General features: G+C 36.9%; 3 protein-coding genes and 2 long non-coding RNA genes across 18 annotated transcripts; 3 read left to right on the top strand and 2 right to left on the bottom strand.

The window, feature by feature from the left end:
• Positions 1-5,306: 5,306 nt before the first annotated feature.
• Positions 5,307-38,885, top strand: MPP4 (MAGUK p55 scaffold protein 4; the record flags this gene model as incomplete). The annotated part of the gene is given in 21 exon segments (XM_087882136.1): positions 5,307-5,414; positions 6,556-6,633; positions 7,038-7,118; positions 8,683-8,814; positions 10,834-10,915; positions 11,563-11,648; positions 12,811-12,882; positions 13,635-13,831; positions 14,915-14,979; positions 15,335-15,352; positions 17,769-17,807; positions 18,655-18,690; positions 18,693-18,722; positions 20,232-20,246; positions 31,285-31,326; positions 32,769-32,939; positions 33,220-33,300; positions 34,346-34,439; positions 35,909-36,017; positions 36,513-36,647; positions 38,547-38,885. Coding segments are annotated over 21 exon segments (1,863 nt in total), but the record flags the coding sequence as incomplete, so codon positions are not given.
• Positions 38,886-41,143: 2,258 nt separating this feature from the next.
• TMEM237 (transmembrane protein 237) lies at positions 41,144-60,393 on the top strand. 6 transcript variants are annotated; one of them, XM_034430830.3, is made up of 13 exons: positions 42,227-42,337; positions 44,423-44,454; positions 44,677-44,687; positions 47,389-47,442; positions 48,396-48,500; positions 50,625-50,718; positions 53,142-53,296; positions 54,230-54,353; positions 56,110-56,301; positions 56,801-56,874; positions 58,080-58,173; positions 58,318-58,439; positions 59,992-60,393. In XM_034430830.3, exons 1-13 carry the CDS (start codon positions 42,320-42,322, stop codon positions 60,057-60,059), a joined length of 1,143 nt encoding a protein of 380 aa, XP_034286721.1. In that variant the 5' UTR covers positions 42,227-42,319; the 3' UTR covers positions 60,060-60,393. The 6 variants fall into 6 exon arrangements, with proteins under 6 accessions (XP_087741192.1, XP_087741195.1, XP_034286721.1 ...); XM_087885068.1 differs by lacking the exon at positions 42,227-42,337 and adding an exon at positions 43,662-43,778; XM_087885069.1 differs by lacking the exon at positions 44,677-44,687 and having other exon boundaries at positions 42,217-43,778.
• LOC132710815 (uncharacterized) lies at positions 52,638-64,955 on the bottom strand. The gene is made up of 3 exons (XR_015731961.1): positions 64,818-64,955; positions 56,132-56,363; positions 52,638-52,877 (listed from the first exon to the last, which is right to left on the bottom strand). It is a non-coding gene; the product is annotated as an uncharacterized LOC132710815 (long non-coding RNA).
• A 28-nt stretch (positions 64,956-64,983) lies between these two features.
• On the top strand, positions 64,984-113,812 carry CATSPERT (catsper channel auxiliary subunit tau). Of its 9 annotated transcripts, none has more exons than XM_034432574.3 (17): positions 64,984-65,506; positions 70,389-70,475; positions 71,366-71,417; positions 73,048-73,196; positions 74,757-74,879; positions 76,732-76,776; positions 79,314-79,382; positions 80,647-80,738; positions 87,456-87,608; positions 90,089-90,200; positions 99,194-99,290; positions 101,129-101,169; positions 102,552-102,950; positions 104,633-104,693; positions 105,787-105,833; positions 109,932-112,607; positions 113,379-113,812. In XM_034432574.3, exons 1-17 carry the CDS (start codon positions 65,186-65,188, stop codon positions 113,712-113,714), a joined length of 4,860 nt encoding a protein of 1,619 aa, XP_034288465.2. In that variant the 5' UTR covers positions 64,984-65,185; the 3' UTR covers positions 113,715-113,812. The 9 variants fall into 9 exon arrangements, with proteins under 9 accessions (XP_034288465.2, XP_087741175.1, XP_087741186.1 ...); XM_087885048.1 differs by lacking the exon at positions 64,984-65,506 and adding an exon at positions 68,051-68,139; XM_087885046.1 differs by lacking the exon at positions 64,984-65,506 and adding an exon at positions 68,138-68,338.
• LOC148116620 (uncharacterized) lies at positions 76,818-79,610 on the bottom strand. The gene is made up of 2 exons (XR_015731965.1): positions 78,480-79,610; positions 76,818-78,056 (listed from the first exon to the last, which is right to left on the bottom strand). It is a non-coding gene; the product is annotated as an uncharacterized LOC148116620 (long non-coding RNA).
• Positions 113,813-116,543: the final 2,731 nt, after the last annotated feature.

The following is a 116,543-nucleotide window of genomic DNA, read 5'->3' as shown; positions in this document are numbered from 1 at the left end:
TATGCCTTTGTATTTGTATCACTTATATTATGCCTTTATATTTGTATCTCCTGTAACAAACATATTCTGTTATTAGGCCTCTGTAATGTATCTGGTATTTGTCAAACATATGTCCCTGCCATTTGACCTGAACCCATATCAATCTTCTCCCTGTTTTTTCTTGTGCCATCTAAGAGCATGGTACGTATCTCCAAGGGATAATTTACACCTCAGCCCTAATTTATGTTGATCTGGATAAACTCCTGCTTTCTAGGGCCAGGGGGCCAAAGTGGCCAATTGAGTAAACAAAGAAATGCTCAAGATGACTAATTGGGAAGTTTCTATTCCCCCTTGCAGGGCAACAAGGAATACACAAACCTAAATTAGGAGGCCAGAATTGGGTACTAAATTGACGTCTCTGAGGGTATAAAATGACGACATACCTTCCCCAAGGTGATGCTATTTCCTCGCATGCATTATATCTGTATGTTCTGGATATAGTTCCACCCAGTATTTTGTTTTTGGCCATAAATAAAATCTGGTGGTTTTTTTTTTTTTGCAAGCCTCGTCTTGAGTCTCTCTCTTTGGCATTCTGGTGACTCAAGTGTATTTTGGGACCTTACAATATTTATATAACTAATTGATTTATATTAAAATGTTGAATTTGTATTAAACAACTGTAATATTACATAATTAACCAATGTGAGGATGGATATAAAAATAGATGACAATGGGAAGGGGTATAATATAGAATAGAAGGGAAAATTGAATTTGAGATTAGATTAGAGATGAGGATGAAGGGTAATATTGGTTTTTTAAAAAAATAGATGAGGAATAAATATGGCAAAAAGGAAATATAGAAATTATAAATTTAATTGAAATGACTAAACACTGTTTAAATTTGTGAACCGGCCAAATACTCTGTTCAAAGAAAATACATTGTATGTTTGTATGTGTGTTTCTAATTACTGCTATTTATTCATATTTGTTCTCTTTTATTCTTTAAAGTTTAACAATTCATTCTTTATCTTAATATCTTTATATTTGTTTGGGGTTGCCTTTCTTCCCTTTCATCTTTTTTATTGTTCAGCAATCTTTCTCCTCAAACCTACCACCTCTCTCTTTTCTTTCCTTCTTACTTTCTCTTCCCCCTCTTCTTCTCCTCCCTACTTCCTCTTCCTTTCTCCTTCTCCTCCTCTCTTCCTCCCTCTCTTACCCTCACTCCTACTCTAATTTCCCTTCCCTTCCTTCCTCCCTTCTCTTCCTTCCCTCTCTCTCTCTCCTTTCTTCCATCTCTCTTCTCCTTCCTTCATCCCTCTCTATTGCTGTATCCTTTTGTGCATATGGATTACTCAGAGGGCTGAAAAAGTTATTTTTGACTGGTCCTTGCACTTTTGACCAGTCCTCGAACTTATGACTGTCCTCACATTTTACGTTTTTTGCCCTATGTTGTCACCATGGTGAAGAGAAGCAGTTGTGAAATGAGTGACATGGTTGTTAAGAATGCTGCACGGGCATAAATGTGAGGATGGTCATAAGTGTGAAGACCAGTCAAAAGTGCAAGGACCTGTCAGAAATGACTTTTTTCAGCCCTCTGAGTAGTCCCTATACACATAGCCATGGCCACCCGGTCACATGACCAGCTAGCCACGCCCACCCAGTCACATTACCTCCAAGCCACACCCACAAAATAAGCCACGCCCACAGATCTGGTAGTAAATTTTAGAACCCACCCCTGGGTGCGCCGCGGACCACCAAAATTTTCTGGTGGTCCACGGACCACTGGTTGGGGACCGCTGGACTACATTGATCTCATTATGATGTACAGTACATAATATTGTTAAATAATATGCCAATTTTGTTGATATAATCTTACAGGAAGGAAGCATCTTAAAGTACAAATAGAAAATATCCTCCAGACGTCATACTTCCAGGGACTGATGGGAGTTTGTCTAACATCAGAAGTGCCACCTTTCCTACTAAAGTTTGAACTTTAGACTATATCTCACTGATACATCTAAAAATGTATGTCTTTCTCCCTTGTTAGGAAAAAAACATTTTCACTTGAAAGACTCCTCTCCCTTCCTGTGTTCTTTAGGGAAACAAGGTTAGGGGCTGAGTGCTAGTAATCTGAGTTACATAATTTCTATACTTAAATCCTTGTACTTCCTTTCAGCTTCAGGCATTCAAATTGCTCCTCTGTCTCTGTCAGATGGTTCCCTTCACTGATCTTCTTTCGGTAGTGATTTGTCATCTTATGGTATTAGCTCTTAGACACTGGACAGCTAGTCTTAATCAGGCACACCTAGTACATTTCCTCTACTCTATTTTTCTCAACTACCCCTTCCATGGTAGCATCCAATTCAACAAGAAAAGAAAGGATAAATGTTCTAAATAAAGGTTCAAAAAAGGGACAGTAAAAATTATCATACTTCCTTCCTTTCTTGTAAGAAGATTTAATATATATCCTGCTCTACTCCTAAAGTTTTCCATCAGCAGAACAATCGAGGGGAAAAGGCTGCTACCTTGATTTGGAAAATCTGAGGACAAGGGACAGCGTATTTTATTCCAGGTTGGCATTATTTTTTGCTGATTGGGTATTGTTTTCTGGGATTTTCTAGCACAGTTGGATATCTTTCCTACTGTTGGCTGCTTAGTTAGAATGATATCTTGTTTACATCACAATTAATTTATTCAGCAAGAGTTTTGTGTTTTATTGGATGAAAGGATTTTAGACCAAAGGCTCATTTAATTGCTGGCAGTTTCTAACTAGAAACAAACTCATTTTAGCAAAATTAAGCACCAAGAAATTAGTTAAACTTTTCTCCAGAGACTATGATTTCTCTCCCCCCCCCCGCAAAATATTAATTTTGGAACTATCATATAATGAATGAAAGAATCCCATTAGAGTATTTTATTTTGTTCTTTTGTTCTGTATGAGTTTTGATTTGTAGGATTTACAGACTGAATCTCAAATGTTCTTTTACAACTTTCCATATTTAATATTTGATTTAAATAGGGAGATTTTACATAAATAGCAGAGAGATATTTGAAAAAAAAATATCTGGAATTTGTAAAGAAAAAGAAAAGAAAATAGAAAAGAAAGACTGTGGCTGAGTTTTTCTTTATGCAATAAAATGTTGTGTCATACCTTTTGAGGTACACACACAAACATGGACTCATGTATACACATTTTATTCAGAAATGTAGAGGCACAGAAATTTTTTTCCCCTACATAGCTAGACAATGTAAGCTATGTGTGACTAAAACACCAAATCTTCGTTTTCTTTTTTAATGCAATTGCTCAGCTGTTGGTTTCTATGCTTGCAGAAGACTCCAGAAGGCAGAAGTTGTGTTCAAGACATATTTACATTAGGCAAGAGTTGAAAACATCAGCTTTTTTTCCTTTTGAAAATGCAATCCCTTCTTTTGATATACCTGTTGTAATTTTTGATTTGTAAATTTACTTTGAAAATTCGGCTTCTATTGCATAATACATGGAAATTCATTATTGTAAATTGATACAATAATCCATTTGATTGGTACATCTGCCATTTTCTGGCATAATTAAAAAGAGAAAGCTTTCTTCTTATGACAAAAGCATGCAAGATTAAGGTTAATACAAGTATAACACAAGGGAAATCAGGTTCCATGTAAACTCACTTCAAGATTTTTAAAAACTGTCTTCTTAAATGCAAAATTGTTTAATGTAGAAAGGATATTTTAAAGGTATCTATGAAAAGTTGCGTATGCATAGCTATAGACTGAATTTCAGTTAAAACATTACATTAAATGGTTAAGATATAAAATATTAAGAATTATTTTAGGTTATTAAATAGCCTTTAGTTCTCTTCTGATTATAGTTTGTGAACATTGAATTAAATGTTCACTAATTATAATCAGAAGAGAACTAAAGGCTATCTAATAATCTAAAAGATTTCTCCATCTTTTGTATCTTAAATATTAGCAATTCCTATAAGAAAAGAGCCTTCATCTTGCCAAGAAAAAAAATACATTTACTTTTATCTTTCTTGAGCTAAGCAGACCAAAAAGCTGCTCTGATTCTGAGCTTTAGGAAATACTGCTGAGATGCTTAGTTCCCTTTGCGTATTTGACTGAATTCAAATACACATGTTCAGCCAGGGAAGTCGACAGAGAGAAGCCAAAAAAGGCAAGATGGCAACTGTGTGGTCAAACCTCCTCCCCTTTTTATGCATGTCTAGGTATGTGTAAAAAGTCTTTGGATCACACAGTCATGGCAGTCTATTTTGACCTTTGGGGATCCCCGGTGGATACTTTTATAAACTACCCCTCCCCCTTAGTCTTGCTTTCTCTCTTGTTGGCTCTTTCCCAATTAGAAGAGGGGGAGCTGCCTATGGCGGAAATAGTATAGTACTGGTGGAGAAACAATGATCTGATTAGAGCTGCTGGCAGACTGCTGGATTACCTCAGTCATCTGTGAAGTGATGTTCCAAACAAGTGTAGTGAGATTAGGGGAAGAAATGAGGTACATGGGAAAGAAAGGCATTTCACATTCTCAGCAGACTTCACCTCAGGAAAAGAATGACACCTTATTATTTATCATATTGTCTGCCATTTAAACCCCATTAGGGCTTTGTTCATTTGAATAGTTATACTTTGGAGAAAGTTTTATGCATTTATGTTTTAAATTAATTTCCAGAACTATTGTTCTGCTTCTTTTTCTATTGTTTTATTTTCTATTATTCTATTCTATTCTATTCTATTCTATTCTATTCTATTCTATTCTATTCTATTCTATTCTATTCTATTCTATTCTATTCTATTCTATTCTATTGCATTCCATTCCATTCCATTCCATTCATACAGATATGTATTCACATAGAAATATTTATTTTAATAATTATTTGAAGTCTCCCAAATGATATTTTCTCTCCTTTCTAATTAGACTTCTAATAATTACATAGCAGATGACCCATCCAGACAAACTAGCAGAATTTCCAATAATGAATGAGATGCACAGAGTTGCAGCCTTGCAGAGCAAGGAAAAAGGTACATTTCACTCATTTATTCCATTTTTTAAAATAAATGGCTCTTTTTAAAAAGAGAGAGAGACATTTTTCTAGAAATGCCATTAAATCGGAACATTTCTAATCCAAAACTCAAATAAATTATAACAAAAAACCATTTATGGTTTTTTTATAGGAATGAGGAATTTTCTGTCATGCTATAATTTTTCATTTATCTTTTGTCCAAAAAAATAAAATATGTTTGCATAAATACCTGTATTTAGAGGAGTGCAACAATGAGTCATATCACTGATGTGTCTTTTGGGATTAGGTTTATGACACATTCTGTCTTTGGTCCGGCACGAAATGAACTTTTTTGACAAGAAGGATATTGATGGTGTATTATATGAACTGCTCAGATCTCCATGGCTGCAGGCTCTCCTAAAGGTAAAAATGTTGTTCAATAAGCAGCAACTGCAAATTTTGTGCCTTCCCTTGTTTAACCATTTAATAATTGAATGGGCTGCAAAGACAAATGATAGAAGGCTTATTCTATTATAAGCTTCAGAAACCAATAATTATTACAATTCCATACTATAAACCAATAGTGGGTTCCACTTACCTTCACTACTGGTTTGGAACTGGAAGCATGTGCGCTCACTTCACTCACATGTGGCCCTTCTGTACATGTACAGAACGTCCGTGATGACATCTGGGCAGGTGGATGGAGCCTCCTGCCACTGCCACTACCAGTTTGCCCGAACCTACCACTGCTATAAACCCATTTTAATTTTTCCGTAACTCAAATTTTAGAACTAAACTACCTATGATGGTTTGGTAATAAACCAGGCAGAAAATTATTTCTTTTGCATTTCTTAAACCCACATGTTTCCAAGGTTTTACATGGAACAGTATTAAAATAAGACAACCCAATTCTCTAGTTTTCACTTCATTTCCAACCTTTTACATTTATAAGGTTCGGTACCATAAATGTTTCTTAATGGCTATTGTTCCTCTTATCTTATAATTTTAAAAAACTTTCTACTTTACTTTACATGTAATGCATGAAGCATAATATGGTAGCAGTTCAGGACAGAGAACAGAAATCATTTAAGTCAATTCAGTGCTCAATGCCAGTATATATATTAAAGAAGTACATTGTCAACTTTATGAAGTAGTCCAGATAAGAGGCATATCCAGAATTACTAACTCTGACTTTATTATAAGGTTACATTAACAGAAAATTGCAAGTCTGAAAGTACATGTCTCCCTCCACCACAACTTTTACAGTCCAATATACTAGGAAAGGTCCCATCTTAGACCTTTACTATATCCCATTTTTTCTGCAGGCTAAGCTTTTCTTATCTGACCATTATCTACTCTATGTTTCTTTCTCCAAAGGTCAAACTCATATATCATTACACATACAAATCTTGTAGAATTTGAACTGAAGAAAATTGGGCTTGATTCCTGGCCCATTCATGTTGTTTTGTATGAGGAGAGAGCCAGGCTTTTGCATTATGTACCAATTTTGTAATATTGTGACATTGCATAGTGGCATCAACATCTTAACTTCATCTGTTTCTAGGTATATGAATGCCTTCATCAGTATACCAAGAGAAGACCAGTTCCGTTCCTATCCCAGGCACAAGAATTGATGCATGAAGTGAGATTGCTGGAGTTGAGATTAAATGCAGTTTCTCTGATGTCTAGTTTTTGCTTTCAATATTACAAGTTCCACAGAAATAAAATTGCTTTGAATTGAATTTTACTCCTTCTAACTGCTTGGACTACTCCTGGCAGTTTTCTTGGAAAAATTATTTTTCAGAAATGGGTTGCCCTTTCCTACTTCTTAGGACTAAAAGAAAGTTTACTGACCTGAGGTCTCCCAGCTGGTTTTGTGCCTAAGGTGGAACTAGAACTCATGATCTTCTGGTTTCTACCTGATGCCTTAACCAAATTGTCCTTTATGTTTTACATAATTGCATTTTATAAACATCAATATGGTATTTTAACAATAGGTTAAGTTATATATTTTCAAAATGAAGTATATGCTTCTCTTGTTCTTAGGTAGTGGAGTTGCTGCATAGAGGCCAACAATCTCCAGAAATGAAAGAGCTAAGACAACTTCTACAAGGTTCTCACTTCAAGGTGAGCAATGGCCCCTGAAATTCTTCAGCATGGAAGAGAAAGGTCTCCAGTAGAAGATCCTTTATTATTAAGATGCATTGTTGAAAGCTGAGTATTGGCACTGACCAGTGATTTCATCACTTTGAGATACATTAAGTGTTTCTGGGAGCCATGTTTTTCTCCATTCCTGAAGAACATTTTAGAAAAGTGGAGTCCAGACTGGCTCCTTTTATTGGCTAGAGAAGAAACAGTTGCAGGAAGGCATATTTGTCCTTACTTTGCAAAAGGAACCCTGAATTATTTCTGACTTTTCCCATGGGCCTGGAGAGCTGAATCGCAACTCACTCTGTTCGTCATCTATGGAAACACTAGCTCGATCCATCAGCCAAAAGAAGCAGAGCCACAAATTGAGAGACTGATAAATCCCAAGAGCCATTTTCAAAACAATCAACAGGTGAAATCTGCCCTTTCCTCAGAAAAGAGACAAGTTTTCTCTCTTTTATATAGAAAACATGCAAGAAAGAGAAGCAAAGTCTTCTCATCCTAATTTGTGTAGTTGTAGGTAGCTGCCATAACTCTTGTATTATTGCTTTAGAGCCCTTCCTCTAAATGAAACATCTAATCAGTACTCTGAAGGATTTGTTCTTGTGATTAACCAGTCCAGTTCAGGCTGCTTCCCAAAGCAAATTGCTTTAAAGCAAAAATTACAGAAAGGAATATCAGCTCATCTGAATAGCATATCAGTGCTAGCTTATTGCTCAGCAGCTTCCTCTGGTTTTGACAAAGGAATCTCTGTTTTCTCCCCAACACTTCTGTGTCTTTCTGTTTTAACTTACAAATTCTGTCACCCTTTTAAACTATAACAAGGTTAAATCATAGATTAGAATCATTTAAGGTACACGAAGCAAAAACATCTAGAATTTTAAATAGTATGTATTATCCTTCATCTGCATTTATGTCTATTCTGCATAACAAATATACAAAGATCATTCAGAAAGCTTTTGGGAAAAAGTTCAGATTGCCTTCTTCTTGCCAATCTACTTTTTTCTATGTAAGAAGCTTTTCAGAAAGGAGAATCCATATTTTTTTCTATCTGCCCTTTAAAATTGTACAGTTCTGTGCTTTCTACTTAATGTTTGAATGGGACCTAAGTATGTTTTGAAAAAAAGCATTTTCATACTCTATATGTTGCAGAAATTGATTTAGAAGTGGCTATGAAGATCTATCATTCCCTATTATAAAATGTGAGGGTCTCTTTTGAGGCTACCAAAATCTTTTAGCACAAGGAATGTTTTTTTTTTCTAACACAAATCCATCGTATTGACATTTTAAAAAGGAAATAATACAATAAAACTGGAAGATCTGGCTTTATATTCCAATATAAATGGTCTAATTATATTTGAACTTTGTAAGATTTGTATGCTAGACCAAAAAAAAAAAAAAAACCAACCTCAATTTTTTGGGGCTAAATGAATATACACCCAGAAATAAAAATTGTTAGGTTGAATTTATCTTGTAATTCCATCCCCATTAAAAATGACCTGGCATTTATTTACTCCATCTCTGTGTTTAATCTTTCTCACAGGCCTTGTTATTAGCTCATGATACTGTGGCCCAGAAGGATTTTGAACCTATGCTTCCACCCCTGACAGAAAACCTCCCTGAAAATGAAGAGGCCATGAGGATTGTCTGTCTGGTGAAAAACAATCAACCTCTTGTAATGTTCAATTTAACTTTATTTTTATTTATATTCGTTCAGTTTGTTTGCTGTGTTTCCCTTTCATTTTTCATTTCATTTCATTTCATTTTATTAAATTTATATACCGCCCTACCCCCAAAGGACTCAGGGCGGTGAACAGCCAGAAAGATAAAACACACAAACTAAAAATTTAAAAGACAATATAAAAACCCATTAAATAATTTGGTCCAAAACAATTTAAAACACCCCTATTGTTTTAAAAGGCATATCTTCCTAATCCTTCAGGGCAACTGGCCATCTTAGATATAGAAGGGCAAGTTTATAACTCCACAGGGCAGTTCTTATCCTTTCCCCATTCCTTCCCTCTTAGAATTTTTATTTTACTCATTTATGTTTGTTTTAAAATGTGAAAAAGTATAGGACCCAAGCATGATGCATTGTTGAATTCACAAGAAGAAAACATTTAAAAAGCAGTCTGCCCTGTTTTTGTTTTTTTTTTAATTTGATTTATATGCCGCCCTTCTCCGGAGTCTCAGGGCGGCTTACAGTGCGTTAAGCAATAGCCTTCATACTTTTGTATATTTTTTATACAAAGTCAGCTTATTGCCCCCACAAACTGGGTCCTCAATTTACCTACCTTAGAAAGGATGGAAGGCTGAGTCAATCTTGAGCCTGGCGAGATTCGATCTTACTTTAATTGCAGACAGCTGGTGTTAAATTACAGTGCTTAGTCTGTTGAGCTATCCAGGCTCCTGTTTGATGTTTAGTGTAATTCTTTTTTGAGGAAAATATAATTATGGCTAGCATTTTGTTATCTGAGACTAAGACCATAGGTCCAAACACACCTAAGCAGACTTGCATAATAAACTAGTTAGTCAGATTATATCATTTGCTTATGTCACCTAAAGCAATCCCATTAGTTCCATGGAATAGGAAAACAAGAAAATTTATGGCAAGCCAATCCCATACAGATAGTCCTTGCTTAATGACCAATCTCTCAGTGACTGTTCAAAATTACAACAGGCCCTTCAAAAGCTACTAATGATCCAGTTACAAAGTTCCAACAGCTGCATACAATTGGGTAGTCACATTGTTGCAGAAAAATAAAGAGATGAATTTCAAAATCAAGAGAAACTTTATTTTTGGCCAAAAATGGTTCAGGCAGATCAATTTAATCTGTTTGAATTCTGAACGTGTTAATTCAGACATGCATTCTTATAGTTTTCTAAACAGGAAGTATGTGAGATCTGCCTCTTTAGCTAGCCCACTCCCTTCACGCTGATCCATGTGGTTTAGTTCTGCATTTTTAACATGGTACCTCTGCGGTTTGACTTCTTGAACTCTGCAACTGTCTTTTATAATAACTAGTCAAGGGGCCCTTCAGACATCATCCAGGCTGACCCCGTATTATTTCACTCTTATATTCAATTTCACTTTACGTCCTACTTTAACATGACTGCATTACGGGCACTTGGCAACTGGCTCGCCTTTATGGCCAGTTTCAATGTTCCATGGTTTATAACATTTATAATTTACATAACATTTTATAACATTTTTTTGCCCTTTTCTGGCCTTTTGTGATGATTTTTGGCAAAAACACACATAGAATCTGTGGATTCATTTAATAACCACGGTGTTTGCTTAAGGGCTATCACATTTACATAACCATGGTGATTGCTTAGCAATTACCACAAAAAAGCTGTAAAATCAGATCTAGTCATGTGGGTGCTTCAATTTACAATCTACAAGAATAATTCACAAGAAGTTATGACAAATTCTGGGCTCTGTTACAGTTATAAATCAAGAACTACCTGTACTGAAATTAACATCAAAAATGACACTGATGGTCTACTAAGTTCCCAGAGTCAAGTTTAACTTTATGGCATATGAATGCAGGGAGGTACATGAAGTGGAAGTTATAATCTTAATATCTCTAACAGGCTGTAGACTTCCCGTATACCACTACTCACCAAGTATGCACCTTTTTATTCTTTTGTTCAGTAGGAAGTAACTCTTCCTTTTCTTCTTCTTCCTCAGGGTGCCACCATTAAACGCCATGAGCTGACAGGTGATATTACAGTAGCAAGAGTAATCCATGGAGGTCTGGCAGATAAAAGTGGTAAGGTAAATTTAATACATCTAAAAATTAAAAAATCACTGGAGAGGGGCAGGGAATCATTTTCAATATGTGTTTTGGAAAGTTCTGTACAGGTTCTTGAATGTTCTGAACATGTTTCTTAGTAAATCTTAGTGAAGGTGTTCTAAATTGTTTTATTATGATTAACTTCCTTCTGCTTATCCCAAAATTGCTTTTAGGAGGCAGGGGTTGAGAAATAGTATAAAAGGTTTGGAAGTACTTCTACTGGAGATGGTGTTCCACAGACAGAGAGATGCATTAGGCCAACTGTAGCAGTCAGTTTGTTGTGCTCATCACATTCAGAAAAAAAAGGGCTCCAAACAGTGCATGATCTCCTGTCAGTTGCCTCCATGAGGCCAAAATGGAGGAGGAAAGCTATTGAGTGGAAATTTACTCTTCCTCCTATCTTAAGGAAGAAGAGTAAATTTCAGCTCAATAGCTTTCCTCCTCCATATTATCTTAAACCCTGATTGAAATGATGTTAGGATAGTCAGATGCATAATTGTCTATAATGAATTGTTTTAAACTTGAGAGAGGGGGAATAAAGTCCAGGTGTTTCTTAGAAATCCAGATATTTTTCTTCTCCAGTTCTCTGACCAACTGTTTAATATCATTACTGGGTTTTGCAGCGTTGTTATATGCTGGAGACAAACTTGTAGAAGTGAACGGAATCCCAGTGGAGGGCCTGGAACCAGAGCAAGTCATACACATTCTGGTAATCACAATCAGCCTTCTACTCTTTAAATACCACTTAATGATAACATGTAATCAATGCAAAACTGCATGCTTGGAACATAAAAGACATGAAGAAAAAAGCTATAAAGAGGGGATGAATGTTTTTTACCATTTTTCATAGACCCCTCACAACTATGAAATGTAATGCCCACAAGTTTGTCAGTCCTATTTTTCCTTCTGCAGACTTTTGTTTTGACTGTACCAAAGAGCAAGGAGGTAAATATTAATATTTCTATTTTTCTAGGAAACACTTTGTTTTAATTTCAAGGTGGTGTGAATATTGTTCCCATCACCATCACCACTTTCCCCATCTGCTGCTTCTGTCTGGTGCTTGCATGCTAATTTGGGGAAAAAGAAAACCCTTGTGGCAGTTCCCAAGCAATCAGAAGTAGGGACTGTGCAATCTAATTCCTCCTCAGTTGCGACTAACAGCTGTTGCTTTGTTTTTTAAACATGTTTCCTTACTTTTGCACAATTTGATAGCTAAAATTTACAGGACAGGCATATTCATATACTATACAGGTAGTCCTTGACTTATAACAGTTCATTTAGTGACAGTTTTAATTTACAATGGCACTGAAAAAAGTGACTTATGACCATTTCCCATACTTACAACCACTGCAACATTCCCATGGTCTGTGATCAAAATTCAAACGCTTGGCAACTGATTCATATTTATGACTATTGAAGTGTCCTGGGGTCATGTGTTCACCTTGTGTGATCTGACAATCAAAGTCAATGGGAAAGCCAGATTCACTTAACAACCATGTTACTAACTTAACAGCTGCAGTGATTCACTTAACAACTGTGGCAAGAAAGGTCATAAAATGGGGGCAAAGCTCACTTAACAACTACGGTATTTTATTTAACAAGAGAAATTTTGGGCTCAGTTGTGGTCATAGATCAAAGACTATCTATATACCAAAAACAATATCATCATGGATTTTATCCTTCCTGTCAAAAGGAATAGCTAGTCATAGAACTATTGTATTGCATTGTATTGTATTGTATTGTATTGTATTGTATTGTATTGCATTGCATTGCATTGCATTGCATTGCATTGCATTGCATTGATGATCAAATTAAATTTGCAACAAAAGTAGGCAAAATGCATTAGATACTGTTTTTCTGAATACTTGCAGGCGCTATCCCGAAGCACCATTATGTTCAAGCTGATTCCAGGTTCTGATCGAATCATCAGCAATCAAACAACAGTAAGATGCAATGCATGGATACATTTCCTTTGCTTCAAATGGTTAATACAGGAATCCCTCAAAGTTAGCATTTAGTTAGCATTAAGTTTCTTCATGAGGAAAGGTTTTTTTTACTTTAATCATTCTCTTATACCTATTGGATCAAATCAAAGATCCACTTTATTTCCATAGTGACCAGTAAGTTGCTATAAGCAAGATATTAGGGCCCCTATTCCACAACAGCTAGTACTAATTGATAAGTATCTTGAAAGACCAATATGATACCAATGAAGGAGAATATTTGTAGATAAGGGTTGAAATGAGGGGTCCTTGGTGCTCTCTGCGCTTGGCTATTTTTTTCTTGTAGACATTTCATTACCCAAACTAGGTAACATTATCAATGCTAGTGCTAGGATCAATGTGAACCACTCCGCCAAATTGTTGACAGACAAGAGTAAGAAGAGAAAAAATAGTCTTCCATCTCTGCCTAGCCAAAACTCTCCTCAGAAATAATTGCCTTGCCTATAGATTGAAATTTCTTTTTACTGTGCAGCTTCTTGCTTATCTAGCCTACTGATCTCCAAGATCATTTTATGCTCTTAATACTGTTTATCAATTAATACCTATTGCCATGATTTGACTGCAGTTGTATCTTGGCTTTTTAAAGCTGACCTTTTATTGTTTGCAATTATGAAACTTTTACAAATGTATTTCCTTGTCTTTGGAGTGTAACTTCTGTGATAAAACTTAAATTTTCGATGTTGTCCTTCCAGCTCTATGTGCGTGCAATGCGGGATTACTGCCCTCGTCAGGACCCTCTCATTCCATGTGTTGATGCAGGACTGCCATTTAAAAAAGGAGAGATTCTTCAGATTGTAGACCAAAAGGACATCTTGTGGTGGCAGGCAAGAAAAATCTCCAATCTCAAAGCTTGTGCTGGACTCATCCCTTCCAATCACCTTATGAAGAGGTATGGGAATGGGGATGTATTTATTTTTGCTAATGGGTAACATGTTGGGAACCAATTTAACAATATGCCTCTATTAACATAGAGAAAATCAGTGTTAGTACCTGATTCAGTTAAAATAGATCAAAATTATAGGCAGGTTTTCTACACAATACATTGCTGAATAAAAATAGAAAATTTATCTATTTTTCCATGCAGAAAAGGATGAAAAATAAGCAATCCCGGTGAATTAACTAAATACTAATGAATTCCTCTTACATGGCTGTAGGAAAAATCTAAAACCCTTGTGCAAACAGTGGTCCTCTTCTTAACTATAATTCCTTCATAACCCAATGATAGACAATTAATCCTATTCACCATCTATAGTAGCAGAGTGCATCTACTGACCCAAATAACCTGGGAAAACAGCCATGTCTTCAATGCCTTATGAAAGGCTGACAGGGTTGAACCATCCAAATCTCCAGGTGGGGGCTTGTCCACAGGGTCAGTACTACCATTGGGAAAGGATCAGGGCTAAATTTAGGGTAAGACCAAGTGGCACAGGCTTAGGGTGCCAAATGTTAGGGGGCACCAGTACCATATTTCCTTCCAAATCAATGTAAAAATGCTAAACTTTGCATCAGCGAGAGGTGGCACCATCGATCAATGTGCCCTAGGGGTGTCATGTACCCTTGAGGCAGCACTGGTTAGGATGCAGAGGAATACCGGGGAAATTTCAGCAAAAGAGACCATTGCTCAAAGAAGGATTACAATCTTCTCATCATGAACTCTAATAAACTTGGGATGATGATGATGGTGGTGGTGGTGGTGGTGGTGGTGATGATGATGATGTAAAAAGGGGGATGTATAATATCTGGCTCTGCACTCAACCAGTCAAATGTTTTAGAAGAGACAGTCTTCCTTTCTCCAGGAAATAATTTCTCTTCTAAGGTTTGTGCCCTGGTTAAGAGTGTACATGTAATGGAAATCTGGTTTTGAATCCCTCTCCAGTCATGAAATTCATCACAAGACCATAGGAATTCCAGATTCTGTTGAAATCTTGTTCTAATTCTGTAATTTTAGAAAATGTTTCCTTCTTCTGTCTAGGAAACAGCGAGAATTCTGGTGGACTCATCCCTTCCATCCCCACTCTTGCCTCCAATCAACAAACAGTGAGTATAATAAATTCCTGATGATAAGTGTGCATGGAACTGTTTCTGTAATTAATATTATTTCTTTACTCAATTATTTCTACAGAGTACAAATTAGACTACTTAGATTTAGAGCAAAAACGTTATAGTTTGAATTCCAAACCTGCTAACAATCCTGTCAGTCTAGAAACAGGATTATCTAAGACTATTTAGTATTAAACACAAGGGGGAACTGTTGGAAAATCATTTACTATGCTTTAGTATACAAAGGTATCAACATTATCAGAATGAACTCTGTTTCATTTGCTTAGAATTGTTCATTCATGTCCCTGATGATGTGTATATATTGTGTTTTTTATGAATTTCCCCTGATTAGTGAATATTGCGGAAGAAGGTCAGTAATGCTAATTGGATTCCATAAATGTGTGTGTATGTGTGTGTATATATGTTATGTCTATGTGGGTGTATGTGTGTGTGTATTAGCCAAGGTCTCCAAACTAGTCCTGCCTAAAATGGTTAATCTCTCTCTGAGATGTACTCAGAATCCTATAAGAATGTTGGGATAGAATTTGTCTCATAATTGAATGGTCTCTGTTCAGGTACAGGTAGTCTTCAACTTATGACCACAATCAAACCCAAAATTTCTGTTGCTAAGCAAGACAGTTGTTATGTGAGTTTTGCCCCATTTTAGTACCTTTCTTGACAGAGTTGTTAAGTGAATCACTGCAGTTGTTAAGTTAGCAGTTGTTAAGTGAATCTGGCTTTCCCACTGAGTTTGCATGTCATTAGAGCACATGATTACATGACCCCAGGACACAGCAACGATCAAAAATACAAGCCAGTGGCCAAGCATCTGAATTTTGATCAGCTGACCACAGGGATGCTGCTACGGTCTTACAGTATGTGTGAAAAATGTCCTAAATCACTTTTTTCAGTGCTGTTGTAACTTCAAACAATCACTAAGTGAACTGTTATAAGTTGAGGGCTACCTGTATATCACTTGGAGGAATATTCTATATTGTATTAGAAGTTCATTCTTTGCTCTCTAAACAGTATATATACAGTGACAGCTATGTAATTTCAAAAGAATGAAGCACAATTCAAAAAGAATTTTTTTTTTTAATATCATTTCCATAAATTCTATGAGATATTTTTAAAAAACTACTTAAAAACTTTCTACAGCCATATGGAGAGATTTCAGACCAACATCTTCCACTTTGACTTTCAATAGAGACTTAAAATACATTAACTTAGAAGGTAATGCTTATGCCTTTTAATAAAATGTGTTAGTCAGAAAAGACGCTGCTAGACTCTTCTGATTTTTTTTGTTACCCTACACTAAGACAGCTCTCTTCCTGCAATGTCCCGAGTTTACCAGTTGATCCCAATCTATTTTCAGCTAAACCCCTGTGTACTATGTCCTAGTCATCTTCTCCCTGTCTATAATCCATTTTAATGTGTGGGATCTTAAATGCTTCATCAAGCAGCTTTAGAAATATTAAGTATAAAAAAATGTATAGATGTATTATTTTCTCTAGTCTTTTTGAGAGCAAATGGATTTGTCCTCCATATACAGGCAGTTCTTGCTTAATGACTGCTCTGTTTAGTGACTATTCAAAGTTATGCCAGAGTTGAAAAAAGTAACTTTATAACTGGTACATGCACTTATGAACCTGTGGTCTGAGGTCACCATTTGCACACCTCAGCTTCCAACAAGCAGAATCAATGAAGAAGCTAATGGTAAAATTGCATGGTGCAGTCATGTAATAACTCACTTAACAATTGTGAATGACTCACTTAACCATAGTGGAAGTGAAGTTGTATGGTCAGGATATGTCACTGAACAACCATTTTGCTTAGCAATGGAGTTGCTGGTCCCAATTATGGTTGTTAAACCAGGACTATCTATGTGTGTAATATACAATCACACATACACACACACAAAACTGTGTGAACGTGTCTTTTTACCAGCACTCTTGGATAATATTGTCTGTGAAATGAAGCAACCAAGTAGGCCAAGCCATCCTTATGGTTCTTTCCTCAGTAGCTTCTTTATTCACCCATAGGACCATCCTTATGGTTGTTCCCTCAGTAGCTTCTTTATTCACCTATAGGACTGCATTTAGCAATACCAAGTTGGAAGTCTCCTTTGACAACAAGATTCCCTCTTGCTGTCTTCCTCCTTCACCATTCTGTCCATCCATCTGCTCTGACACTTCCACTGAAAGAGATCAAGGGAATAGAGGGCAAGATAACTCACCTTTTCTAGGAATGAAGAAGCTAAGATTGTCTTATGATTGTAGACATTGAAAAAGTTTTTGTAACTACCCCAGGGAAAACAGATCCCATTGCACTGCAAGGAGGCATCAATTATCTTCTTTAATCATGGGGCTACTATTATTACATCCAGGCTCATGTAATCAATAAACTGTTCTGGTTCTTCCTTCAACATCTTGGTGAAAGCGCAAAAAATGTAAAGAGGGTAGAGTAGTTAATATGTTTTGCTCCTTTCAGTTTTGGAGTTTTTAAATGGGCATTCCGATGATCCTCATTCTGTTTTTGATCTTTTCCATGAAAGAGTTCTTCCAATTATATTCCATCTGACCGCCATCAGACTACAGTAATCTTTGCTTTAATAAAAAGAAAATCATTGCAGAATGTTGTACATCATGGTACTATATGAAATAGTAGATAAAATATGATTTTAAAAGTCATGGGTAGTTAAGTTATTGTTTCTATGTTTATATGAGTTCTCTGAAAATTATGAGAGCCTGACATATATTTCCTTTCCCTTGTCTACAACATACAAGAAGATGACATGCAGATCGATGAGAAGTGCGTAGAAACAGGTAATCACTTCTAGTTTGGATGCATGGAAATTATGTCTTTCGTTACTGCTATTTGAACTGTTTAAAATCCGAGTATGTGTAACCCAGAGACCAAAAAGAAGATTAATTTGTAAGAAACATTGAACAAAATGGCCTCTACTAACATTGCAAAAATGTTAACATTATGTGTATGTTGAGAGAGCTATAAACAGAAGCATAAATCCAGTTATATCAACTGTTGCTTCAACTAGAGAGAATCATCAGTGTAGAAATCTGCATTTGTGTAGCCTGGTTATGTAGTTCTTTCCTTAGACACATTTGATGCTGAATTTAGAGAGCTCACTATGCCATATTTTGACCTAATTCATGGAACCATGTCCTGCAGCTTTTCTTCTGACTTTTTATATCACGAACCTGATTTATGGTTTTAACTTTTGTAATTTTGAACAATTTTATTGCTCGGTGTTAGGATTTTTTAATGGAAAGGTAAATGTTAAAATCTAGTATTATGATTTTTAATTACTTTTGTAACACTTGCACGAAGAATGCTCTTGAGCTAATAATAAAGCCATTTTTGTAAACACAGTCCTATTTTTCATGTTCCAATAAAAATCTGAAATAAGAAATGTGGAGAAAGTGAATTATGTCTTCCCTCCTACCAGATGCCTCTGTCATCATCCAGTTTGGAATTCATCCCACAGCACAAATACTTTTAAATAAATACCAAAATCAATCATGGATTTGCCCCATGAATGTGTAATTTGATTTTACAAAAGGAGATTACAAGAGGATCTCATTGTAGCTTCCTATTGCTGCCGCAATGGGAAATTGTTTCTGATGTGTTGGGTTGTGATTATGTTTTACAAAGATATCACTAAAATAAAATTCATTTGCTATTTTTGCTCCCTTTAAAAGATGAAGAAACTTTTGAGTCTGGTAAGTTCCTCAATGTCCTTTGCTAATGATAAGAATCTCAGAATTATGTAACATAGGGATTAAAGAAATGCTCCATTTTTGTGTCTGTATGGTAGGTGCGTGTTTATGATAGATATTTTCTCAGCCTGTCTGGGTATTTTTATAACCAAGTCTAGAAAATGTGAAATAAATTGGCTTCCCCCCCTCTCCAATAATCAAATTTGAACTACAATAAAAATTGTAGTGCTATGCAAGAGACAGAGAAGACATCTGGAAGCTAATGAGATTACACTGCATAAGCATAATTGAGTGGCTAATCTACTTTATTATTCTTGATGATGAAGGAGTATCCATGTTGATGCTTCCTTACCAAGATATTTTTGTATGTTGAAATCCAAAATAATACAGACCAGAGGCATATCTGTCTGCACACTGAGAAATTAGCCTTAAAATAGTTTGAAATACCAGCAATACTGTTACCTTTTTAAAGAAATTATTTAAAAAGCAACTGCATTTCTATTGTGAAGCATCTCTTGAAGATTTTTTTCCCCCTTCACATTGCGCAGGTAGATTGAAGTGATGTATGTCAGTCATTCTTGTGAATTTTCAGAGTTTGTGTACAAAAACCTCCAAAGGGCTAGCAAGAAGGAAAATCTAAATTTCTTAAAAGCTTTGAAATGCCAGAAGATTAAAATTGCTGTAGCTGGCCTGGAAAATGATTAACCTGTTCCAATTTGAAAGGACTTGTGGGGAAAGTTAAGATAAAAAGTCTGACTCTTGGTAATGAAGTTATTTTTTAAATGAACAGACCATGGACAAAGAATGAAGTGAAATCTGGAACAAAAAGGCATCTGACAGTATGTAAATTGAGAAGGTCTTCTTGGGCTGATGCTGATGCTTAAGTTGAAGTCATGGGGAAACCAAAGATGGACATACGCACTAGTTTTGCAGGCACTTATAAACATGTGTTGAAGGCTTTGCTGAAAATATTGCAAGCTTTTGAGTTTTAGAAAACCTTCATCAAACTGATTAGAAAAAGAAATAGGGAAGAACTTTTTGAGTGATTGATTGTAGAGCCATATCTGCAATAGATTGATGTGACAGAGACCTTCAAACCTGTAAACAGGTCTTGGCAAGGATTGCATGTATGAAGATATTCTATTCTTAGAAGTAACATGTAAACTCTACAGTATAATAGACATGGCTGCTGGATAATCAGAAAATTTCCCTCTTGGGCTCTCTCTTTTCCTCCGCTACTCATCAGGCAAACTGAATTCTTGCAACTCAAAACCTGACACTGATTTTGTGCAATTCTCACAATAAGGTTTTTATCCGTATAGATTTTATGTTCTCATGCCTGTTGCTGCTGCTGGTTTTTTGTGTTTGTTTTTTGTACAAATTGCCAACTTTATGCTGGTCTGATCATACTGAATAATCTGTAAACTTTTCTGCTTTATATCATGAGTGATATAAATTAAAAACACTTTTAACTTGACATTTCCTATCCTTCCATTTTACGCAACATAACAGAGGAACTTAAAGAAGGTAGTTTATCTTTTTATTTTATAGACTTTAAATTTTATAGAATTTTAATTATAGGCAAATTCTGAGCTTGTGCACATTGACTAATTAATGTGCTCCTCCAAGCAAAGACAGATGAATATATGCAAATAACTTACTCTATAGCAGTGGTCCCCAACCTTTTCATCGCCGCGGCCCGCTGAGCGCGCGCAGGGGTGGGGCCACGGCCCAGGAGCCTTTGCGCAGGCCCATTGCGCACGGCCCAGGAGCTTTTGCGCAGGCCCATTGCGCACGGCCCAGGAGCCTTTGCGCTAAAGCGTTCCTGTCCCCCGGCCGCTGCGCGGCCCGGTGCCAGGTACTCCACGGCCCGGCACCGGTCCGCGGACCGGGGGTTGGGGACCACTGCTCTATAGGATAGACATTAAGACATGTTTGACAATGAAACCCTATTTGATCATTTATAAACTAAGCAACTATGCTGAATGTAGAACTCTTCATAGGTGCTGAGATGCTTTTTTTTTTTTTTTTTTTTTTTTTATTGCAAAAGTTTTACAATTACATTTTCACCGCATTTCCCCCCCATCCCACCCCCCGCTCCCCACCCTAACCCCCCTCAAACCCCCCCTAACCCTCCCCCCCCTGACTTCCATGAAGTATAATCCCATCAAAGTCCCCTTTTTACAAAACTTGAACCCCTCAAACCCCCTTAGAAAAAAAAAAAAATTCCCCCCCCCTCACAGTATTCATACATTTCTATTTTTATATAATACTTTCAATGAAAAGCTATTTGGTATTTCCTAACTTGATATTTGTTCTGCACATAATCTATCCACTTTTTCCATTCCCATTCATAAGTCTCTTGTGGGCGATCTTTTAAAAATGCTGAAATCTTCGCCATCTCCGCAAAACTGGCCATCTTCAAAGTCCATTCTTCAATAGTGGGTAAAGACTCATTTTTCCAATATTTACCTATCAATAACCTCGCTGCTGTGATCATGTACAATATCAACTTAATTTCATCCAGTGTAAAACCCTTTACTATACCCAATAAGAACAATTGTGGGGAAAATGGAATTTTTCTCTTCAAAACATTCTGCATAACCCACCATATTTTAATCCAAAAAGCCTTAACTTTCTTACAATTCCACCAAACATGATAATATGTAGCATCTAAACAATCACATCTCCAACATTTTGGCTGAACATTAGGATACATACAGGATAATTTCTTGGGATCTAAATGCCATCTGTAAAACATCTTATAAAAATTTTCCCTCAAATTCTGCGATTGTGTAAATTTAACATTCTGAACCCATATCTTTTCCCATGTTTCTAACATCACTGGTTCTTCAAAATTTTGTGCCCACTTAATCATACAATCTTTAACCAATTCAGTTTCTGAATCCCTTTCTAACAAAACATTATAAAGCCTTTTAATATGCATTGGACCTTTCTCTTTTATATGTCTGACCAATTCTTCCTCATGCAACATAATACCAGTTTTTTGGTCCTCTTTCCATCTCAATTGTAGTTGATTATATTGTAACCAAGTTAAATTAATTCCTTCATCCAACAGTGTCTGTAATGTCTTCAACTGCCATCTGCCCGCATCTGTAAAAAGAATCTCTTTATATAAAAACCCCCCGAGTGACATTATATTTGTATTCCACATAGTATGACCAAGATCCAGCCATAACGGTATTTTGTAATCCCATTTGAGTCGGTGCTTCTTCCAAACTCTCATCAAAGAGTCTCTAAGTATATGGCTTTTAAATACTTTATCCACTTTATTATCATAAAATAAATAAGCATGCCATCCAAATTCAAGATCAAAACTTTCTATATTCAATATTCCAGTCTTTTTCCTTCCAAACCAGTCACTTGCTTGAGTCAAAGCTGCTGCTTCATAATATAACTGTAGGTTTGGAAGTTTAAGACCTCCCCTTTCTGGAACATCTTGCATAATTTTCAATTTCACTCTCGGTTTTTTCTCATTCCAGACAAACTTATTCAGTCCTCTTTGCCACTCTTTCAGTTGTTTATCACTTTTAAGCACCGGAATCATTTGAAACAGAAATAGAAATCTTGGCAAAATATTCATCTTTACTGCTGCTATTCTTCCAAGTAAAGAAAGCTGCAGTTTTTTCCATGTCTCCATGTCTTTTTGCACCTCTCGCCACAAAACCTCATAATTATTTTGAATCAGTTTCATATTAGATTCTGCAACCTGAACTCCTAAATATTTAACCTTTGACACAATCTCAAAACCTGCCCTCCTTTCAAGTTCATATTTTCGTTCTTGTGTCATATTTTTGACTATCATCTTAGTTTTTTTCTGGTTCAGTCTGAATCCTGATACTGCACCATAATCTCTTATAATGTCTTTCATCAGGATTATTGATTCCACCGGTTGTGTTAGGGTAACAACCAGATCATCTGCAAATGCCCTTATTCTGTAATCTTCTTGCCTTATCACTATACCTTTCAAGCTAATCGAATCCCTTATTATATTCAACAAGACTTCTAATGTTAAAATAAAAAGCAATGGGGATAACGGACAACCTTGTCTTGTTCCTTTTTCAATTTTGAAATCTGTTGTCAAACTTCCATTAATAATAATCTGTGCCTTTTGCTCTTGATAAATTGCTGAAACCGCCAATATAAATTGATCCCCAAAGTCCATTTTTTTCAAAGTCTTTAATAGAAAATTCCAATCCACTCTATCAAAGGCTTTCTCCGCATCCAAAAAAGCCAGCACTGCAGGGATCTGTTTATTCTTCTCAAGATATTCCAGTAAATCTATCACTTGCCTTACATTGTCCTTCATATATCTACCCTCTATAAATCCCGCTTGATCTTCATGAATCACCTCTTGAATCACTGGCATCAACCTGTTGGCTAATACTTTTGCATAAATTTTGTAGTCATTATTCAGAAGAGATATTGGCCTATAATTTTCCGGTTTTTTAGGACCCGCTTGCTCTTTTGGTATCAAAGAAATATAAGCTGTTTTCCATGATGGGGGTATTTTACCCCCTTGTTGTATATTACAAAATAAGTCTCTAAGTTGTTCCACCATTTCTGCTTGCAAAGTTTTATAATACACTGCAGTCAAACCATCTGTTCCCGGAGCTTTGGCAGTTTTCAGTTGTTTTATTGCTACAATTATCTCCTCAGCTGTTACAGGGTGATTCAGTCTTTCCTTTTGTAAGTTAGTAACTTTTGTAACTCTTTTATTTTCTAGATATTTTTCTATAAGTCCATTCTGTATGTCATCTTTAGCATATAGTTTAGTATAGTAATCTACAAAAACTTCTTTAATTAATTTTTGTTGATAAATTTCTGTCCCTCCAATGTCAATACAGTCGATGGTCCGCATACTCTGCTTCTTCCTTAGGGTGTAAGCCAGCCATCTGCCCGGTTTATTGGCATTACAAAATGTGTTATGCTTTGCATATTGTAAATTTGTTGCAACCTGGTCCGCCATAAGCATTTGGAATTGGTCTTTCAAGAGTTTTATAGCACTATGTGTTCTTTTATCTGTTGGATTTTTAATAAGTAACTGTTCTTTTTTCTTTATTTCTGCTTCAATTTCAATTCTTTTCTTTTGTCTATTCAATTTGTGCTTAGAGTTCATGTAAATGAGTACCCCTCTCATATATGCTTTACTCGCATCCCATACAATTTCAATAGGGGTACCCTTGTTCAAATTAATTTCAAAAAATTCTTTCATCTGCTTCTTAAGTTCTATTATATTTTTTTCATATCTAAACAGATTTTCATTTAGTCTCCATGATCTTCTCTCAATTTTTGCAGTCTCAATTTCTATCCATACTGGACTATGATCAGATAAAGTTCTTGGAAAAATTTTTGTTCTTTTTGTTTTGACAAGTAAATCATTTGATACTAAAATAAAATCAATCCTTGAAAAAGATCTATGTCTGTCAGAAAAGAAAGTATAATCCAAGTCTTTTAAGTTATGTATTCTCCAGACATCCTTTAGTTCCAAATCTTCTTTCATTTCAAAAAAAGTTTGTGGTAGTCTAATCTTTGACTTCGCCAGACTTCTTTTATCTAGCTTGGAATCAATTACTCCATTCCAATCTCCCATAATCAAAATTGATCTATAGTCCCATTGCAACATTTTAGTATGCAAAGTTTTATAAAAGTGATCCTGCTGTTGGTTGGGAGCATAAAGCCCAATCACAAGAATTTGACCATATGGAGTACACAGTTCAATTGCTACAAATCTACCACCTTCATCCGCTTCTATAATTTTAGCTGAAAATCTTTTGTTTATATAAATAACCACGCCATTCTTTTTTTCCAAATTTGATGCTATGAAATGTATTCCTAACTTTAAATTTATCAAATATTTTTGATCTTGCGTTCTGATATGAGTTTCTTGTAAACAAATTATATCATTATTAAATTGTTGTAAATATGTAAATATTTTCTTTCTTTTCTGTGGCGAATTCAGTCCATTCACATTCCAAGACAAAAACTTAACCATCATGTATACCTTTTTGAAGCGACGAGCAGAATTGCCGGATGTCTTCCGAGGCCACCGACGTTGCTCTCCCCATGGCTTCCCTTTGATCTGTAGTACTCTTAGCTCCTTTTTTATATTGTTGTGCCGTAGCTCTTTCTTGCAGTTGTTTTTCTTTAAGTTGTTTTGAAACTGCACGAGTTATTCGCTGGTCTTTAGCTTCAGCCATACGCTTTAGGTCCAGTGCCACATCTCTTGTAGTCAGAATTGGAGAAGATTCTAACAGGGGCTCATCCAGAAAACCTCCTTCAGCACCCTGCGCTTCCGTTGGATCTAGTTCAATCTGCTTAAGCTGCACTTCCAATTCTTGCTGGGGTTGCTTCTCCTTCTCACTCTCCTTTATCTCCAGTACAGTAGATGAGCGTGGGGATGGTGACCTCTCTTTAAAAACATTGTAGTAAAAATATTCCGCTTTTTCAACAGTATTCAGTCGGTGTTTTTCCCCCTGGTACTTCAAAATTATACCCGTTGGGGCATCCCACCGAAATGGAATCTGTAATTTGTTTAATTCCTTTACTAGAAAACCAAAATCTTTTCTATCTTTCAGCATCTTTGGCGGTAACTCTTTATAAATTCCAACTTGAGTTCCCTCAACTTGCACAGAGGAAAGAAAAGATTTTTGCAGAATATCATTTCTCATTCTTCTGTCTGTGAAATAAATCACCACGTCTCTTGGTAATTGTCTTTGTCTGGCCACCCACGAGTTCACTCTGTAAATTTTATCTATTTTGCATAAAATCTCATCAGGATCAATTTTTAACAACACAGCCAAGGCATCAGCACAAACCTGTCTCAGATCTTGCCGGTCACTCTCCTTGATACCTCTAATTCTTATAGCAAATTCCATGGACCGGAATTTCATCATCGTGATTTCATCTTCAACTCTCTGCACTTTATTATCCACATCAGAAATTTTAAAATCAGTATCTTTTATTTTAACATTCACTTCTGATTTAAATTCTTCCAATTTAGAGTCCACTTTAATGATAACTTCTGACAGGCCAGAAACTGCATTTGATAATTTATCAGTCACCTTGTCATAATTCTCTTTCACCAAATTTTTCATTTCAGTAATTTCCTGCTTAATTTCCTGTTGGGATTTTTGAAATTTATCATCCAAAGCCTGCGTGATAAATTTTTTTAAACTTTCAAAATCAAACTGCTCTTCAGGCTTATGTGTGGGAGATCCCCCCCCTGCTGCCTTGCTTTCCTGTTTTTTAGAGGCCATTTTACCTCGTGAGTTAGATTTTCTAAAAAAAGAAATCCTTTTTCTTCTTCCAGCACCACAAAGTCCTCTTAGAAAATCCCCCAGTTTTAATCAGGTTAGAAGTAAGTAAATTTAAACTTGTGTGAAGTCAGCTTGTTTTAGAAAGGGATTTTTTTTTTTTTCTCACCCCTCTTCTCCTGTACTCGCAACAAACAGCGCTACAATGTAACTTGTTAGAATAGCTTCAAAGAGTCACTTTCCCTTTCAGCTTGTTAACTTGTTAGCGCTGGAGCGGCGCCATCTTTTCAAGCCACTCCCACTCACTTCAGTTTTTAGTCAGATCAAAAAGTCACAAAGAAAGGGAAATACTTGCAATTCCTTGGTTTCAGGGTTCGGGTTTTTTTTTTTCTCCGTTAATTAGTAAGGTTAAATTCAATCGGCTGTGTTTGCTGCTGCCGGCTTGCTCTGCAATAAACAGAGTCGTCCCACGCCGCCCGGAGTCTTTGCAAGTTGAAAGGGAGCCACGCCTGTTTCCTCCCCAGTAACAAATTCCTGGGGGCTCACAGGGGCTCAACCTGCGCCTTGCCAACTCTCTCCTTCAAATCCTACAGATTCTGGAGTTTTCAAGCCGCTTCTCACGATCGAAGCGGCTCTACAAACGGCGGGGCTGGCGGACCTTAAAAAGGCACCGTCTTCACCGGAGCCAGCAAAACCCGGAAGTCCCGGAAGTCCCGATGAAAAAGATTTCTTGCTTTGTCCATTAATTAGTGTGAAGACACTGCTTAAGATCTTACTTCAGCTTGTCTTTGTTTTACACACCTGCAAAGATAATCAATACAATATTGATTACCTTTGAAGGTCTGTAAAACAAAGGAAAACTGAAGTAAGATCATAAGCAGAGTCACAGTTCCAATCGTGGTCATTAAACAGGGACTACATGTAATAGATTAAATCTCTCCACTGCCCAGAAAAGGCAGAAATCATATGATTAATCAACTTTCTGGACATGCCTGCTTTCCTCCAGATCATTTCTGGCTTTCACTCAGGCCAATTAATGGAGCTTGAGTCCCTATCAGGAAAGAATAACAAAAATAATAAATATTTAATAAATAAATAAATAATAAACAAAGCTCTATATAATAACGAATTACACAGGCTGAAAATTAGTGAACCACCAGGCAGTGTTAATCATTATGGAACTGGCACATTTATGGCTTTGGAAATGAGTCTCATTCAAGAAGCTTCTTCAGTTCAGTTCTTGGATGAGAAGCTAAGTATTTTCAAGGGGAAAAAAACCAAGAAAGTCCAGTTGCCTTTTGGAAAAGCACCTTTATGACAACCATGACTTGGATGTTTGAGAAGTCCCATAAACTTTGGAAATCAGTGCAGAAAGATCACACTTTACTGCCTTTTCTCCCACTTCCTTTCCAAATTCAACCGTCGGCTTTAGTCTTTGAATCCACATTTATTAAACTAATTTTATAGACATGCTTACTGCAAATGGGTCCTACATATTGTGTTTTGTATATGTTGATTCAATGTATTTTTTAGAAAACTATTATTCACTATGAATAACAAACCTAAAGAAAAACCAAAAGAGGGTGTTATCTTAATTTGATATCACTGAATAATTTGACAATATTTTGAAAATCAAATGCTTAAGTTTTATAATTGAAGGACCTCTGTAGCTTATGCCTTTTTTTAAAGGCCTGTTTTGAACGCCGAGTTCATAAATTAGGTTTTTCCTTTTGCTGGTAGTATTACAAATGAAAATTATATTTCTTGTATATGAAAGTCTTATACTGCGGAGCTCCTTGCACTGCGAGATTCCCCCCTCTCGCATGTCTGGCCCTCTCAGTTATCAAGGGCCGCCCTTGAGGACGGGTTTTGGAACCCTAAGAGGTGGTTTGCAAAAAAACGACGGCTTTGGGGTTTTTTAGATAAATCTTTAAGTTCTATTTTAAGGGGTTCTGGGAGGGATTGTGGGAATGGATCTGGGGGGATCCATAAATCCACTGAAAGGGCTAATGGGTCTGATAATCATGGTGGGGAGGATGGGGACAGAAATCTGACAAGGATGCAGGGGGATGAAGCGATGGGCATTAGTATAATAAGTGGGAGGGGCAGATATGACGGCTGCAGGGGGCCATATTATGTTTCGGGAGTGCGCACTCGTTGTTTACGAGCGATTGCCCACTCCGACCCCCAAAGCACTGCTCGTTTCCCGGGTTGTTCAGAGTCTCAGACCCTGGGTCTACGGCTGATGTTATGTAATGCCAGGTCAGTGGTAAATAAAGCCCCCCTCATTCATGATCTTATTTCAGAGGGGGGTGCTGACCTGGCAGGGATTACGGAGACCTGGTTAGGCCAGGAGGGACGAGTTCCCCTTGTGGAAATGTGCCCGCCAGGTTTCCGTGCATTCCATCAGCCAAGGACTCAGGGAAGGGGTGGGGGAGTGGCAGCAATCATTAGAGAAAGTCTTTGCCCAAGGGAGGCCACTGTTCCTCAGATAGCCGGATGTGAGTCCCTCCTTGTGAAGTGGGGTCGGGGGATTCAGATGGGCCTACTGATTGCGTACCTGGCTCCCTGCCACGTAACAGGGGCCTGCCTGAGCTGCTCAACATTATAGCCGGGGTGGCGGTGGAAACCCCCAGACTTATTGTTATGGGGGATTTTAACCTGCCATCCGCTGGTGAGATGTCAGAGACGGCTTGGGAGTTCATGGCTTCCATGACGGCCATGGACCTGACCCAGGTAGTTCAAGGCCCCACCCACTTGGGGAATCACACTCTGGACTTGATTTTTGTCTCTGATCAGTGGCTGAATGATCTAAGAATAGGGGATATAGACATCAAGCCCTTGTCATGGTCTGATCATTCTCTCCTTCACATGGACTTTCAAGTCACTTCCACCCACCGCAGGGAGATGGAACCAACCAAATGGTTCCGTCCCAGGCGCCTGATGGACCCCGAAAGGTTCCTGATGGAGCTTGGGCCATTTCCTGAGACTGTGGCTCACAACTCGACTGAGGACCTGGTGGTCACCTGGGACAGGGCAGCTACTGGGGCCTTGGACCGCGTTGTGCCTTTGCGGCCTCTGACCTGATGCCGATCTCGTCTAGCTCCTTGGTTTTCCGAGGAGCTGAGAGAGATGAAGCATCGGAAAAGACATCTGGAGAGCGATTGGAGGACAAGCCGATCTGAATCTGACCAAACACAGGTGAGATCTTATATTAAGACCTACCTAGTGGTGATAAGAGCGGCGAAGTCTAGCTACTTCTCTGCTCTTATTGCATCTGCTGCGCTGTTTAGGGTGACCCGCTCCCTACTTCAGGTGGGGGTAGGGAAGATCCCTTAAAGGGTCGAGCTGAGGATTTTGTACAATTCCTGCATGATAAAGTCGCTCAGATTCGGAAAGGCCTGGACTCCGATTGGGTAGATCCAGGGGAGGAGACGGGGGCAGGTCTTGAGAGCGTTATCTGGGAAGAGTTTGACTCTGTGGCTCCTGAGGACGTGGACAGGATTCTAGGCAAGCTTAACGCTGCCACATGTTTATTGGACCCGTGTCCCTCCTAGTTGGTACTGGCCTCCCGGGGCTGGCTCCAGGGGATTATAAATGCTTCTCTGAGTGAAGGTGTCTTTCCCGCTGCCTTGAAAGAGGCGGTTGTGAAGCCCCTCCTCAAGAAGCCTTCCCTGGACCCAGCTATATTATCAAATTATCGTCCAGTCTCCAATCTTCGCTTTGTTGCGAAGGTTGTTGAGAGTGTGGTGGCGTGACAACTACCCCGATACCTGGATGAAGTTGTCTATCTGGATCCGTTCCAGTCGGGCTTCGGGTCACGATACAGCACGGAAACGGCATTGGTCGCATTGGTGGATGATCTCTGGAGGGCTCGGGACAGAGGTTGCTCCTCTATCCTGGTCCTATTAGATCTCTCAGCGGCTTTTGATACCATCGACCATGGTATCTTACTGCACCAGCTGGAGGGGTTAGGAATAGGGGGCACCGTGCTTCGGTGGTTCTCCTCCTTCCTCTCTGACGTTCGCAGTTTGTGTTGGCAGGGGGGCAGAGGTCAACCTCGAGGCACCTTATTTGTGGGGTGCCGCAAGGGTCAGTCCTCTCACCCCTTCTGTTAAACATTTATGTAAAACCGCTAGGCGAGATCATCCGTGGTTTTGGGGTGAGTGTTCATCAGTATGCTGATGACACACAGCTATACATCTCCACCCCAGACCACCCCAATGATGCCCTTGCTGTGATGTCCCGTTGCCCGGAGGCCGTGCGGATCTGGATGGGGAGAAACAAGCTCAGACTCAACCCCTCCAAGACCGAGTGGCTGTGGCTTCCGGCGTCCTAGTATAGTCAGCTAGTACCATCACTGACAATAGGGGATGAGATCTTGCTCCCCACAGAGAGGGCCCGCAACTTGGGTGTCCTCCTGGATTCACGGTTATCTTTAGAAGATCATTTGACGGCCGTGGCCAGGGGTGCCTTTTATCAGGTTCGCCTGATCCGCCAGTTGCGTCCCTTTCTGGATCGGGACGCCTTGCTCACGGTCACTCATGCCCTAGTTACCTCCCGTATGGACTACTGTAATGCTCTCTACATGGGGCTCCCCTTGAAAAGCACCCAGAGGCTCCAACTGGTCCAGAACGTAGCCGCGTGGGTGATTATGGGCGCAGCTCGTTACGCCCATGTAACACCTCTCCTACGCGAGCTGCACTGGCTCCCGGTGGTCTTCCGGGTGCGATTCAAGGTGTTAGTTATCACCTTTAAAGCGCTCCATGGCTTAGGACCTCGGTACCTACGAGACCGTCTTTTGCCACCAATAGCCTCCCACCGACCAGTTCGTTCTCACAGGGAGGGACTACTCAGGATACCGTCAGTCAAATTATGTCGACTGGCAACTCCCAGGGGGAGGGCCTTCTCTGTGGGGGCTCCAACCCTTTGGAATGAACTGCCCCCGGAGATACGGAATATCCCTGATCTCCGTGCTTTCCGCCGTGCCCTCAAGACCCTGATGTTCCAACAGGCGGGGCTAAACATACGAACATGTGAATGATTTTTTAAATGTTATCTAATTCTGGGTTTTATTTAATTGACCAAACTAAGTAATAATTTTAATTAGCAATTTTATTATGTTTGTGTGTCTATATTTTTCTTGACTGTATACCGCCTTGAGTCCTACGGGAGAAAGGCGGTATAGAAATATAATAAATAAATAAATAAATAAATAAATAAATAAAGTCTTAAGGATATTGCTACATTTCTTATTCTTTATTGTGTATCTCTATCTCTCATTTCAGAAGAAGAAGAATTCATTGGATCTGGTCAGCCGGTGTTCATTAGTATGTAGCCAGTTCTACAACTGGAGAATTGTGTTCAGGGTCACCAGGCTACTAAATAGTTTGTATCTGATGCATTGTATTGGTGCTTTCTTCTTGACTGCTGTATTCCTTTACTTACTTCTGCTTTGTTATTGCTATGTAGGCTTCCAAAAAGCCACATGAAGTACTGTTTTGAAATCCTGCATACCCACTTCCTTTAATTCTCACAGCTCCTTTTTATGAATAAAATGTTTGTGACTAACAGTTTAGTTAGAAAGACATATGAGTTCAAGGGAAGCCACTGAAAAATCAAGAGAACTTTATTACTGGCTTGTTTCTAAAACAAAAAAAATGGAAATGTAAAAACTGTCAAGTTTGAACTGTTGAAAAATACATTAGCTGAATTGCTAGATCTTAGTTAAATAAATAAAAACCATAAGAATCAGAAAAATACAGTATATATCTCATTTTAGAACTTCAGTCTTAGTTAGTATCAAATGGTCCAAAAATAAGTCATTCCTTCTTGTGAGGTGAAGTGGTTGGTAATAGCCAGAGACAGATGTAATGAAAGTTCCTTGCTTGTGTTGCATATTTCTGTTGTTCCAAAACAAAAGGAAGAAAGGACAGCTTTAGCAGAAAAAAAAAATCAGGCAATAGACAGAATGTCCAAATGAATGATTGAGGCTGAGGGATAGATTTGCTAAACAAAGTAGTTTAGACAGATTTATAGACAATTGATTGAACTTTGGCCTTCACCTCACTGAAATGGAAATCTTCCGCTGCCCTTTCCCCATAGAGGCTTTCCTAAACTGAGTCACTTGGTGCTGACATAGAACTAAAATTAGACTTTTCCACATGAGTTTTTTTATCTGGATGAACTGTGTCTACTAATAGCTAATTTGTTAACAATATGTAATTTTTATAATGTTGGGATTCTGTGTTTTCATAGAAGTATAATTCCATTACACTTGTTGAAACAAAGCAACAAAATCCAACAACATCCACTTACAACATAGCAAGTGGAAACTTCCATGATTAAATGATCATGGAAACCTTTCTTCCCCTGCAGAAAGATTTATTAGTTCAGAAAAACCCAATTGATGGCAAAATACAACTCACAAGTATATCTGGCTTCTTTCCAACAATAAAAATATTTAACATCTAACATTTTGCAACCCATTCATAGCACCAAAAAGCTGCTGCCTGAATCTGCCACCAACTTATTCTACTTAATATGCCAAAGTAGCAAACATGGTACTGTGTTCCTTCTCTCTTCCAGATAATTCTTTGCTATTAACCAAATGAAGGGAATAAGGGAATTTTGGGATTTTAGGGAGGATTAGAAAGTCAAAAATTTGGAATGAACTGTGAAAGCTAATATCTGAACTGCCTCAAATATTGCAGGCTAGCCATATGGTTCAGTGATCAGTTTCTAAAGATCTGTATGTGTCTCCATTTTCCAGCTGGGTTCCGGAGAAGTATGCGTCTGTGCCGTAGGAAATGCAATTATAGTCACCTGGCATGTCAGTCACATTGTCTCAATAGTTGCTACGGTGCTGTGGCAGCACCTTATGAAGAGGTGGTGAGATATCAAAGGGAACCAGGTGATCGAAACAGATTAATTGTACTAATAGGTAAGTAGCAATAATTAAACTGTTCCTTGTTTAAAAAGTGAACGCATAAAAGAGAAAATTTGCATTAGTTCAAGGAAAAATAATCTCATCATAGTACAGTTATTTTAAAAAATGCAAGTATATCACATCTTTGTAGAACTGGGTCATAACTTGGTGACTTTGATTTGTATTTCTTGTCTATATTTCTTCTATGGAAAATGTCACTATTCTATTGTATGTAATTAAGTGGTATAGAATTTTCATTCTTTCATTTTTATTCAATAGTTTCTTTCATACTTAGGTCCTTCAGGTGTTGGCGTGAATGAACTACGGAGACAACTTATTGGTATTAATCCTCACCTGTTTCGAAATGCAGTACCACGTATGTATATTTTAAATCTTAAAACATACTAATAGAAGAAAATGAAACATTAGAATTTCACTAATTGTGATCTGCATATTAGCTTTTTATTATTTATAATTACCATTGACTTTTCCCAAAATTAAGAGAGGATTCAGAAGGGTGTATCTCTCATTTTAAGAGAGATTTGAAAACCTAAGGACACTTTCACATGCCATCGTTCTCAATACCTCCAACCAGTTTAAATCAGTGGTGGAATTCAATTTTTTTTACTACTGGTTCTGTGGGCATGGCTTGGTGGATGTGGCAGGGGAAGGATACTGCAAAATCTCCATTCCCACCCCACTCTGGGGCCAGCCAGAGTTGGTATTTGCCGGTTCTCTGAACTACTCAAAATTTCTGCGACCGGTTCTCCAGAACTTGTCAGAACCTGCTGAATAGCACTCCTGGTTTAAATCAGTGTAAGATTTTTGTGTGAAAGAAGTTTCTTAATACACCCTAAAGTCAAAACCTTTCTCGTTATGAGATTAGACAGTTATGGTTGCTACCTAAATAAAAAGGAAACTAATGGTTTTCCCTACTGGTACTACCAATTCTTCGATAGCATGATGTAATTACTTTTCATCACGCTTTCAGAATTGGAAGCAAATAAAATCAATACATCTTTAAGAAATGCTTGGGTGGCATCAGTTACTAACACAACAACATGTTCATTGTCTTACATTTAAAACAGGACAAATGTGAACACTGATCTATCATAAAGTCATAATTTAATAAACAAGTTAGCTTAAAAGGAGGCTTCATTTTTTTTTTCTTGGTGGTCGTATCTGGAGTAATTTCTGGAGATTCTGATTCCGGGGGACAGCTTTCTCAGGTATGCACATCAGGATTCATGGATTTGGACTTTACAAAAAGATGACCCTCTGGAAAGGAATGCCTTTTATCTATGCATATACCAAATAAGCAGTCCAATATAACATTAAGTACTTAGCTTTACACTAAAAATATGTTCCAGTAACTATTTAAAAGTATTGCAATAATCATAATTTGTTCTTTTTAAAAACAGATACAACCCGTGCTCAAAAGAGCTATGAAGAGAATGGCCGAGAATATCATTATGTACCAAAGGAAACATTTGAAAATATGGTGTACAATTACAGGTAATTTGTATTTAGATTCACATTTTTTGTTCTTTCATCAAATTTCAAAATTCTGTGCCCAGATTCCAGGATAGCCAGTCAGCAGAGTTAAAAATATATTTCTGCCAGTTTTTTTATTTGACAAATAAAAATGTGTTTTTATAAATGAAATATTAATTAATTAATGATGTACTAGCATTCACTGTGGTAAATATGTAGTGAGAAAGGCAAAGTCGAGCAGTGAACACACTAGGAATTTGAAAACACAGAACATAGAATAGTAGAGTCGGAAGGTACTTCAGAGGTCTTCTAGTCCAACCTTCTGCTTGAGCAGAAGACCCTGTGCCATTTTAGACAAATGGTTGTCCAGTCTCTTTTTGAAAGCTTCCAGTGATAGAGCACTCACAACTTCTGAAGGCAAGCTATTCCATTGGTTGATTGCTCTCACTGTTAGGAATATTCTTCTTAGTTCTAGGTCAGTGACGGCTAACCCTTTCGCCACCGAGTACCAAAACAGGAGCATGCGTATGTGCTGGAGAGCTGCTCTTCCGGAGCATGCACGTGCTGGGAAGCTGAGCTTTTGGTTTCCAGTGCATGCATGCCTGCCGGCCACCTGGTCTTCTGGTTTCTGGCACTTTTGCACGCACAAAGACTAGCTGGCCAGTGCGCATGCGCGTGCTGGAACCCAGAAGAGCAATGGGAGATGGCTGGCATGCCCGGAGAAATAGCTCTGTGTGCCACTTCTGGCATGTGTGCCATAGGTTTGCCATCATGGTTCTAGGTTGTTTCTCTCCTTGGTTAGTTTCCATCTATTGTTTCTTGTCTTGCCCTAGGGTGCTTTGGAAAGTAGTTTGACCCCCTCATCTTTGTAGGAGCCCCTCAAATATTGGAACAATGCTAAAACAATCTTCCTGCTTGGGGTTGAAACTCTCATCATTGCTAGAATTTAAATCCAGGGATTGTCTGTTTCTTCCCTAAACAAATAAATTACCTCCCCTTATATCTATATTTTAATGTTTCACAATAGAAACCCAGGAATTTGCTACAAGGTTCCTTGGAAAGGAGTTGACTCTTTATCTCATCTTGTTGAAAAAACAGTGATTTGCATATTTCTCTTCTTCAGTCATTAAATAAACATCCAATATGCATTAAAAAGCAAGCAAAAGTAGTATATGTTTGTGATAGAAAGAAAAAGAAGGTTGTAGAAACAAAGTTATTATCCTACTTCTCTCACGTACATATATGCATATACAACAGAAGTTGCTGCAATAAGAGAGGTAGAAAAAAAGCACTGATTCCAAGTTAGAGCATGGCAGGACTTTTCTTGCCTCCCTAAATACCTAAACAAGACTGCTGCCCCTTCATATTCTGCTTGAATTGAGGTGCATGCTTTCTCCAGGCATTATTAGAAAGATATTCATTACGTAGCCTCTTTTACAGTCCTTGCTTTGAAATATGCTCATCTCCCTCTCTACTTACCACATTTACAGAATGTTGGAGTATGGAGAGTACAAGGGACACTTCTATGGGACAAGTATTGATGCAGTACATGCAGTGCTTGATGAAGGGAAGATCTGCATAGTGGATTTAGAGCCTTACGTGAGTTACAGAAAACCTGCAACATTGAAGGTTTAAGCAATCAATCTTGAGTCTGTCCTGAAACAATTTTTTCTTTTTTTGGTGCCTTCAAGTCAACATTGACTCTGGCAATTGCTTGTTTGCTTGATAGTTTTTCTAAATACATGTTATATAGGCAGTAATTGGGTAAATAAATGTATACTGTCAATATGTCAGGAATAGAAATAATATTTATTTAAATATGTTAATGTATTAAGCAAATACAATATTTCTAACATATGGTAATTAGAATAGTTTCTGAACAAAATATGGGCTAGAAATTATTAATGATACCATTTTTATCCCAGATATTCTGGAATTATTATAAATTTAAAACTAGTCCTATTAAGTCAACATACTAAGCTATTTCTGAATTATAGGTGTTACCTTTTAATCATTTGTTTATTTTTAATACAAAAACTGGGCAGAATAAATATAACTTGTATAATTGTTTTTATTTTTTATTTTATCTTGCAGAGTATTCAGTTTGTTCGTACTCATGAACTGAAACCCTACATTATATTTATTAAACCACCAAGTGTGAGCTGCATGAAGCAGACTCGGAAAAATGCTAGGATAATCACTGATTATTATGTAAACATGAAATTTAAGGTAAGATTTGAGAGGAGGAAATTAGCAGTGAGATTTAAATGGCTTTAGGTTAGCCATACTACTTTGATTTCTTCATCATATTTCTGGGTGAAAATATTGTCATTTCATTGTTATAAAGGGAAAATAATTGCAGTATTGAATTATTACTTTAATAAGTGTAAATTCAGAATAATACACTGATTTTAAGAGGTTTTGACCTGATTTAGTTGTATAACATATCAAAATCAGCATATAAACCCATTTACATCTAACTGCAGCACAACTATCACCAATAACTATTTTCTCTGCTATGTCTTCCTGATGTTCCAAAGTGCATTCATGTTTTCTCTTAGTGACAGTTTTGTATCAATCTGACATGCTTCACCAACCATTGGTCCAATAAGGTGACCCTTAGGAAATGAGATTACCAGTATTTAAAGGTAGTCCTTGCTTTGCATTGTATTTAAGACCAGCAATTCCTTCGCTAAGTAATGCGGTCATAAAGGGTGACGTATGACTCAGCCAATTCACAACGGTAGCTGCAGCAATCCTACTTGCAATTGTTAGAGGAATCCCGCAGTCATAGCATCCCACAGACATGTGATCACCATTATGTCCGCTGCCAGCTTCCCCATAGACTTCACTTGTTGGAAGCCAACAGTGAAGGTCACAAATGGCAATCATGTAACCATAGGATGCTGTGACTGTTGTAATAGCAAGCCAGTTGCCAAGCTCCTGAATTGTGATCCATGATAACAACAGGGACATTGCAATGGCTGCAACAATGAGGATCTGTTGAAGGTATCCTTCATCCAGCATTGTTGTAACTTCGGACAGTTGATGAATGGCTGTTCAATGAAGCATGCCTGTATTGGCCACTTTAGGCTGGTGCAGCACATACTACTTCCCCCCAAGTCTCTGAGGGCTATTCAGTTTCAGGCAGCAAAATAGTCTATTTTTACTACTTCTTACACATGCCACATCTCTGGGTCAGTCTTGAAACCTGGAATAGCCTGAATAGCAACCAACTATGTATTATAGGATGGGGGCTACAAACACAAGTTTAGCACTCCCCCACAATAGCATAAAATCCAGGTCCAAAAGAAACTCAGCTATCAGTTGATAATTAGGCTCTTTGAACATATTGACATTTGCGCAAAACCAGAGCAATTTTAACAGCCTGCCAATAGAAGCATCTTTCAATGCTTGCCTCCTGCCCCAACACCAGCCCATGTTTAGGGGAATGATTGGTGGATGTTTTTTTTACTAGCTGGTAACTTTCAGTGGAAGAGGAGGGGGAAAAACTGTAGGATCCACCAATCCCTACCCTTAATATGACCTGTTTCCTATATATACATTCTGAATAAATAAATGACAGCATTATTTACCAGCATTGTGCCTATAAAAGGATTGCTATTATCAGTGAGATATTTTTTTGTTCCCTCATGATCTTGCAGTAGCCCTTTAACTAACCATGAGGAAGAGACTTACGTATATCTCTTTGCATCTGAGTATGAATTGAGAGTTCATCTCTAAAGTCAAAGAACAATATACCTGGTTTGTTATTGTAAAAATATTTCTTTTCTTTATCCAAATAAGAATATTTTGATTCCAATTCCATTGATGGTTTTCAAGTCTTTCGTTCTCTTTTATGGGAGTCAAAATCAGGAATTAGCAGTTTTCTAAGTAGTGCTCAACAATAAGTTAAAATGAGTTCTTTAATAGCTGCAGAGCATGGCTTATCCCCACCCCACCCCAAAAAAGAATCAAACTGCAGTTCTTTCATGATGTGTAAACAAACTGTGGCTCAAATTGTCTTCTTTCCTATATTCATGGCTGCTAGCAAGAAAATACAAGATGGAGAAATGAAGCAGTAGGTACAATCATATCAGCTCATGATTTATTGTGCTCTCCCACCAGGAAGAAGATCTGCAGGAAATGGAAGAATCAGCTAAAAAAATGGAAACTCAGTTTGGACAATTCTTTGATCAAGTGATTGTGAATGACAATTTACAGGAAGCTTGTCTGCAGCTAGTCTCCGCGGTGCACCAAGCCCAGAATGAGCCACAGTGGGTTCCAGCCACATGGATATGCTCAGGCTCTCAGGACTAGCCTGTGATTTCATGGGATGATAGAAGGATAATTGTGTGCAAAATCCAGCATTCTGGGGAAGATCCTGGTTTTCTTCCAGAGGCATCAATCCAGCCATCCTAGGGGTGGACACTACTTTTCTGGCAATAAATCTTTTGAAACTTTCATTTGTATATTGGCTGCATTTGCCTGTCACTTAAGCTAGGCTAGGGCATAGGATATATTATTGTTTTAAAGAATAATTTTATGGGGACACCCAATTCTGGGAGTAGACCAGGTATTAAAATGGTAGGATCATTTCTTTCCTTTCTTTCCATCCAGGACAGACACTCCAGGGAACGTGTACAACATCCTTAATGCAAACCTGCCTGCAGAAAACTTTAAAAAGCTAAGAACTAGATCTCCCCTGCATTAAGCTAGGAACAGTTGTTTAATAAATCACAGAGCATGTAATTTATTTTAATTCCTTCCTAATTCATGTTAGCAGGCAAATAAAGCAGGGAGATTCATTTAGTCCAAACCAGGATTATGATTCGTTATGTTCCCGAAGAGCCAGGATTTATGAACCAGCATTAATTCTAGGTTAATATTAATTTATTAAATCATCACTCATGGTTTCCTGTGTCACAAATGCAGCCACACTTATGTGGTATTTTTCGCCATTATATATTAAATAATTAAGTAAGAAACATCATACTGATCCGTGGATTTCAAAAATTTTCACTACCGGTTCAGTGGGCGTGGCTAGGTGGGGGCCATGTGATTGAGTGGGCATGGCCAACTTGACATCACTCACGCCCACACCCACTCAGTCACATGACCCCCCCCCTTAGCTACACCCACAGGACAAGGTTAGAAAATTTTTGGAATTTCCACCTATCTACCTCCGCCCTCCCTTCACCAGTCATCCCCGTTTCCCTTCCTTTGGCAGCCCAGCCCTAGCCCGGATTCCTCTCCCACCACCGCCTCTTTGTTCGGGCTGCTTACAACAGCTGGTCCAGGACCCTGAAGGCAAGCTGACTGGAGTTTTTGGCAGCCCCCAGCCACCCGCCGCTGCTGGAAAACGGCTGGCAAATAAACCGCAGGCTGCCGAAAAGTACCAAAGGTCGCAGAAAAAGCTGCTGGCATCACCATGTTCTTCACGCATGTGCATCCCATTGGACTTGCAAGGCAATGGGATGTGCGCGCACGAAGAACATGGCGGGCGGGGCAAGCATCCGGCCACCGGTTCGGGGGCATGGCCAGCCAGCCATGCTACTGGTTCAGCAACCTTAGCCAAATTTCTGCCAAAGGTTCGCACGAAGCAGTGCAAACCGGCTGAATACCACCTCTGATTCTGATGGCATAATTACAGATGATGTAATAGTTTAAAATGTGTAATTTTGGATATTTTTTCCTTCTTAAGCATAGGAGCTGTTGAGGGAATTGCAACAGTTTTTGTCCTACTTTTGGATTTATAGCACATTCCTCCAACAAGAATGAAATCTGGAGAAAAGAGTTCTTTTTACCTTTCACTGAACTTTCCAGTTAGCAAACAGCACACTTCTAGCAGCAATCATATCATAATTACTGTGATATTATTTAAAATTTTCTCCAGCACCCTCTATCTTTGGTAGCAAATGGCACCATTTTTTAAAAAATGAAGGTGCATCTTGTCCTCTAAATGTCAGGAAAAGTGTGTTAGTTCAAAATTATTAAGAAGGAACTCTATGTTTAAAATTAATATAATTATAATTAATATAATTAACTTTATATTATGATGGATGAAGATTTTGGGAATATATCACTTCTCAAATTCAGTCTATAATTAGGGCTTCAAGCTTGATTTATTAGACCATTAAGTGTTAAAGTGATTATCAGTAAACCAGTGACCCTTAGTGATAAAACACTAAAATATTAGCTATATTTAATTTCTCATAATTTTTTAATGGATTATTAATATTGATATGGTAATTTGTTTAATTTTGTTTTTATTAGTTTTAAGTAAACTTCCAAAGCTAAAAGCAATGTATAAATAAAACTGGCATAGAAAATATCGATCAGGAAATTTAAATCATCTTGAAAACTTTTAAAAGATGGGTTTTCAACAAGTCTTGGGGATTAATATTCACTTTGCCTACCACCTTAGATATTATATGATTTATAATGAGTGTTATGATGTGCTTTTATTGATTTTTGTAGGTTTATGAATTCCTAGAAATGTCAACCCTGGTAATACTAGTAATGGAAGATAAATAAAAAGTAAATAAGTGTTTAAGTCTGCTGAGTTGTACATCCTTTCTTCCACCCAGTCTGTAAGCTTTTTGAATTTTTCTTTTGCAATTACACTGGTTTAAATTATACCAGCCACCTTGGAAAGACTGCCATTTGGAAGTCAGGTTATCAATTATTTTCATAAATATATAGGATAGTGTAAAATAGTTCAAATTTAAATACCTTGTCATTTTATTTCATTACAAATTTCACAATTCCTGGCAACCAAAGCCATAAAATGGGGGGATTGGTAATTCATTACATCTGTAGTTATTACATTGGGGGAGAGTGGTTTAAAAAATAATACTGAACACTTATGATTCTCTTGAATTAGGATAATTGCTACCATTATATAGATTCAGTCTTAGAATTTATAGTGCAATTCTATCCCATCCAGAATGCGGTTTCACTACATTCAGTGAATCTGCTTCTCAGCTGTACAAAGGATTATGGTCTCCATAGAGGTGTCCTGAACTCATGTGGAAATAGATCTGCATTAATCACCGAAGTTGAATTTCTTTTTAGAAATTATTGCTTACAAACTTGTGCAATAAGCTGCCATTAGGTCAAGATGAGAAAGGCACATAAGCAATAAAACTTACAAGAGATAGCATCCATATAAAACTGATTTAACATTCCATTTTTGTACAGATCTGTAGTAAAGAAATATACAACTTCAAATAAAGAAATATACAACTTCAAATTTCTTTGTCCAGTGTATTCTGCCAGGAGAGTGACTCCCATCCAATTTGCAAATATTTCACCTAACAAAATATTTGTATTCTCCTTAATAAAGCTTACTCACAATGGTCTTCGAGTGGTTGACATTCTAAATATAAAACACCAACAAATCCAAAGTTCTGTAAGATTAGTTAAAACCAACACTTAAAAAAAAAAGCTTATTACGTGTAAACTTGTTGAAGTTCGATATAATTATATTATTGCACATATAGACACAGCTAGTTAGGTTCACCGTGTGGTCTACAACAGCTTTACTTTGCACAAAACCAGGTGATCTCACAAGATAAGGTAAGGTAAGGTAAGGTAAGGACTGGGATCATCAGTTCGATACAGTATATAAAACCTAGTGAAAAGAAAATGATTTCTTTTCCTCGCAGCCTACTATGCAGCTCATCAACCACCGCAATGCTCTGAAGAGTATCAGAAAGCCGGGAACTCGCAGAGCTCAGCAGCGGGAACGACGAGACAAGCGCAGCCTCCCCACCCGGAAATGGCGCCGCCGGCTCCCCTCCTCTTCCCTGGGCGTCTGCAGCAGGAGCCTCTGGGAGAAGGGCGCGCTTTCGGTTGCTGTGGGGAGGTTGCCTCGGACGCCTAGGCTGCGGGAGAGGATGGAAGGGGTCCGCCCGGTGAGGGAGACTGTTTGCCGTCGGAGCCCCCGCGCTATGGCGATCGTGCTGTTCGCGGTGTGGTTCCTGAGGATGCATCCCTGTTAAAATCGGGCTTGGCAGAAAGTGTAATTTTAGCATCGCTCAGATTTGTGGTTTTCTTAAACTGGCGGTAGTTGTTGCGGAGGATTGTTGGTGCTCACAATCGCCCCAGTTTAGGTCCTCTTCGAAATAAATGCACGGCAGTGTTTGCATCGTAAATTTTTTGGTATTATTTGGAAACGTTATTGCGTGCTTTGGTTGCAAAGCTGGCCGCCTGTTGTTGTTCTCGACTGGGTGTTATTTTCCGCACGTAGGACTCGCATTGAAACGTTCGTTGTTCGATGAAGAAATCCACCCTGGATAATCCGCACATGGCTGTGAAGGTTCATACTTGTAATCCCACAATATGTCCATTTTACGGTGTTTTCAAAATAATTCGGGTTTGTTAAAACGAAGTCGGGAGGAACATTTTTCGCGCACCTTAAAGCATCCTCCGTTCTCCTTCAGTTTCTTTGGTCAACCTATCTTGAACTTCCCCTTTGGGTCTCCGGCAACCCAATTCTGTGCCCGAATTCAGGGTGCACCTTACATCGCAGCAATTTCCTGCACTGTAATATCACCATTGGAAGGAGAAAGCCTTCATCGCTCTCCAGAAGCGGGAGAAGTGTTTAGAATTGGGGTGTGAGATCTTATCAAGAAATTTGGAATCCTGAGTTTTTAGGATTCTTCTACATTTTACTAAAGCCAGTAAGGAAGGCTGCTTGCTTCAAAAGGCAGCCTGGAAGTTGTTGTTTTGAAGATAAGCTAAGACCAGTGACAGATCTTCTTGTGTTCCTTTCTTGTTTACCTTGAAGAAGGTTGCCTTATAGTAGTTTTAATGCTCATCCTCTTTAGGCTTTAATTTCTCTCCCTGTCTTTTAGGAATTACTGCTTAAGGGGAATTGCTAAGTACCTTTGGCTATCAATTCAACATATCATGTATAAATCTGATAGCAAGTTCAGTGTAGTGTACAGAATTCCATTTTAGTATAAACTAATCCATGCAATTTTATTTCAGAATTAATACTTTTTCCCAAAAGAAATTGGAAGAGACATGTTAAATTCAATTTTTTACATATTTATTCCCTATCTTTCACTAGGAGTTAACAGACCCTTTATTTTTGAGAGACATGATAGGTTTGTGTAACAGGTGCCATTGAGAACAACTTCTCTAGGGCAATCCATAATAAAATAATGACTTTTAATGAGAGCACCCTCCAGCCCTAAACTAGGCGGGGCAAAAGTTCATTTCCAGCTAATCCTGGTTCTGAAGGTTTATTTTTAGTACAGTACAGAATTAGCAGGAGTCATTGTAGGTATATGTCGGGGCTGACTTAGTTCATATGTAACCTCACTAAGGGATATGGGGAAGAAACAAGTGGTGAGTCCTGTTGTGAACTGTCATGTTTTTGTTTTTTTTAAAGAAATTAAGATAACTATGCCGAGTCTCTAGCTTCATTTTTGGTTCATTCATCTTTTGATTTCATTTACACCATGAAAAATCTGATTTCATTGTTTTCACTGGTAGAGAACACAGTTCATTTAACAATAAAAGGAATTAATTTTTGACTGCTTTGTGAAATGTGTACATCTTGTGAGATATCTAGTTACACATTGATTCAATTGCATTGCTTATTTCAGTGGAGCAAAGAAAATTATTGTGATTAGGCAGGCTTTTCTCAGAGACTGCCTTAGTTATGAATAGTGCTACTGCTCAAAAATGGATGTTTGTAGTTTTTTTAAAAAAACTTTTTTTTTGTGCTTATTATGTATTATCTTATGTACTTTGCTAGAATAGTAGTTTAGAAGTTTAGAAGCAGAAAGTAAAAAGCAATCATTTTGGAATTCTTCCAGTAATATATTTAAATTTTATACATCTGTTTAAATACCGTAAATGTTTAGTGACTCACTTTAAACAAGGTTTACAGTCTTATATACATCTGCTGATATTCGAAAATAAGTTTATATATATGTATGTATGTATGTATGTATGTATGTTGAGTTGTATATTTTTATATATTGCAGCGTCCACCCCGGATTCTTCCTCCAGTACCAAGGTAAAATTCAATTTTCTGCAAAAATACAATGGGCAGATTAAGAAATTTCAAAGAAGCTATTAGTCCTTAACATTGTTGTAGCTATTACTATTATATGGGTGAATTTTATTATGTTTTCCAAATTTAGTATTATGTATTGGATTATATATTTCAATATTAATTTTATTTTATTTTATATTTCCAATTTCACGTCACCTTGATTTGGAAAATATTAATCCAAAGTGGAGAACAAGGTGGGTACTATTCATTTTCCCCATTTTTTAAATTTATTCATTGATTAGTTTGCTGATATAACTTGTGAGTAGTCCAGAGTCACATGAGATGGGTAGCTATAAGAATTTAATCAAATTAAGTCATCCAATATTTAACAAATATAGTTGGTTTTCAGTGGCTAAAAGTGGTATAGTTTTCAAAAACAATAATGGTTGTCTTTATTATTACAACTTGATCATATTTTTAGAATATACTTGTAGATATTAGATAGACAGAATTCATTATTTATTATTTATAATTGTAGAGTCTTTGGTGCTTTTTATTTGCAGGTATTTCATATCTAACTAGCTAAAATATCATCAGTGCTAGTGAGTGTGGGGTGTGCCCCTTGATTATATATATAACTCGTCCTACCAGTGTTAACAGGAAAATGGTTTTCTCCTTGATAGTGCTTTGATTAGGGTATTGTTTTCTGCTTGATTGTTTGTCTGGTGTTAATCCCTGCTTATTAGGACTTTGGCTGCTGAAGAGGATGTGTTCTGGTCTTTTTGTTTACTTTTGTGAGACCCAAACAACCAAGAACAACACACAGAGTTATTTATCAGTACAGGTAGTCTTCGACTTACAACAGTTCATTTAGTGACTGTTCAAAGTTGCAATGAAGCTGAAAAAAGTGACTTTTGACAGTTTTTCACACTTAAGACCATTGCAGCATCCCCACTGTCACGTGATCAGAATTCAGACACTTGGCAACTGATTCATATTTATGGCAGTTGCAGTATCCTGGGGTCATGTGATCCCCTTTTGGGACCTTCTGACAAAGTCAATGGAGAATTCACTTAACCTTGTTACTAACTTAACAACTGCAGTTATTCACTTAACAACTGTGAAAAGGAAGTCATAAAATGGGGTAAAATTCACTTAACAACTGTCTCATTTAACAACAAAAATTTTGGGCTCAGTTGTGGTCATAAGTCGAGGACTTTCTGTAATTCCTTTATTGTTGCTTACCTACAAACAGAATCTTGCCAGACTCAAACAATTATCTGTAATAACTATAAATACACTGCATGAATTGCTAGGGTGGGTCCAACCTTGCTCTTTTCCTGCCTACCAGACATTCCAAGCTCCACTGTCTCATTAGCTTCTGAGAACGAGCTTCCCACTCCTGCAACTCCAGACTACACCTTCTTAGCTTTTTGAATGGTATGTAAATATGGTTAATCTTTATGTGTCTATTGATGAATGAATTGTGTGGATGTCAAGCTTCCAGGAATTCCCTAGTGTTTTTATCAAAGAGTGCCTTGACCATTCAACCCACTATAGTACAACCAACCCAAGCTATGAAAAGGATAACACTGCTAAAACCATCTCAGAAACAACCAACAGACTGTGACAACCACATGGCATCACTCTAGCACATAACCAAATAAAATCCTCTAAAACATCTTAAGTAAACCAAAGTCCCAGTAGCCCAAGAAGAAAGTGTGAGAACTGTAACAGTCCCTCTGTAGGATCGGTAAGCAGAAGACTAGCACAGTGCATCCATGAATACCAATTAGCAATCAGAAGACTGAAAACCCCTTACTCTCACAATAATTAAGAGACTCACTCAACCATAGTTTCAACTAGGAAACTATAAGCATCCTCGGCAAAGCTGAATCCAAAAACACTAAGGAATTCCTGAAAACTTGGCATTGAGACAAAGCAGCAATCAACAGGCAGAGCTAAACCACATTTATACACCATTCAAAAAAGACAGTAAAAAAACTAAGGAAACAAAAAGACAGAACACATCGTCTCCAGTAGCCTACATCCAGATAAGTAATGATTAGTATCAGACAAACAATCAAGCGGAAAGCAATACCTGTTAAAGGAGCTACCAAGCACCTCACCAACCCTGGCAGGGAAAGTTACTATAGATAAACAGGGAGCAAACCTCACACCAACTCTACAGATAGTCCTCGATTTATAACCATTCATGTAATAACCATTCAAAGTTACAACAGTGCTGAAAAAAAGTGATAACCAGCCATCACAAACTTCAGAAACTAGGCAATTAACATGTATTTATGATGGTTGCAGCATCCCGGGGTCATGGGATCATCATTTATGACCCACCCAAAGTCAATGGGGGAAGCCAGATTTGCTTAATGACCGTATGATTAATTAAATGACCACAACAAAACAGTCATAAAATTGGATGTAACTCACTTAACTGCTTTGCTTAGCAATGGATGTCCTGGCCCCAATTGTGGCTTTAAGTTGAGGGCTACCTATAATGATGTTGCCTAGTTAGCTAATGAAGCATCTGCAAGTAAACCATCAAGCACAGATAGCACCAAGGACTCCACAGTTCAACCCTGAGTCTGGAAGCAACATAGGAATAAAGATAAGGCAACAAAGTAAGAGTTATATAACTAGTGACATTCCCCAAGGGACTGCATTGGACTTAATGCTTTTAACTTATTCATAAATAACCTAGAGTTTAAGGTAGTGAGTTAACCAAGATTCTAAAATATTTAGGTGGTTAAAATGGAAAGAGGCAGCATGGAATTTCAAACTGGGAGTGAGCATTAAGGTGATTGGACAGTTGTAAATACTCAATTAGATAGTGCACATGAAATAGTTTGAACAATGTACTTAAAGCATTTATACAGATAATAAAAATCTATATTTACTATTATGGGACCAGCTAATTCTTGGCTTTTGGTTTTGCAGATGAAATTCCTCTTAGTCGGCCCAAAAAGAAAAAACTCAAGAAAAACTCATTAGGTAAGAAGATGATTCAGTTAACAACCAAGCAGGCAAGTTTAGATGAAGAGAATATAGAGAATTTAAAAGTGCAATTTATGAATGGCATTATATCTGTTGGCTTCTTAATTCTGGATTAGAGTTATTACTTGAGCTCCAGGTACTCTATGAAGGATGCTTCACGTCTTCAAATATTGTTTCATAAATAATAGTAGTTTTATGTTTACTGAGACAGTTTATATTACAGCACTAGCAATAGTTCTTAGACTTGCATATTGCCCCTTTACAGAACTCTCTAGGCTGTTTACAATGTACAAGCATTATTTGCATATTGCCTCCAACAGCCTGGGTCCTTATTTTACTGACCTCAGAAGGATGGAAAGCTAAGTCAATTTTGGGGGCCGTCAGAATCAAACTCCAGCTGTGGGCAGAGTTAGCCTGCAATACTGCATTCTAACAACTGCATTGCCAGCAATATACACACAACTAACTAAAGGTAGTACAAAAGTAAATCCTAATGGCTACTGGATCACATAATTGTGATTTCTGACATTCCCTGCAAGCTTCCCACAAGCAAAGTCAATGGATAGGTTGGTAAGAGGTCACAAGCATGTTCCTTGGTTAATGAATTAGCAAAAAAGTTGTGTTATGTCATATCACTTAGCAATAGCAGTTGCAATCCCAATTACCATCATAACCGTAGGACTAACCTGCAGTTGACAACATCCTAACTTTAATGCAGTTCGTACTTGCTGGTAAATACTGTGTGAAATATAAAATGTTCCAATAAAGTCTTTGAAGAATTCAGCAAGAACTAACTAGGATCAAAGGTTTTTTGTGCAGGTCTTCAAAGGCTCGGAAGCATCCTGTGATGCACTGAAACTACCTTTCAGCAGTGCTTCTTAGATAACTTCTGCCTGTCTTTATGGTTATTAACAGTCGACACTGACTTGATGGCACATAATCCATTTTAGATGACATGGGTCAAGTTGCTGTGTCTGAAAGCAATGAGCCTCTGACTCCTGAAGTACAGGATGTTCCACCTCAGAAGAAGCGTAGGAAAAAGAAGGTGCCTCTAGGTATGTGAAGAATTTTGAAAAATAATTTCAGCAGAGAATACAAGCCAAGCCAAGCCAATGCATCATTATTATTAATTAGGCTGCATATGCTGATAGTTAAAAATGTTTTTAAATGGTTTATAATAAAAATGAAATTTCAGTCTAAGAATATTAAAATGTGGCCTGATCAAAGAGATATTTTTAGATTTAGAAAGCTAAAAGTCATAGAAGGCTTGAAAAGTAATAACCAGTACTTTATCACATCTGGAAATGAAATAGCAGCCAATATAAAACTTTCCACATAGATATAATATGAAGTTTTATGTCCTTGATTTCTGTATTAACTGAAGTTTCCAGAGCTTGTCCATAGTTAAGACTGAATGATATCCGTGTCTGCAGTACCTTCTTATGTCAATTTTCCCTAAGTAAAATTAAAACTGAAAGTATCAGCCAAAGTTGATAAAACACTCCAGATTCAGAAGCACTCTGAGAAAAGATCATCTCCTAGAAATGTGAAGCCAATCTAAAATCATAAACTGTGATTCATTCATACTAAGCAATTCTGGTTATCCTGTTTCAGTTTGTTATCCCATACAGCCTATTATTGACTGTAGGCAATCATTCAGGTGTCTTCCACCCTTACCTGAAGATGTTGCAATGAAATAAATTGGATATACTGATCTAAAATGCCTAATGAACTTTCAATGTGTAGACATTGAAGACACTGAATTGTAGACACTGGAGATAATATGAAACCCAAGGAACACCATGAATTCCAGTTTTCATGGAGCAATTATGTCCAAGCAACACTATTTTAAGCACGTTAGACAGATAGGAATGGAATCATAGAAAATATTTCAATAAATAATATATTTAAAGTAATTTAAAAGGAAGTCATGGTTGATGGTAATGAAAGTTAATGAGAAGTCAAGGATAGTTGGGGATCTTTTCCCCGATCAAAGATTATTTTGTCTACCAAGGCAGGCTTATCCCTGCAGCTTCCTCTGAAACCAGTCAAAATAATCTGCTTAAACTAGGACTCCTTGCAGCAGTTGAGAAATTGAGATGCTAGTGTTCTGCTGATCATCTTTCAGAATTATATGAGATACAAAACAGCCTGTAATTGGTCATCTCCATTAGAGTGCAGTGACTAGAACAGATTTAATGTGACAGTCACTGTTCAGGCATAATATAACAAGTCAATGTCTCATCCTCTCTTGGCTTAAAGAATTGTAAAGCTGAACATCTGTTCTGACTATTAGAAGAGAAGCAGGTAATGCTTACTGCAGCTCATTGCTGATGAGATGCCCATGCTTACATAACCAGTGTTGTTATTAGTTTCCATGGAATGCTAAAAATAAAAGGAAAGGCAACCAGCAAAACAGGTACAACTATATTACTCCCTTACCATTTTTTGCATGACATGGTTATGGAAGTACTCACAATACTTGACGGTTTCTCACAGTGTCTTACAATACTGTATCTCACAGTAAAAATAATAATAAAATCAGCAGTAATACATTTTTAGTTGCTGGGCACTCTTGAAGTGCCTGATCTTATGATAATGAAAATAAAGATTTTTATTATGAAATGCACTACAGCTGTACTGTTAAGAATGTCACTGTGTTTTCCCAGTTGATATATGACTAGGAAGATACTCCAACTCAAATTCACTCATAAAACATACTGTTTTGTAAACACGTCTTTGTGTAAATCATTACCTCTTAGCACAATCTACCTTACAGAGTTATTTATATTACATCTCACTTTTTATTTGGAATTCAAGGCAATACATGTGGGGTTCCTGCCTGATTTACTCATGAGAAAATTTATTGGGGAAAAGATGCATGTACTGCTCCTTAATAGAAAGGTAGGAAATAAATATACTGAATACTTTTTTTATGTGGTTTCTGGAATTCCTGACACATGTTTAGTATATTTATTTCCTACCTTTCTATTAAGGAGCAGTACATGCATCCCTTCTTCACAGAGTTATTCTTGTGAAGAAGAAAAGGAGCTCCATTTATATAAAACCTTATTGGCAAAGGAAGTGCTTGCTCTTGTAGCCATCTCTTCTGGAACTAAGGGTACAAATAATATTTTTACCCAGCACAAATTTCTTGGTTTTCCATTTGAAATTTTCAGAATCTGAAACATCATTTACTGAACAGAATGGAAATGACATGGATCCTTCACCAGTGGAAGAAACAGTAACTCGTAAACAATGGAAAAGAGTAAAGTGAGACTTTTTGATTGATTTCTACATTCTTTCTGAAGTAACAAGCTTTCAATGTCTATCTGGATCTGCTCCAGTCCGGCTTCAGGCCTGGGCACAGCACGGAAACGGCATTGGTCGCGTTGGTGGATGATCTCTGGAGGGCTCGGGATAGGGGTTGTTCCTCTGTCCTGGTCCTGTTAGATCTCTCAGCGGCTTTTGATACCATTGACCATGGTATCCTGCTGCGCTGGTTGGAGGGGTTGGAGGGGTTGGGAGTGGGGGGCACTGTTTTGCGGTGGTTCTCCTCCTATCTCTCTGACCGGTTGCAGTCGGTGTTGGCAGGGGGGCAGAGGTCGACTCCGAGGCACCTTGTCTGTGGGGTGCCTCAGGGGTCGGTCCTCTCGCCCCTTCTGTTCAACATTTATGTGAAGCCGCTGGGTGAGATCATCCGTGGCTTTGGGGTGGAGTTCCATCAGTACGCTGATGATACGCAGCTGTACATCTCCACCCCAGGCCATCCCAACAATGCCCTTGAAGTGATGTCCCAGTGCCTGGAGGCCGTGCGGATCTGGATGGGGAATAACAGGCTCCGACTCAACCCTTCCAAGACCGAGTGGCTGTGGCTTCCGGCGTCCCGATATAGCCACCTGGTGCCATCGCTGGCTATTGGGGGCGAGTTATTGGCCCCCACGGATAGGGCTCGCAACTTGGGCGTCCTCCTGGATGCATGGCTGTCTTTAGAAGAGCATATGATGGCCGTGGCCAGGGGGGCTTTTTATCAGGTCCGCCTGATTCGCCAGTTGCGTCCCTTTCTGGATCGGGATTCCTTACGCACAGTCACTCAGGCACTCGTCACTTCCCGCCTGGACTACTGCAATGCTCTCTACATGGGGCTCCCCTTGAGGAGTACCCAGAGGCTCCAACTGGTGCAGAATGCGGCTGCGCGGGGGATTATGGGAGCGAGGGGTTGCTCCCATGTGACACCTCTCCTGCGTGAGCTGCATTGGCTTCCAGTGGTCTTCCGGGTGCGCTTCAAGGTGTTGGTTACCACCTTTAAAGCGCTCCATGGCATAGGACCTGGGTATTTGCGGGACCGCCTTCTGCCGCCGATAGCCTCCCACTGACCAGTACGCTCCCACAGAGAGGAACTCCTCAGGGTGCCATCGGCCAGGCAATGTCGGCTGGCGACGCCCAGGGGGAGGGCCTTCTCTGTGGCAGCTCCCGCCCTCTGGAACGATTTGCCCCCGGAGATAAGAAGGATATCGGATCTCCGGGTCTTTCGCCGTGCCCTGAAAACTCTTCTTTTCCAGCAAGCAGGGCTGGCGTGAACCCCGCCCCCTTTTTTAGTTTTTAATGGTTATTAATTGTTTAGTTTTAATTTGTTAATGGGTTTTAATTCGCATTGTTTTAATTCGGGCCAAAGTATATAATTCTTTTAATTAATTTTAAATTTTGTATTGTTATGTATTTTAGTTTTGGCTGTGCACCGCCCTGAGTCCACTAGGAGAAGGGCGGTATATAAATTGAATAAAAATAAATAAATAAAAAATAAATGTATGTTGTTTGACAGTAAGCTGATGATCTTTTATCTGAGTTATCTACACGTGTGTGTGTGTGTAGAATTTCAGAATGCTTTTGGGGGGAAGCTGACAGATTTACTCAAAGCATGTCAACTCTGCAAGATGAAATTGGCCGGGCAGATGCTAAGACGGGCAATTGCTCAAGTAGCCAAGCCCTGTCTCTACTGTTAACCAGAATTTTTCATTCTTTCCTTCTTTCTTTTACAGTGCCAGAGTGAAATGCAATATGCCATTCTTAATATTGTGTATCATGTTTACATTGATTCCTATAAGTTTCTGATCTGGGAGAATATACAGTACTTTGGATCAACTTCTGGTTCACTCTAGTTGCCAGGCCCAAAACCAAGAATGTCACATGAATTCTTCCAAACTTTCTTTATTGTTTCATGCCTATAGACAAAATCTTGCCAGACTAAGCACTCTATTATTTGCATCTATAATGTGAAATATTAGTCTTCACTTTCTTCCTCTCACACCAATCTGGACTATGTTGCTTTAACTCCTCTGGAATGCACCCTCTTCCATTCTATGAATCCACCTTCTTTCTGTATTCCATCACAGTAGAAGAGCATCGATTATCCTTTGAGAAACATAATAGCTCTGTGGATTTGAAGGGAGAAAGATGATTTGGAGGATTCAACAGTTCCTTAAAACTACTCCATCTTTTTCTGAATCAGCAGTTTGCAAATTTAGGAAAAGATGAACTTGATTTAAGCAGCTGCCAGAAGATGTGATGTACTCACCGCCTCTTTGAATGCAGATTGTGTCACAATCCTAGCAAATATATGGCACAGGTATACCCTGAGTCATTAACATTAAAAAAAGAAAATGACTGTTCTTTTTTCTTTACTACTATAATGTTAGGAAAGCCCGGCCTGCAGAAAGTTCCAGTGAATTGTGTGTGGAGGATGAAGATATAATTGAGGATGAGCAAGTAAAAGGCACAGAACAACGTTCTGTGTTTTCTGTTCCAACTGGAGTTAGCCAACCTATTAGCAAAGTGTTTGTTGAAAAAAATCGTAAGTAATTTGTTTTACAACAAAATGTTAGTATATTTGAAACAAATAAATGATGACAATTCCCATCTCACCTTGTAGGAATTACTTTCTTTATCCAGATTATGTCTATTTATTTAATCAATTTCAAGGCCACTTAGTAACTCTGGCAGTTTATAATTTTAATATATATATCATATTAAAACTCATACAAAGCTTACATGAAGTATCTGTGCCATCAGACAACCCTTGGCATCACTTAATTTTAAAAAGTGCAGGAACTCATCCTAAAAGTCATTGTTGACTTTTTAGAAAATTTAAAAATCTGATTTAGCGAATTTGCCTTTGTGCCATTTCATTTTCTTTTGAAGAAATTTGCAGAATTCTTGAGGCATATCGTTCTGCACTTAATGCATTATAATGCTCCTGCTGTTAGAAATAGTATAGTCTGACATCATGAAGCTCTAAGAAAATTTGAAGAATATATTGTTTTTGTAAACCACCTAGAGCTACTTATTTTTATTTATATAGAGAAATAATATTATCTCATATTTAGGATTCTCTCATAGATGAGATGGGTGGTGTAGAAATGTAATATAATAATTTTTTTTTTAACGATGGCTGAGATTAGTAGAACCAAAGTGTTAAGAATTTGTCTATTAGGCTGAAAAGAGGGCTTCTGGTGACTGTAGGAAATTAAGTACCACCAAATATTCATCTTGTAAATAGTCATGTTTCACTGAAGTCAGTGGGGTTTGCTTTCAGATGACATTCCTAATATACAGTAAGAGCAGCAATGAGTTTGTAATAGAAAAGTATGTATATGTGATATTATGTATGTAGTCTCAATTTATACTCTAACCAAAAAGTTTCATAAATTTTTATGAACAAGTATAGTAATCGGAAGTTGTAACAATATTTTTCTTACAAGCACTTACATTTCTTTTCTTTTCTAAGGGCGTTTTCAGGCCACAGACCGCAAGGATTTGATTAAAACTACTGAACATGTTCAAGTGTTTATGGATATAAAGGCTTCCTGGACTACTAAGGATGTGGCACTTTCAGTTCATCGTGGTTTTAGGTATGAAATTATTCCCACTATTGACATTAAAAATGAACAAGTGATTAAATTATTTTTTTTAAATTTGATTTATATGCCGCCCTTCTCCGGAGACTCAGGGCGGCTTACAATGCGTTAAGCAATAGCCTTCATACTTTTGTATATTTATACAAAGTCAGCTTATTGCCCCCACAAACTGGGTCCTCAATTTACCCACCTTAGAAAGGATGGAAGGCTGAGTCGACCTTGAGCCTGGTGAGAATTGAACTCGCAGTAATTGCAGGCAGCTGGATGTTAAATGCTGCCTTAGGAGGCATTAGCCTCCTACGCCACTCAGGCTCTGATGTCCAGTAATGGCTACTCCTGACTTTGTAATCAGATTCTCTTTCTTTCCACCATCTTTCTCTCTGTCTTGGTCTCATGCCCATGTGAAATGTTGATTCACTAAGATGCAATTATTTAGCAAACTCCCTAAGATTTCACTTCATAATGCAGGTGAGCATCTGCTTAGCAATCAATTAACTTTACTTTAGAGCTATGTGGAGCCCCTCTCTATTTACAAGAAGTTCTGTTTCAGAATATATTAACAGAATCCCATCATAAGAAACACACTTCCACTGCATCTTAATTCTTCCCATTTGTCCATCTTGGGATATTTGTCTGAAAGTTTTAATGTGTGATGCTTGCATAATCACTGTAATATTCTGCCTAGTGAGTTCAGTCAAATTAAATAAATGGTCTTCCATAACAATTAACAACCTGGTAATTCCTTCAAAGAATGACAGTAATTGATATAACGATTGGCCTCCACTTGTAATTATTTCTTATAAATGTTATTTGCCACCCACAAACAATATTTTAATAGAGATTATTAACTAAAATATTTTGGTTTTGAACATTCCCCTCTGTGACTTGAATAACTTTAATACAGGTTAATAACTTGGAACCTGAATTCAAAAGTCCCTATTGCATAGATGAAAACTACTACTGACTAGGCAAATTCAAAGGCTAGAATTTGAATTTAATTCATTAAATTCCGAATTTAGGGAATTCTGACTCTAATTGCCATATTTTTTGGACTATAACATTGTACTGGACTATAAGACACACCTAGGTTTAGAGAAGGAAGACAAGAAAAAAAAATAGTTTTTGGCCTCCGTGCGTCCCATTTTTGCCCTCCCTGGCATCCAGAAGCATTCTGCTGGCCAAAAACAGGCCTGGGCTGGGCGGCTTCTGGATGCCAGGGAGGGCCTGTTTTTGGCCTCCCAAACCCTCTGTGCACCCCATTTTTGCCCTCCCCGACCTGCAGAGGCCTCCGAAGGCCAAAAACACCTGCAGAGTGCTTCTGGATGCTGGGGAGGACAAAAACGGGATGCATGGAGGATTTGGGAGGCCAAAAACGGGCCTGTTTTTAGCCTGCAGAGTACTTCTGAACACCGGGGAAGGCAGAAACAAGACCTGCGGAGGGTTTGGGAGGCCAAATAATGGCCCGTTTTTAGCCTGCAGAGTGCTTCTGGACGCTGGGGAGGGCAAAAACGGGACCCACAGAGGGTTTGGGAGGCTAAAAACAGGCCCGTATTCACTCTATAAAACACACAGACATTTCCACCCACTTTTTTTGGGGGGGGGGGTGCGTTTTATAGTCTGAAAAATACGGTAACTAGAAACAATTTAAGATGGTGGACATAAAAGTTATTGTAAATCTGACATTCTGAACATTTAACTCTGTAAGAATTGTACAAGTTTAATTTTTTGTTAATATGCTTTCTTTTATTAGAGTAATTGGATTTTTTACTCACGGCTTTCTCGCTGGCTATGCTGTGTGGAACATCATAGTGATTTATGTTCTGGCAGGAAATCAATTTTCAACTCTTTCAAACTTGCTACAGCAGTACAAGACTTTGGCATATCCTGCTCAATGCCTCCTTTATTTTCTACTTACAATTAGTACCATTTCAGCTTTTGACAGGTATAAGTATTTGTGCGTTCCTCTGTCTTGATGACAATGCTATGATTCATTGTGAAGTTATCCTATTAATTGAAAAAAATGATTAATAGCTTAAAATCTTAATATTTATAATTGTAGCAGTGCAGTATAAGTTGGCCCATCAGATTTTTTCTAATGATTTTTAAGATTTAACATCTTAAAACAGTATGAAAACTATTCTCAAGCCAGAAAGATTTGCATTGTGTTCTGCTAGTTGCTTATACTTCCTACTTTTGAAATTCTTTATTCTTTTATTATAAACTTTTGTTATCAATATTTCTGAACCGGGGGCATCTAGTTTAACCAATGATACCAACGTAGGTTAATTACTCTGATGAAATAATTGGCCCATTAGATCAAGGTTTTAAAAGATATCTTATTTCCTTAACATCAGTGGATAATTTCTTCAGAGATATAGCAGAACTAAGTCAACCATTTAGTGGCTACTTTTAATTAAATCCATTTCATACTTATTGTTCAGAATCGATTTGGCTAAAGCAGCAGTGGCAGTACGTAGTTTTCTTACATTGGACCCAGCAGCAATTGCCTCTTTCAGTGAGTAAGCAGCATTAGCTGACCAAAAAACATTAGCTAATTACTCAAGTTTATGTCTTAATTATATTTTCATTCCTGATCTTATGGCCTTGTTCTTTTGTTTTCATGTAACTGTTTTTGTTGTGTATTGTAAAAAGGCAACCATTTCCATAAGGACTATCACAATACTTTGTTAAATTAAAGTAATGGTGGGAGGCTCTAAACTGGTTATATAATTATTTATCAAGTAATAATCTGATAATTCTGCAGATTTGTATCTCACACTTCTCTTCTGTATCTGTTCCCTGAATAGACTACTAGTAGCAGCAAGCTTATTTTCTGACATAGGGCAGAAAAGAGCAGACTGAATGCTATCAGTGTTTTGTTTCTTTGGAATTCCTGAAAGGGAAAATCTAGGCAGTGAACAAAGAATTTGGGAGGTTGTGGCAATAGTGTAATCATTTTCACAGTTTTGAAAACCTGATTCTTTTAGCAATGCTAACATGCATGGATTTACTGCTTCTTCTACTTGAATATTTAAATAAAGTTGGCCGGAATATTTTCTGTGCTGGAAAAGTAATGAATTTGAATATTGATGTAAATGAATGATATGTAATTAGCTATTACTATAGATAGACCTTGACTTTTAATGACTGTTCAAAATTACAATGGCACTGAAAAAAGTGACTTATGACAATTTTTCACACTTATAACCTTTGTAGCATCCCAATGATCCTGTGATCAAAATTCAGATGCTTGGCAACTGACTCATACTGTATATAGAGTCCCAGTTAAGTGAATCACTGTAGTTGATAAATTAGTAACATGGTTGTTAAGTGAATATGGCTTCCCCATTGACTTTGCTTGTCAAAAGGTTGCAAAAGGAATCACATGACCTTGGGACATGTGATTCCTTTTGCAACCTTTTGACAAGCAAAGTCAATGGGGAAGCCATATTCACTTAACAACCATGTTACTAATTTATCAACTGCAGTGATTCACTTAACTGGGACAAGAAACATCATAAAATGGGGCAAAACTCACTTAACAAATGTCTCACTTAACAACATAAATGGGCTCAATTGTGGTCATAAATTGAGGACTACCTGTACTCTGATGAATCAGATTGATGGAACAAACATAAGGATCAGACAGGTTAATGTGTTGTTAACTCTATTCTAAAAAACTGGAGTATCCCAATAATAAACATTATTGGTTTCTTTCAGTGTATTTTGCTGCTCTTATTTTGTCTCTGAGCCAACAAATGACAAGTGACAGGATCAACTTGTACATACCACCTTTAGAAAATGGTAGCCTTTGGTAAGAATTATGGACTTTTTTCTTTTTTAAAAGACAGTTAATTTAAGCATATCTTTACTATATGATTATACAGATACAATTGAAGTGTTCATAACTAATAAATACATATGATTCTCCTCTCTCCCACTCCCCATCCCCACCCAGGATTTCAGATGAAGAAAAAGAGGTTATTCAGCCTTGGATTGTGGTTAATCTTGTGATAGCTATTCTTGTTGGGATCTCCTGGTTCTTTTTGTCATTCCGGCCACATTTGGATCATAGTGAAGGTATATAAGAAGATAGATTGTAATCCATTAGAATATGTGCATCTCCTTAATAGATTATCTGAATGGCAAATTGCTGATTCTTTCCTAAACAATTTTAGATCAAGGAAGTTACTAGGAAAAGGGAGACAGTATGGCTGTAATTTCAATAATTAGTCACCTGGAAAGGAGCAGCAGATAACAGTGTTAAAGAAGAATAAGAGAATATATTTGAAGAGACAGCAGTATTGCAAAATGACTAGATAAATTAAATTAAGGGATTGTCCTGCAATAAATAGAATTCGGTATCTCAGCTTGACTGTTCCTATAAAAGTATTTAACAAGTACATATCTTAATCTTGTATTTTATATTTTAAATTTTATGCTGTATAGTATGCTTATTTTAATTGTGACACTTCTGACACTTAAAACATTTAACAAGTGTCATTCCCTTGTTGTACTGGCAGATATATTGAGAGTAAAATGTTAATAATTTTAAGGAACCTTAGAATGCTGAGTGGTATCTTTTTCAGTTTGCAGAAGAGAATTTTATATGTGCAATAATCTGAAGGAGTTACTATATTTTTCGGACTATGCACTGGAGTATACGACGCACCTTAGTTTTTGGGGAGGAAAATAAGAAAAAAGCTGATTAGGGTGGATCCACCTCCTAGAATACCCCCAATCAGCTGCTCCCAGTGGTGAACTTTAGCAACAGGTTCATTGGTTGTGAGCTCTGCACCTTGCTTTTTTTTCAGCCTCTCAAACCTCCGTTTCAGAGGCTTTTTTTTCAGCCTCTCAAACAGAGGTTTCAGAGGCTTTTTTCAGCCTCTCAAATGGAGGTTTCAGAGGCTTTTTTCAGCTTCTGAGACCTCCATGTCAGAGGCTTTTTTTCAGCCTCTCAAACAGAGAGCGAGGCTACATTCAATGTATAAGACACACCCAAATTTTCACCCTCTTTTAGGGGAGAAAAAGGTGTGTCTTATATTCCGAAAAATATGGTAGATATGCAAATAGGGAATCCTGATGCTAAGGTTTCTTTCCCACTTCCCATGAGCTTGCAACCTATTCCCCAGCTGTAATACTTTTAGAAGACCATGTATAGGTAGACCTCAAGTTACTACAAGAGCCCAAAATTTGTTGCTAAGTGAAACATTTATTAAGTGGATTATGACTTTTCTTACCACAGTTAAGTGAATCATTAAGTTAATAACACAGTTGTTACGTGAATCTGGCCTCCCCATTGACTTTGCTTGTCAGAAGGTCGCAAAAGGTGATCACATGACTCTGGGACACTGCTACCGTCATAAATGTGAGTCAGTTGCCAAGGATCTTAATTTTGATCATATGACCATGATCAATGACTGTAATGATTGTAAGCTTGAAAAAGTGACTAAGTCACTTTTTTTGAAGGCTGTTGTAACTTTGAATGGTCATTAAATGAACGGTTGTAACTCAAGGACTATCTGTATCCTGGTGGAAGGAGGAAATGGAGGAATTATTTTTATGGACTTTATTGTACATATATTTTCCAATATATTTTAGTATCCTATGATACTTTGTTTTTTTCTTGTAGAGCTGATGTTTAATGGTGAATTAGAAGAATATCCCCTCCCGGACAAAGAAGCTAAAGTGTCTTCTTAGTATAGGCAACTTCTTCAATTTCATAAGATGCTTCAGTCATTTATACTTGCATGTAATATTTTTTATACTTTTTAAACATTTAATTTGAATGAATTTTGTAATTATGCTATTTATATGTTACAATAATACAATACAAAATCATTTTTCTCAATCAAGTTATTTTCTATGGATTTTATGCAACTTCCAGTGAAGAAGATAAAAACAAAAAAAATATCGTATTTGTTCATTCCTGATTGTCTATATTTTGATATTCAAAAGTATCTGAACGCTGTGGATACTTGTCAGAGGCTAATTTGTCTTTGAATAATTAAATTCAGGTTTTTTTAAAAAAAAATTAAACTGCTTATTTAATTTAAGAAATAACTCCTAATTAAACTTTGTAAAATTTATTTCTATAAATCTATCAATTTTTGCTGCTTCATTGTGTCATATTAAGGTTTCACGTATTCACAAATTCAAATAGTATTAAAACTCATGTAGTATGTATGTAATGGTCCACTGTTACAAAAGTGGTTTGTGTAACAAGAATTTATCCTTTTATTCATTTAGTAACATTTTCTTCTCTGACTTTGCAGAAATATCCTTGAATCCTTTGTAATACAGGTGAAATTCAAAAAATTAGAATATCGTGCAAAAGTTCATTTATTTCAGTAATGCAACTTAAAAGGTGAAACTAATATATGAGATAGACTCACTACATGCAAAGCGAGATAGTTCAAACCTTGATTTGTCATAATTTTGATGATTATGGTTTATAGCTCATGAAAACCCCAAATTCACAATCTCAGAAAATTAGAATATTGTGAAAAGGTTCAATATTCTAGGCTCAAAGTGTCCCACTCTAATCAGCTAAGTAAGCCATAACACCTGCAAAGGGTTCCTGAGCCCTTAAATGGTCTCTCAGTCTGGTTCAGTAGGAATCACAATCATGGGAAAGACTGCTGACCTGACAGTTGTGCAGAAAACCATCATTGACACCCTCCGTAAGGAGGGAAAGCCTCAAAAGGTAACTGCAAAAGAAGTTGGATGTTCCCAAAGTGCTGTATCAAAGCACATTAATAGAAGGTTATGTGGAAGGGAAAAGTGTGGAAGAAAAAGGTGCACAAGCAGCAGGGATGACCGCAGCCTGGAGGATTGTCAGGAAAAGGCCATTCAAAAGTGTTGGGGACTTTCACAAGGAGTGTACTGAGGCTGGAGTCAGTGCATCAAGAGCCACCACACACAGACGGATCCCGGACATGGGCTTCAAATGTCGTATTCCTCTTGTCAAGCCGCTCCTGAACAACAAACGACGTCAGAAGTGTCTTACCTGGGCTAAAGAAAAAAAGAACTGGTCTGTTGCTCAGTGGTCCAAAGTCCTCTTTTCTGATGAGAGCAACTTTTGCATCTCATTTGAAAACCAGAGTCTGGAGGAAGAATGGAGAGGCACACACTGCAAGATGCTTGAAGTCCAGTGTGAAGTTTCCACAGTCTGTGTTGATTTGGGGAGCCATGTCATCTGCTGGTGTTGTTCCACTGTGCTTCATTAAGTCCAGGGTCAACACAGCCGTCTACCAGGAGATTTTGGAGCACTTCATGCTTCCTTCCACAGACGAGCTTTATGGGGATGCTGACTTCATTTTCCAGCAGGACTTGACACCTGCCCACACTGCCAAAAGTACCAAAACTTGTTCAATGACCATGGGATTACTGTGCTTGATTGGCCAGCAAACTTGCCTGACCTGAACCCCATAGAGAATCTATGGGGCATTGTCAAGAGAAAGATGAGAGACATGAGACCAAGCAATGCAGAAGAGCTGAAGGCCGCTATTGAAGCATCCTGGTCTTCCGTAACACCTCAGCAGTGCCACAGGCTGATAGCATCCATGCCACGCCGCATTGAGGCAGTAATTGATGCAAAAGGGGCCCAAACCAGGTACTGAGTATATATGCACGCTTATACTTTTCAGAGGTCCGATATTGTTCTATGTACAATCCTTGTTTTATTGATTTCATGTAATATTCTAATTTTCTGAGATTGTGAATTTGGGGTTTTCATGAGCTGTAAGCCATAATCATCAAAATTATGACAAATCAAGGCTTGAACTATCTCGCTTTGCATGTAATGAGTCTTATCTCATATATTAGTTTCACCTTTTAAGTTGCATTACTGAAATAAATGAACTTTTGCACGATATTCTAATTTTTCGAGTTTCACCTGTAGACGTGTAGGGAGACTAAATCAAGCGGATATTTTGATTCATTAGCTATCTTTTGCAGTATCCTTCCCCTGCCACGCCCACCAAGCCACGCTCTTTTGCTAGAAGAACAGTCTGGTGTACCATGTAATACATACTAGAAAGCTAGTATTCTATATGAGGATGCTTGTTAGGTAGGTATTTTAGGCTATAGTGTATCTATGTAAAACTTTTATTAGAAACTAGACAACCTATCCTTTCAGAGATATTTTCTCACCAGATTCCTGTGACTTCAACAATGAAGAACTTTTAATGTACTGCCTTCACTGGAAAAGTTGGAATATATTCAGAAATGTATCTTCCTTGATGAACTGTCTAGCACAGGGGTGTCAAACTCAAGGCCTGCGGTGCTTAAATCCGGCCCATGGGGCCGGCCTGGAAATACCAAAGGATTGGTCTGCGATGCCTCTGGCAACTAAAATGGGCTGCATGTGCTCTCCCCCCCACACACACCTCATTTTCGCTCTCCATGGCCTCTTGAAGCACTCTGCTGGCTGAAAACCGGGCCGAAAACAGCCCTGAAAACAGCCGGCAGAGTGCTGCAGGAGGGCCACGGAAGGTGAAAATGAGGAGCCGGGGGGCCGTGCGCAGACCCCTGTGCTCCATTTTGGCTGGCAAGGGGCTGCAGGAAGCATCCGTCCCCCTCCCGCCCCTCCCACCACCACTGGCCCACGGAGAACTACAATGCTGATCCGGCCCTCAAAGAAATCCAGTTTGACAACCCTGGTATAGCACAAACATCAACACAGGAAATGTTTTATGACATTTTGTCCTATGTCATAAACTGTTTTATGTTAATTTTATTTCATAAAATATTTTATAACATTTGCCAAATTTCAATACTACAGGAGTCATGGATTCCAGATAGCTAATTGATTTGAGATATCTTGATTCAAAAATTATACCCTGTGGTATACATTTCACCCAGTTAAAGGTTACAGGAACAAGACTTTTAGTAGTACATACCAGAAGACTAGATTACAGCAGAAGCATAAAAACATTATGGACATTTTATAAAAAGTCTTATGCTTTCAATAATTGTGCAGGTTAGACTGTCAAATCTTTTTATAAATTTAGGATTTTCAGGATTTTTAAAAAGCAATTTTCTATAATTTCCCCATTTTTGAAAGGATATGTGTGAACTGCATTTACAGTATTAATTTTAGGATTTTGTCAAGTTGGATTGCTTTTCTTCAATTATGGACAGACAATATTAACTTTAAATATTGAAATCAATTTTTCAGAGAGCATGCTAAAATATAGTTCATTTTACATCCTAAAATAGGAATAAATGATCTATTGGAAAAAATGGAGTTAATATGGGACATAATGCAAAACAGCCTGGATTGTGCCATGTATACAGCTTAGGCTAGGATTTTACATTTTTGCTTAGACTATGGATTTTTGTAAAATATTTGAAGCATCTTACAGGATTTATACTTCTGTTTCCACTGAATTTCCACCTTGGAATAGTAGGAAATTGCTATTGATTTTTGGCAGGTAAATTAGTTTCAAGTGCCACAAAAAGAAAATTCAGAAGCTACAGGTTGAAGATTTAAGAAATAAATTTTGCACATTTCACTAATTCAAGGGCATTCCATTCATTACACATGATATATAAACTTCTAGAAAATACTTCCACAGATGTTCTAAATTATAAAGGCTTATGCACCTATCCCCCCAAAATGGAATGATTTCTAACAGTAATTTGCTGCTAGGACTAGTTCTGATGTGAACCTTTCAGATTTGAGTAATTCATGTGCATATATGAAAGTGCTCTGTAAATTATATAGGCCGTTACCAAATTCAAAATGCTGGGGTTTTTATGTTTTATCTATATACTTTAGGATTAAAAGCTAAACAACGTTCATACCTTTGCCTAATAATTTAAAGACTGTTAAATCAGCAGTGTGCTTTTGCTATATTTAAAGAAGAACAGAGTTTTTTTCTTCTTTCAAGATGCAAGTACATAAACATAAACAATTAGAATAGACTGGCTTGGATAGACTGGCTTGCATTGGAACCTAAAAAACCTGGAAAAAGGCACTTGAATACACAGGGTAACTAAATGAATCCAAGATAACAAAAATAAAAATATTTTTAATATATTAAGTCATACATTATCCATAGGATCATAGTGCAATTCTTACAATATATGACAATACACTTCATAGGTAAGGGAATGCTTCATGATACCATGCTTCACTATAAACTGGTCTCAACCTCTTCTGCCTGAGCCTTAAATGTTGTTAGTTTGATTCTGGTTTAGTATGCTATGTGAATGAGAGCAGCTCTATAGATTGAGGGCATGAACTCAAAAAACGTTAAGAGGCGTTTGACAGAACGATGGATCTATCAGTAAATACCTCTAATTAACCATGAATTTCAAATGAGTGCAGAGTCGTCTACTACTTGCACAAGGGCAACTTAAGGGAGACTCCGATTTGGGTGTCTTGCTTATCTGGTTAGCCGTTATGATCTTCTGAGTGCAACACCAAATCTAGTTTCAATAAAATCTTACCAAGTTGCGGCCATGTCATTTTCCCACACCGTCGGTCGTCGGGCGCCGGTCTGCAGAGAAGACGACAGACGCGAAAGATCAGCGTCTCCAGGCTGGGCAGAGATGTGGGTTTTAATAATAACTCCGGGTAGCCACCGCCACCGCCCGCCGCCGCCAGGGATCCAAATTGTGACGATGCCTGAGCGGGAAAGGGGAGGGCAAGAAAGCGGAGAGGGAAGAGCAGGCGGCTCGCCGCGAATTCTCCGCCTCTCGCAGGAAGGCTCCCGGTGAAGCGGGAGATGTGAAAAGGACGCGGTCAGCAGCTTCCCGACGGCCTCGCCTGAGCGTCCGCCCCCCCCCCTGCAGTCGCAGCTCCAGCCGCCCTCGCCATGGCCATGCCTGGGCGCCGCAAGGGGAGCAACTCCGTGGAGCTGCCGCCGCTGCGGCCCAACGCCCCGTTGCCGCCGCCGCCGCTGCTGGACTCGACGGAAGAGGGTGCTACCTCCACCAGTTCCTCACGCCTCCGCAGCGTCAGCACCACCAGCACGACCACCCGTGGCTCGACGGAAGGAGAGTCCGGCATCTCGCACTTCTCGGTGTCGACCATCCTCGGTCTGCGCGGCATCACCTCCTCCTCCACCCACAACGTCCATGCCGCCAACGCCACGACGGAGAAGCTCAAAGGGGAGAAGGCTCGCTCCCTCCTCAAGGTGCAGTACTCGATGCGGGGCTGACGTGCGAGGCCGGAGACTTGTCTCTTTTTGGCACCGGGTTTACCTTCACTCACCCTCTGAACACAAGAGTTCACCTTTTTAAAATAATTTTATTAAAAGTTCTTAAGAGGTAGGTTAAAAACCAATAGAAACTACTATAAAGTAAGAAACAAACAAACAAACAAAAAAATAAAACCCTGAAAGTGCAGCAAAAGAAAAAAGAGAAAAGGTGGGGGGGAGGGTTCCAATCTCTTCTCTGTAGTTATAACTAGTTATAAATTAATCTTTTTCTCTAAAGTTGAAACTTCATTCTACAGGTAATCCTCAATTTACAACCATAGCTGAGCCCAACATTTCTGTTGCTAAGTGAAACATTTGTTAAATTAATTTTGACCCCTTATATAGCTTTGCTTGCCACAGTTGTTAAGTGAATCACTGTAGCTTTTAAGTTAGTAACATGGTTGTTAAGTGGATCTGGTTTCCCCATTGACTTTGCTTGTAAGAAAGTTACAAGAAGTGATCACATGACCCCAGGACACTGCAACCCTCATAAATATGAGTCAGTTGCCAAGCATCCGAATTTTGACCACATGACCTTGGGGATGCTACTATGGTTGTAAGTGGTGAAAAACGGTCATAAGTCACTTTTTTAGTGCCTTTGGAACTTTGAATGGTCACTAAATGAACTGTTGTAACTCGAGGACTAACTGTATAATCTACTCTGTCTAATCATCAAAACCATAAATCATAAATTCATTTTTTCTGTTTTCCCCAAAATGTCTATTAGGGATTTCCAGACAACAATAAATGTAGATATTGTCTTTTCTCTAATCAGAAAAATCAAAGTTCCAATACTGTATTTCAACTGTGTCCCTCAGTCCCAAAAGAAAGCTCTCTGGTCCTAATTTTATATTAATCTTTAAAATTCTCTACATCACGGGTGTTAAACTCATAGTGTCACGTTGCTGTCATGTCACATTTTGTGATGTTTTTTCTCTTCGTGGAGCTGGGGCGCGCATGGCCTGCACGTGACGCATCAGGCTTGTGGGCCACCAGTTTTGACACTTCTGCTCTACATCAATGTATCTATTTGTCCAAAATTTTCTAGCTTTTTTAAATGTCTACCAAGCATGATAAAATGCCCCTTCTTGTTCAAGTTTACAGCATGAATTGGAAGTGCATTTATACATTCCAGACAATTTCTCTAGAACACATCCAGGGCTTCGATAGCCAGGTTTACCTTGGGAACTGGGCACAGCAGAACAAATGAGTCAGATCATGGCACCTTAAATGCCAAGAACCCTTAAGGCATCACATATCTGTCAATCTTTTGAAAGACACTGGATGGTTTAACTGCACACACATCAGGGAATATAGGTAGTCCTTGACTTACAACCACAATTGAGGCCAAAATTTCCATTGCTAAGCAAGGCAGTTCTTAAGTGAGTTTTGCCCCATTTTAAGATCTTTTTTGTTAACAGTTATTAAGTTAGTAACATGGTTGTTAATGAATCTGGCTACCACATTGACTTTGCTTGTCAAAAGGTTGCAAAAGGTGATCATATGACCCCTGGAAACTGCAAACATCATAAATACATGCCAGGTGCCAAGCATCCAAATTTTGATCACATGAACATGGGGATGCTGCAACAGCTGTAAGTACGAAAAACAGTCATAAGTATTTTTTTTCAATGCCATTGTAATTTTGAATGGTCACTAAATGAATGGTTGTAAGTCAAGCACTACCTGTAGTTGAACCTTCCCCCACTGGAGGGCTGATGAATGGGTGAGAATACAACTCCCAGAATTTCAGGACAGGAGAATACTGAAATTCTGGGAGCTGTAGTCTTGTAAAACTGCAGGGCACCATAGTGGGGAAGCATGGGTTAGTGGAAAGGGCAATTATATGTAGTTTCTTAATCAAAATAAAGTAAGCATTGTTTCATAGTTTTTTGTGAGATGCTTGGTTATGCATTGTTCCCTCGTGCCTTTAAATGCAGTCTAGTGCCACTTCAATAAGTAGATGACGAAATGAATTTCTAATTATGATCTTCCCAAAATTTTACATTCCATTCAAAACCATCTCCAGTAATTCTATTCTGGATTAATTTTTTCTAGTACCTGAAATGTAAACTCTACAAGCATAAATGAATACTCTTGGATAGCAAAGAGAATCCCCTTTCTCAGATAATACAATTTAAATGTATACCAACATGCTTTTGCCTACAGTAGATAAGTTCAGTGAATTCTGGGTTACTGCTCACATACCCTTTATAAGATAAAATAAATAAAAACTGAGCAGGTATGAAACTATTCTAACTGCACCATCAAGATGTACATATCAAAAGAGAAACAGTCCTATTCAAGGGGATGGAAGGGCTGCCAGTGTACAAGCATCCCTATTGTACAGTTGTTATTTCCCACACTCCAATTAAGGACTAACTGAAGGTCACAAACCTGCTCCCTTTTTGCATTCAGCCAACATGCTTGAGAAGGTGAGAATAGGGCTGTGTTGAATGGAAGCAGAATTTTCACAGTCCAGCATTCCATCCTACCTGAAACTTGCTTCTCCCTGAGCTAGAATGCTGGCTTCTATTATGAGGTAACCTTTCCTCTCCAGGATTTGACTGGTAGGCACAAAATATCTAATTCCTGGCTTTTCCAATTATAACTGTAACTTGGATTACAAATGTGCCAAATTCCAAGTTAGGGGATGACCTAGAAGTACCTTTTTTATTCATTCATTCATTCAATTAGTATCCTTCCAGAAGCTCAAGGCAACACATGTAGTACTGATTACTCCAGTTATCATGCTCACTGTTCTATGAGGTAGATTAAATTAAGAGATATCTACCCCAATTTCATCCTTTGAGTTTCCATGACTACAGGTAGAGATGAATCTGCACCATGATGACTAGACTTCATCATGTCCCTATTTCTAGTAAGATATTTATAAATCTAATTTCCTTTACATTTTTAATCCAGTTGAGCCCCAGTTTATGGTGTGAACTGTTTTTATCTAACTCTACATGCTTTGTAAGTAGAGGAAAATTATTTTTCTGAGGTTACATTTAATGTTCTGCTGTTCTCAGTATAAATGCCAAAACAGATTCTGTGCTACTGAATGAGCATTTGCATGGTCAGATGATCTGCTTTTTTTATTTGTAAATGATTTTGTTGTGTGAATCTGTGGCCTTAGATGTATTCATCCCTAGAATTAGGAGATCCAATTCAATTTATATTAAAGTCACTCATTTCTATAGATTTAGCCTAAAGATTAAAATTTAAGAGCATTTATGAGGAGAATTTTTTTTAATGTGTTATTATGATAAATTTAGTGGGGAGGAAAGTGTCCCTTATTTGGTTCCTTTAAATTAATCTTTATTCATTCTCGGAGCACTTCCTGAAGCCATTTAATTCATCTGATTGACCAATGTAATTGATTTCTTTAGAACCATTGTTAAATAGCTTTTATAATATATTGCAAGTGCAAATTGCCAATAAAAACATGGCTTAGCATACAGGTTAAGCATCTTAATAACATATGCAAATTGCTCAGCACAATGTATTACCAATCGTATCTTTGCTTCTCTTATGCAGTAGTCTTCTCCATTAACAATACCCTATAGACTATAGTTAAAGTGCAAGCATGTCACACAAAGCTGCAGTTCTTTTTAAAATGCACTTTAGTTTGGATGTTCGAGAAATTAGGATGAAAATAGTAAAATCAGCTACTGCATTTGGGCAATTTACAATCTGGAAATAAGCCATGTTCCTTACGGCTCTCATTTAAAACTCAGCTAATTGAAAAGTATGACAAGCATTGATTTTAGTTTTTCACCATTGCAGAAAGCATTAACATTGGAATAGATATTTGAAAATCTGTTAATCTCTCTTTTTCTCTCTCTCTGAATACATTAGAAGATGAGTCATCTAAGGCAGGCTGTCAAACTCTCAACCCAAGGGCCAGATGCATCACACACTGGCCACTCCCACACCTGGTTTAGCAAAGGGGGGAAAGTCCCAATATGTCATGTGACGATGCCGTGATGATGCGAGTTTGACACCCCTGATCTAAGGGAAATTAAATTATACAGCATATTCACTGGATATTCACTCATTCTAATAGATATGATTTTATTGTTTACTGGGTTTAACTAGCCATATATTCAGCTGTGCCCTTTGAGATATCACTATATTCCTTTCCTTTGTATGGTCTCATGTCTGAATCATATAGAATCATATAAAAATATCATGAAATTGATATTTCTTTTTTCCTGTATTTCCTGTATAATATCAGCCTGTATACTTGGCTGATATTTTTATTGAATTATCTACCAGGCCTATGTAAGATTACTTCAATTCACCTCAAACGAGAGATATGCACCATGGATCTCATCTGATTCTTTTTGTGGAAGCAAAAAGACAATGTGAGTGGCCTCTACGAAGCAAATTCTTCCCAGCAGAACTAAATCCGGAGGTGTTATTCAAAGCACCTCTGGATTTTATTCTGCTGAGAATGCAATGAAGAATCTTTATGCTTTGACGGAACTATTAAGAAATCTCTTAATAGTTAATAATGTGCTATTCCTGCAACAGCACTGTACTGTAGCTTTCACAGCTTGGTGGCAGGAAGGCCAAAGGCACTGCACGTTTATAAAATGTTTCATCAAAGCAAATTTCATTGTCTCTTTCTTACGAGAATCACATTTAGCATGAAAATTCAGATGTATAATGACAGACAAACTGCAAGGAGTTTCCTTACCAGTCATGGCTTTTTAGCCTGATTTTTAGCACTTTTCCTTTTTATGTTTTATTTTCAGGTTCTAGTAGCTATGATTTGTCCAGTTTACAAAGCCTAATTTACCCTTTTTCATAGATGTTAATGAGGAATCAGAAGGTAAATGAAGATTCAACACTTCACATGTCTGCTGACATCCATAATTTAATTCCTTGTGGTGATGTGGTATGTTATTAAAGATTTTTTCATTATCATGCATTGCATTTTATTGCTAATCAGATGCTTTAAGATTGCAAATATATTTTGATGATGAATGGTGGGAGATGTCCTTGTGAAACATCACATCTGTTGTATGAACCTATTCTTGTCTTAAAATTTTAAAATTAATTTGTGCTAGAATTGATTACAAACATAGTGGTCTGTGCACTGAATCTCAGCAACTGGCAAAAAAGCCAGTTTGGTTAAGGCACCAGGCTAGAAGTCAGGAGACTATGAGTTCTATAAAAAGTTCTGCAGAGTGAGGCCTCCCAGTACCTGAATATGGAAATATCACAGTTGGATGCCAGAGTATGAAATCTAAAATATATTCCAGAAGGTGACTGTGGCAAACCACTTCTGCAAAGTTGCCAAGAAAACTACACAATTTGTTCAAAGTCCCCAGGAGTTAAGCCAACCCAGACAAAGTTGTATTGTTCTGTGTACTAGCTTTGCATATCTGCCTCTGATGGAAATATTATGTACTGCAGTCTTAGTATTCCATTATGATCTGTGCGTTCTGGTACAGCAAGCTTTGAAATAAGGAAGAGTTTTCTGGCTATAAGAGCTATTAAGGAATGAATAGCAGAAGCTGCAAAGTTTTTGAGAAAACATTTGTCTGGGATGTTATGAGGATTCCTGCCCCCACAGAGGGTTGGACAAGGAGATGTCCAACCCTATGATTCTAAGTCAAAATATTCTAATGTATGCTAAATAGGCTCAAAACCTATGCTGATATTTTGTTAGTACACTATTAACTACAATAGAAATTTTCTAACTCAAAGTGCTGACAGCTAAATACACTTTACAGGCTTGTATGTGATTTTATAATAAAATGAATATATTTCCTATTTCAACAGGCAGGCTTGCTGGCAATTAATGTGAAACAGTGCAAAGATTTTACCTCCAAATGTATCTTTTTACCCCCGTTCTTGTATGGTAGCTGATTAACAAACTACACTTTCTTAGAATAGAACTAGATAGGATATGAGAAGTTTATGAATTTGGTATCAATGTTGCTGTAGTTCTAGACACATATGGTGCAATAGAAGCAGCATGATACAACTACCTGAAAGGCAATCAAGATTAGACTATAAATTAAACATATCACTGTTGACAAGTTCACAGTATAGTAGTGAATATAGAATACATCTGAGGTATTTTTTAAAATAGTTGTGATAAATAGACATGCAAAATACTGTATTTTCCTGCAAAATTCAAATCTGTTTTTTCCTGTCTTCGTAATATACTACATAGCCTTATTGTTTACTATACTGTGAGAAATTTTATATCAAAATATATTTTATTCTTTACACTGTTTCCATCTTCCCTTAAAACATTAATAGAATTCACAATGGACTAAGAATCATATCAGTGTCTCCAATAGATAATTGATAGTCAATCTGAAACTAAATTAATCACGTAAAAATAGCAAATGGGGGGAAATCTTTTACTCAGACTTCCTCGAATCCCAAAATAAATTATACAGACCTAATCCACATATCAAAGAATGAGGTCTGTAAAGAGAAATAGAGTTAATTAAATTAGGTCTCCCAGCAGAACGGTATTTTCACAAGAATAAACATTATAGATGACATGTGCCTACACACACACATGCACCTCAAGTGTCACCCTAGAATCAGCACGTAGACACTTCCACACCCAAGACAAGTTCCGCTATTTAACTGTGTCGCTGAACCCCATTTTTCTGCAGCTGCCCCAAAGACAAACTTTTTGCTTTAGGAATAAATATTTCTTCTTCCTTCACAGCTATCCGGATCTCATTTTTATTTATTCTTATGCAACCCAAGCTCAAGTTGGAACCCCAAATTATTCTTCTGTCAGTATTTAAAAATATCAGTACTTTCAAACATCAGTAATTTAATTGCTGAAAATACATTAATAAGTAACCCATGATTTAGTTTTGAACTACGTTTGTTGCTCATTAATCACAACTGTGGCTGATTCCAATTGTGGATTTTGTGGTTTCCTGGATTATTTAGCGTATTGTCAAAACTTCTTGTTAATCCAAAAAGTACAGAGCAACAAAAGCAGGAATTTACTTCATTCAGCTTTCTTATGCGAGAAGACTGACAAGGGTTTGTTTAAGGCAGCAGACAATCAATGCAGATGATCATTAGATGGCAGCAAAATACTAAAGTTTCCTATTTCTCTTTTCTGCCAAGGTAGATCTTTGTCTGATTTTTTACAGGCCAGATATATTATGACAGTCCTAGGTTTCTCACTTGTTCAGTAAATCATGGCTTAGTACTTAGTATGATCTGTGAATACAGCTATTGTTTCAACCAAATTTGGAATTACTCCTTATATACAGCACCACATAACACTAGAAATCACATTAAAACATGTCTTATTTATTTTCTTTCTTTACATTCCTATAAGTCAGAATTGAATGTATAGAAATCTAATTATGTTTTATCGCATGCTCTGAAATCTTCTAAGACTCTTATTGCATTCAATTTGCTTTATTGTAATTTTCTACCAGAAAAATCTAGGTTTCCTTAACATAGAGTTCTTACAGTCAATGTTAAACGTGACACCTACTTATTGATTCGTATTAGTATTGATAAAATTATGAAATGCACAAACCCCCAATTGTACAGAGCACACTTCAGGACCAGAAAGATGAATACAATCTATTTCGGAGATGTGAAATATTTTTCTGTAAAGGTATGTTTGTTTATTCTTTTCTTTTATATTTGTAGGTTTATTCTTTTCTTATACAATTATCTTTTCCATCATGGCCATAAAATACTTTATATGAAAATCTAAATACTTCTACATTTAGCTTGGTAACAATCTGGTGATGTGCATTTTTTTAATAGCAAATGTAATCTAGTTTGAATTAACCCATTAATTATTATTTGAACATATTTTTTTCAATTGCTCCACTACAAATTTATGTTGCTGTAAGTGGAAGGCATTGCTTCCAATTTTTTTTTCTTTCCAGTGCTAACAGGAATAGACACCCTCATTCCCTGCATATGGGCTTTACTAATTGCGATGATGATGATGATGATGATGAAATTGCAACGTGATGACAAGATACAAATTGACTCTTTCATATTTGTGTTCCAGTGTCATACACAAGCTTATCAATCATAGATATTACTTTGTGGCATCAGAACATCTATTTGTCACTTCTTATCTTCTCCCCCTTATATACACTGCATTTTGATTTGGACTAGTTTTGGCCAGTTTGGCCAAATGGTAAAAGACTGGGGACTATTGCAGAAATATCTAGTGGATATGAGACTGCCCAGTAATATAGTGAAATTTCATTATAGAAATAAAGGAGAAGAAATCAGATGGTGAGAACTGTGAGTCTGTTCACTCTTGGTCCAGATAATCTGTTCATCTAATTCTCCTTCTATGAATCCATATTCATCATGAATCAATCAAATACCACAACTGCTGGGAAGAAATAATATTGCTAGGCAGTTTACTAAATAGGATTTCTATTGAATAATTACAGGAGGATCTTGGTGGCTAGTATAATGTTCTATTAAACGCCTATATGAAAAAATAACTTTAGCTAATAGTAAAGAAGTAATATCTGAACTATACTATAGTAATATGACATGCTAGAAAAATATGAGTGGCACATAACTTTGCATTAATATTGCCATTTTGACTGTATTTATTACTATTTAAGTTTTCCACAACTGAGTCTCCCATTTTTTTCCTTTACGGTTGGAGCCCATCAGCTTTTACAACAATCATGATTTGCAGATTTTCATTCATTCTTCACCTTTAGAGATATAACTAAAGTTTTGGAGTTCAGATTCACAGCCCTATCTTATTCTTTTGCTTCTGCCTGGACAAAGTTGAGCTGACTACTACTTGAAAACAGTCAGCAATAGTTCTCTACACCTGATAAATCAGGACTTGCTAGAGTTGTGTACAACAGAAATTCTCCCAAATGCTGCACACCTTACTTCTTCCCTTTTTTAGGGAAGAGTTGATTAGGGAGAAAACAGTTCCCTGAAGTGTCACTGCACATTGCTTTCCTAATCCAAAACTAGCTACCTATAACTAGAGAAATGACACGAAGATCTTAATATATTAATATATTTTAAGCAGGAGCCCAAAGAGAGCTCCAAGAACAGGTGGTTGCCAATCAAATTAATGAACCAATATCTATTGCACTCAACTGCTGCCAGTTGGCAATATTGATGTATGTTTTCTCTTTTCATAGTAAATATGTTTGCTACATATTTTGATTTTCAGGTTCCAAAACAGAAAAGTGATTCTAGGAATAGGATTGTTTTAGAGTTGGTGGGCTTTGAAGGTCCAAAAGATTTTCCAAGGCTGTTTGGGAATGTAACTATGCACCTTTATGAAGTTATTCAGGTAGGTTTAATATAAAAGCTGTTCTACATAATTATGCTGCAAGACAAAGCATTGTAAAGCATATATCATGTTAAGTGGCTTTGGAGAAATTAACTTGCAGTTGATGATTTTTCATGATGACAGTTGATACATATACTATATAGTGCTTTTAATTACATGTCATTTTTTTAATGATTTCCTACAAACTTCATATATTTTTCAGTCAAGTTTTGAAGCACAAGATTATTGCTCTTTTTTCACCATTATTTGGTTCAAGCTTCTAACTCTTTGAATATCCTTTAATTTTTTCTATGTGATATAGACAATGGAGAATCTGCTGTGCTTTTGCATTGCTAGTTTTATAACGATATTAGAATCCATACTGATTTATTTTAAACACATCTCCTCTTATCTATTAGAGCCTATCCTTCTTGAAACTGCCAAATTTCGTTATATTACTAGTAAAGAAATTGATCCTCCAGCTTCATAAATATGGAAATTTTAGATTTTAGCCTTCTCTGTTTACATCTCTTAGTCTAAACACTAGTTTATAGGTATATAGATTTAAAGGGAATTAGAATTATAATATCAGGACTAACAATAGTAGTTATTTTAGTTTTGATGGTATTGGAGAAAATACTGTACTTTTTTTTTCTTATTTGGTTACCTGGCTGAGCACATATTTCAGCCCAGTGTTTCTGATTTTGACAGTTCTAATCAAACTGTTGGCTTGATTGTGTAGTGCTATGCTGCCCAGTGACTGAAATAAAGGTTTTGATTTGATCTGAATCTTTGATTTTTATTCAATTGTGTATCCTTAAGTCAGTGCTGACTTACAGCAGCTACGTAGACTTTTTCTAGGTCAATCTGCCCCCAACCTGGCCTTTCAGGTCTTCCAATGGTACATTATCACCTGTTTTAACTGAGGTAAAACTCTTATTCTCTTTCCTTCTATTTTCCTTATAGATTTCTTAAGAAACTCAAATCTTCATATAATGTATCCAAATATAATAATTTGGGCCTGGTTAATTGCCCTTAGTAACTCTATTACTACAAATGTTCAGAAAATTATTGTGTCAGTCTGTTCACTTTTAAAGTCCCATACAATTGAGACCTCACTTTGCTTTTTTACAGTTCATCTACTTCATAAATAGATGTGGTATCACTTCTCATGTTGGGAATTTTGGAGAAAATTTTACATGTATGGATACTGCTATTAAGGAAAACAAGCAAATTCTTCATTAAACTTTTTAGTAATTTCTCATTATTATCCATCTTATACTGTAACTCACACCCCCTTGTAGAATGATAATATAGTAAACCAATTTCCTACATATCTATAAAGGTGATTCAATCCATCTGTAAATAAAGGAAGATATAGTACATATTAAAGACCTGGCCAGTGTTTTGGGAAGGCTTGTGAGGCTGTAAAGCTCTGCTACTCCTCATTTAGTTTTAGTAGCTTCAGTCTTGTTGCTCACTCCATCAAACTGTTTTAATTTCACTTCCTCCATGCGTGATTGACTATCTTCCTCCACTATTTACTGATGTTGGGCTGAGCTTTTGTAGTATGGATAGCTGGAAGTCCCTTTCAAGGCCAACCATTAGTTGCTAAAGAAGCTGGGCAGTCTTACATTTTACTACATTATTCTTGATTCTCAGTCAGTGGCAAATGACACTCTTGCAGACTTGGAAGTTATATGGCTAGAAGATAATTAAGGGCCTGTGTTACATGAGATAAGATAGTGAAGGGACTTTTTCTAAACTCTTTGAAATCTTAATGTTGGATTAAAGATTTTATTGCTTTTATGAAGTAAATTGTACGTAAACACAGAAAAGCAACTTAAATTTTTGTTTCTGCCCCCATATTTAGAAGCAGTCCTTCACTGAAACATGCCCTATGAGGATTAGAAACATGGTGAGACTTTTTTTAAAAAATAATTTTAAAAGAATATTAAATTTATATGTAAACAGTACTTTTTTATTGTATGCATCACATACATCTAAATTTTGTAAGCTCCATTTGTGTAGTTGACATACCAAAGGATAGTTTATGAGCTATAGTTTATAAATCCACACAATAAATTCACGCATATAACAGAAGATAAAAATGAGCATATTCTTGTCAAGAAATCTAGTTTATTTCAATCCTAAGGAAATATTCACTTTCTTCTTTTTTTCTGCAAATGAAATTGGTATAAAATAACAGATTTAGTAATGAATTCTTATGCTTTCTTTAGTACAGATGTGTAGATAGTAACATAAGGACCCAGTGGAACAAGAGATTTTTCAATAAATAAATAAAGAGTGATATCACACCCATATATATTTAGAGGGTTTTTTCTTGTTTATGTAAAATGTTCAACCGTATGGTGGTTTCCTTTTTTCTGGTTTAGAACACTACCAAATGACCACCTCACTACCTCACAAACCTTTTGATTCTAGTGTAAAACATATCTAAGATTGATCAGTCTGATTTATTTGTTTGTTTGTTTGTTTATTTGTTTATAACATTTATATAGTCTCCATCTTAAACAACCATGGACAATTTACAATAAAACAATATAAAATCAGAAGCAATAAAACTAAAAATAGAAAAACCGGTGCCATAGCCACTGCTTTAATGCACCCACATTTTCATCCCACTCACATTACCTCAATGTTGGGGAAGACTTGGGATTTAAGTGCTGTCCAGAAGGATAGACAGATAGGGGCCTGTTAATATCAAGGCCCCCTATTGCTGAGCACCAACCACTCAGTCAACAATCTTTCCTAAGAAGGGCAGATTGGAGTCTGGACAAAAGTTGTCAATTGTTGGGTCCAGCGGCCTCTTGAAGTTATACTCCCCCCTTCAAAAAGGCATTAACCACACCTTGAACTGTCATCTTCTAAAACTGTTACCTCCTGAAATGCCACCTCCAAGGAGTCCTTAACCAACCAAGAGGGGCATGAGTCAAGAACACAGGTGGCTGAAATCACAGCCACAAATACCCTATCCAGTTCCTTAACTCAAACTCCTCCCAAATAATAGGGCTCAGGTGTCTCTCAGTCGCTTCCAATGGAGTTGCGCAGCAGTCCAGTTCTGAGTCAAATCAAGCAACTTTGTTTATCAGATGTTGAGAACAATTTTCACAGCAGTCCTGTAGAAGAAACCCTGGCTCCTTCTGGTCATCCGAAATGGGGCCACTGGGCAGTTATCTAAGATGTAATAAAGAGAAATGAGAACCGTTCACCAGCCTTATCATGGCAAAGTATATAGAATACAGAATAACAGAGTTGGAAGAGACCTGAAGGCCTTCTAGTTCAACTTCCTGTTCAAACAGGAGACCCTATACTTTTCCAGACAAATGGCTGTCCAATCTCTTCTGTAAAATGTCCAATGAAGGAACACCTACAACTTCTAGAGCAAGCTGTCCTACAGTTTAATCTCACTAACAGGAAATTTCTCAATTCTAGGTTGGAGCTCTCTTTGTTAAGCTCCCATCCATTACTTCTTACTTGCCCTAAAGTACTTTGGAGAATAGGGTGATTCCCTCTTCTCTGTGACAGCCCCTCAGATATTGGAAAACTGCTGTCATATCACCCCTGGTCCCCTTGGTAAATTCTAATAAACACTCTTACCTATGCTTGGTTGACTTCACTCTTTGTCTTTCTCCAGCAGTGCTTAAGATGTCTCGTGTCATTTCATCTCACAGAGCTGTTTGGTAATCCATATTGTTCCACGACCACAGAGAGTCTGCACAGGTGCAATTTGCTCCAGTGCCCCCATCGTCTGCTCATTCCAAACTGCATTGAGGGCCATTGGCTGAACCACGTGCCTGTGCTCCAAAAAAAATCCCAAAGTCCCTCTGAAGCTGTCCTGGGTCAATCAGACCTCTGTATTACCATGTTCAGATTTATTATGTCCCAGATAATGGGACATCAGTTCAATTCAATTTATTCCTTTTAGGCATCACTTGAACTGTTCACTGTAAAAAAACAGAGTAAAAAGAGACAATAAAAATAAGAAGACAAAATGGTGAATTTAGCCAGCAACACTCACATGTGTAATATATTCAATAGCCACCCTTTACCTCTCGCAACATGAGAACATGATTAGGAACTTGCGAAAAAGATACTAGCCAATAAGTACTTTTCTTTTCTGGCCAATAGCTGTGTACAAAGGATTGTTACTCCCATCAAGATCTGGTTGCGGTACAGTCTTGTCCTACCTTCAGTAAGAAACATCATGAGTATTTTTTCTTCTGTCTTGTAAATGTTTTCTTTGGAAGCCAATTATGAAATGCAGTTTTTGTTATTGTTTAGGTAGTCTTTTTTTATTTATACATACATATACTCATGACTTGTGAGAAAACCAGAAAAATTGTTGCATCTCATACTTAAAAGGACTTTATTAGACTTTTAGAATATATAATATACATTGCAAACTAAAAGCTGTATGTTTACACTTTTCAGATTTTCTGCACAGCAGAGGTGCAATTTATGTTCTGTTATGGATGTCTTGGATATGGATATTCACATCAGGTTGCTAACTTCTTTTTAAAGTAGATAATTTAAATTTGAATCAGATATTGAAGGGAGAGATGAGTCACACTCACCATGTAATAAATTGTTAAAGAAAGATTAATGGACCAGATGAATTATGTGATATGCAGTTTAAGGCAGGGCTTTAACCTTCTGCTAAATCTGTCATCCATATATATAATAGAACCGCCTTCCACAACTCAAAGCAGGAAATAAAATAGTTTTCCCTAGTAACTAACTGGGGTTTTTGGCTAAACATGAAACATGCAGACATAAACAACAGGAGAAATTGCAATTCATTGAAGCTTCTGCTGATGTATAATATGTGGTCCTCAGCTATCTGCATTTTAGTATGTGGTTTCCTCTGCAGAGACAGAAGAAATTAAATCAACTTGCACTGAGACAGGTCCGCCAGTCAAAATATTCAGACCAGGAAAAATGAACATGAAAATGAACCAAGATGTGAATTTGGTTTTATATCTTCTTCAATAATATCACAATTTCCTCTCAGATCCATGTAAAATCTAAAATGATTTTGCAGAAAAAGCAGAAAAAGCCAAAATTCTCTTTCTCATTTCTCCCTCTCCCCCAAGAAATAATCAGAAATATTCAGAAAGGGGACATTTGAAAATCACAGGTATATTATTTACTGTCATGCGCAGAAAAAATAAAAACAAGTGCAAATATGTATGATAAAGGACAAGAAGGATCTGTCACACTGATAGGACAAGGAATAGGAAAGTGAAAATATCATAAAATGGATTAGCAAAACAAAAAATCAAGCTCTAAACCAGAGCAAAAAAAATTATAATGGATTGTTCTAATCAAGACATATGTAGATATCCAAATGAATAATCCATGAAGATTCTATAGGTTTATAAGTCAACCAATAAAATAGAAGAGTCAGCTAAGTATATACTACAACAATTTAGTTATTTTGAGCTACAATTTGTATCTTTCAATTGGGCAATGATAGATCTGGAAAGTATTTTAGTAGACGTAGCTAGATCATATCCATACAATTCCAGATTGGAAATAGAAATAGAATTACAGAAAGCATTTGGAGTAAGAAAAACAAATACAGTAATACCTTACTAATTCTCAGTTTGCTCTCCCATGTATCTAACAAGATTTGTGGTACATAATCTCTAAAACCTCAGGCTATACTGTATAAGCTTTATTCTTTATGCTATTTTAGAAAATGTATATTAATCAACCAAAATTATATTGTTATTTATTTTATAACATGGTGGTTTTCTTGCAGTTGAAACTGCCAGGAGCAGATCCTGCCCAGGCTGTGGCATATTCCATGTTTCTACGGGTTCCACCACCAGAAGATAGAAAAGATTATTCAAGGCACTTATACCAGACATTAAATTGTTCTGATAACTTAATTAATAGCTTATATACAGTATGTCATGTAGTTTTAGAATTAAATTATTTTTAAATGAATTAGAACTGTAGAGATTAAAATGAAAACATTTATCTGAAAATATAAATAACTCTCATCCATGAGTGCCTCTTGCCTAGGAAATAAAATTCTATTCCAGATGATCAATATATTCTGTCTTTTCCTATTCTTGGGAAAAGGAATTGGGAGAGAATGGTTTTTTACTCTCATTCCAGTATTAGATAATCTGGTGTTAACATACTGTGTCTTGAGAATTCAAAATCTTTTTAAAAAAATTATCAGAAATTGACATGAAAACAGGTTTTGCAAGTCTACTGGGATTTGGCAATTCAAAGTTTGAGACTTATTATTTAGGCACCTAGGTTCTAACTTTTACTAAAAAAATGCTACAAAACCTGATTTATACAAAGGCTTTTCTCACAATTGGACTGTGGATATATACACTCATACTTTGGGGGAGAAACTGTATCTTTATAGATGCATAATTATAACAACTATTATCTTACGTAAACTTCAATTATGTGTTAGAACACATGTAAACCTTTGCCAAATTGAAGAAATATCCTAATTTTTGGCAATATAAAATCTTCCCTGAAATCTGTTTTTATTTCAGTTATTAAATAGTCAGCAATGCATGAAATTCAGAATTGTATTTTCTTTTTAATATGTTTACCATTTTTCTATTTTGCAATTTCTGATTTAATTAAATGGAACAAAGAAAAAAGAAAAGTGACAGATACATAGATATAGGCACACATATATATCAGTGTACATAAATGTAAGGTATCTCATGCATGTATATAAGTGTAAAGAAGTTCAAGAAAATATGGCAATATTTTGTTATAATTGTCCATACATATCTCTGTGTGTAAACAAGCTGTAAATAACATCAAATCTTTAGCCTATTGAGTAACTGGAACATAAATTTATTTTTCTAATACTAAAGACAGTAGAATTTGTGCAATTTTGCTGCATTTATCAGAATGTTGAAATTGGCATGTCTTTGGAAGCTCTGTACTTTTTAAATGGATGAATATAGAAAAGGGCCAGAGCTTGAGTTATGCGGTTTGACCTTTTGTCAGTTTGACCCTCCTTATATCCTGCAGATGTCATTGGTTGAAGAGCATATTTCTTAGTGACTAGACAGGTGCAAAGAATCCATTTCTGTTGTCCAGATTTCATTTTCCATGTGGTAGCTATGTAATTCAGAACAATATTAGCATCTCAAAATATTAAAACCTGTCTCAGAATCATATTATTATTTATTATATCTTCCCAGAAGAGAGTGATTTTAGAATATAGCATTGACATGAAGCATTATTCTCATATGCCCTCATATTTAACAAATTAGATGCCTCAACTATTTCTTATTAGCTATGCTAGAAAAATACCAGCCCAGCTCTTATTCCGTGTAGATAAGTTGTAACTATTTAACCAGTTACAGAAGACCATAAATACTTAATTAAAGGTAGATACTTAATGTAATCTGCAATGAGTTACAAAAAATAAAAAAAGAATGTCAAATACACTAGTGAGCATTTCACTGAGGTTGTTATCAATGGTACCATCTTGATGATCAAAGGTAGATACTTAAATTAGTTGCTTCTGTTCAAAGAATGCATTAAAGGCAGTCATTACCCTTGAATTTTGCTTGGACATTTTTGTATGAACACATGACTCATTTCTTAAATATTTAATGTAATTTTTAAAAAGTTTTTTATTTTAAACACATTAAAAACACATTAAAAATCAAACATGTACATACAACAAAAAGTAACACAAAAAAGAAAAATATCACTTTTCAGCTATACACAGCAGTCTGCTCTTTCTATACATCAATATTTACAAATATTTAAGTATAAACTTATTTGACGTTCATTTTCTACTTTATATCATTTCTTCTTTACTAACAAAAGATCATACACAGTTTCCCCCTCCTTTCTTCATTCATTTATTTCCTTATGTTTCAACCATTCATACCATCTACTCCAAACTTTATAATACTTTGAGTCTCCTTTCCCCTTAATTTCTTTAGTTAATTTATCTAATTCTGCACATTCTAGATTTTTTTAAATTAAATCCTCTTCCGTTGGTAGTGTTTCCTTCTTCCAATATTGTGCATATACAATTCGTGCTGCAGTCAATATATGCAATATAAGGTACTGTATTTCTTTAGTATAATTGTCTATTGAGATTCACTAGTTGTTTGTATTCTTTCTCCTTACATAAATACTGGCTTAGAGTCCATCTTTTGTATTTTTTTTTCCCTTCCAATGTATTATTATAGGGCTATGGTCCACCCATTCATTTGTTCCAATATCTATTTTTTGTATCTCCAATTGCAGTTGCGCCGTCATCCAGGCCATATCGATCCTGGACCACGATTGGTGCGGGTGGGAATAGTATGTGTATCGTCTCTCTTCTCTATTAATTTCTCTCCATGTATCTTTTAAGCCTAATTCAGATATCATATTAAAAAACTCTTTTGGTAATATTTCCTTTTTTTTTAACTCTTATTATCACTATAGTAATCTTTTTTAGTGTTGACTATCGCGTTGTGATCTCCTATTATCAGTGGTGGGATTCTGCCGGTTCTAGGCGGTTCGGCCGAACCGTTTGTTAAATTGCTGGCTCGCCCCACCCCTTACCCCGCCCCTTACCCCGCCCCTCCGCACCACTATTTATTGCCAATAAATAGTGGTAGGTGAGGGGTGGGCGAGCCAGCAATTTAACAAACGGTTCGGTGTTTTTTTGTAATTTTATTGGCCCACGGAGCTTCAGCATAGGCTAATTAGCCCATTGATTAGATCGGCCTCCCGACTCTCAGCTGATTTGCTCTCAGCTGTTTTGCTCAGAGCTCTGCTGCTTGCTTGCAAAGAGTGCTGGAGCAGATTTTTTTCCCCCTAGCTATGCTGAAAAACGAAACTGAAAGTAAAGCAGGCTGTTGGCTTTGCTGTTTGCTGTAACGTTGGAAAATTAGGCAGGCAGATTTATTTTCTTTTTCCTCACCAAAAAAGGTAGGTGCAAACAATGGGAAATTTAGAGAGAAAAAGGAGAGTTCAAGATTTTAAAACACAAAAGAAAAAAAGCTCTATTTAACTAGGGAATTGTAATAATTGAGATATTATTAATTGTATATTGTGTTGAAAGCAGAAATGGTTAAGTTGTGGTTTGGAGGAATATATGGGGGAAATTATTTGGTTTATTATTATTGGTAAATATAATTAATTGATTTGTAAGAAATTAGATTGCATGGAAATAATTTCAATATACATGTTCATATTGATTAATATACAAAAAAGATAGTTATATAACTAATTGATTTATATTAAACAACTGTAATATTACATGATTAACCAATGTGAGGATGGATATAAAAATAGATGACAATGGGAAGGGATATAATATAGAATAGAAGGGAAAAATTGAATTTGATTAAGATTAGAGATGAGGATGAAAGGTAATATTGGTTTTTTAAAAAATAGATAAGGAATAAATATGGCAAAAAGGAAATATAGAAATTGTAAATTTAATTGAAATGACTAAACACTGTTTAAATTTGTGAACCGGCCAAATACTCTGTTCAAAGAAAATACATTGTATGTTTGTATGTGTGTTTCTAATTATTGCTATTTATTCATATTTGTTCTCTTTTATTCTTTAAAGTTTAACAATTCATTCTTTATCTTAATATCTTTATATTTGTTTGGGGTTGGCTTTCTTCCCTTTCATCTTTTTTACTGTACAGCAATCTTTCTCCTCAAACCTACCACCTCTCTCTTTTCTTTTCTTTCCTTCTTACTTTCTTTCCCTCCCCCGCTTCTTCTCCCTACTTCATCTTCCTTTCTCCTTCTCCTCCTCTCTTCCTCCCTCTCTTACCCTCACTCCTACTCTAATTTCCCTTCCCTTCCTTCCTCCCTTCTCTTCCTTCCCTCTCTCTCCTTCTTTCTTCCATCTCTCTTCTCCTTCCTTCATCCCTCTCTATTGCTGTATCCTTTTGTGCATATGGATTACTCAGAGGGCTGAAAAAGTTATTTTTGACTGGTCCTCGCACTTTTGACCACTCCTCGAACTTATGACTGTCCTCACATTTTACGTTTTTTGCCCTATGTTGTCACCATGGTGAAGAGAAGCAGTTGTGAAATGAGTGATATGGTTATTAAGAATGCTACAATGGGCATAAATGATGACCAGTCATAAGGGTGAGGACCGGTCAAAAGTGCAAAGACCTGTCAGAAATTCACTTTTTTTTTTATGGACTACTCAGAGGGCTGAAAAAGTTATTTTTGACTGGTCCTCGCACTTTTGACCAGCCCTCGAACATACGACTGTCCTCACATTTTACGTTTTGCGCCCTATCTTGTCACTGTGGTGAAAACAAGTAGTGATGAAATGACTGACACAGTTGTTAAGAATGCCGCAACAGGCATAAATGTGAGGAAGATCATAAGTGCGAGGACCTGTCAAAAATGTGAGGACCAGTCAGAAAAGACTTTTTTCAGCCCTCTGAATAGTCCCTATGTGCATATGGACTAGTCAGAAGGCTGAAAAAGTTATTTTTGACCAGTCCTCGAACTTACGACTGTCCTCACATTTTACGTTTTGCGCCCTATCTTGTCACCGTGGTGAAGACAAGTAGTGGTGAAATGACTGACACAGTTGTTAAGAATGCCGCAACGGGCATAAATGTGAGGATGGTCATAAGTGCGAGGACCAGTCAGAAATGACTTTTTTCAGCACTCTGAGTAGTCCCTATGCACATAGCCACGCCCACCCGGTCACATGGCCAGCTAGCCACACCCACCCGGTCACGTGGCCAGCTAGCCACACCCACCCAGTCACATGACCACCAAGCCACACCCCCAACTAAGCCACGCCCACAGAACCGGTTGTTAAAAAAATTGAATCCCACCACTGCCTATTATACATATATTTTCTATTTCTTGTTCTAATACTTTATCGTATTAAAAAAAATATTAAAATCTTTTTGGTTTGTATTAGGGGCATAAATAACTACTAATAAGAATTGTTTCATTTCAGTATCTAATTTGATCATCAGAATTCTTCCCTCATCATCTGCATATTTCAATTCTGATTTTAATCTTTCTTTTATGTACACTGCTATTCCTCTTTTTTTCTGTTGGGAGAGTGACACATATAGTTTTCCTAATTTCTTATTTTCCAATAGTTTTTGAAAGTCTTTCTTTATGTGGACCTCTTGTAGGCAGATCACATCCATGTCTATTTTTTTTTAATTTCGTAAATATCTGGGCTCTCTTTTTCTGAGCATTTAGGCCGTTAATATTCACTGAGAATAGAGATATTTTTTCTTCCATCTCTTACTGTACTTGCCTTTTAGTGTTTCTTGTTTCTCTCTTAACTCTTCCTTTTGCTCCCTCTCTTTCTTCTCATTCCTTTTCTTGGGCTTTCTTTTGTTCTTTCTTTCTATTTCTTCCTGTTGTTCCTCCTCCTGACTTTTATCTTCTATTTCTTCCTTACTTTCTTGTTCTTCTTCTAAGTGATTTTTATAGAATTCCTGTGCTTTTTCTACTGTATTGATTTTGATTTTTTTTTCTTGCCATGTAATAAGGATTCCTTCCGGCATGATTTCTTAAATATTTAATGTAATGGTAGCCTGCATGGATATTGGATCTCCTAAATTGGATTAAGTCAAAACCTTTTTACCAGCAAATTTTCTGTTCTTCAGGGTAAATTTGTTTATTATTTCCAGCTTTCATTAATGGTTGTTTATGATTCTTGTGGAGTCCAAGGTATGAGTTCTGAGTATATACAGAATTCTTTCTAGGCTAGATGGTTTCAAAATTATGGTATTGTGATTTCATGGTCACAGTGGCTGGAGAATTCTGGAACTAGTTGAAGATTAGTGATGGCTGAGCTAGAATTTTGGTGTGAATGCCATCCTCCATATTGATATATTAATGCTCAAGGGGAATGCTCCCTGTGTTCTTGCTCAACTTCAGTTTGTAAAGAAGTAAACAGTAAGGCGTCATGGCTAGTTTCAGATGTCAAATTTCACAACAAAATTCTACTTATTTCCAATTACAACTCAGTGGGAAATGAACAGTGGGAGAGCAAATTTCATTGTCTGGATTATTTAACATGAAATGTTTTTGACCTCATTTATACAATGTGTTAGGAAACCTTTATGTATCTGGCTGCCAGAAGTACAAGCAGCATCTATACAACACCGATCTAGAATGTCTAAACATTGCAGCAAACATTTTTAGGCAAGCTCTTGTAAGCTTTGGCCCATAGCCATGACTGCTAGATTATCAGGATATTTATACCTGCAAAACTCACCATAACTGATGCCTCTAGTTTCCCTGAACATTTAAATGTAATGTTTATAAAGTACTTACTTTAGCTGAGAAAGCATGATCATATTGGTTGGTTTTTTTAAACTGAAATTATGTGTTTTAAGTATAGTGAGTCCTTGTGCTTAAATTAATTTTATTTTAAACATTATTTGCTTCTGAAAGTACAGTATTTTTTTCATTGAAGATATATAGACTGCTTTCCCTTGATAAAAAAAAATAATGGTATCCAATAGAGAAGGATAATAAGGAAGGGAAGGACTCTTTTGTGATTACTTCTACCAGGAACAAACTTTGAAGGCACTGCTTTTGTTTGTTTATTTTCAGCAATGTCATCAAACCACGGCACATGGATTACCCTGCTTTCTTATCTCCAGATCTGAAGGTCACAGTTGGAAGCTCTGAATTGGAAATTCCTAGACAAAGTGTAGAACACTACAAAACTCTTCAGAATGCTTTGAAAGAGCCAGCTCGAGAAAGGTAAGAAAACTGGTGAAAAAGCATTTCTGTTTTATGTGTTAGCTCTTTTTATGTTCTCTAAATTCTGGCATGCATTCAATATATTCCTCCTTTTTTGTTTATAAAAAATCAGCTGTTTGAAAGTGTCCTCTTTTTTTGTGGGACTGGCTTGGGCTTTGAAAATCTGTATGTGTCGATATCCAGTCAAGGTATCCGCCTTTTCCTTCTCAGAATAAAAGACATCCCTTCCATCTGATGTTTTTCTTTCCATCCATCTTTGAATCAGCATAAAACGGTACTGGCATAAAATTCCCTGTCCCATTGTTTCTCCCTAGCTTCCCTCTCTATCAAGGTACTGTAGTTGCCTGACTTTTCTCCTGGATGCAGTAATTAATGGGTGACAAAGCCTAATACTTTGAGGCTGCTCTTAGGGTTGCAGTGAGAGAGCAAATGCTACTTTAATACTGGTATAGCTTAGGATGACTTAAACCTATCTTTTATGAGCTGGCGATGATGAAAGCTATGACATGGAAACATGACAAGAAAACAACTGTTGCTAGGACATCTGATACTATGGTTGGGTACAGATGATGAAGAGCCTGCAGAAGGGATTCCAGGCTTGCTCCTGCGTGGTAAGTTTGGATTCAAAGTATTATTTGGAAAAATAAATCACCCATCAACAAACCTAGAAAAATATGGGAACATAGAAACTTTCCAAGGCTTTAGCGTGTTTTGTAATATTAGAGTATTCAAAGGAATGGTTGACTATATTATTTTAACATCATTCAAGTCTCTGTTCTTAATTTATTTTTAGGCATCAAAAGGATATTCTAGCACCATAACTATTTGATATTAAGATAAAAGAGAACTTTATGCCAATCACACGTGAAGTAAAATGTGCTATATACTGTCCATTCTACTTCATTCTAGACTACGGATAGGTATTGTCCTAATAAATAGCAAAATTCCTTTTTTTCACACAGTTTAAACCATGATCTAATGTCTAGGTAGCAGAAGGGAATCAGCAGATGTATACCAGCTTCCAAGAGGCACCCAGTATTCACATACTACCCAGTATAATGAAGAGTTAGGCACCTTTTTGAGTCTTAGAGATTGCTGTCTCAGTATGATACCAATAGAATCCTTACAATTAAGTTATATCTCTAGGCTAATTGGAAGTGTGGACGTGGTTTTATGTTTTTTTATCTGATTGTTATTTTTCTGATTGTTTATCTGATTATCTGATTCTCTGTATAACAATGACTGCATCTCAAAAGAACTCTCTGTTAAAGTATTGAAGTTTGTAGATACAATAGTCATTGATCTCATTTGAGATGGTGATGAATCTGCATACAGATAGGAGGTTGAACAATTGGTCCCATGATGCAGCCAGAACAATCTAGAACTGAACACACTAAAACTGTAGAGATGGTAGTAGATTTGAGGAAGAGCTCTCCTGTTCTACAACCTCTTATAATATTAGATACACAGTATCAACAGTAGAGACCTTCATGTTTCTGGGTGTCCATAATCTCCCAGGACTTGAAATGGACAGGTGACATTAGAACCATCTTTAAAAATGCACAACAATTTTTTTTCTTCTTGTGCCAAATCAGAAAGCTCAGACTGCCCAAGGAGCTGCTGATACAGTTCTTCAGAGGAATTATTGAGTCTGTCATCTGAATTTCTATAACTGTCTGGTTTGTCACAGCAACTAAACAGGACAGGTACAGACTTCAACTGATAGGACTGCAGGAAAAATATTGCAACAGCCATTGAGGATCTGTATACTGCATGGGTCAGAAAGAAGGCTGAGAAAATATTTACAGACAACTCACATCCTGGACTTAAACTGTTTCATCTCCTCCCCTTGGGATACTGCTATAGGACATTGCATTCAAAACAACTAGGCACAAAGGCAGTTCCCCCCCCATGCCATCACTCTTCTAAACACCTAATTCCAACAGCACTGTCTTATGCCTAAGTATATCTAACCATGTAGTAGGGCTGTATTGCTGTTACCCTTCTCATCATCTTATTACCTATTCCTATTGGTATCTTATAACTATCACTTTGTTGCTTGTATGTACACTGACAGCTTACGTACCAGAAGCAAATTCCTTGGCCAACAAAAAAGAATATTCAATTTCAATTAAGAATATTCTATTGCTCATCATATAAATGCCATCAAGACCATTTACTAATTTAATATTAAATATAATTTAAGCAATTTAGTAAATGAACAGAAAAAAAAATATAGAAATTAGGAATCAGCTCTTATATGAAGTTTCCCAGTGTGGTGGTCTTGGGTGGCTGTTTGCTTCAGAATAACTGATTTAGCTAATAATAATTGCAGATTGGACTGATAGAATTTGGAGTTGATCCCTGATATTGCAGCCTAATGTTATCCTTGACTGAATCAGAATTCAACGTTGTCCTTCTCTCTCTGATAGCAAAAAAATGTTAGTCCTATTTGTATATATATGTATGTTGCTCTTTAGATTAGAAAAAATGAAAAAAGAATACCGGACCTTAAGAACATGGCGTGAAAAGGCTGAGTATTTGGACCAGCTGATTTTAAAAAGAGGACCAAGATCAAGACCTGTTACAAAGGTAATTTTATATTATAAAATAGGCAAATAGTGTGCAATTGATTAAAGGCCAAAGTGCCTGTAAATGACAATTCTTCTTTGAACTCTGATACCCTGTTTCCCTGGAAATAAGACATCCTCTGAGAAGCCCAATCGGGCTTTTGAGCGCATGCGCTAAAATAAGCCTTTCCCTGAAAATAAGCCCTCCCCAAAAATATTTAAACGCAGAGCTGGAAATCAGGTAAGACAGCAAGAAGAGCTGCATCTTGCTCCATGTGCCCCAAAATAATAAGACCTCCCCAAAAATAAGGCCAAGCGCTTATTTCGGGGTTCAAAAAAATATAAGACAGGGTCTTATTTTTGGGGAAACACGGTATTTACAAAAAGTGAAAAAAGGCAGCTGAAAACTGAACTTGCAAGATCAGTTGTCCCTTTCCCTCCCATTATTTGGCTTTTCAGAATCCAAGTTTTTTTCTCATCTTTTTCTTCCAAATACCAGGTATAGATAACAGGACAGGAACACTCCTTTGGTTGTGTGATGGCTACAGCAGATATGAAATATAATGCTCTTGTAGCAAGATTTTTAAATGCATCAGTTTAATTATGCCTATGGTATTGATGAAAAAGGTGCTCTCATAATCTCATAAACATATTTAAGGAGTAATGCCTACTCATCTTACCCTACTGAGGTCAGAATTTGTTGGATATGGAATGTGTTTAAATTAATGCCCCTAAAACCATAGACAGAAAGAAGCTGAAAATAATGTAGGACATAATGTTTGCATTAAGTAGAATCTACTGCTGAGTAAGCTATTAACTGCCAAGGAAATCTGTTTATATCTTGCACACATTTATATTATAGAACCTTAATAACCTGTATTCCTTGGAGAGGGTGGTTCTTTGGCCTTGTCTTTTAATTGAGACTAGGAACCTGAGTCCCATGGAGATTCTGATCAACATCTTCTGAGGGTTCAGGTTACCCAGTATTCAAGGCTTTCGAGATAAAGTTTTAAAATCAAGTTGCTATCACTTTATTCTATCCAATAAGTGTTCATCTTGATCTTGAGAGTCTGATCTCATGCCCCAGTCATGATCTGTTTACAATTTTGTAATCTACAGACTAAAATTGTATAGAGATGGTAGAGGTTTTTTTCCAGTATTAAAGAAATTATTTTTATAGATTATTTAACCACTAGATATACAGGTGGTCCTCACTGATGGCAGTTGGAACTCCATTGCTAAGTGACACAGTTGTAATGTGACCGTTCCAACTTATATGGGCAGTTATAATAAAAAATAAATACAAACAAATTTACACAATTGGTTATAAAGAAATAAATCGAGCTTCAGGTTATCTTAAAATGGAATATATACATGCTGATTCATCTATTCAGAAATATCAGTTTAGCCAAATATAATCGAGTTATGACCATAATGAAGCCTACCGATTAGGATCAGAAGTTCGGACAGCATTAAATGAACAACTTCAAGTCATTTAATCAAGTTCATTCATTAAACAAATGCACAGGTCATTAAGTGGAGCACAGGAGTGGGAGAGATCCTGGGAGGCCTAGTGCAGGCATAAGCCCACCTGCTTCAAGCCTATCAAGACCTCCCCTACCCCAAGATATCCCATCCCCTCACGCCAGTGGAGAGAAACAATGGAGAAGGGACATGCTGGTCCTGTCAATCTTTCCTAATCCTGGCTTTGTCTTCCCTCCTTTCAGGGGCAGAAAACTAACTACGTAGTTCCCTAGCCTGTCAGAGCTTTCTGCTGGCCATCCGCAGGCTGCAAAGCTTTCCTGCCTCTTGCTGGGCTTTGGGAAGCTGGCCCCTGCATAAAAGACCAGCTTCCCAAAACCTTTTTCTTGCTTAACCTTCCCCCTCCTTCCCTCCAAAAACCACATTTCTTCAACAAACAAAACAAAAACAGTTGGGAGGGACAGGTTGATCTGCCCCCCCCCCCAAAAATAAGGTGCTAAATCTGAACTCTCCGTGTCTGCTCCCCAATTGCTATCCCTTTAAAAAAAACTTCCTTTGACTCCAGGCTGAAGAGTCAACGGAGGGAAGCAAGAAGGAAAGAAAATATTTCTTCAGGTTTTTTTCCCTTGAATTGCAAGTGTGGGGGGGGAGAAATCACCTTAAAAAGTTGTGCAGCAAAATGGAGGACATTGGGTCTTTGCAAGCTTTAGCTGTTTGTCTAACTGCCTGTAGAGGCAGTCTACTGTCTAGCTAGCCTTTAAGTCCTAGATGGGCTGTACAGGCAGTTAGACAGACAGCTAAAGCTTCCAAAGATGTTTTACAAGCCTCTAGTCGGCTAACTTTTGGAGGTGATTTTTATTTTCTTTACTTGAGGAGGAAAAGCTTCCCAAAGCCCAGCAAGAGGCAGGAGAGCTTTGCAGCCTGCTGGTGGCCAACTGATTGGCCAAAAAGGTGTGAAAATAGCTGTCATTTTCATGAAGAATGGGACCTTGAAAATGGTGGCTGTGGTGATCTCATCTGGGTGGGATGGGGAGAAAAGAGGCAGGGGCACTGCAGCATCCCCATGGTCTACTGCAAAAGGGAATGGCCATGGGGCACTGCAGCTGTCATGAGTTTGAAAGAGGGTCATATGTTATTTTGGGGTGTCAGTCATAACTTTGAACCATTATTAAATGGTCTATCTGTCAGATGTAAATGCCTTATTCTCTAATGTGTAAATAATATATGAACGGGGTATCAGGGGTTAACTTATTCTTCACTTCTTAATGTATTCATAATTCACCACTCCCACTTATAGCTCCACCCATTGTATATATAAGGAGCCACCTACACCCTTTTCCTTGCTTCTATCTGTGAATATTCAGTGAATATAGAATGCCTATTGTAAATAAAAGGAAATATATTTAAACCTTTAACTCTTACTAATATTATTGAGTCTGATCCTGAAAATATTGCAACAAGCTGGTAGCAGAGGATGGTTAATTGACTCAATAAAAACTTAAAAATGTCTAAGAAAGATAGGCCCAACACCAGGGCCTACAGCAAAGAAATGGAAACAGAACAAGAAATAATCAAAGAATCCACAAACGCAATTTTGAGAGAATCCGAAGAACACACCACTGAAGACGAAGAAATAATAGATGAAAATGATGACCAGGAGGAAATCGAAATAGAGAATAACGAACTCAGGTCAGAGATATTAAAACTATTAAAGAACCAGAAGAATGATGAAAGCCTCATCGCGAAACTCCAAGATATGCTGAAGAACAGCGGAGCAGCGAGAGAGAAAAACATCACTAATGAAAAGTCTAAAGACCCAAAAATAGTGAGTGATATGACTGCAGAGAAAGTCATTATGAAGAAGAAAAACGGTGATCCCGCGCGAAATTTTGAATGGCAGCCATCTTGGTTTCAACAGACCTCCAGGATGAGCGAAGCAGAGCCAATCAAAATGCTCAATTCAAAATTTCTGGCGCGAAAAACGTTATCAAACAACGAAAATGAAAAAGAAGATTCAAACTCCTCAGAAGAATCAGAATCAGAAAGTGAAGATGATTCAACAAACTCCCAAATAAAATCAGCAATGAAAACGCTTTTTGCTGCATTTGGGCCAAAACTAAAAATCAACAAACAGCTACCGAAGAAGCGAGCGAGCAAGCCGATGCCTCAAGACCTGCCCGCTCCCATCCTGACTACGAGAGCGCCGACGCCCGAACCCAGAGAGCCCTGCCGGTACCGCCCTACGCCACAGACCGAAGCAAGCACCAATGCCCTCAAAAGAAGAGGAAGAGCAGCCGCCGTCGTCAGGACTCCCAAAATCGAACCAGAGACCGATTCATCTGAAGAGGAGCAGAACGAGCGAGCCGCAATGGGGAGAACCTTCCACGACGACTCCAAAGAAGAAATGGACAACGCGCATGCGCAAAACTACGCAGACGGTCCGGGAAGACATGATCTGGTGAGAAGACCATGCAGACTCGTTGCGAGCATCCCCATGCCGTTTTGCAATTTTCTACACTTGCGAGACCACGGACTACCCCAGGTTGTAAGTAATGGACACAATAATGTCGGAAATTTACCCAGTGACTTCCCAAAGCTAAGGGTTGATGGCGTTAATTTGCAAGAATGGTATCAACAACTCCAGGTTGTCTTTATGAAGGAAAACTTACTATTTTTTATCACTAGTCCCCCAAAAAGACCTTGGACTCTAAAAATAGATTGTTTACACCATAGAGCATTTTTCTTAATAATATCTAGCGTGTCTCCTGCAATGTATCATAGCATTAAGTCAAATCTGACTGTTTCAGAAATCATTCAATGCATATTTAATTTGTTTCACAGTGACAGTGTAGCTACCACCACAAGGATGTCTAAAGATTTCTTTTCATCTAGGGTAAAACCAGGGGTTTCCATAAGTGAGCATTTAATATCTCTAAACAAAATAAGAGCTGAGCTACATTTGAGGGGGGAGGTGATTTCAGACCAAACAATGAAAAGTGTTATTATCAACTCACTTGATTCATCATGGGACAATTTTATGTCACATTTAGACACTATCAATCTAGGATATTTATCCATAGAAAGTCTATCCAATAAATTGATAGCAGAAGACAATTCAAGAAGGAATCGTTCTAGCAATCACACAGAACACAAACCATATAGGAAAGTAGCTTTCCAAGAAAAATATAATGAAACATTTAAATGCCACAATTGTGGATCCAGGGAACACAATAGAAGAGACTGTCCCAAAATTTCAAAAGAAAGGCATAGGTCAGATTATAGAAACAAATACAATTATAGACAGTCTTCCATAGATAGACATAGATATAGGAGCCCACCAAATTACAAAGAGAATAGAGGGGGCAGAGATAATTCAAAGGATAGAAAATCTGGCTCACTGAACGGGCTAAATAAACAAGACAACACTAACATACAGCAAAATGAGAACAATAATTGGCTTATTGATTCTGGAGCAACTAATCACACCACTAATAACAAAAATATATTGTCTTCATTTGCAGAAGATAAATTTGTAATAAAGGTAGCTAACCAAGAAAAGGTGCAAGTATTAGGTAGAGGGAATGTAACCTTGCCTGGTCTAGGAAAAATAGAGGGGGTATTGCTAATACCTGAAATACCTCATAACATACTAAGTGCTATAAAACTAAGTAGAGATTCTGACATTAACATTGTTTTTTCAAAAGGAAAAGCGACTTTGGAGAAGAATAAAATAAATATAGGCACAGTAATGATTAAAGGAGGCCTACCTTATCTGATAACAAAGGAAAAATGGTTGCATAACATTGACTCAAATATGGAAGATTGTATTGAAGTAGATGATGAAAATATTAGCAATAGTGACAATGATGAGTGTAAAACACCTCATGATCACAAAGATGCACACAATGAAAAAAAAACAAAAATAGGTAAGCCAATTCATGATGAGTGTGCTCACATCTTACATAGGAAGTTAGGACATGCCAGTTTTCCTGTAGTACAAAAAATGACTGAACACGCAGAAGGTGTTAAAATAAAAAATTGTGAAAACTATTTGGAATGCTCAGTATGTAAATCTACAAAACTAAAAACTAGCCCCAGGCCAAGAAAATCTACTAGATCAACTAACAAAATTTTTGATTTAGTACACATGGACTTAGTTGGTCCATTAACTCCATCAATCACTTATAGAAAACGTTACTTCCTGACAATAGTAGACGATTATAGCCGCTATGGGTTTGTTTATACATTAAAACACAAAGATGAAACATTTCAAAAATTTAAAGAATTTTACAAACGCATAGAAACACAACACAACATCAAAATAAAACAAATTATGACAGATAGGGGATGCGAATTCATGTCTAAAGAATTCTCCCAATGGTTAAAAGACAAAGGAATGTTACATTACACATCTAGTCCATTTTCTGCGTTCCAGAACGGGATTGTAGAGAGGAAGAATTCCACATTACAAACCATGATTAGATGCACATTGGAAGATGCTGGCTTAAGCAAACAATTCTGGTCAGAAGCCTTACATTATTCAAATTACACACAAAATAGAACATGGTCCAGCATTGTAAATAAGACACCATATGAAGTGATGTATAATAGAAAACCAAAATTAGCACACATGCATATATTTGGGGTCACTGCAGACGTACACATACCTAAACAATTAAGAAGAAAGGGAGAAAACGTATCCAGAAGACTCAGATTTATGGGATATGAAACCGGTACTAAAGGGTACAGATTCATTGATAATAATAACAAATTTATAGTATCCAGAACAGCTGTGTTCCATGAACAGGCCAACTGATCTAAATTACATCTTAATGAAATATTTCCAAATAAATATAAAGGTACAAAATCTCATGAAGAAGGGATCATAGAAAAGCAAAATATCAACAAAAATAAGAACAAAACCAAAATTTGGACAAATAGCCAACACAAAATTAAGACAGACACATTAACAAAAAAGGAAGCAAGATATTTGCATGATAACGATAGTAAACCTGAAAAAACCATTAGAAACACCAGAAATCAAATGCCAAATAAATACAAGGATTATATAATGCATATGGATGGTGAGCCAACAACACCCAATACATATGAGGAAGTGTTAAAACTCCCTCGTGTAGAAAAAGAAAAATGGGAATTAGCGATGAAAAAAGAGATGGAAAGTTTACAAGGATTAAATGTATTTACACCTGCAATTGCACCTAAGGATAAAACAATTATTGGTACCAGGTGGATATATAAAATTAAGAACTTAGAGGGAGGCAATACTGTATACAAAGCTAGACTAGTTGCACAAGGTTATGCACAGAAATATCCGGAGGACTATACTGACACGTATTCCCCCACAGTAAGAACAGAGAGTGTCAAAACAGCTCTAGTGGTAGCATCAGCACTCAACCTTGATGTATTTCAATATGACATACAGACTGCGTATCTACACGCTAAACTAGATAAGGAAATATACGTAAGAGCACCTCACAGTCAATACACAAACAAAAATGAAATTTGGTTGTTAAACAAGAGTTTATACGGGTTAAAACAATCTGGTAAACGATGGTATGATTGTTTAGTGAAAGTACTCAAAACCATGGACTTCAACGCTACTACTGCTGATAACTGCTTTTTTATCAAAAAGGATGATGATTACATTGAATTTGTATTGATTTATGTGGATGACATTTTATACATAGGAAAACATAAAGAGAGAAGAGAAACTTTTGTAACTAAACTAAATGAACACTTCTCGTTAAAATCCCTAGGTAAAGTAAACAAATATCTTGGTGTCCAAATTAATAAGACTAGAAGGGGATTCAAACTTACTCAGAGAGATAAGATTGTAGAACTTTTAAATAAATGCAATTTAAACAATGCCAAACCTTGTGATACTCCTATGCAAACTGATTTTCTAAGAAATACTGATGAATCTTCCCCCGAATTCAAGGATAACACGTTTTATAGGTCAATCATAGGTTCACTTCTTTATATATCTAATTGGACTAGACCAGATATCGCCTTACCACTCAATTTATTATCCAGACATGTCAGCAAACCAACAATGTATCACTGGGAAGCTGTTAAAAGAATTTTAAGATATCTGAAAAGTACACTAGACTTTTGCTTAATATTAGAACCTAAAGACAATAAAGAACCAAAGCTTACATGTTACGCAGATGCGGACTGGGCTGGAGACACCTCATGTAGAAAAAGTACATCTGGTTATATATTTCTCTTAAATGACTGTCCAGTTTACTGGTACACTGGTAAACAAGAACTAGTGGCCACTTCAACGACAGAAGCGGAATATGTTTGTTTATCCAAAGCTGCAAATAACCTTGTATGGTTTAATGATTTAATTTCAGATGTTTGGAAAAAACCTGCTTTGCCTTTTGTTATGCATGAAGACAATAAAGCAGCCATTGAAATATCTAGATCTGATGCCATTGGACAAAGGTCCAGACATATAGATATAAAATTTAAACATGTGAGACAATTATCTCAGGATGGATTTATTAAAGCAGTGCATTGTGATACTTCAGAACAATTAGCTGACATATTGACAAAGCCTTTACCTTCTAAGCAACACAAATATTTAACTTCTAAGTTGTATGTATTGTATTGTCCTGAATCTGAGTGTAATTGGTGTTGTATAACGAATCGGCATTTAGAGGGGGATTTGTCAGATGTAAATGCCTTATTCTCTAATGTGTAAATAATATATGAACGGGGTATCAGGGGTTAACTTATTCTTCACTTCTTAATGTATTCATAATTCACCACTCCCACTTATAGCTCCACCCATTGTATATATAAGGAGCCACCTACACCCTTTTCCTTGCTTCTATCTGTGAATATTCAGTGAATATAGAATGCCTATTGTAAATAAAAGGAAATATATTTAAACCTTTAACTCTTACTAATATTATTGAGTCTGATCCTGAAAATATTGCAACACTATCATTTCTCGAGGACTACCTGTATGTTTCTAAATTGCAAAGCACTGGCGTAGAATTGCTACCACTAATAAGAACTTACTTGTATTTGTCATTCTTTTCCAGCTGTGCTATGAGACTTAGACTTGTCACTGTCAAGTCCAGGGATTTGATAATATGACATCTGCACTAATGCTTATGTATAAAGAATAAATATTATTTTTTTAAATTTTGTTTCAATTGTATATCGTAAAATCCATTGGCTACTATACACATTGCAAGTTAGCAGAATAATGGAATAATCAACCTTGTATTTGTAGAAGTAAAAGTAAAGATTGAATGAGAAATTAGTAAATCTCCACTCTCCTTTCACACATTTGGAGCAATACTTTCAATCCTTTTGAGTTACCCTAGCTATCAGACATGAGACAATACGTTCTATCTAATCATTAAGAACTATAACAATTCCCAGAAAAAGAATAAAAAAACATGTAGTATGCAGTTCCAATACAAATGAGTATTAGCACAAGTTATTCTTGCAAATATTGGGAATCAAAATTAATTGCAATTGCTTTTTCCTCCCAAGCTGTCTCGCTTCAAAGAAATTGTTGGGAAGATTCACACCCATGAAGTTCCTCATGAAGCCTCTATTCCTCAAGAACCAGCATTTTACCCTCCTTCAGGTTTAGTAAATATTTTTATTTTTGTATTAATTTCTTGAGTAGAGATTAGAATCCAGATATATAGTATAGCTGCATATAGCAATAGTGCTTAGACTTATACTGCTTCACAGTGCTTTACAGCCCTCTCCAAGCGGTTTTACAGAGTCAGCATATTGCCCCCAACAATCTGGGTCCTCATTTTACCGACCTCGGAAGGATGAAAAGCTGAGTCAACCCTGAGCCTGATGAGATTCAAACTGCCAAATTGCACTCAGCTGGCAGTCAGCAGAAGTAGCTTGTAGTATTGCATTCTAACCATTGCGCCACCACAGCTCTTGGCAAATACCATATGCTGATATTTGCACCATTAAAATCAAATATTATTTTGAATGAAAACAGGAAAAGAAATTGTCCTAGGTAAAATGACAATCTGTTTTGTTTGATTGCAGTTTCCAGTTGTAGTATGGAAGTTTACAAGCTTAAATTGTTCTGTTGACAAGAGATTAGCTACTTTTAACAAAAGTGCTGCTTGTTTTAAACAATTTATCAAATGAAAGGAGGTTATCCCAAAGTTTCTGGCGTGTATTGAAGTTAGAATAATTTTCTTAATCACAACTGCAAAGTGCCTATCATGTAATCCTATTGTAACACATTCCTTGTTTAGCAATTTAAATACAGTACAACACATTGACCGTCTTTTCCTCAGTGCCAGATAAAAGTATTTTGCTGGATATAATACAATAATATTCCTATTTCTTAGAAGGAAAGCTGAAAGAAGCCAAGACAAAACAACTTTTTAAGAAACAGAGAGGAATTTATCCAAAGTGCCTGCACCCAATATTGCTTTGCCCTTACAGAAGCAACTTTGGGGCTTTGTTCTAATGTGTGTGATGTATAAGTTCAGTCTTTGAAAATAGATTAATATTCACAGGTCTCTATAAAAACATAAGAGTCTTTTATCAAAAACAGGCTTTTCAACAGAAAATTCTGACATTGAAGATAATTTAGTTCTTAATTTGGGTGTCTGTTCACACAGATGGCAGTACCCTGGTACAGTCCTGTGTAGAACTTTAAAACCTAAAGAATGGTTGGTAGGATGCATTCTCCATGTATCACATCCACAACTACATGAAACTCAAGCTGAGTTCCCTGTTGGTTGCTAATCACTGTAGATACTGAATAGCACATCATTATTCTATCTCATTTCTCTATTTTTTTCCTTTTCCTTTATTATTTTCTCTTCCTACCTGGTGAATTGTGGGTGTTTCGACCTTTCTCTCTTTGCCTTCCAGCCTTGTTAATAGTATTTTAAGGGGTCCTTTCTACAAGTGTCCCTATTGTGAAATCAAAGTTTACAATTTAACAAGTGATGGATATAATTTTCAAATTCAGGTATCCTGAACAATTTTAATGAATTCACAATTTAATGCAGGGGTCCATAAGTGCCATTTTAGGATTCAATGCATAGGAGAGCTATACCGGTGGATGTCCTGTCTCTTGATTGAAGTTTTGGAGTTTTATTATACTTCAATACCTGTAAAAGTGCTATGCCTGTTATGTTAAAATGTTAAAACAGAGGATGTAGATTACTATAAAGTTAGTTACAAACTAATTTATTTACTCTTTTTATCTTTTAAGGTAACAGACTGTTTCAAAATTTCAAACTGATTAATTGTTCATAATTTCAATGGGTTTTTTGTAAAAAAAAAAATCCATAATACAATCAGCCGGATTGTGATTTAAACTTATGTACCATCAAAATCAGAAGTAAAATTATATAGCATTATGAATTTTATGACCAGATTTTTTTCCCTCATGTGTCAAGATGTAACCTCCCCCTTTTTTTCCTGTTTCTGTAGAACAAGAAGTTAAGGAAGTAAAACAAGTATCTGATTTTCAGGTATGAAGTTTGTAGCTAAATAATGTGATAAAATGAAATTGTAACAACAACAACAACAACAACAACAACAATAACAACAGCAACAATAACAATAACAACAACTATGACAACAACAATAACAACAATTAGACAACCCATCCTTTTGGACCTATTTCCTTCCCAGATTCCTGAATGCCTTCAACAGTGACAGAGCTTCCAATTGTCACTGGAAAAGTTGGGATAAATTCAGTTATATAATTGCCTTGAAAATAGCCCATGTTCCAAAGAATAGTATAGTCAAGCAACAGCACAGGAAATATTTTATGATATCTTGTATTATGTTACAAATGGTTTTATGATAAAGCTTATGCATAAAATGTTTTACAAAATTTGCTGTTTTGCCCAATTAAAGGCTACAGAAATAAGAGTGTCAGTAGTATATAGATAATAATAAGCAATTATTATTATCCCAGTTCAGTGTTGGCTAGTAAGGAAAACCTGTGCATTCATGGAATTACATTTTTACAACCAAGGCTTGGAAGACAAAAACTAGTTCCTGTCCTTAAAATTACCCACATTATAAGGGCAGCTCAGCTGCAACAGCAGCCTCAGTCCTGAGACTTGGTGAAAGATAGGCTGAGAGAATAATGGGTTTTCAGTTGATCTCCCCCCCCCCCAAAAGAAAAAGAAAAAAAGAAAGTGCATTAACCTAGCTGTGTAGGCTATCTTTTAGTGAGGAATGAAGAATATTAACTCTTCTGACTCCTAATGCAAAAACTAAACTACAGTCAATCTCCATTAAACTCAATGGAGGTTTTTATTGCTGTCATAGTGGTGGGGTTTTTCCCCATAATGTGTAGTTCCTCATTTGAGCTAAACAAACCTATGCAACAGCAAAGATAAATTCCAGAGAAGCTTCCTATCTCAAAGGGAAATAAGAGATTTTACTCTTAATTGTCTCAATGCTAATTTATTAAGGCATTCTGTATTCCACTTCTTGGTATTATGTTTTTCTATATGCAAGTAGGTAAACATAAATCCCCTGCAAAATTTTACCGTATAAATATATTTGATAGCAGTGGTGAAATTCAAAATTTTTTACTACTGGTTCTCCAAACTACTCAAAATTTCTGCTATCTGTATCCAGAACCTGTCAGAACCTGCTGGATTTCACCCCTGTTTGATAGGCAGATGAATTCAGAATTGCTATGAGCATTTTCAGGCTTTGTTTTTCTAAAATGTCATCAAAGATAAAAATTACTGGGTTTATTATGAAATGAAAGAATGCATAGGCAAGGCTATTCATTTGCCAAACTGCATATATTTCATTAAAAAAAATGCAGTTTTTCTAGATTTAAACTTTGATGATTATCATGATTTATTATTGAAATTATTTCTTTTAGAAATTTCCAGGTATTCCACCTGACTTATCTAATATGCATTTACAAATTTCTGCACCTGTACCATCCCGTGTGGGAAGTGACTCAGAAGAATCGGAGAAAAGTGAAATTTGTACACCTGTTGAACAAATTGAACTTCCAGCACTGACTTTAGTATCTAGCAGGCCCCATTCATCAGGATCTTCATCTGACAGAGAGAATCTGGAACAGAAGATTACAAGAGGACAAATTTCTCATGCGTCTGAGACATCTCTATCTACTTCTGGAGGAATCGTAGCCGAGTTTTCAGAGAGCGGTGATTCTGAACCCCCTCCTTTTCTTGGTCCTAGAAGCAAAATACTGCTTAAAGAAAGATCTGTAGCAGAAGCACCTGCCTTAGACTATTTACCAAAACCAATAGAGGTAGTTGTTTCTAACATGTAATTATGCTGTACACTCTCTCTTCTTCACCCCTTTCCGTACATAGGAGTTTTATATTCCTGTCCTTGCTGTTTTGAAATTCATTCATTATTCAGAGAGCATGTCTGTATTATAAACTTAAACTAGTTCCCAGTCACCTCACAGGGAACCTGCAAAGTGTCCTTCCATAAGGAATTAAAAAGCAAGAGAAGATATATTTTTAAAACAGCTGTACCAACATTGCTTTAACCGGTTTCTAATACTACTTTCGTGTTGAAAGCACAAAAGTGCTTACATAGTGAAAGGATTTGCTGGTGATATCACCCTTGCCTGGGGGAATGCTCAATTATGGGTTCCTTTTGTGTCCCCGTGAAGTTGCCCACAGAAGTAATACCCATTTATCTACTCATGTTCACCCGCTTTTGAACTTCTGGGTCAGCAGGAGCTGGAGCCTGTGACGGTAGCTCAACCTGCCCTGCAGCAGCAATGGGTCTCAAACACCAGCCTGTCAATTGTCAGCCAGCGTTCTAACCTTGTGAGCCACCGTGCTCCTATTAACCAGTTTTTGATCAGCACCGACATAATCTGATAATTGGAATTTCATCCAGACAACTGTCTAGAAGAGAAACAAAATGGTTTTTCTGCTGGTAGCTCATTACACTTTTAAAGAGCAGGGAAGAAAAATTATATAGGATATTTTATCTCCTTCTCTTTCAACAAAACTAAGAAGTTTGTCCAGTTAGTTCTGGATTACCAAATGGGTGAGCTGAAAACCATACTTGTTCCATTTTTAGTGTATCAACCAGGACTGGTTAAAAATAACTTTGTCCCCCTCTGCTCCCAGTTTGTTGGGTTTCATAGCTAGAGGTAGACTTGCTAGAAAAATTAAAAGAGGCTGCTAAGAAGAACAGCTTCTCATTCATTTGCACCTTTGGTTTCTATACAGGACCTGTAGGCAACAAAGAATCCTACCGTGGAATCAGACCACTGGACTTTTTTCTATACTAGATGTGCAGGTTAGGAAAATCAAGCTTCATGTGGCAAGTCATATCCCACCCCCATCAGCATTACCCAAAACACTGCTCGCTATTAGCTGTGTCTGTTACTGGCACCCCTTTTCTCATATTGTAAGGAAAAACTCTCAGCAAAGCCTGAGCTGGCTTTGGTGAGTTTTACTGGGTATAGCAAATGTAGTGCCAGGAATGTAGTTCTCCAGAATGGGCCAGTGGGGTCAGACCTCATCCTGATAAATACTCAGTATGTCCAGTATGCAAAATATATTAAAGAGAGAAATATATCTAGTTAAAACTTCCTTTTCATAGCTCCAACTTGCAAGTGATTTGTCTACATAATGTTTCAGTTGTCACATACAAGAATATGTCTTTTCACTTCCTACAAAGAGAAAACTACATTTTCTCAGCTGTTGCATTTGAGAGGTTTAATGCAACAGCTGAGAAAATGTAGTTTTCTCTTTGCAGGAAGTGAAAAGACATTATCTTGTATGTGACAACTGTAACATTTTGTAGACAAACCACTTGCAAGTTGGATCTATGAAAAGAAAGTCTTCACTAGATATATTTCTCCCTTTAGTATATTTTGTATACTTTTTTTTCTTGTATATATTTATGCAGTATTTTTATTATTATTACAAATATGAAAGTAATTATTCCTTTCTTCTTGATAAGATGCCTTCTAAGACTTCAAAGGAATCATTTTCTGTTTCTGAAATTCCTGTCAGAATCTCAGGTAAGGCTAGGGTATCTAAATACTTAATGAAACAAATATATGTGTAACAATCATATCTTTCCAAGCAGACCACAGTATGTTCAGTATTCCAGAAAAATTTATGTAGAACTTAATCTTTATTTTTAATTTTTAACTGATAATAATGGTCCTTGGAATTAAAAAAAATCAGGAAAGATGTAATCAATATGATGCTGTTATTTTTTTTTTCCAACCAGATTATTTGGGTAGAGGTATAGACTCCCAAATTTTAATCCGCCTCTCTGGTTACATCAAAGTATTATGAAATGTGACCTCCAGGCAAGGAATGAACAGGGTGGCAGCCTCAGGTCGAAAAAAGTTGCCCACACGTTTCATTGAGGCAGCAATATTAATCCTGCAACCATAATGTAAGAAGAATAGAGGAGGCAATGAATCTGTCAGTATAGGACTATATAGAAAGACAGGATTGTTATTTATTACTACCCTTGCAATAAGAAATTTTCTGAATATGCAGCTCTATCATCCCTTAAGGAGCTTTACAGCCATTACAAGGCTGAAGTTCCTGTTTCCAGAGCATAGGATGGAAAGGCTCAAACAGAGAGAAGCTGAGAGGGTGGCTGTAGTTTCTCTTTTTTTCCAAGGAGCATCCACAACATACTCCTAAAATTCCAAATATGTCCCCTAACCCAAAACTGTTTGCTATATGCCTTGTGTAGGGTTTGGGAGGGGGAGGATTGCACAAGACTACATTCACTCTGAATAACTCAGGAGTACATATACTACTATATTCATTTCCCCCATCACACTAACGTCATTCAGGAATACATTCATACATGCATGCCAGCTCCAAACCCAGCTTAGTGGAGCAGCTAACTCAAGACGCCTTTGGAACTTTAACTAACACTTCCACATTAAGCCAGTTTTGTGGTTTAAATTTGGGGAAGCTACAGTCGCAAATTGGTCCCATTCCTTGGAGGTGTAGTTTTCTGATAAGCCACTTCCTCCCCTGTGTGAATGAATTTCACACAGACATTGAGTAGTATCTTATACTATAGCTATAAAATGCATATTTAATTGTGCTTATATTTTAAATATTCTAATTAATTATTTCCAGATTCAGTTGTTGAACCAGAACAGCAATGGCCATGGAAAGAGGTTACGGTAAGAAATAATTAGTTATACAGTATTAAAACTGAATAATAAAGGGTAAATAAAGTTCACTTAGAAGGTATCTTGTGAGTGCATTATAATTAACATTCGCAAGAAACCATAGAATTAAGGACCTCAAAATTTTTCAGATTTTCTGGTCATCCTACATAGGACTAAGGCACCTTTATAGAGGCCTTCATGGACCTCTGGGTTCTTGTACATGAAGGAGATTTTTAGGTGGAAAGTACAGTAGTCTTTGGCTTTGTTTCTACCCTGTTATCATAATAATTCTTCACACTTTGTGGAAATCTCAAAATAAATTTACATAAAAATATCTTTTCTTTAAAGAGGAGAGTAGTTTGGTTGCTAAATCTGGACTAGCAATCCTAGTAGGATTTTATGCCTATAAACTGGCAGGCTTTATTTCACACGCATTTGGATTATAAGAGCAAGCTATTGCCAACAAATGGTCACTGCCTTTATTTCACATGTCTGGGTATGGGTCACCCTTTAGAATCTGCCTTCATTGTCAAAAGTTAACAAATAGGCATGCAGTCACTGTTTTTGACGCTAACCAAATGGACAACAAATAATATTTGAAAGGTTCCACTGCCCAAAAAATGGAAGAAGAGTTCAAACACTCCTACTCTTCTTCCAATTAACTCCTAGAAGGACCAGAAACTTTTACTGCAAGTTGGAACTCGCATCATCCATCTGTCCTACTGTTTCTGTTCACCCTTCTTGTCATGAACTAGCCATTGATATCACCAATTTTGCCAGCCCTGTGAAATACCTAGCTATCTAGCATTTAGCTGATAAAGGTGTGTGTGTGTGTGTGTGTAAGAGAGAGATAGAGAAGGAATTAGAGAGTACACCTTTCTGACATTCCTTAGGCTAGCTGTTTAGCACCTAGCAAGCTCACATCTCTTCTCTGCCAGGGGGTTAGCAGAATCTTTACAATTTCTCTTCCAATAAAGTTTCTTGCTATTGTTGCCCTCCTTGACATCTATCTTGGTACTGGGATTTTTTTCTTTTGCACTTATTCAAATATCAAAATCTTTGTGTTACCCATTGTGCCTGTTTAGGACCCTCTTGCATATTTACGAGCTTATTAATACATCCCTTTTTTGACTGTCGCTTTCCCACCTATTGTAGAGCCCCAGATGCCATCCTCAAATACCTCAGATATGCCTTCCATATCAGCATGTCCTCATGCAGCACCATTAACTGCTATCTTGACTACAACAAGACTTACATTTGCTTCATTTCCTGCAGTTTTCCCAATTTCTGTGGAAATCTTAATGTCCTAGGATGCTACTCCTGCCAAGACTATTTAAATATAATCATAATCATAATCTTATCATAATCATAAGTTAATTTGTCAAGCATATATAAGATAACAGGTAAAAGTATAAACATAATTTGAATACATGAAAAGAGTAAGTAAAAAGGAATATTAGGACAGGGACGGTAGGCATGCTGGTACACTTATGCACGCCCCTTACAGACCTCTTAGGAATGGGGTGAGGTCAACAGCAGACAGTTTAAGGTTAAAGTTTTGGGGGTTTTGGGAAGAAACTACAGAGTCAGGTAGTTCATTCGAGGCATTGACCACTCTGTTACTGAAGTCATATTTTCTGCAATCGAGATTGGAATGGTTTACCTTGAGTTTGTATATATTATTTGCTCGTGTATTGTTGTGGTTGAAGCTGAAGTAGTCATTGACAGGAAGAACATTGTGGCAGATAATTTTATGTACTATGCTTAGGTCAGACTGAAGTCGGCGTAGTTCTAAGTTGTCTAAGCCCAAAATTTGGAGTCTGGTGGCATAAGGTATTTATTGCGGTTGGAAGAATGGAGAACTCTTCTCGTAAAATATCTCTGGACTGTCTCGATTGTATTTATGTCCAATATGCAGTGCGGGTTCCAGACAGATGAGCTGTATTCAAGAATTGGTCTAGCAAATGTTTTGTATGCTCTAGTTAGTAGTACAACATTACCAGAGAAGAAGCTACGCAAGATTAGGTTAACAACTCTTAATGCCTTTTTGGCAATGTTGTTACAGTGAGTACTCCAAGGTCCTTGACAGAATGATGGTCATCTATAAGACCATGTCCATCTAATTTGTATTTTATGTTTTGATTTTTTTTGCCAATGTGCAGGACAAAGCATTTGTTGGTTGAGATTTGAAGTTGCCACTTATTAGATCAATCTGACACATAGTCAATGTCTTTTTGAAGGGTAGTTGCATTGTCAGTGGTGTTGAATAGTTTAACATCATCAGCGAAGAGAACACAGTTGCTTTTAATATGATCACAAAGGTCATTTATGTAAAGTATGAAGAGTGTTGGACCTAAAACACTGCCTTGGGGAACACCGCTATTAACATGTACAGGATTTGATAGAGCGCTTCCTATTTTGACCACTTGTTGTCTGTTTGACAGGAAGGCAGCTATCCATTTATGTAGGAGTCCAGAAATGTCATAGGATTTTAGTTTTAGATAATCTGGCATTAGTTCCTTGCTATTGGTAGTTCCGGTCTCCAAGACAATGAGGATTTTTACTTGAATTCGGCATAATTACTCTATAAACATCAGTCTCTTTCCTCAGCACTCAATTTTTACCATGTTTTGAATGAATATCATCCGTTTCTGTAAACCAGTTACTGTAAATCACTGTTCTGTGTCGCTGAATATATGCTCAAAAAAAGCAAAATATTGTTCAACCATAATTCTTGCAAGAAAACTGGACATAATTAAGTTTTCCTGTTTCCATGATAAAAAGCAATTTAGTATCATTGACATATTAAATAATTTTTTTTCATTTAACATTTAGTGCAGAATTGTGATTGTGCCAATAAATGAAATTTTGATTGTTGAGGAATTCCTCTCTCTCTAAATCAGCAGGGGTAACCAGTTCATACTGCCCTGTCAGAGAAAATAGACTGTATGCTGAGTAGCTCTTACACATTACTAGTGACTTAGGCTCACCAGTCTTATCCTATGGAAGATGACCAATTTTTCAAAATATTTGCTTTAATTTAATAATTCCTCATGTAATATCAATTCTTTCAACCATTTTGAACTCTATGAAAATTATGCTTGGAAAAATTCACTGCCCTCTTCAGGCTGCTGGCAAGGAGCCTGACAATCTTGAGGAATAGGAAATTTATTTTTGGATTTCAAACCAACATAACAGTGCAGGGAATGATCCCAGAGATCCAACTGCCCACTTTTACTTCAGTGCCATTCTCTTTCTCCCACTTAAGCTATTTGGTCCATTTTCAGTATACTTATTTCTCCATGACTACAGACCCTTGGCTATTTTCATTTATCAGGAAGGGCAACCAACATTAGATTTTGAACTAATCATCACTGAACAAATTATGGAACAACCATTCAGTGGAGGATATATATGTAGCTTTCCAAGCTCAGAGATTCACATCTGTTTTTCTGATTCCAGGAACAACAGAGCAGGCTTGGAGTATTTTTATAATACTTCTCAAAATAGACTATGGCCACTATAAAACTGCTTTGATTTTTAAAGCAACACTTTCTGTTCCCCATCCAAACATATTCTGCCATCATGATATCCACCCACCACTGTTTTCTTTCAGCACATCCAGTTGCCACAACTTGGTAGAGCAGCTACGTGGTCACATCCTCCTCTTTCATTCAACACTATTTGTTGGACCTTCATGCCCAGAGGGATGTAGTATTTGAGAGATCGGTTCTTTTCTCCATCAGTGTGAGTGCCTTGCCCCTTCTGTATGGATCACAAAAATCTTGATGAAGACAAGACTTACGTGTACCTGTGGTTCTTCAAATGGTGATCTATGAATATAGAACCCACCCTCATTTTCTAGTTCAGTACACTGAGATATCCTATATACACTGAGATATCACATATATATTAATCACAGTGCATCTTGAATACATAGCAGAAAAAAGAGTATTGAGAGTTAACAAGATTGATACTATATGGCGCAAAGTTATTTGTAAATGTATTTTAAATTATGGCAAAGAAGACATATTTTATATACTGTATTGCATTATTTATAATCAACATTTCAAAAGATCTTAGTTCTACCATTCTCTCTTTAAATTGCAGTTCCAAGATGCATTTTTTAGTAGAAACAAGTTTGAACCCTTCTTGAGACGTGTTTGTAAAGTACAGCCACCTGAGCTTAGTAAAGGCACAATAGATTATTCCGTTCTTTTAGAAAAAGCATACACAGCTGTTGATTTCAAAGAACAAGAAGACCAAGATCCACCTCCAGGTCTGCCTTTGACAAAATTAGATAGTGGCTTAGATCCCAAATTAATCAGAAATGGTGAGCAATTGTCAATATTAAGACTCCTTGAAAAAAAAATGGATTTGCAAGAGGAAGACAAAAAAATTGCAGTAGAAGATGAAAGAGAAACAAAGCCATCAATTATAACTTCTGAATTAAAGTCACAAGGAGATAAATTATCAGAAGCAGAAATAAAACAGGTTAATGTTTACTTCAAAAACTCTCTTGAAACTTTTCTTGTTGATAAAGTTGTAAAAGTGGTAGCACTTAAATCACTTTTGAGCAAAAACATTGAAAAACTAGTTGCAGAGAGACTTTCAGGATCGGAGTTATCCCTAGAATTAGAAGACAGCAGCCCATTAGATGACAGAGTGAAATGTTCTTTGAAAGAAATAACAACTAGTACTACAGATGCATTTTCAGAACCAGACATTAGTGAACTGAAAGATGTTGTAAGTCAACACTTGCAGGCTCAACTTATAGGAAAATTGTCTGAAAAAGGGATAATCCCAGATATGGTGATAACAGAGAACCAGGTTTCTCTCCAGAGTTCTTGTGATATGCTGAAGAAAGCTTTATCGAAAGAAGTAACTTCACAAACTGAAATAATAACCATAAAACCATTAAGTGAGTGTGATATAAAAGAACTTTCCAAATCTGAATCCTTAGATAATAAGGAAAGTTACAAAAGCAAGCCAGTATTTACAGAAGCAAATTTATATGAAAGCAGAGAAGATGATCACAGCGAGCCTATTTTATTTCCTCTTAAAAGCCAAACTAGTTCAGTGAAAGAATCAAAATTGGATTTAAAAAACATTCCCTCAAATACGTCATTAGAAATCATTAGAGTAAAGTTACCGTTCAACATCGAAACAACTAATGAAAAAAAACATGCTTCCTTCCATGATGCCCTCCTTCAAAAGATTTTAAAAGCAGAAATAAAAAGTTTAAAATCATTTTTAAGCAAAGGTATTCAGGATCATCTTAAGGATAAACTTTCAGAAACTGGATTAAGTAAAGAAGACCTGGAAACTGTGTGTCAGAAGTTGTCCTTGAACTTGAAGGAGAAGTCTAATGAGAGTTTTGATAACATTGTGTTAAGCAAAAGTATTCAAAATCTTTTTGAGGCCCTTTCAGAGAATGAAATTGCCAATTTAAAGTCTGCATTGAACAAGAAAATCCAAAACCATCTCTCAGAAAGAATTTCAGAAATTGGACTGATCACACAGGAAGAGTTAAAAAAAATACTTGAAACGGTGTTTCCAGTTTTAGCCAAAGAAACAGCACTCAGGGCAGAGAAAGGACCAGATTTAGCTAAAGAAGAACAAAGTGTACAGCAAATATCCCATATAACTCATTCTCTACAAGATAAGTTCTCTGAAGAAGAATTGCAAAATCTAAAGTCTCTCTGTAGCAGACTCTTGAAAGAAGGCCAAAGAGAACAACTTTCAGAACTAGAAGTAAAAGGTTTAGCATCTGTTTTGCAAAAAAGCTTCGAAGAGCTTCCTGTACCAACCAGTCCCAAAACTGGGATTAGCAAAGAAATAGTTAAGAACGATATGGATCATGATGCATCTATTTCAAGTGCTGAAAGCATTTCAAAAGTTAGTGATGTAGATTTACCTGACAAAGCAAAACATCCTTCATATGAAAATCTTCCTCATACATCAACTGCAGGTGAAAAATATAAAAAGGAAAATCTAGGTGGTCTTATGAACAATATTTTCGAAGTACAAACAAAGAACCAAGAAACCCAGACATCTGGTTGCAAAAAAGTGAAACACACTTGTAAAAAAGAACGTTACAGGTTGCCAGGTTACCCTGATAATCTAGAGGTATCAGATTTGAAGAGAAGGTCCTATGAAGAAATATCACAAAATAAGCCCCAGAAAGAACCATTGAGGAAAACATCTGAACCATTTGCCTTTTCCTCTTTTTTGAGTGCACATGATATTGGAGCCCAAACTGAAATTAAAAATTATCTTTCCAAATCTCCTAATTATCCTTCCAAGCCTCCCTTTCCAGTGAACCCTCAGACTTTTCTCTTTTTACACCCAGAGTCTGAGGAAGAAGCAAAGCCAGCTTGCAAGTATCATCACAAAAGCAAAACCAAGAAGTCTGACAGAAAGAAGGATGCTGCATTGCACCACTCACAGCAAGGAGGGACAAACCCTTCAGCCAAAAAGGAAAAAGCACATAGTCGAACATCTAGGGATGCTTTAAGAGAAAAGCATGGAAAAAAACATGGCGAGTTGTCTTCTAAAAAATCGAGCACATCAGAAAACAGGAAGGATTCAAAAACGCTATTATCTCTCGGTGGTGTAAAAAAGGAAAGCATGAAACTGAAGCCAGAGAAGAAACGTGATGACATCAAACAAAAAAAATCATTTAGCAAGACGGCGGCCTTATCTGATTCACAACTATCAAAAAATGTTCAAGAAAAATCTTCGATTAAATTTCCTACTACTGGACATACAAAAGCAAATTCATTGGTAAGAACATAATCAACTTTGCTCTTGAAGATGATTAATTATATTCTTTAATGCATTGTATAAACTCAGAGTAAGTTGGGCCCGCAGGCCACCATTTAAAAACAAAAATTGAACAGAACATTTAGCTTGTGAGATCAGAATTCTTGTTCTCAAAAAATAACAACTGATCATTTCTACAGTTCTAGGATATCTCCATAGTATTGGAGTTTTGACTTTTAAAAACACATTTGGCCCCTCTAGTTGGGTTAGAACTACTATAATTTAAGGATGCTTGATAGGAATTCTGGGAATTCTTCCAATACACCTGGGCTACCAGGTTGGGAAGCACTTCCTTATACAAGGAAAGCTTGTATAAGGTTTTCTCAGGCAAATTGACAATGTTTTCTTACAGAATGGGCACTTTTTATATATCGTTGTTCTAGTCAAAACAATTCTGTTTATTAAATTTATAATCTGAAGAATTGCAAAATCTAAATCTCTCTGTAGCAGACTTTTGAAAGAATGCCATGGAGACAAGCTTTCAGAATTAGAAATTGTCAGAATAGAAACTGTACTGCCACAGATAGGATGCAAAATTATGCTTTTCCTAGCTAATCTAAGGCAAATATTTAGGGTGTGATGAATTTGATAGATGAGATAATGGTACATGAAAAGGCAAAAATAGTGCAATTTGGTGATACAATAAGGATACTTCCTAGTTTATGTAAAAATCTTTGTATGATTTATCATTATGATGATATATGCAGACTTTTTTTTTATTTCAATGTTTAGAATTCCATTGCCATTGAAGATTTAGATTTGGAAGCTTATAAGCATCTTGAAAAAGCAATTGAAAGAGCACTTGTTGATTTACAAGGTGTCGAGGAAGGGAACTGCAGCCAAGCACAATCAAATTCTGCTCCAAATGTTGCTGGTCTTGTGTCTAAAGATGCACTTCGACCGTTTCCTTCTGCACCGGAGACTCCAAGAAATCAAGCAGGCATGATATTTGACATGCTCAACAACCAGGATCAAATCTTAAAAATGACACCTGAGCAGTTGGAAGTTGTTCTTAAGATTCTCCACAAAATATTGAGGCAGAACTCCAGACCCCCAAATAATGGATGAATCTTAGCCTTCTGAGCCTCAACCAGCTATGAGTGTGCTTTTGGGTTATTATTTTCCCCTGGTTATAATAAAAAATAAAACGCTCTTAGTACATTTTAGTTCAGAAAGCTTGAAAACTTATTTGACCTTATATTTTTATTCTTTTTTTAATAAAAAGGCCATTCTCCTTTTTGTCCTAGCCTGATGCCTTTGAAACTTATTGGACTACAATACTCATACTAATCAACTGGACTGAAACATGATTTCTTCCCAAAGACTGCTTGCTCTGCTGAATGCAATTGATATAAATAGTCCAGAGTTTAGTGAAAGAGTAACTTGTATGAATCTTTTCATTGATCCAGGATGCCAATACGTTTTTGTTTAATTAAGATTCCAACATGGAACTCCTATATTATGATCTTGTAATCAAATTTTATTTGCTCAGTTATTGTTTGAATCAAGATAATAGGTTTTAATTCTGCAATATGTGCCTTATAACATGCCATTCCAATTGTTGCTGACTCTTAAGGAAATTACATAAGCATTGTCTATAAATGTGTCTATATGGCACATCAGATGAAAGTATTGTATGCATCAATCCCCTTGGCCACATCTGCACCTTCTGTCTGAGTAGAAACTGCAAGTCTGTGCTATGAAGTAGCTTAGTATGGGGAAGCATAACCTCCTGATGGCCAGAATCAAAGAGGGAATGTTCTTAGAATTGAATGTCTTCCAAAACAAATCCAGCTCAAAACCATCTGACTAGGATTATCATCTAAAGTTATTCCTTCTCATCCAGATTCTAAAATCCTCCAGGACGTTCACCTCACCTATTCAGCCCAAGTTGTATAATTAGTTAATGTCAAAATATTGATTATATCTGACTCCATGGCAATGAATGCTCCCCTCTCTTCTGCTTTTATTATTTTATAAATAATCAAAGTGGCGAACATACCCAATATTCCTTCCTCCTTTTTCCCCAGAAGAACACTGTGAGGAATTGTTGTGGGGGAAAAGGAGAAGGGAGGAGTATTAGGTATATTTACCTTATAAATAAATCAAGGTTATTTATAAAATAACAAAAGCAAAATAAAAATATAATAAATAAAAATATGAACTAAAGGAGATACCTTCCTACGGGTGGCAATTCTTAAATTTTATCTCCAGAAGCTAAATTTGCTGTTGTCCTCTAAGTCTGATGCACAGAAACTATAAAAAATTAGAAGCTATCTCTTTGCTGAAGCATATTTGTCACTCTAGAGTTGATTTCATATAATGATTAAAAGCATTGGGATAGACACTGAAAGACTTCTAGTCCTGGCTTAAACACAAAACCAGCTGGGTGACTTTGGACCAGTCACTCTCAGCCCTAAAAAGAAGGCAAGGCAAACCACTTCTGCAATACTGCTAAGAAAATTGTATGTACTTTTCTACGTATTCACCAGGAATCAAGACTGATTTGAAAGCATCATATAATATATGCCACTCCCAATCACATAGGACAGGACATGTATGACCTGATTCTTCAGATGATTTTTGTTGTGCATTACTTACTTCTCTCCTTCTTTCCCTTTACCAGGTTGGTAAAATGAGGACCCAGATTGTTGGGGGAAATATAATGACATTGTAAACTGTTTAGGATTATATAGCATCAAAAAGCAATATATAAGTCTAAGTGCTATTGCTGTTGCTATTGCTATGCCTGAATAGGAAGGTGTGGGGGGAGGAGCTCACCAAAGTTTTTGAAGGTTAATCTATAGACTCAAAGCAAATGTGCTGAATGTTTGAATGACTATTTAAAGATTCAGTTACAAATTAACTACCTGTTAATGTTCACTGAAATGACTTTTCCTGTGTGGTTCTATATAATTGGCAGTTTCTTTATTGCATGTAATTTCTTTCTGACTCCACTTTCCTCTATTTTCTCTTCCCTCATCTTGATTAAATTGTATGCATATTCTTTAAAGATCTAATGAAATGGAGTTTAATCCATAAAAGTTATGCCATAAAAAGACTTTAAGCTACTATAAAAGAATTAAACTGACTTATAAGTCATTAGTTATGAAAACTAAATGTCACAAGAAAAGAAACTATCAGGAAAGGTTTTAGACATACTAATGTCCCAAAATTTGTTTCCTATTCTGCAAAGGGATCATCAAAAAAAGTATCAATTTAGTTACTCCTGATAAAACAGCTGCCTGTGACTGAAATTTATGGTTAGATTTAGAACAAAAACTAGTTTTCAATTATGACTTCAAGGAGGAATTTGTGTGTCATGTTGAAGTGATAAATGAAAACTGACTTTTATGATGTATTTACAAAATGTATACCTTTAGGACCAAACCTGTTTTCACAAAAAGTATTTTAATACAAAGTATTGATATACTTAGGGGGAAAAAAATTGTGAAAAATGCTGATCAATCTAGATTGATCATGAATGAGGAAATAAGAAAACAGAAAAACGTACTAATTCCTTTGAAGTTGAAAACAAATTTAAGCTTTTTGCTTAAGTTCAGTAATCACCATTTAGGACAAAAATATCTACTTGATTTACAAGCATAACTGAGTGCAGAATTGTAAAATTGTAGTTGTACGTTGAAGCATTAAACCTGATTTTCCAGCATTTTCTATAACTGTTAAGCACCGATTTTTAAGCCAATCTATTTTCCTTAATGGGCTTTTTTGCTGGAATTTGACATAAACTCTGAAAATTGGCAAAAATCAACAAAAATCCTAGTCATGTGACAGCAGGCAAATGACAGTAAAGGTGAACCAATTGCTAAACACCCAAAATGCTATCACAGGACTCTGTGGGTGTATGGGTATGTGTGAGTTGTGCCATCATAACTT

This window comes from Pantherophis guttatus, chromosome 1, assembly GCF_059756535.1.
Source record: "Pantherophis guttatus breed Tessera chromosome 1, ASM5975653v1, whole genome shotgun sequence".
NCBI classification, from domain to species: Eukaryota; Metazoa; Chordata; class Lepidosauria; order Squamata; family Colubridae; genus Pantherophis; species Pantherophis guttatus.
The sequence above is the reverse complement of the archived record's forward strand: the minus strand, read 5'-3'. Positions and strand labels throughout refer to the sequence as shown.

Coding starts and splice junctions, on each gene's coding strand:
- CATSPERT (XM_034432574.3), top strand. CDS start 65,186: ATGGCCATGCCTGGGCGCCGCAAGGGGAGCAACTCCGTGGAGCTGCCG. Junction 80,739..87,455: donor GATAGAAAAGATTATTCAAG/GCACTTATACCA, acceptor GTTTATTTTCAG/CAATGTCATCAAACCACGGC. Junction 87,609..90,088: donor AAAGAGCCAGCTCGAGAAAG/GTAAGAAAACTG, acceptor GTTGCTCTTTAG/ATTAGAAAAAATGAAAAAAG.
- TMEM237 (XM_087885066.1), top strand. CDS start 42,095: ATGCAGCTCATCAACCACCGCAATGCTCTGAAGAGTATCAGAAAGCCG. Junction 47,443..48,395: donor ACTCAAGAAAAACTCATTAG/GTAAGAAGATGA, acceptor AATCCATTTTAG/ATGACATGGGTCAAGTTGCT. Junction 48,501..50,624: donor GAAAAAGAAGGTGCCTCTAG/GTATGTGAAGAA, acceptor TGAAATTTTCAG/AATCTGAAACATCATTTACT.